Below are 144179 nucleotides of genomic sequence, written 5' to 3'. Positions count from 1 at the left end.
CTCTGTTAGTTGTGCAAGTCAGTCGTAAAGTGTGCTCAAAATGGCTGACGTCAATATGGAAAGAAGTCGTTTGTATTGGCATGTGGGCGTGTCCTTGTGTTTGTTTGTTTTGATTTCTTTCATTTTGTAAGTGATGAGATTTGTTGGGACTGGCCATCTTTTTTTATCCGATGGTATATTGTAGTACGTAAATTGTGCGCTTCGTAGCTGTATGCAAGTTCTTGACTGTAGCCAAATAATTTATATGGTGTGTTTTGGGCGCGGGTTTTGAATCACAGTGATCAGCGCATTCCTGTTAAGTGTGATGACGCTTGTGGGTTATGCTTATGCGTAGTGCACTATAAATCACCGCGTTTTTATTGTTAATAGAGAGATTGCGATTTCCAAACGTAGCATTGAACGTACGTGGAATCTATTCAAAATCCCGTCACAGGAGAGTGATTTTGAATAGATTCCACGTACGTCCGATACGTACGTTTGGAAATCGCAATCTCTCTATTTATCTTCAATTCGCGTACTTTGTTTCATTCTATGGTCCACCATACGCTAGTCGGCTTTTTAGCCTGGCTCGAGCATCAATCAGGACTCATCACGACCCAAGTGTATCTCTGAACGGATAGACCAATTCAGTTATCAGTAATTCGCTTACCTTTCTTGTACCGTAGACTGCTGCCCTCACTCGTCAATCGTCTGGAAGCACAACGTAAGTATGCGTTGTGTAGATGACTGGAGGATTTAGTCTACTTGTACCGTAGATCGCAGTCCAGTAAAATATCATTCCACAAAACTATTGTTGAATGATGATCCATCCATGCAGAAACATAGACATTGTTAAAACAGAAATACGATATACACAATGGTGTTCTGCGGTAAGTTAGTACTTTAATTAAAACCCTGGCTAAAATTAAATGAATAAATATAAGCGTCCCAGATTCAATGTATGTGGGCGTACTCTTACTTCTCCCTATTTAACATGGGTTTACCCATTTATATAATTTCAAAATACCCACATTTGCATAATTCTGTGTTGTGTTTATCGTTATATAATCCAATTTGACTTATTTGGGTAAGAATTGCTTTCTTTCTGTTTGTTGTATAGTCAGTGTTATGTTGTTGTAAACTGCCGATTAAATCTGTGTAAACTTGTTGAAATTCTCTGAAGGTGTCTCAGATTATCAAGTTACATTATAGTGGGGTGATTGTAATCACTCTGTATTACAACGTGCAAGAGCAAGGATAAGATCTCTATTTATGACATCGATTTTAAGTTATAATATACCACGCTAAATTGGAGAAAATTGCAAAATCATCCTACTGACCCACTTCGAAACTTACTTTACCAGTTCAAATGTGTGTAAAAATGAACAGTTTTTTTGCTACAGTGAGCCGAATGGGGCTATAAGGTGAATAGAGGAAGACGCACATGACAGTGTCGTTAATTTCATCTCGGTATTTTAAAATGGGCATTTGGACTTTCGCATTGTCCCCAGGTCGATACCCCACTGTTTATCCACTTGAAGGCGGATAGATTATAAAGCAGTATGCAGATTCCGAGTATTAGACGTACAATATTGTATGTAACATATCTACGTTATTTAATCTATTGCCATTCTATTTCCAGTAATGTTTAAGTTCTAACGAATGTTTGATGACGTAAAATCGATAATATGTTACGTATAATATCTGGTAGAAATATTATATCGATTTTACGTCATCAAACATTCGTTAGAACTTAAACATTACTGGAAATAGAATGGCAATAGATTAACTAACGTAGATATGTTACATACAATATTGTACGTCTAATAAAAAGTCTGCATACTGCTTTACTAAACAAAGTCGAGACTTACTTGTCCATATGCTGGCGTGTCGATGATTTTTAGCGTTGAGTTTTTACCATCTATTTCTACCGATTTCTCGTATATATCTTCTTCTGGATATATAACCAAAAAAATAGAAAACAAAAGTCAAGCTTGACATGTCAAAGTTACCTTTGATGTTAAGCTGGTTATATATCACAAAGCTGCCGTCTAATAACAACAGAGGACGGTTTGCATCAATCATTCAATGTAGCATCTGAGCACTCGAAAATTGAGCTAAAATTTGTATTTGTATACATACTGATTGGATTAAGTTGTCGTATGATGAAAATGTATAGAATTTCTATATAATTGTTATTGATGTTTTACAGTGGAATGAGATTCAAAATGTTACAACGCAAACCAATACAAGTTATGAATGACCTTGATAAAGCTAAAATCCCATTGCATAAAATAATGGTGCATACCATCTTCTGTCCATTATAGGATCATCATATACAAACCTTAAGCAAAAAGAAAACAATCAATTTTATGTATATTAAAATTGTATATGATCACGCAGTTTGTCATCATAAATTTTATCGATGTCAAATATGCTATCAATGTCGTATTTCCAGACTACGATTTTCAAATATCAAAGTTCAATTCAGTCGCTAGCAAAGAGCTGACCAATGAGAAAGACTGTCTTTAGTTACAAATAAAAGTATGTTGACGCTTATTCGTTGCAAGCAATCGCTGATGTTAAAAATCAATTTAAACAGTACTCTACTATGACAGACACAAAAACTAAATGTAGACTAGCCTTGATAAAAAATGAGTAGTATGACAATTAGTGACTTTTCATAAGTTCGTCATTGACGTCAAATCAGCATAGTTTCCATTTTAGAGCTATACATGATTGAATACCCTACGATACATTCATGAATCACGATCTCTTGACTCATCATATCTTAAGTATGTTCTATGTATGAATTTCAATATAATCGGATGACTCATGTTTAAATGTAAAATGGTTTCTTTATGTCAGAATAAAGATGCATTGTTTTCCTTGTTCTTTGTTGGACGCACGATTGCAAAGACCACAGCGTCTTGAACGAGGCAATAAAAAGTACAAGTTTCTCAAATTAAGACTGCAAATTGACTTTTAACCAAACATGAGTGATTCTGTAAAATGAATCAAACATCTAGTATTGGTAAAATATTACTTGAAATATTCGACTTAAAAAAAGAAAAGAAAAAAGCGCAGTGATTTATAGTGCGCTACGCACAGGCACAACACCTAGACATTGATCCACAAGCCTCAGCACACTTAGACATTGATCCACAAGTCTCAGCACACTTAAGGGTAGACTAGGTATTGTTGGACAAAACAGCAAAAAAAACCCCGATTTTCATAATCTAAATCAATATATTATTGAAAAATAACACTTTGATGTTTTGCAAAAGTTCATTCTACAAATCATATACTTTTAAAATTTGCTTGATTTATTGTTGTTAATGAGTTATGCACGTTTTACAAAAATGTTGTTGTTTCAGCCCTTTTTACAATATAACTCAAAAACCATACGACCTACAAAAGTATATCTGTGATATTTTAATTCTTCTACACACTCGCTATGAAATGATGAATGCAATTTTTGCCACTTTTGTCACTACCATTCGCAAGATGCTTGGACTACTCAAGAAAAATGCAATGTGTTCTATGAAAAGCTTGAACAGGCTATTGACTTGTGTTTTCCACTTGTTAAATCAGAAAATGCCAAGCCATGGCAATACAGACCGTATTAACTTAATTTCTCAGCGTTAAGATGCTTTTGCGTCAGGTAACCAGGAGCTGTGGCGTAAACTCAGAAATCGGGTTCAACGTGAAATAAAAAGGCCAAGGAGTCTTACCATGCTAATAGAATCATGAATTTACAGAAAACTGAACCTAAAAAGTGGCACCAGCAGATAAAAGTTGTTACCAACTCCAGTAAAACTAAGTTCAGCATGGACATCCAGAATATGGAGGATTCTGACTTGAAAGGCTAATGCTATCAATACCAAGTTTGCTCAGATCTCTGAGGGCCTTGACCCTTTAAATTTCAGTCATCTGCCTGTTTACTTACCTGAAAACCCTCCTCAGTTGTATCCATGGGAAGTTTTTGCGGAGCTTATTAAACTGAAGCCGGCCAAAACTGCGGGGCCTGATCAAATTCCTCCTTGGTTGGTAAAAGAGTTTGCATATGAACTGAGTGTGCCCCTGACTGATATATTAAATAGTTCTTTCTCAGAAGGTAAATTTCCAAAACAATGGAAACAAGCAATTGTTGTGCCTATTCCTAAGCAATTGCCCCCCACTATGGAAAAACTGAGACCAGTATCACTCGCCTATGTTTTTGCTAAAGTTGCCGAAGGTTTTGTTGCGGGGTGTGTCCTCGATGATATTCAGCATAAAATTGATGAGCGCCAATTTTGAAATGTTAAAGGTGTCTGCTGAAGTTTGCTTCAGTAAAAATGAACCCCAGGCTGGTGACTTGAGAATCGGTGCAGAACCTCTGTCATACGTCACAGAAGCTATGGTCCTTGGAATTTATCTTCAGTACAACCTCAAGAGCTGAGTGTTGTTTACAGTGGTTATGTTAGACCGATTCTTGAGTACGCCAGTGTTGTGTGGCATTCCAGCACTTCAATTAAGCAACTAAATTCAATTAAAGAGTCTATCCAAAAGAGAGCCTGTAGAACAATCCTGGGAGGAGATTACAATTTATATCATGATGCGCTGCTTAGCTGTAAACTTGACTCCTGTCTGATATGAGGGTGCAACATTGTCGTAGGTTTGCTGAAGGGCTTCCTAAAAATGAACGAACACAGTCGTTAATCCCTCCTACCAGGCTTCAGAGCCATGGTCGCAATTTGCGTAATTCCCACAATTTTTCCAAATTCCGTGCCAGGACCGAGCGCTTTCGGCTGAGTCCTATCGCATATTTTGTAGATCTTTTAAATCAGTAATCTCCTCCTGGGATTGCTCTCTGCCATTAATGCTGTTTTTATGGTCTGGTACAGCTGTTATAATATTTGTAATTGTAATTGTTTTGAAATTAGATACATTTTGATGTATTCCAAAACGTGCAATATTTGGTCAAAGTTAATATTTTGTGTGCAATTTGTTTTTGATGTCTTTTAAATCTCTTTAAGAAGTGTTCAATCTTTTTAATGTTTTAATATGTATATTCGATTTGTAATTTTACATGTAATTTGGCCATTTGGCCACGATGTGTGATTTAATAAAATACCGATAATTTAAAGCAAAATACCAAATCGCAACAGTTGCTAACCTTAAACTATTCTTAGAATATATCGGATACATTCGCCATTGGCGTGGCATTGATATAATTTAGAAATATATTTCAGTTTTTATGCCTAGTAATCATGGTATTTGGTAATGAATCAATGTGTTACCTGTTTACCTAACTTTATTTTTGATTCTATTACTCTTACGACCCATTATTCAAAATCGCGCACTGTGATTTGTTAAAACACGTCACGTGAGAGCCCATTATTCTGCAATAATGGGTCGAGCGCCGTAACACATTCTTCGCACAGCATTACGCTTGGTTACGCGTGCAATATTTCCGCGAAACGCGCTGTCACTTACGCGTTCGTGCTCCACCTTGAAGTAAACAACTTAAAATATTTGTGACAAAAAATGATATTTTCTCTTTAAATCGCACTATTTTCTGGTAATAGAATAGAAATAAAGGGTGCAGCATTATCCTTTACACGCAAATAATGTGTCCTCGGCAGTAAAAACGTTTAATAATGGGTTCGGCTGCGCCTCACCCATTATTTACGTTTTTACTGCCGAGGACACATTATTTGCGTGTAAAGGATAATGCATTACTCTTTATGTCTTAAATCAAGCGCTACTGTAAAATCGGGTATTGTAGTTTCTGAACCTCACTAAGCACTGGTCCTCCGCTTCGGGTAAAATAATATTAGTGCCATGCTTAATTCATGAATAACTTACAAACCCTCTAAATATTTATGTATGTGCTAACATATCCTGCTAGTGGTTGACCCGAAAGTTGTGTATTAAAGATAAAGGACATTTACATTTATTTTAACTGGAATAAGAAAACAGACAAACAAAAGAAAGTCACAACACTTGTGCATTATTCATAGAAATGTAATTTAATTTATCTTTTTTGGAAGCTGCCATACCAATTTTAAGTTTTTAATTCTTTTATCATATAAAAGTTATATATTAAGTGCTATATAGTACAAGGTTTCTTATTTACATAATCGTACAGACTTGTTTGTGTAGAAAAAGCTAATACAGCACATGTCTATATTATCCGTTTAATACCATTGTGGTTTCGATTTTGTTACGACACAAATGTATTTCGATTTATAGGCATAAACCCTTCAAAACGTCTTTGTTTTGGAAACAGGCTTTTAAACTATAATGAAATCAAACTTTCAAGAAAAATATTGCCAGGGACGTTTGTGTCAAATTCGGTATCAGTACGGATGCTCAGTGGCGGCGTCAAAATGAGATTAAAGGAAGCAAATGATAGACATTAAACAAAAGAGCTTGAAATTGAAATGTTATATAATATAAATCAAACGCTTTAAAGTTTTAATGTGTTTAAGTCAGCTGTCTGAGATCACGTAATGAGATAATAATAATTATTATTATTATTGTCGGTATATCGATAACAATAATTATTGTCGGTATATCGATGTCAATATGTATCGGTCAAAAATGATTTCTCCATAACATCTCTACTTAATAATAGTAAACTACGAATCCGAAGAAAATGCGCTTGTTGTAATAAACTATATGCACGTATTTAATAAGTACACAGTAGCTTATCGGCACTATTTGTGATTGGATTGAAACAAAAGATGTTGGTCACAATAATTATTATATATGATTTTTACATTTCTGTAAACTTTTTTAATACTCTTTGGACTTCAAGACAGTGATAATGCATTGATACAAAATAATACAAAACTCACTGCTTCATGATCAATTTAATCAACAGTCTCTAAGGAGTTTTTTCCTTTTAAATTATAATCAAGTTATGTGGCTTGTTCAGACGATCGCTTGAAAAGTCGCTTGTAACTACATTCGAATGTAAACTTGCATGTAGTGCCCATCTAAACGCACTCGCATGCAGCTACATGAAAGTTACAAGTGACGATTTTACTTGTAAGATATCTTAAGCGAGCTATATTCGAATGTAAGGCCAGTGTGAACAAGACTTGCATGTAAACTCGCATGTGAGCATGACCTTGATGACCCAAATCCTATTCTAATTGTGCATAATCATGGCATAATTTACCAGTGAAGGTCACTCTTACTTTTGAGATGGCTTTAAAAGTAAGTCCCGTGTGGACACGCTTCCTTGTAGCATAATTTAATTGCTGGCTCGCTTGTAAGTTACATTCAAAAGTAGGCTCTACCGTCTAAACACACCTCATAATTTGCGTTATTGATACGGTATGAATACCTTGCAATGTATGTATATACAAATAAAGTCTACACAAAAGTAACTCAGCTGTTATAAATACGCCTATAGATACAGAACTAATAATTGTTTTCACAATATTTCAACATAAAAAGAAGGATGATTTATATACACGCATTTTGATACCCAATTTGTCCAATTTTTATCAATACTGACAATACGGCAGTGGTTTGAAAGAAAAATACCCCAATTTAAAAGTTGCAGTTATTTGTATTGATTTGAAGTAAGCGCGAAGATATTAAATGGCGGGCTTTACGTGTTTACAGTGCCGGCATTATAACCATTGATTGCTGTAAACTGCAACTTTTAAATTCAGGTATTTTTCGGTAAAAGCACTACTGTGTTGTTAATATTGAACGACATTTGACGAATGGGGTATCAAAATGCGCGTAAATGAATCACCCTTCTCGCTATGTTGAAATATTGTGAAAACAATTATTAGTTCTGAATCTATAGGCGTATTTATAACAGCTGAGTTACTTTTTGTGCAGACTTTAGATGTTTATACCTGCAGAAATTTTGGCTTAAGATAAATATTTGAATAAAACTTGAAGTGAAAACTTAAATACAAATGAAGTACAAGCAATTATTTGATTAATGCATTAGCAAAATTCATCGTATTGACTTGAATATAAAAGCTTGAATATGAACTTGTACTTAAAATAATACAAGTGAAGTATATGTAATTGACCGTTGCAAAATATTTGCACAAGTGTAAGGCTAGAAAATGATCGGTAATACCGTAATCAGGTTAAGCACTTTAGACCAACCGGTCATAAATTCATTGTTTCGATTTTTTCGCGGCAAAATAAGAAAGAAGCCCAGTGAATCATTTGCAATTTCTTGACAATATTATTCCAAAAAAAGTGCGTCCAGAAGTGTAATTTGTGATTGTTTTTGATCAAATGCAGGCAACGGTATCAATGACATATATATATACCATTGTCAAATGCAGGTAATAGAAAATAACATAATCTATGCAATTAATAAGCGCTGGGAATTTGTAAAAACAAAATGGCGGCCGCCCCAATTCTATTTGGGGCTCACAAATCTAAAGCCAATGTTTATTTTAGCCGATACACTGCTGCAAAAAATTACATATTCGAGATTATATAATACAATATAGAATATAATGTAAAAATGTTAAGTAAAGCACATAAATGTACAAATTATATTGTGATTGTGTTATTTTAGTAGTGATAACTACTGGTAGCTGGCATAAAATACATTGTATTGTGAGCTGGCGTCACAAGGACCCACCATGTCACTTAGGTAAAACAACCAAAGTTGGCTTCAATTGGCAAAATTGCACAAAATTGCTCAATAATTTCACAAACTTGCCTAAACATTAAACAAAATGTTAAAAACTTGCACAAAGTTGCATAACTTTACTCAAAGTTGTAGAAATTAGCAAATTTACAAAGTTACCTTAAAAATGTGTTACAAAAAAAAAGTTCCTGAACGTATTCAAGATTTTACACAATTGCCATAATTATCTCGCGGTCGTGTTTCAACTGTCTGAAATGTTGACCAATTTATGCAATTTTGCCATTTAGGTTTAGGCCAACGTTGGACATCTAACACATGACAGGCATTTTACTGTTTTTTAGTTTACAAAGGTTGCAATATATATCAAACGAGAATGAAAACAATCAAATCGTGGTTCTTCAGCTTTACAGCAATAGAGTATCAAATTACGTACACAATACAGTCCTGTTTCCTTCTTCTTTCGTATACGATAAGCACTTGTACAAGAATTCTCTTAAAATGAAAGTGATCAAAAATCAGATATGATAAATTGTTACCAAATAATTCATCTTAATCATAAATGAATAGGCAAATTCAAATGATATATTATACAAAAATTCTAAAGGTATGCATATTAGGTTATAGGAATGATTGACAGAATTAAACTAGGGAAACGGTTACCATTGCAACCATGGCAACGGGAAATTTAGAAAATGTCGATTATGGAAACTGAAGGAAGATTTTGTTTGTAACATAAGTGGCTATTTTTGTTTTTATCTCATCCCATCGATTGTTCTTTCTAAAACCTCATATCGGCGCTCAATTAGCCTATTTCGCAAGTTAAACAATTGTCCCAAATAATTTGATAAATAGTAACAATGATAATAAAGTGGCTCATTGGGCCAACTTGGGGCAAATATTGAACAAATTGATCAACCCTTGAAATTGATCTCAACATAATTTGCATGTCTTTGTAGTTTTTACACGAATTCACACATGTATGGAAAGTAAAGTGTTCAGTACTTCGATAAACTTAGGTCTCCCACATAAACTTAGTTTTTCTCACATAAATTCAGTTTTTCATTAACGTTGTTCATCAACCCGAAAAACGTAGTTCATCTAAGTAATGAGTGATTGGCGTGAGAAACTAAATTTATCGAATTACTGAACATTTGACATGGCATACCCATCTCTTGTTCCTCAATCACGCCCCAGGAATCACGCTACCGTGCGTGACCACTCCAAATCTGTTTTCACATTAGCTACATAAAGCAGCAAGCTTTTTGTCACAATATTTGTCAGAAATATCCATCAAATTACCGTCGCAGTGTGACCTTTACGTGTGAAACTTGTCTGGAAGGTATTTTTTTTATCTTCTTATTATCCTGTACTAAATACACTGTACTATAATGACGCAGGTCTTGGAACATTTGAATATTAGCAGCCGGAAACATTAGTTTTCAAGAAAAATTGTACTCAGGTTTCTGATTATATCAGACTTTTTTGGGAAAAAAATACATGTAAATTGAGAGCAAAGGGTGCAAGATAAGGAGTAGTTTGCCGAAAGGATGAAACTTGTTTAGGAGGTGATGTGAAATGGGCAATGATTTATAATGCACAGCGCACAGGCGTTAACTCACAAGCCTCAGCACACTTTACAGGATATCGCTGATCACTGTGACCCAAGACACGTCATTTTGAATATAAAACATTTAGGAACAATCAGCATGGAAGCGCACATCCACGATATAAATCACAATAAACCATCGCAGCCAGGATAAGTCCTCGAGTTTTCGTACGGATAACTGAGATCATATGCAGTTAGTTCCTTGTGCAGTGCAATTTCAGGTTAGCTCAATTATTAGAAAGCGTTAAACAGTAGCAGTTTGACCATACTTAATAGGAAAAACCGTGACAATTTGTCATCCAGATATCCCAGCCATGAAGAGCTGACGACTATGTGTCTATGTAGAAGGTCAGAATTTCGTAACACTGTCACTTTATCCACCTCACTTCAGTAATTCTCAATTTTCGACCGCATCGTCGACGCATCGTCACATATACGTTACAGTGGCCTTTAAAAACACGTCACATTCTTGAAAAATGTGAGCTTCTTACGGAATTCTCCATTTCTCAGCTCACCTTTGTCACTGGTGGTCCTGATGTATTTTTTTTTATATATAGACAGGGGCATAATTACTAAATGGGTAATGATATTGTATATCATTATATTCTGCAATGCAAAAAGTGACCTAAGCTTGGCAATTGTAGTGGTCAAAAGTGTTGTGCTCAAGGCACTGTTTGGTGACATGAGTTATTACCATCATTTGTGGCTTTAACATGTTTAAAGAGTGTGAGAAATGACGTATTCTTAAAAGGACACAATGTGATTGAGTGTCCAAAACAAGGACATCGCAACTGAATGTCAAAGATTCAATCAGAGAAGAACGATCACTGTGTACACTAATGACGATGTGTTACGCGTCCTTAATAAGAAATGTGTATGCGTTGGGTAAAATTTGCTATTTCTATACCGACACGTACTCTTAAATAGCAAGGATCCGCCGAATCAAATTTGGTCATCGTTTAAGTTAGACGACGAAAAAACACCGTACATAATGCACCTTAACAGCTCTTATCGAGTATAAATATTCATAAAAAAGTCTTGAAGAGTTACCGATACAGACGACGGTGTACTTAAAGAGCATCCCACGATACCACTTTTAAGCGAATATTATAAAAAAAAGAGGTGTGTTCAATGCCCGTCATAGTTTATGAACATGTTTAAAAAAATAGGCACATTGTTTATTTACAAAACTTCCATAATATGACAAGATTTGGATCTTGCTCTGTAACCTGGTGGCTCATCAGAGTTCTTTCGTCTGAGAATTCTTTCCAGTACTCCCCGCGCTCTATGAAGCATGGATGATCGTCGTCTTTTCTTTAATGACGGGCTTGGTTTGCAATGTTTATCCCCGCCAGAATCGGCGCTACCGTGGCTCGTTGCGTCTTCATCTTCGGAACGTTGTTTATGTAATCTGACTTGCCTGACTGCACCGTTGAACAGTTTGTCGATATTATGGCATATTGGTGCAGACGTTTCAATCAGCTTACAGTCGAAAAGGGCAGCGAAATGTTTTCCCTCTGTTGCAATAAAAACAAAAACACATAAGGACTAATAATTAATCACGCAAAAGTAATAATGTGTCGCACACCGTTACATCAGTAAACTGCATCAACATGGTCGTTACAATATTATGACATTGCGAAATCGTATTCTGACGACAATAACATGCGGATAGTGACCTCTGGGAATTTCTTTTGTATGCCAGTGCAATGTCTAAAACTATGCCTTGAATGATTTCATGAGAATGAGATTTCAACATGTTGTTGAAAAAAGATTCTTTTTCAAAATTGAATGACCTTCTTAGAATGCAAGACGTGAGTTTTTTTTAATTATATTATAGTTTGATTTCATTTCAATGTTATCTAAACGAGTGAAACAAGTGATCGATCATAAAGCCACATCTAATGATGCAGTTATATTGTGGATGACGTATGATTTTACTGCAAGTATGTGTACAGCGTGCAAATCTAAGACAAAATTGCTTATTCAAGTATTGAAGTCTCAAGGTGAATATATTGTAATTCTGGTATTTAGATCAAATTTCGCTATCTGGGAATAGAATAATTTCACATATTGCTTGTGGACATCATTCCAACCGTAGCAGCTAATACCCAGGTGATAAATTCCGGTATTCCATACAATAATTTCAGCTGTTGCACCTTGACAACATTTCTAACCGTAGCAGCTGAATGTATTGTTATCCCGGTATTTGCGCGTAAAATGCACATAACAGGAATACAATGGTTTTACCTATTGCACCTGGACCACATTCCTTACTCAGATCAACGTTCATCAACATGGTCGTTACAATATCATGACATTCAATGTGAAATCGAATTTGCGCTTCAGGTATAATACTAGGAATACATTAGTTTCACATATTACATCTGGACGGCATGCCATCCTTAGACGCTCATACGCAGAATATGTGACCTGCTACCACGAAATTTGTCTCGGTCCCAGCCGATTTGTATTCCTCCGTCACTAATCAAACCGTCTGGCGACAAACCGTGAAAACAATTGGCTATGGATTCATATGACTGCTGAATTAGGACGTGACTACCAACTTGCGCCTTTATACTCATTTCGTTGTAGCAGGTCACATATAATACATCTGGTATTCACATCGATGTGGAGCCTTGATAGGGAAATGCAAACTTCCCCGGGAAACTACCACTGTTCAGCAACGTGCGCATCTAGTGACCGAGTTACGTACGTACCTGCAAAAGACACTTCTCTCGATCTTTCCAGATCTGTTTTGTTTCCTACAAGAATAATTGGCACCGTTTCTGATTCTTTGGTCCGTTGTAACTTAAACCGCAACTCGTTTGCTTTCTTAAAGCTTCGTCTATCAGTTACAGAGTACACCAAGATATAGACGTCTCCTTGCGAGAGGTACTTATCTTCGTCCTTCTCAAAAGTCTCCTGTTGGAAAACAATTACAAATGATGCGTATTTAGTTACATTAAGGTTTGCTCAAAGCCACTTGAAGCAGGAATATGTCGGCTGAAAGTTGGGTACATACTTCAATCGTTACAGCGATGAGCGATATGGAGTGAATAATGAAATGGATCGTAGTTTCTTACATTGAAATGTAGGATCCAGGTGATTGGTAAAGAAGCTCTCGCTTATCAGCTTTTATTAGCGGTTGAACTATGCATTCAACATATGCAGACGTGAAAATCGGGAAATGTATTACATACTTAATCTTACTGTACAATCTTGTACAATATACACGTGCTTTCTGGTAGAATATTAGAAACATAATACTAAAAATATTTACGAGTTTTAATTTGAATAAGATAATTTAAAAATGGCAATATACATCAATGGTATCGCTCTATTAAGGGGTGTGTGGGGGTGTGTATATGAGGGTCCAAACAAGAGTTGTGAGTTGGTGGGTCTGTATGTTGGTGGAGCTGGAGGTCTAGTTGCTATTGTAAGATAAGGTATGCAAATGGTACGCCATTTTGTGTAACACATTAGGAACGATGACATCGGATGTCAAAACAAGAACAATATAACAATTTTATGGATCGTCTGTCTCTGTAAAGAATTAGTTCAATATTCGTTCTGTAGGCCTGGGTGCTCAATCTCGCCGATTAACTCTTCGGCGTGCCCGGAACCTAAGCCGCAGACCCACGCCGATGCACATATGCTGAGAAATAAAATACTGTTGCGATATGCACTAACAAAATGTGTGTCTGCTCGATGAAAAGCCATGTTCAGTCACCCTTTCATCGGCTTAATCGGCCCAACTCCTGCATTTCTCGCAACCGGCTTATAACACTTGACAACAATAGCCTTACAAATTAGTGTCCTTGAGTGCGTTGATTCTGTGCCGGATTATATCGACTGATCCGCAAATTGCTCACGGTGAGTAAACTCAAGTAGTTACTACGATAAACATTAATATAAAGATTTCGAGTAATGAATGCCAAACCGCAGAACAAGAAGATGGCAAGATTTCGAACTCGATGCCCATAACTGCTCGCGATTTCGCAACCAGGGATTTAGCTACACTATATTAATTCGTCGGCGTACTGCGGCTTGAAACTGCAAGCCGCACGAGAGTCATCGAAATGCTCCGAGACGACGCAGAGTTAATCGGCGAGATTGAGCACCGGGGCCTTATCACTTGTGCTTTGTTTTAACCAAACTATCCATGTAGACTTAATGAAAGGGATCTTGTTTTGAAATAACTCTTGATCTTTAGAAAGTTGTTCGTACGAGCGTGTAATACATTAAACAGACCATCCAGTAGTAGATAAAAGCTATAGTTTACTTGGCTTTCAAATTCGCCATTTTAGACATACCCCATGATGCATAGTGACAATATGCAAATTGTGTCATTTTGATACCACGTTCTCGAAACGATGTTAGTCATTTTCACTTTGATACTGTGGACGGGTGCAAGGGATTATGGGAGCTTAGATAAATGGTAAATCCTTATGGAAAATCTAGACGCAAACTGTTAATTAACCTATTTTACTTTAAACCATATCTCGTCATGAGTGACGCATTGTACTTTGACTTCTTGTATCGCTCTGTTAGTTGTGCAAGTCAGTCGTAAAGTGTGCTCAAATGGCTGACGTCAATTTGGAGTCAAGAAGTTTGTATTGGCATGTGGGCGTGTCCTTGTGTTTGTTTTGATTTCTGTTTATGCTTGTGCTCATAACATACTATATAAGTGACTGCGCTTTTTTCATTGTTCTTTATCTTCGTTTCATTCTATGGTCCAGTATGCGCTAATATAATTTTTAGCCTGGCTCGAGCATTTTTCTTAAGCCTGGTCCGATCACGCGCGACGACCCATGTGTAGCTCTATCTCTGAGGGGCTGTGTAATAATTATGAGCCCTGGTGTTAGGGCAAGAAATATTTGGCGAGCCGAAAGGGAGGGGGTGCAAGCAATTTTTGGCACACATTCTTGTGGCGCCTTTTAAATAAAACGCCCTAAAAAGGCTTAGGAAAACTGTACGGAAACGCTTAATGTCATATTGTAACATTTGCTGAGGAGGATGCCCTCAATATTTGTGTGTTTGATCATTATATAATCCAATTTGACTTATTTGGGCAAAGATTGCTATCTTTCTGTTTGTTGTATAGTCAGTGAAAATGTTATGTTGTTGTAAAGTGCTGATTAAATCTGTGTAAACTTGTTGAAATTCTCTGAAGGTGTCTCAGATAATCAAGTTACATTATAGGGGGCTGATTGTAATCACTCGCTACATGTGACATCGTTTTTAAGTTATAATTTACCGAGCTAAATTTCCAAGGTAGAGGGGAGAAAATTGCACAATCATCCTACTGACCCACATCCAAACTCAATTTACCAGTTCAAATGTGTGCTAAAGTGAGCCGAATGTGGCTATAAGGTGAATCTGAAATAGGTGTGTAGGGGAAGTCGCACATCTCAGTGTCGCCAATTTCATCCCGTTAAGTTTTAAACAGGGCAGTGGGACTTTCGTCCTTATCCCCAGGTCGATACCCCACTGTTTATCCACTTGAAGGCGGATTGTTTATTACTAAACAAAGTCGAGACTTACTTGTCCATATGCTGGCGTGTCGATGATTTTTAGCGTTGAGTTTTTACCATCTATTTCTACCGATTTCTCGTATATATCTTCTTCTGGATTTTCTGTACAAATATATGAAAACAAAAGTAGAAAACAAAGTTTAGTTTGACATGTCAAAGTTACCTTTGATATTAAGCTGGTCATATATCACACTAACAACAGAGGGCGGTTTGTATCAATCACTCAATGTAGTATCTGGGAACTCGGAAATTGGGCCAAAATTTGTATTTGCATCCATACTGATTGGATTACGCAAAGTTGTCGTATGAAAATGAATAGAATTTTTGATTTCAAAATAAACATTCAGTTTGCTCCTTTTTATTATTTAGTTTTATTATTAATGTTTTACAGGGAAATAAGAGAGGTTAACTCAAAATGTTACAACGCAAACCAATGCGAGTTATGAATGACCTTGATATTAAAAGCTAAAACCCCATTGTACAAAATAATGCTGCACACCATGTTCTGCGCATTATAAGATCATCATATAAACCTTAAGCAAAAAGAAAACAATCAATTTTATGTATATTAAAATTGTGTATGATCACGCAGTTTGTCATCATAAATTTCATCGATGTCAAATTTGCTATCAATGTCGTCTTTCCAGACTCCGATTTACAAATATCAAAGTTCAATTCAGTCGCTAGCAAAGAGCAATGGATTGGAAACTAACCAATGAGAAAGACTGTCTTTTGTTACAAATAAAAGTATGTTGACGCTTATTGGTTGCAAACAATCGCTGATGTTAAAAATCAATTTAAATATTACTCTACTATGACATACACAAAAACTAAATGTAGACTAGCCTTGATAAAAAATGAGTAGTATGACAATTAGTGACTTTTCATAAGTTCGTCATTGACGTCAAATCAGCATAGTTTCCATTTTAGAGCTATACATGATTGAATACCCTACTATACATTCATGAATCATGATCTCTTGACTCATATCTTTTAAGTATGTTCTATGTATGAATTTCAATATAATCTGATGACTCATGTTTAAATGTAAAATGGGTTCTTTGTGTCAGAATAAAGATGCATTGTTTTCATTGTTCTTTGATGGTTTTCATTGTTCTTTGACGCACGATTGCAAAGACCACAGCGTCTTGAACGAGACAATAGAAAGCACAAGTTTCTCAAATTAAGACTGCAGATGGACTCTTAACCAAACATGAATGTTTGTATAAAATGAAACGAACATCTAGTATTGGTAAAATATTACTTCAAATACCGTATAATAACTTCAACTATTCTTAGAATCTATCGGATACATTCGCCATTTGCGTGGCATATGGCATTGATATAATGTTGATATATATTTCAGTTTTTATGCCTAGTATTCATGGTATTGGTAATGAATCAATGTGTTGCCTGCTTACCTAACTTTATTTTTGAACCAAGCGCTGCTGTAAAATCGGGTATTGTATTTTGTATTGTATTGTGTTGTTTTTGCAGCTCAGCACTGGTCCTCTACTTCGGGTAAAATAATGTAGTTGTACAACAAAATAAGTGTTACAGTGCCGTGTTTAATTCATGAATAACTTACAACCCCCCCAAGATAACCCCCGAAGTACCGATAAGTTATTCAAAATTCTCATGTTTTATTATTTTCTTAGCATATTTTATAGCACTGTTCGCGATTAACGCGAAATTAATTTAGTTACAGTGTTGAAGCAATACGAATGAAGGGAAATTATTGAAGCGATGCAATCACATCAAATGCCATAGACATCATAACGTTGTCATCATATGGGGAATAGATCGCAAATCACAATTCAACCTAATATTATTGGGCTGTTCTAGACAAAACGGAAACACCCCATAAAAAACTCTCAATTTCATTCCCTCCTGGAACAGTGGAAAAATAATGTTTGTTGTTGTCACAAGTAAAGCACACACAAGTAAACAAACAAACCGTTCAAGTTGTATGGATTCCTTTAAAGGCCTTTTCAGTAATTTGCTGATCCGGAGGATCGTAAAAATCATCAACTTTCAACTGTCACCTTTGTTACTGTCAAAGATGTGCTAACGTCGCCTGTTAGTGGTTAAGCCGAAAGTTGTATTAAAGAAAAAATCAAACATTTTACATGGATCTGTATTATTTGTCTAAATTAGCTACATGTATAATGGGCCTGAGTAACAATATATACACCTGTTTATAAAATGGTATGCGTGGAATGTATGACCAGGTGCAACAGTTGAATTGATTGTATCCTTTGAAGTTACCGGCAAGATGGCGGTTATGTGATGTCCCGGGGTGATGGTTGCATTGACATGACTGATCATGTCGATTGTCCTCTATATTTTTATTTTTTCGTAGGTATATCCACATCCGCAATATTGGTTTGGCAACAACATACAATAACAACAAATAATGCAAGTGATTGATGGAGGGGAAAAAGAAGCAACGGTAAGCAACAAAACAGTCATTATCTTTTACCAGGAGTACAACTCGCAAATGGAATAGCGCAATGCGATTCTAAAGATTTGCTGTATGTAGACCTTGACTGATATGAAACAGATGCTATCAGTATGAGCCAACACATTCTCTAAGGCACGGTTCCTTTGACCTCCTTTTAACAAACATAACTAATAATATGACCTCAAGTTACGGGGTATGAGTTTTCGCGCCCAACACATTCAAAGGTCATTCTATATAGATGTACACACATATTGGAGTTATAGAACTGTGCCCTGACAGATGAGTATGCATATTGGAGATCCTAGTGATACGTGTCCTACTTTCTCATGAAGGCATTTATGCGTGATCGTGACTTAACAGATGAAAGACTGCCTTCATTGAATAAATAATATGATATCCAGTTCTTGTTTGCTATTTCTTATGCTTTCAGTCGGTAATTCTAGACAAGAGCAGGGCGGAGGATTAACCTCGAATCCTTCATACAAAATTAATGCAGACACGTAATCTTTTCTATTGTCACGATTTGTTAAAAAATAATAGGAAGCAACGATGATGAACCGTAAAAACTCGATAGTTAGCATATGTGCTTACTATCGAGCGCTTTTGAAACATGCAAACATGAAGAGCCCCATCCCCAAAAGTTCAAGAGTTTTGAGCAAATCATCGATACACTTAGTTATACACGAACAAGTAAACCTGCAAATTTGTGTCTCAACCCCATTAGCTTAGTTGGTAAAGCGCCGTACGTTGGTACAATTTCATGTTTTCAAAAGCGCTCGATAGTAAGCACATATGCTAACTATCGAATTTTTACTTATTACATATTAGACTAGGAGGTTTAGTTAAGAATGTTAACCATTATATTAATACGTTTAATGCGCAGATTTGAAATGTTAGAACTCTATTTAAGATAATCTTTATATTTGGTTGTTCCAATGAAAATTAAAATGAGTAAATTCAAGATGTTGGGGGGGATTTTAGGCTATTGTAATAACAGAAGCATTATATAATAAACAAGTTTGGTATCATTGAGAACATGTATTGATGAAATATATTCATTGCCCTGTTTGTTTGTTTATTTATTTGTGTACTGAAACTTTCAATAAACAAACCATTTAAATTGTCATTATAGGGGTTGTGTCATATCCTACGTGATGCTTAAACCAATTGTATTGTTATTTTTTTTCACAAAATGTTCAGTGATGTTTTCATGATTAGTATATGAATATAAAAAGTCCGAATGTATAATATCTAGTAAATTTAACATAATAAAACAAATATGATATATAGATAAAATCGGAAACAGGAGTGATTTAATATATGCTGCATGATTTCAGGTTTGAAAAGATTTGAAATCTTTATGCAATCTCGAATTCCCGAAAGCCTTTGACATCAAAAGTTAGACAATGATAGGAAAATGACGATTTATAAAATTCCAGGGCAATATAAAATAATTAATTGGAAAATGTAATGAAGCTGAACTTACGGCAGTAACACAAAACCAGTAAAGGCTAATCTTGCGATTACCGCAGGTAGCAGGGGAAATGTATTCCAAACACTGAAGGCAGTGTTGCGAACACCGCCACCAAAGCCAAGAGATTTAGATACCCCGAGACTCACACCCACGTGTAACATAATAATATAGAGAAAATATTCGATTGCTTGTAATCTTGTAATGCTCTTTCCATTAAAAAGAGTGGAGGATTCAACTTTTTAGATCAAAATATTAGATTCCATATCACTACGTGCAATAATGCATACCTGGAACATAATGTGTTCACAAAAGCATCAACCATTTTCAGCACTACAACTACAATACATTAACAAAACAATTTACAGTGGAGTTAAATTTCCCTTTTTTTTTCACATGGCACTTCTTCAATAAAAGTTGCAATAAATTAACAACAATAACCTGAAGCCTTGAACAGCACAAACAATTGATTAATAACAAACTGACCACACGAGCCGGTTCTAGTCCAATCACTATCATGGCTATAGCGATGAGCGAATGATGGACTTGATAAAGATAAAAGTCATAAAGTTAAATAGTCACATATTAAAAAATACCCAAATATAATACAAAGGCCAATTAGACCAGCAGTAGCCACCCCTTTTAAACAAAAAGAAAGATACCAAACAATATTACACACAAGCTCAGTAAGTATTAATCATATTTTGATCAATTTGAAGTTATTTTGAACAATTTTAGGTCTTTTATGAAACTTCATGCATATCTTCAATACGAAAAGTCAAATGTTCATAAGATGGACGACTTTTCCTCCCAGCTACATACACGTAAAGTACATATTATTAGATTTATAGAGTTAACGTCGAAGACTGTTAAATGTCAAAAATTTCATTTTTAATAATTTGTCATAACTTTGTATTATATCGCGAATTTCAAAAAATCTAAATTATTTCATATGAGAAGGACATTCCTCGTATTCAGAATACAATTTGTTGTGTCTGGTGTGCTCTTAGGTCCCACAAAAAATACTGTGCAAGGTGTACAACCAGGTGGTAGTCGGCAATGGTTGTACACCATAATTGAGAAGTTGGCTGTGTACCTGGAACATAATGTGTTCACAAAAGCATCAACCATTTTCAGCACTACAACTACAAAACATTAACAAACGCAATTTGCAGTGGCGTTTAATTTCCTATTTTTTTCACATGGCACTTCTTTAATAAAAGTTGCAATAAATTAACAACAATAACCTGAAGCCTTGAACAGCACAAACAATTGATTAATAACAAACTGACCACACGAGCTGGTTATATAGTCCAATCGCTATCATGGCTATAGCGATGAGCGAATGATGGACTTGATAAAGATAAAAGTCATAAAGTTAAATAGTCACATATTAAAAAATACCCAAATATAATAATAATAAAAAATAAAAAGAAAAATACCAAACAAGATTACACGCAAGCTCAGTAAGTATTAATCATATTTTGATTAATTTTAAGTGATTTTTGACGACATAAATTATTAGTCGGTGAGCAATTTTTAGTTCTTTTATGTAAATCTTCAATACGAAAAGTCAAAATGTTCATATGACGGACGACTTTTCCTCCCAGCTACATACACATTGAGTACATACAATGTTTGTAGAGTTTACTTCGCGTTCGAGGACTGTTAAATGTCAAAAATGTCAATTTTTAAAATTTATCATAAAATTTGTATATCGCGATTTTCAAAAGATCTAAATTATTTCATATGAGGACATTCCTCGTATTCAGAATACAATTTGTTGTGTCTGGTGTGCTCTCAGGTCCCACAAAAAATATTGTGCAAAGGTGGGTGACCTAGCCCATTTAAGCTTTTAAGCTTTTGCATGTCGCAAATTTCGCCAAAATGATGAGTCTCTCCCTTCTAAATCACACCAAACTTTTCAATGTAAACTAAGATTTTTGTTTGAAAATATTTCAATTTTAATGTAAATTTATAATATTGTGTGGTACAATTATAATATTGCGTGATGAAAAATGTTTTGAACATTTGAACTAAATTTCTTTTGCCCACTGCTACCCTGCGCGCTGGAAAACGTTAAAAAACAATAGTCATCTTACTTACGGGGTTTTTATTGAACTTTGTAAGCTTACTGCCGTGATATTGAGCTTTTCAACAAAACATTTCTTTTTAGTAAAAATTCAATTACCAACTGTACATCACATACTATAAGCAATAGCTACATCTGAAATTGCGATATCCACTACCGCTTAAACTTGCATTTCAATTATATTATTTTCCCTCGACAACCATGACTTAAAAATAGCATATCAAAGGTCCTATCATAAAGCTCTAGGTATATTATTTCTATAGACGCTCATATAACCTCAAAGACATTTTAAGGTTAACTCAAATCAACGCCACGTGATTGAAACATATCTGGGGTTGTAAGGTTGAAATCTTAGCGGCATGGACATGCCGTGGTTCATATGACGCGAGCGAGCGAGCGATCACTAATGCAAACACCTAATTCATCTTGATCTTTACATAACCTAAAGATAGGGACACAGTAAAGGTAAAGCATCATTCAGTTAGATTACTTGCAAACCTAAGTAGATTTTTAAAAGCGCTTAGTTTGTTTTGTGATCCCACTTTAAGTCAATATTGAATGATGAATTTGTAGTTTTTCGGATGTTCAACTCTATTATACCCTGGGACTGGGTACTTCTTGTTTTCCGGGATAAACGCGTGGGTTGTGCAACTGCATAAAAAACTTGGGTTGATTTTCATCCGGTCTCGGTCCTTGTTAATATCGGCTTTCGAGTTTCATGTTCTTTTTAATCACGTGTGTTCAGCTTTAGGTACAATGTGATATGTACGATTATTACACACAAAGCACAGGAGTATGTGACAATGGCCCCGCAAGAAGTGGTAAAATTACTTTATTCTTAGGGTTGCGTTATATTTAGACATTGAAATAATACCCATACATGCAGGTTGATTTCATTCTGTCCATCTTTGTGGTGGCATTCGGCTTACACTGTAATTGGTTTGCATCGGGGCATAAAAAAGAAGCTTTGCTGCCTATGCATGTCAAAAGTCAGAAGAGCTATAAAAGTACAACATACAATGGCATGCAAGGTAGCGGTAGAATTACATTGTTGTGATCGGGTTCTGTTTCGAATTCTGTTTCAAATAATGATAACAAAGGTAGTCATACTAGTCACATTTTCATCCGCGTCATATCAGAGACGCCGCACACAGATTTTTAGGGTACACTGTAGTCAAAATAGATCAATTGGGTTTTATTTTATTCTTGTCATTTTCATACCGTCAGTTATTTCTAAAAAGGGACATGGGTTGAGATATATGTTTTAAAAATGCACTTTCCCCCATTTTTGACCAAAAAGACGATATCAACGTAATAAAAATAAAATAAGGTGTATCGACAAAAAAAAAATTCCCTGTGGAGAATACATTTCACCCTACTATTCAGTATATTTAATAAAAGAGAGGCATCATACAGTCACAATGTAATATGGGGCGTATTAATTTTGTCCAATTTTAACAAAAGAGGGTTGTTTTTATTCATGTGAATTTTGCTAACAAATAGGATAGTTGATCGTGTTTTATCGTGGGCGTCGTGACATATTTCTGAGACCAAAATTTTTAAACTTCGCCATGTTGAAAAAACGTTTTGGGCGCTTAATTCTCATTAACCAAACATAATGACTGTTTTAAAAGTACAATGGGTGACGCATGTTATGAATTAATACAGATGTAAGATAGAACCAGTGGTATATGATCAATTATACAACTACTGTTTGACATTAAAAAACCCACCTTTTCTAGTGGGAGACAAGTATTAATACGCAGCTAAACTTTAGATTAAAAGTTTTTGATACTTGACGTGGGAACAGTAGTTTAAAACACAATACGCTTTTATCGCCTGATGACATTTAATATTGACATTTATCAAACAAACTCTTATTATTTGTTGATAATGAAATAAAGTACTTCATCTTGAGACAACTTAAAGTAATAGAGACAATTAAGCCATTTCATAGTTCAGTCGCTAGTCGCTACCATAAATTGCTAATAATAATGTAATATTTCTTAATTAGCAGTAGCCAATTGATTATTTCGGTCTTACTTTCGTTGGTTATTTGTTTTTGTTTTTTCTCAACATTTTTTATATTGAAATCATTTCCTTTTTTTTAAAATTTATATTCTTCTTTCTCCTCCTCTTCCTTTTCATCTTCTTCTTCGTCGTCTTCGTCTTTTTTATTTGAAGTATGTTACGTCTTTTTATTCACCCTAGTATACCCTGCAATCCGAGAATCTTAAGAAGATACTACAAACATGGAGATGTACTTTTCCTTAGAATATTATGTAATTTAATACGACTGATATGAAACCAGAAACCGTTTGTTTGTTTTATGCATAAAATAGAATGATAAGACCACTACATAGTATCCTTCATGCATGTATCATATTCCCTTCCAATATTTTGCTATATAACATATGATATTCGTCTAGATCACGTCCTCACCAGTCCATTTATCTTGCAACAAGATGACAAAAATATAATCACGTGTTTTCAAATGGGATTTAGGATTTTACACTTTTGATCTCAACACAGGATTTGACGTACCTCAAATTTGCGGTCATAACGTAACCTTCATAGTGAGACTGGCAACACAAGTCAGGTATCAGTAACCTTTTGGACACTTACCCAATACTTTGTCGTACACTACTCTTGTGTCACACACAGCAAAGTGTGTAACAAAGTCTTGGGGTCAAGTGCGTAGTAAGTTACTGATCCGTAACTTGGGTTGCCAGTCTCCCGATGAAGGTTGAAGTTAAACCCGAAAATTTGAGGTACGTTTAATCTTGTGTTGAGATCAGAATTTTGAAATCCTAAATTATGATGTTTGTTAGGTTATTCATTAATTCACCTGTCTCATTTATTTTGACAAATTCATTGACGTATGAGAAGAATGCCATATAATTTAATATCATTGTACTACATGTTTTCACCCACTTAATAAAAAAGATGACAGAGAATCTCTGAAATTATTCGGATCAAAACTGTGAGCGTTGTCCCACGATGTTGTTGTCCAGTTTTAGGCTATTTTGATAAATTTTCACATGTTTGTCTCCACTGCGCTGTAAGCGAGAATGATTTGGTTAAGTCAGAAGAGTTATCGAGCTTTAAGTTTCTAGTATTGAAATATAATTTCTTACAAATAACAGAACGTAATATCGGCTGCACATTCAGGGGTTAGTAGTTCTTGACATAACCTTGATGCTTAGGCAGAAATACGAATATCAAGGTATCTTCGTAGGTCAGTAGCATCATCAATACTATCGCCAAGAAAGATTAGGTTTCTCATAAAATTACATTTCGCAACGCCAACTCAACATATTATCTTACTAAACTTGATAAAGTGATATATGGTTGTGTCTGCATCTATATCTCGAAGCTATTTGGTGTCCAAACGTGAAAGTTATAATTTATCATGTTCTGCAAATTCTGGGAACAATATTTTTATAACACTATTTTCAATTGAAATGCTTAATCAAAATTCAAATTTTAGTCATCTTTAGTATATATTGCCTTTTCGTGTTTGCATAATGCTACACGAGGAAAGATGATAAAATGTGCTTGGATTTAGTTCAAACAATCGAACATTGTACTAACACTAATATGTTGCTCTATTTTAAACGACGGATATAACAAATTCATTCCATGTTGGCTATAGTTTTACCATTCCTAGAAGCACCAATCACATGACTATATATCCGTCTGCAGATCATATAAATAGTGGTTGCCAATCATTTGTCATTCTAGAATTGATCATCAATGTGTTTCATGCTTTGTTTTTCTCATTCAAATTATTAATGGATGTTTCTTCTATCTGCAGGCAATTGCAGGCGTTAAGCTTGCGAATAAATTGTCAACACGAGAAAGCTTAACTCACAAAGGCTGGATTACTGCCATGCTCACAGACATGCAATATTCGTGTTTGCATGTGATTAAAGGTTAAGACATATGCTACAATATTCTGGAGATTCAACTTCATCAAAACAGCCAAAAACTCTAGCAAATGAATTTAAGTTGTTTACCTATTTATTTAAATGATACACTACTATGACACTTTACCGGAACTGTAATTCGTTATTAATAACAAATTACTTAACTCTTTAACGTTAATGGTGTAATTTGTCTTATTATTTTTAGTAAAAGTCTCCGAGTTTCACCTGCTTGTAAAGCCATATTGGTTCGGGATTCCCGAGCCCCCTAGAACTACTATATCGCTCACGGTCATTTACCCCTTCAGCTCATCTAGGCAGATTTTGACATTATTACAAATGATTTAAAACGTGTTATTTGCATCTGTAGTGATAATTTGATAAAGTAATTTATTCCAACTTCAAACAGAAGTGCTAACAAATGTAAAACGTATTCTGAACTAATGCTAGCAATTCCATTTTGAGTGGATGAACATTCATTGTCTTTAAACTAGTCATTCTAAAAGGTCGTGTATGTGGGGGGAGGGAGGGTGGCTTGTATGGCAAGGCCGATCCATGAGGCCATCAGATAGAAGCTGATCATATACTAGTAGTTTTCTCGAGAGGTTTCTCGAAGAACTACTTTGAACTTTAAATACTATAGAGGGAACCGTCAAGGTCTATTGACCTTTGAAGTACGTATGTCAAATTTCCCTGAGGTAAATATTACCAATATACTACATTGATCTACATTTTCCGATACAATACTTCGTAATCGTAACCAAGGAAACAGACAAAATTGAAATTCATATTTGCTGCTCTTGTAATATGATCAAAACAATTTCAAATCATCTAAAAATCGTCCAATAGATATGATAGAAAAATGCGAGTTTTCCGTTTCTTATTTGTCTTAATTCTTATTCCTAAGGCAGTTCCATAAACCCAATTCATCAATAATAGCTCAAGACTTGACTTCAGTTTGTGGAGTATGAGTTTTTGTACATAGTGTGTGAAATATTGGGATCAAAAAACCGTGTCATGAGAATTGCGCTTATCTGAAATTCTAGTGTAAAAAGAGAGTGATGATTTCTTTTTTAATATGTTCACATTTTGCCACATTCCTGAGGTATTTGACGCCCGCTTTTACGTTGATTGGAAACATACTTTACATTATAAATGATGCTTCCGTGTTTATTCGTCATCCATAAATGAATTATGTTCTTCATCTCTTCAGTCTAAACGCAGGACAACCGATTGTTATTGTTCTGCAAGGCTCAGTCATTTAATAAGGCAATACAAACGATCGAATTTGGTATTCAAATGAACAATATTTTGAGTTACACCTTTTCAGTGTAAAATTCTCGGCCAAATGAAAAGCAATAATTTTCATTTTTTCAGTAAATGTCAGGAAAAACTGTAATGCTTGATACTGTATTTTTTTTCAAATCTTAGTGTTAAACTTAGTCGTGAAATTCAGTCATTTAGTGTAAGATTTTCGATTTTGATAGGCTTCAACTCTGCCCGCGAGCCTTTTTTGGATCAACCTTTTAGCTTTTCAAAGTAATATAGTTCGCTAAAGAAGGATTTTTCCCAACTTTCTAACGCACATCACCGTGAGCGATATATCATAGTTTTGTCAGAATTTCCGTTTTGATTCCATAATTTTTGACTACCAGCTGAAAAATTTTCAAATCCACGCGTGAAATACTAGCATTGTGGATCGATATCTCTGGGTGCCCGGCCTGGATACAGTGTTGCCAGAACTTCAATATAGGAAAGAAATTACCTAGTGTTTCAATTGTCATGAAGGTGACTGGGTATAGTGCCTTTTGTTTGTGATTGCTGGCCACCGAAAGTCATAATGAAGCAGCCAAAACAATACAAGGTTAAACATGGAAGTTTATAACAACCTATTATAATGACCTAAAGGAAAAATCATTTATGGCAACAATGAGCCTTGCATTGTAAGTCATGGTTCAAATGTGTTGAGTACCCACCACACCCCCCATATGCCTACATAATATTACATACCGGTACCTTATAATATTTATATAGCACGGCTATAGCTATACATTTAGAAAGTAGGTCCTATAGCGCTAAATTATGACAAATAGGCCTACACAAACCCGAACGCAAGTCTGAAGGGTGTAATGAAAATGCCAACCCGCGATGGGATTCAAAATTCACCTGGAGATAGGAGGGACATAAAATTAAAATCCCCTCTAATAACACGCGAATTTTGCTAGGTTTGGATTTTCCCATGGACCTCATCCTAGGTAAATAAACAAACAAACAAATAAACAAACAGACAAAATGGTTTTCATAATCATGGAATCCATAGCCCCTACATGTATAAATTGAAACTGCAGGCTATCACAGGAGCAAATTTCCAAAATTCACCTCATTTACCAGAATTGGGGATTTGGGCTACCAAATCGCTGGTCAGGCAATCCTGGTTTTCAATGGAAAAGGGACCTGGTTGACAACAATTGAAATATCGATTATTTCTGCTGGTTGCTCTCGAAATAGAGTACTGAGTTTGACATTTCGGAGCATGAAGGGAAAAAGGGTAAAATAAAAACGGAAATTCTGACAAAACTATAATATATAGACCCACACGATGTGCTTTACAGAGGTGGGAAATATCTTTCTTTAGCAAACTATATTAGTTTGAGACGCTAAAAATGAATTCTGTAAAAAGCTCACGGGCGAACTAAAGGCCTATAAAAATCAAAAATATCACACTAAAAGACACAATTTGATGCTTAATTTTAACACCAGGATTTTAAAAAAAATGTTCATCCAAGCACTATGTTTTTATTTGACATTTCTGAAGAAGAAAAAAATTTGCTTTATATTTGACCGAGAAAATAAATTTCATAGCAAAAAGGTGTATCTCGGAATTGTGCTGATTTTAACATGTATCGATCGACTTTTAGCGCGACTAAGCAGAACAAAAGAACGGTTGTCCTGCGTTTAGACATGGAAGAAAGAGATGAGAAGGAACCACAACGACTTCGATCGGCCAAGTTTTAATCCGCTTATCTATTGATGCATGAAAAGAAAAGCTATCAATGGTACTTCCTTTCATGTATGATCCATTTACCGCGATCGATGCTTGGCGAAATCATTACTAGAAAAAATTTATAACAAACCCATCCACGAACAAACAAACGCTACCCAGAAGTAAGATTATGGAATTTCACTGATGCTCTGAACATGTATAGTAGCTTTGTTTTGGGATCTACAGTCAAACTGTTTTCTTGATCGTGTTGTGTAGAAAATGTCCTATAAAACATCGAAAAGGTATTCAAAATCGGCCGTTTTTTTGCTGAGTTTCATCTTTAGCAAATAAGGTAAGATTTTGGTGACTTTTTCGATGAAAAATAGATGTAAAATGTTCTTAAATAATGCACAATGTTCCGGTTGAGTCCGGTACATAAAACCTGTTTAATTTAATAGTTTATATGTGTATAATCGTAACTAGCTAACTCGTTTCAGTGCCAAAGACTGCCAACTCTGAGAAAAAAAATCATCAAAGTTCGGAAAATTTGGGCAAAATGGAAGAAAAAGATGTAGGCCATCAATGACCGATGATCACGTCACCAGAGAAAATCCTATAAGGCTGCGATCACATAGAAGTATACTATTCGGGTATACGGTGCACGTTTTGCAGGTGCACGCGTATAGCTTGAATCGAGCAAGGTAATTTCATAGTACCGGGTCACATAAGAGGGCACTAATTCGCTATACGAAATACGCTCATTCGATCAGGCTGAGTTTACTATAGTATACTCTTATGTGAACTCAGCCTGATCGAATGAGCGTATCGTATAGCGAATACCGTATACCGTATACTTCTATGTGATCGCAGCCTTAGGTGCTTGCACGGAAGGTCATTAGTTCAAATCATCCTTCACACACGCTCCAGAAGACATGCAAATACATGGAATACAATACCAATCACCTATTTAACGCGGGGTATTGATCAAAGTAAATCCTCATGAATAACAATGTCAACTAAATGTCGGTAAAGGGAGTGGACAAAGTGAATGCGTTCGTTGTGGTTCCTTCTTATCTCTTTCTTCCATGGTTTAGACTGTCTTGGGTATTGTTATCTGATTTAAGTAGTATTAAAATGAACACAATCGGCAGCAGCATCCAGGGGGAGAATAATTATGTTATTGTTATTTCACTGTTATACTATATAGGAAAAGAATATCTAGAATTCACATTAAAGAAGACATCGTGATAAATGACATTTTTAAAGTAAATACTCTTCACTTAGAATCTTCTTTACACAGGAATACCGTGGTCATGGTGATATACTGTCAAGATGGCGTCATCGATATCAATTAGAAGGTAGAGTTTAATACACAGGAGAGATGAGCGATATTTAATGGCCAATTATTGAATCATAATTCCGATACAATTTATAAAGAGCTATTGTCATTGGATTGTTCGAATGATCGCTGTTAGCGATTGAAATATGAACGCAGTTTAAACAAATAATAAACCCAGTCTTTAGGGAATATTGCACCTAAATTAAATATTTGTAAAGAAGTATCTAAGGCAATATTTAACTATCATTCGTACCATCTTGTACTATGACAAAGATTGTTTTTAAATGACAAATATGAATATTTAATGTAAAATACACCCTGTAAGAACTGTACCATCAGAAAATTAAATATTTAAGTATTTTATGACCGCAAAGAATGAGAACGGAATAATGTATGTTTTATCATACAGGGTGTCCCAAAAAAGAGGCCCCTCATTGTGCCCTCTTTTTCTCCTATTTCAGAAAAGTTGATCAAGTATATATTGGTATGTAAAGAAGCCTTTACCCGTTAGCTTTACTAAACCGAAACAATTATTTCAATCGGCTCATAACTTTTGAAGATATGCCATTTTAAAGAAATGTACCTGTTTTTCACTCTGTCCATGATATGGGAAGATAAGGCCTCCGAACACATTCACTGGCGTGATAAACGCCAGCTAGCCTCCAAGATCTTCGCAACCGTATTACTACTGCATTCGCAAGTATCCGGCGCACAAGGATGGTACGCAGCGCGATGCAATGATGACTAGGGCTGAAACCTGTATTCGTCAAGGAGGCAACCAGGTAGAGGGCAGAGGAGCACAGTAAACTCACTTCAAAAGAACCAAAGACAAACTAAACCAAAAACTATTCCAAAAAGAGAAATGACTTAAGTTGTCAATAAAAAGAAGACAAGAAACAATGAAGTAAGAAACATAATAAAATAAAAGGCATAAAATAACCGAGAAAAACATAAGTAATTGCAATTATAGCAAAAGAAGTCCCATCCCACATCAATTTCGCCCAAATTAATGACACTTAACAAAATCCATAACCCATAAGCACACCGGTAAAGCCCATTCCCTAAAATAAAGTTGTTATTTTATAAAGTTATCATCGAGGAATGTTTTATATTCATGCATGGTATATGCACTTTTCAATCTTTGAAGTAGCCAAACCTCCTCCGTGAACAGAGTGAAAAACGGGTACATTTCTTTAAAATGGCATATCAAAAGGTATGAGCCGATTGAAATAATTGTTTCGGTTTATTAAAGCTAACGGGTAAAGGCTTCTTTACATATAAACATATACTTGGTCAATTTGTCTGAAATAGGAGAAAAAGAGGGCAAAATGAGGGGCCTCTTTTTTTTGGGGGGGGGACACCCTGTACAAACAAACAAACAAACAAACAAACCGGTCAAGTTAAAGTTGCATGGATTCCTTTAAAGGCCCAGTCAGTGATTTGCTCATTCGGAGGATCGTAAAAATGATCAAAATTTAGATTTTGACACTTTTGATTGTGTTATAGATGTGTTAACATATCCTGCTAGTGGTTAACCCGAAAGCCGTGTATTAAAGATAAAGGACATGTACATTTATTTCAACTGGAATAAGAAAACAGACAAACAAAAGAAAGTCACAACTCTTGTGCATTATTCATAGAAATGTAATTTAATTTATCTTTTTTGGAAGCTGCCATACCAATTTTAAGTTTTTAATTCTTTTATCATATAAAAGTTATATATTAAGTGCTATATAGTACAAGGTTTCTTATTTACATAATCGTACAGACTAGTTTGTGTAGAAAAAGCTAATACAGTACATGTCTATATTCTCCGTTTAATACCAATGTGGTATCGATTTTGTTACGACACAAATGTATTTCGATTTATAGGCATAACCCTTCAAAACGTCTTTGTTTTGGAAACAGGCTTTTAAACTATAATAAAATCAAACTTTCAAGAAAAATATTGCCAGGGACGTTTGTGTCAAATTCGGTATCAGTACGGATTCTCAGTGGCGGCGTCAAAATTAGATAAAAGGAAACAAATGATAGACATTAAACAAAAAAAAATTGAAATGTTTCGGTCAAAAATGATTTCTCCATAACATCTCTACTTAATAATAGTAAACTACGAATCTGAAGAAAATGCGCTTGTTGTATTATGCACGTATTTAATAAGTAGGTATACAGTAGCTTATTGGCACTATTTGTGATTGGATTGAAACAAAAGATGTTGGTCACAATAATTATAATATATGATTTTTACATTTCTGTAAACATTTTTAATACTCTTTGGACTTCAAGACAGTGATAATGCATTGATAAAAAACAATACAAAACTCACTGCATCAAACTCTAAGGAGTTTTCTTCTCTAAATTATAATCAAGTTACCGTAATTTGGCTATAAATACCTTGCAATTCATAGTTGTATATGAGTTTATACCTACTGAAATTTTGACTTAAAATAAATATTTGAATAAAACTTGAAGTGAAAACTTAAATACAAATGAAGTACAAGCAAACAATTATTTGATCAATGCAAAATATTAGCAAAATTCATCGTATTTACTTGAATATAAAAGCTTGAATATGAACTTGTACTTAAAATAATACAAGTGAAGTATATGTAATTGACCATTGCAAAATATTTGCACAAGTGTAAGGCTAGAAAATGATCGGTAATACCGTAATGAGGTTAAGCACTTTAGACCAATCGGTCATAAATTCATTGTTTCGGGTTTTTTCGCGGCAAAATAAGAAAGAAGCCCCGAACAGTTTGCAATTTCTTGACAATTTTTTTTTTTTTAAATGCGTCCAAAAGTGTAATTTGTCACTGTGTTTCATCAAATACAGGCAATGGTATCAATGACATATCTATACCATTGTCAAATGCAGGCAACAGAAAATAACATATATATATCTATGTTAATAAGCGCTGGGAATTTGTTTTTAAACAAAATGGCGGCCGCCCAATTCCATTTGGGGCTCAAAAATCTAAAGCCAATGTATATTTTAGCCGATACACTGCTGCAAACAATTACATATCCGAGATTATATAATACAATATAGAATATAATGTAAAAATGTTAAGTAAAGTACATAAATGTACAAATTATATTGTGATTGTGTTATTTTAGTAGTGATAACAATAACACGAATCAAGCGTTGGCATAAAATACATTGTATTGTGAGCTGGCGTCATGTCACTTAGGTAGAATAGCCAACGTTGGCTTCAATTGGCAAAAATGCACAAAATTGCTCAATAATTTCACAAACTTGACTAACATTACGCACAATTTTAAAAACTTGCACAAAGTTGCATAACTTTACTCAAAGTTGTAGAAAATAGCAAATTTACAAAGTTACCTTAAAAATGTGTTGCAAAAAAAATTCCTGAACTTATTCAAAATGTTACACAATTGCCATAATTATCTCGCGGTCGTGTTTCACGACTAATGTTGACTAATATATGCAATTTTGCCATTTAGGTTTAGGTCAACGTTGGACATCTAACACATGACAGGCATTTTACTGTTTTTTAGTTTACAAATGTTGCAATATATATCAAACGAGAATGAAAACAATCAAATCGTGGTTCTTCACCTTTATAGCAATAGAGTATCAAATTACGTACATAATACAGTCCTGTTTCTTTCTTCTTTCGTTATACGATAAGCACTTGTACAAGAATTCTCTTAAAATGAAAGTGATAAATAGTCAGATATGATAAATTGTTACCAAATAATTCATCTTAAATGAATAGGCAAATTCAAATGATATATTATACAAAAATTCTAAAGGTATGCATATTAGGTTATAGGAATGATTAACAGAATTTAACTAGGGAAACGGTTACCATTGCAACAGTAAGTTTTGAAATTGTCGATTATGGAAACTGAAGGAAGATTTTTTTGTAACATAGGTGGCTATTTTTGTTTTTATCTCATCCATTGTTCCTTCTAAGACTTCATATCGGCGTTCAATTAGCCTATTTTGCAAGTTAAACAATTGTCCCAAATAATTTGATAAATAGTAACAATGATAATAAAGTGGCTCATTGGGCCAACTTGGGGCAAATATTGAACAAATTGATCAACCCTTCAAATTGATCTCAACATAATTTGCATATCATTGTAGTTTTTACACGAATTCACACATGTATGGAAAGTAAAGTGTTCAGTACTTTGATAAACTTAGTTCTCTCACATAAACTTAGTTTTTCTCACATAAATTCAGTTTTTCATTAACGTTGTTCATCAACCCGAAAAACGTAGTTCATCTAAGTAATGAGTGATTGGCGTGATAAACTAAATTTATCGAATTACTGAACATTTGACATGCCATACCCATCTCTTGTTCCTCAATCACGCCACATGAATCACGCTACCGTGTGTGACCACTCCAAATCTGTTTTCACATTAGCTTCATGAAGCAGCAAGCTTTTCGTCACAATATTTGTCAGAAATATCCATCAAATTACCGTCGCAGTGTGACCTTTACGTGTGAAACTTGTTTATCTTCATATTATCCCGTACTAAATACACTGTACTATAATGACGCAGCTCTTGGAATTATTTAGAAGGGGTGCTCAAAAATAGATGTACACAAACGTATACCATAAAAATAGTGAAAATTTGTATTTTAGCGGCCGGGTAACGGGTAACCGAGACAATATGCAGTTATTTCCTTGCGCAGTGCAATTTCAGGTTAGCTCAATTAGAAAGCGTTAATGCAAAACAGTAGCAGTTTGACCATGTAGGATCTTTATAAAAGGAAAGACCGTGACAAATTTCTCATCCAGATATCCTCGCCATGATGAGCTGACGGCCAAGTGTCTATGTAGAAGGTAGGAATTTCGCAACACTGTCACTATATCAACCTCAATTCAGTAATTCTCAAGTTTCGACTGGATTTTCGACGCATCGTCACATATACGTACCATTTAAAAACATGTCACATTCTCTTGAAAAGTGTGAGCTTCTTATGGAATTCTCCATTTCACAGCTCACTGTGGTCACTAGTGATCATGATGTAGTTTTTAATATAGGCAGGGGCATATTACCAAATGGGTATGATATACAAAATTAAAATTCTGCATTCCAAAAAGTGACCTAAGCCTGACAATAATATTATAGTGGTCAAAAGTGTTTTGCTCAAGGCACTGTTTGGTGAAATGCGTTATTAACATAATGTTTGGTTTTAACTTGTTTAAAGAAAGTGAGAAATGACGTTTTCTTAAAGGGACATAATGTGATTGAGTGTCCAAATCCAGGACATCATCGAAACTGAATGGCTAAGATTCAGAGAAGAACGATCGCTGTGTACACTAATGACGATTCGTTACACGTCCTTTATGAGAAATGTGTATGCGTTGGGTAAAAATTGTTATTTCTAAACCGACACGTACTCTTAAATAGCAAGGATCCGCCGAATCAAATTTGGACATCGTATAAGTTAGACGACGAAAAAACGTACACAATGCATGGGCGTTATACACGAGCATTTGATTCATTATGCTGTACACGTATGCACACATCTTGATGCACCTTATCGAGTATAAATATTCATAAAAAAGTCTTGAAGAGTTGCCGATACAGACGACGGTGTACTTTAAAGAGCATCCCACGATACCACTTTTAAGAGAATATTATAAAACAAAGATGTGTTCAATGCCCGTCATAGTTTATGAACATGTTTAAAAAAATAGGCACATTGTTTATTTACAAAACTTCCATAATATGACAAGATTTGGATCTTGCTCTGTAACCTGGTGGCTCATCAGAGTTCTTTCGTCTGAGAATTCTTTCCAGTACTCCCCGCGCTCTATGAAGCATGGATGATCGTCGTCTTTTCTTTAATGACGGGCTTGGTTTGCAATGTTTATCCCCGCCAGAATCGGCGCTACCGTGGCTCGTTGCGTCTTCATCTTCGGAACGTTGTTTATGTAATCTGACTTGCCTGACTGCACCGTTGAACAGTTTGTCGATATTATGGCATATTGGTGCAGACGTTTCAATCAGCTTGCAGTCGAAAAGGGCAGCGAAATGTTTTCCCTCTGTTGCAATAAAAACAAAAACACATAAGGACTAATAATTAATCACGCAAAAGTAATAATGTGTCGCACACCGTTACGTCAGTAAACTGCATCAACATGGTCGTTACAATATTATGACATTGCGAAATCGTATTCTGACGACAATAACATGCGGATAGTGACCTCTGGGAAATTCTTTTGTATGTCAGTGCAATGTCTAAAACTATGCCTTGAATGATTTCATGAGAATGAGATTTCAACATGTTGTTGAAAAAAGATTCTTTTTCAAAATTGAATGATCTTCTTAGAATGCAAAACGTGAGTTTTTTTTATTATATTATAGTTTGATTTCATTTCAATGTTATCTAAACGAGTGAAACAAGTGATCGATCATAAAGCAACATCTAATGATGCAGTAATATTTGTGGATGACGTATGATTTTACTGCAAGTATGTGTACATCGTGCTTAAATTGCTTATTCAGGTATTGAAGTCTCAAGGTGAATATATTGTAATTCTGGTATTTAGATCAAATTTCGCTATCAGGCATATACTGGGAATAGAATAATTTCACATATTGCTTGTGGACAACATTCCAACCGTAGCAGCTAATACCCAGGTGATTCCGGTATTCCATACAATAGTTTCAGCTGTTGCACCTTGACAACATTTCTAACCGTAGCAGCTGAATGTATTGTTATCCCGGTATTTGCGCTTAGGTATGCATATATATACCAGGAATACAATGGTTTCATCTATTGCACCTGGACCACATTCCTTACATAGTAGCGCGTACCCATGTGAAAACTTTCCCGATATTCAGATAATCAGATTAAAGTTCATCAACATGGTCGTTACAATATTATGACATTCAATGTGAAATCGAATTTGTGCTTCAGGTAAAATACTAGGAATATATTAGCTTCACATATTACATCTGGACGACACGCTCATACCCAGAATACATGGAATATGTGACCTGCTACCACGAAATTTGTCTCGGTCCCAGCCGATTTGTATTCCTCCGTCACTAAACAAACCGTCTGGCGACAAACCGTGAAAACAATTGGCTATGGAACCATATGACTGCTGAATTAGGACGTGACTACCAACTTGCGCCTTTATACTCATTTCGTTGTAGCAGGTCACATATAATACATCTGGTATTCACATCGATGTGGAGCCTACTAGAGAGGGAAATGCAAACTTCCCGGGAAACTACCACTGTTCAGCAACGTGCGCATCTAGTGACCTAGTTACGTACGTACCTGCAAAAGACACTTCTCTCGATCTTTCCAGATCTGTTTTGTTTCCTACAAGAATAATTGGCACCGTTTCTGATTCTTTGGTCCGTTGTAACTTAAACCGCAACTCGTTTGCTTTCTTAAAGCTTCGTCTATCAGTTACAGAGTACACCAAGATATAGACGTCTCCTTGCGAGAGGTACTTATCTTCATCCTTCTCAAAAGTCTCCTGTTGGAAAACAAGTACAAAAGTTGCGTATTTAGTTACATTAAAGTTGGTTCAAAGCCACTTGAATTGGGGATATGTCGGCTGAAAGTTGGGCACATACTTCAATCGTTATAGCGCGGAGCGAGAAATGGATTGGAATGGAATGGATGGTAGTTTCTTACGTTGAAATGTAGGATCTAGGTGATTAGTAAAGAAGCTCTCGCTTATTAGCTTTTATTAGCGGTTGAACTATGCATTCAATATATGTAGACGTGAGAATCGTGAGATGCATTACATACTTGATCTTGTTGTACAATCTTGTACACAATACACGTGCTTTCTGGTAGAAAATTAGAAACATAATACTAAGAATATTTACGTACTCTTCAATAATATGCACAGTGACCCTTAATTAATTTGAATAAGAGAATTTACAAATTGCAATATACATAGGTATCGCTCTATTGAAGGGGTGTGTGGGGTTGTGTATGTGAGGGTCCAAACAAGAGTTGTAGGTCGTCTCAGTCTGTCTCTGTAAGGAGCTTTTGTGCCTTGAGAATTAGTTCAATATTCGTTCTTGCTTATCACTTGTGATTTGTTTTAACCAAACTATCCATGTAGACGTAATGAAAGGGATCTTGCTTTGAAATAACTCTTGATCTTTAGAAAGTTGTTCATACGAGCGTGTAATACATTAAACAGACCATCCAGTACATGTAGTAGATATATACAAGCTATGGTTTACTTGGCTTTCAAATTCGCCATTTTAAACATACCCCATGATGCATAGCGACAATAAGCAAATTGTGTCATTTTGATACCACGTTCTCGAAACGAAGTTTAATAGTCATTTTCACTTTGATGCTGAGGACGGGTGCAAGGGATTGTGGGAGCTTAGATAAATGGTAAATACTTATGGAAAATCTAGACGCAGACTGTTAATTAACCTATTTTACCTTAAACATGTTAAACCATATCTCGTCATGAATGACGCATTGTACTTTTGACTTCTTGTATCGCTCTGTTAGTTGTGCAAGTCAGTCGTAAAGTGTGCTCTATATTCTGACGTCAATATGGAAATAAGAAGTTTGTATTGGCATGTGGGCGTGTCCTTGTGTTTGTTTTGATTTCTATTTATGCTTGTGCGTAACGCACTATATATAAGTGACTGCGCTTTTTTCATTGTTCTTTATCTTTAATTCATGTACTTCAAGCATTTTGCTTAAGCCTGGTCCGATAACGACCCATCACGACCCAAGTGTAGCTCTATCTGAGGGGCTGTGCAATAATTATGAGCCCTGGTGTTAGGGCAAGAAATATTTGGCGAGCCGAAAGGGAGGGGGGGAGCAATTTTTGATCGTTATATAATCCAATTTGACTTATTTGGGCAAGAATTGCTATCTTTCTGTTTGTTGTATAGTCAGTGTAAATGTTATGTTGTTGTAAACTGCCAATTAAATCTGTGTAAACTTGTTGAAATTCTCTGAAGGTGTCTCAGATAATCAAGTTACATTATAGGGGGCTGATTGTAATCACTCGCTACATGTGACATCGTTTTTAAGTTATAATTTACCGAGCTAAATTTCCAAGGGAGATGGGAGAAAATTGCAAAATCATCCTACTCACGCACATCCAAACACACACCTACTCGTATCCACCGCCAAACGAGGACATCTAACTTTTCACAGTAAAACCGAGGACCTTGTACATTTGAATTTTCACATTCTAATCGTGGACTTTTGTGTGAAAACATGACAATTAATCGACTAACCGAGGACCTCGACATATTACCGGCATTGGGGACCTACCCCCTATGCAATTTTGAGCTGTATAGCGCCCTCTGCAAGCGTTAAAAAACGAGGACGTCCTCGTTTTTGTGTGTGTCTGTAGTTTATAAGTGAAATGTCAAGTGGGTGTCCTCGTTCGTAGGTGAAAACGCACGCACTTTACCAGTTCAAATGTGTGCAAAAATGTATGTCTTTTTTGCTAAAGTGAGCCGAATGTGGCTATAAGGTGAATCTGAAAAAGGTGTGTAGGGGAAGACGCACATCACAGTGTCGTCAATTTCATCCTGGTATTTTAAACAGAGCAGTGGGACTTTGGCCCGTATCCCCACTGTGTATCCACTTGCAGGCGGATAGATTATTGCTAAACAAAGTCGAGACTTACTTGTCCATATGCTGGCGTGTCGATGATTTTTAGCGTTGAGTTTTTACCATCTATTTCTACCGATTTCTCGTATATATCTTCTTCTGGATTTTCTGTAAAAATATATAAAAACAAAAGTAGAAAACAAAGTTTAGTTTGACATGTCAAAGTTACCTTTGATATTAAGCTGGTCATATATCACACTAACAACAGAGGGCGGTTTGTATCAATCACTCAATGTAGTATCTGGGAACTCGGAAATTGGGCCAAAATTTGTATTTGCATCCATACTGATTGGATTACGCAAAGTTGTCGTATGAAAATGAATAGAATTTTTGATTTCAAAATAAACATTCAGTTTGCTCCTTTTTATTATTTAGTTTTATTATTAATGTTTTACAGTGAAATGAGAGAGGTCAATTCAAAATGTTACAACGCAAACCAATGCGAGTTATGAATGACCTTGATATTAAAAGCTAAAACCCCATTGTACAAAATAATGCTGCACACCATGTTCTGCGCATTATAAGATCATCATATAAACCTTAAGCAAAAAGAAAACAATCAATTTTATGTATATTAAAATTGTGTATGATCACGCAGTTTGTCATCATAAATTTCATCGATGTCGAATGTACTAGCAATGTCGTCTTTCCAGACTCCGATTTATAATATCAAAGTTCAATTCAGTCGCTAGCAAAGAGCAATGATTTGGAAACTAACCAATGAGAAAGACTGTCTTTTGTTACAAATAAAAGTATGTTGACGCTTATTGGTTGCAAGCAATCGCTGATGTTAAAAATCAATTTAAATATTACTCTACTGTGACAGACACAAAAACTAAATGTAGACTAGCCTTGATAAAAAATGAGTCGTATGACAATTAGTGACTTTTCATAAGTTCGTCATTGACGTCAAATCAGCATAGTTTCCATTTTAGAGCTATACATGATTGAATACCCTACTACACATTCATGAATCATGATCTCTTGACTCATATATCTTAAGTATGTTCTATGTATGAAATTCAATATAATCGGATGACTCGTGTTTAAATGTAAAATGGGTTCTTTGTGTCAGAATAAAGATGCATTGTTTTCCTTGTTCTTTGACGCACGATTGCAAAAACCACAACGTCTTGAACGAGACAATAAAAAGTACAAGTTTCTCAAATTAAGACTGCAAATGGACTCTTAACCAAACATGAATGTTTCTATCAAATGAATCGAATATCTAGTATTGGTAACATATTACTTCAAATACCGTATGACTTCAACTATTTTTAGAATCTATCGGATACATTCGCCATTTGCGTGGCATATGGCATTGATATAATTTTGATATATTTCAGTTTTTATGCCTAGTAATCATGGTATTGGTAATGAATCAATGTGTTGCCTGCTTGCCTAACTTTATTTTTGAATCAAGCAGCTGCTGTATAATCGGGTATTGTATTTTCTGGACCTCAGCACTGGTCCTCTACTTCGGGTAAAATAATATATGTAGTTGTACGAGAAACTACGACAAAATACGTGTCATAGTGCAGTGTTTAATTCATGAATAACTTACAAACCCTCCAAAGATTGCCCCCGAATTACCGATAAGTTATTAAAAATTATCATGTTTTATCATTTTCTTAGCATATTTTATAGCACTGCTCGCGATTAACGCGATATTTAGTTACAGTGTTGAAGCAATACGAATGAAGGGAAATTATTGAAGCGATGCAATCACATTAAATGCCATAGACATCATAACGTTGTCATCATATTGGGAATAGATCGCAAATCACAATTCAAGCTAATATTATTGGGCTGTTCTAGACAAAACCTATACACCCCATAAAAACACTTTCAATTTCATTCCCTCCTGGAACAGTAGAAAAAATAATATTATTTGTTGTTGTTCTCTTATGCAGACACAAGCAAACAAACAAACAAACCGTTCAAGTTAAAGTTGTATGGATTCCTTTAAAGGCCTATTCAGTAATTTGCTGATCCGGAGGATCGTAAAAATCATCAACATTCAGATTTTGTCACCTTTGTTACTGTCAAAGATGTGCTAACATCGCCTGCTAGTGGTTAAGCTGAAAGTTGTATTAAAGAAAAAATTAAACATTTTACATGGATCTGTATTATTTGTCTAAATTAGCTACAAGTATTTGAATGGGCCTTCAACTTTGTCAATACTGCTGTTTTCCTCTTTTTGACACATTTTTCATTGCAAAAATACATTATAACAATTTTAATGACTTATCCGTCTCTTTTAGGAAATTTATACACAGATTGACACTTTCGCTGGGATCACTGATAAGCCTTTAACGTCACATTTGATTAATTTAACCCCAATCCAACGACAGTTGGATTTCTGTTGCCGTTTAAAACGCTCAAACAAACCGCCAAACAGCTCAGTGTAATCAGCCAACCATCTTTTACCAATATAGTAAAAATTGAAATTCCTGAGTAACAATGTATACACCTGCTTATAAAATGGTATGCGTGGAATGTATGACCAGGTGCAACAGCTGCACTGATTGTATCCTTTGAAGTTACCGGCAAGATGGCGGTTATGTGATGTCCCGGGGTGATGGTTGCATTGACATGACTGATCATGTCGATTATCCTCTTTATTTTTATTTGTTCATAGGTATATCCACATCCGCAATATTGGTGTGGCAACAACATACAATAACAACAAATAATGCAAGTGATTGATGGAGGGGCAAAAGAAGCAACGGTAAGCAACAAAACAGTCATTATCTTTTACCAGGAGTACAACTCGCAAATGGAACAGCGCAATGCGATTTCAAAGATTTGCTGTATGTAGATCTTGACTGATATGAAACAGATGCTATCAGTATGAGCCAATACGTTCTCTAAGGCACGGTTCCTTTGACCTCCTTTTAACAAACATAACTAATAATATGACCTCAAGTTACGGGGTATGAGTTTTCGTGCCCAACACATTCAAAGGTCATTCTATGAATGTACAAACATATAGGAGTAAACGAACTGTGCCCTGACGGACGAGCATGCATATTGGAGATCCTAGTGATACGTGTCCTACTTTCTCATGAAGGTATTTATGCGTGATCGTGACTTACAGATGAAAAACTGCCTTCATTGAATAAATAATATGATATCCAGTTCTTGTTTGCGATTTCCTATGCTTTCAGTCGGTAATTCTAGACGAGGGCAGGGCGGATGATTAACCTCGAATCCTTACACAATTAATGCAGACACGTAATCTTTTCTATTGTCACGATTTGTTACAAACAATAGGAAGCAACGATGATGTACCGTAAAAACTCGATAGTTATAGGGGTTGTGTCATATCCTACGTGATGCTTAAACCAAATGTATTGTTATTTTTTTTCAGAAAATGTTCAGCGATGTTTTCATTATTAGTATTAGACCATGGGACAAGGCTTGCTAAGTGCTTCAGAAAGTAGTTTTCGTTCCCCTTTCTGGGTAGAGGATGGTTTATACATGAAAATATAGCTATTATATCACTGATCAATAATATAACATTTCCCACTTTCAAAAGTTGCACGTTACTGTGTAATTTATGAGTTATTTGGGGTTAAAAATGTGTTTATCGTGGTTTTTTTCCATTTTTGCCCAAAAATGTCAAATATTAAAATAGCTGTAACTTTCAAAATAAATTGAGTAGAAATTTCATTTCTATTGTAGATGTTACATATTACATGGATGTCTAACACTGGTGAATAAAAATGTCACAGCACAACTCTAAAATATAAAAAAATGGCAAAAACCATATTTTTGTGCTATTTTGGCCATTTTTGAGCTAAAAATGTAATTTTTGCATGAGTATAAATTTTATTGATGTCATTATGTCAACATTTTTATTCACCAGTGTTGGAAATCCATATGACATGTAACATCTACAATAGAAATGAAATTTCTACTCAATTTATTTTAAAAGTTACAGCTATTTTAATATTTGACATTTTTGGGCAAAAATGGAAAAAATCACGAAAAACACATTTTTAACCCCAAATAACTCCTAAATGAGTAAAGTAAAACGTGGGAACTTTTTGGATATTAATTCAGACATATATTTACTCTTGATTTGTTATGTTTTTATGTTCTGCCCAAGAGTGGACTACGGAAGTGAAAGATAAATGCCCATGTCCCATAGTCTATATCATGAATATAAAAAGTCCGAATGTATAATATCTAGTAAATTTAACATAATCAAACAAATATGATATATAGATAAAATCGGAAACAGGAGTGATTTAATATATGCTGCATGATTTCAGGTTTGAAAAGATTTGAAATCTTTATGCAATCTCGAATTCCCGAAAGCCTTTGACATCAAACTTTAGACAATGATAGGAAAACGATTTATAAAATTCCAGGGCAATATAAAATAATTAATTGGAAAATGTAATGAAGCTGAACAGTAACACAAAACTAGTAAAGGCTAATCTTGCGATTACCGCAGGTAGCAGGGGAAATGTATTCCGAACACTGAACGCAGTGTTGCGAACACCGCCACCAAAGCCAAGAGATTTAGATACCTCGAGACTCACACCCACGTGTAACATAATAATATAGAGAACATATTCGATGGCTTGTAATCTTGTAATGCTCTTTCCATTAAAAAGAGTGAAGGATTCAACTTTTTAGATCAAAATATTAGATTCCATATCACTAGCCCACTACGTGCAATAATGCATACCTGGAACATAATGTGTTCACAAAAGCATCAACCATTATCAGCACTACAACTACAATACATTAACAAAACAATTTACAGTGGATTTTAATTTCCAATTTTTTCACACGGCCACTTCTGCAATAAAAGTTGCAATAAATTAACAACAATAACCTGAAGCCTTGACCAGCACAAACAATTGATTAATAACAAACTGACCACACGAGCCGGTTCAAGTCCAGAGCGAATGATGGACTTGATAAAGATAAAAGTCATAAAGTTAAATAGTCACATATTAAAAAATACCCAAATATAATAAAAAGGCCAATTAGACCAGCGTAGCCTCCGATCTCAAACAAAAAGAAAGATACCAAACAATATTACACACAAGCTCAGTAAGAATTAATCATATTTTGATCAATTTGATGTAATTTTTAACAATTTTAGGTCTTTTATGAAACTTCATGCATATCTTCAATACGAAAAGTCAAATGTTCATAAGATGGACGACTTTTTCTCCCAGCTACATACACATTAAGTACATACAATGTTTACAGAGTGCACACAATGTCAATTTTTAAAATTTATCATAAAATTTGTATATCGCGATTTTCAAAAGATCTAAATTATTTCATATGAGGATATTCCTCGTATTCAGAATACAATTTGTTGTGTCTGGTGTGCTCTCAGGTCCCACAAAAATACTGTGCAAAGGTGGGTGACCTAGCCATTTTAAGCTTAAAAGCTTTTGCATGTCGCAAATTTCGCCAAAATGATGAGTCTCTACCTTCTAAATTACACCAAACTTTTCAATGTAAACTAAGATTTTTGTTTGAAAATATTTAAATTTTAATGTAAATTTATAATATTGTGTGGTACAATTATAATATTGCGCGATGAAAAATGTTTTAAACATTTGAAGTAAATTTCTTTTGCCCACTGCTACCCTGCGCGCTAGAAAACGTTAAAAACAATAGTCAATTGAGACTTAAACATCTTACTTACGGGGGTTTATTATTGAACTTTGTAAGCTTACTGCCGTGATATTGAGCTTTTCAACAAAATTTTTAATTTCTTTTTAGTAAAAATTCAATTACCAACTGTACATCACATACTATAAGCAATAGCTTCATCTGAAATTGCGATATCCACTACCGCTTAAACTTGCATTATATATATTATTTTCCCTCGACAACCATGATTTAAAAATAGCATTTCAAAGGTCCTATCATAAAGCTCTAGGTATATTATTTCTATAGACGCTCATATAACCTCAAAGACATTTTAAGGTTAACTCAAATCAACGCCACGTGATTGAAACATATCTAGGGTTGTAAGGTTGAAATCTTTGCGGCATGGACATGCCGTGGTTCATATGACGCGAGCGAGCGAGCGATCACTAATGCAAACACCTAATTCATCTTGATCTTTACATAACCTAAAGATAGGGACACAGTAAAGGTAAAGCATCATTCAGTTAGATTACTTGCAAACCTAAGTAGATTTTTAAAAGCGCTTAGTTTGTTTTGTGATCCCACTTTAAGTCAATATTGAATGATGATTTTGTAGATTCTCGGATGTTTAACTCTATATACCCTTGGACTGGGTACTTCTTGCTTTCCGGGATAAACGCGTGGGTTGTGCAACTGCATAAAAACTTGGGTTGATTTTCATCCGGTCTCGGTCTTTGTTAATATCGGCTTTCGAGTTTCATGTTCTTTTTAATCACGTGTGTTCAACTTTAGATACATAGTGATATGTTCGATTATTATACACAAAGCACAGGGGTATGTGACAATGGGCCCGCAAGATTTGGTAAAATTACTTTATTCTTTGGGCTGCGTTATATTTAGACATTGAAATAATACCCATACATGCAGGTTGATTTCATTCTGTCCATCTTTGTGGTGGCATTCGGCTTACACTGTAATTGGTTTGCATCGGGGCATAAAAAAGAAGCTTTGCTGCCTATGCATGTCAAAAGTCAGAAGATCTATAAAAGTACAACATACAATGGCATGCAAGGTAGCGGTAGAATTACATTGTTGTGATCGGGTTCTGTTTCGAATTCTGTTTCAAATAATGATAACAAAGGTAGTCATACTAGTCACATTTTCATCCGCGTCATATCAGAGACACCGCACACAGATTTTAGGGTTCACTGTATTCAAAATAGATCTATTGGGATTTATTTTATTCTTTTCATTTAAATACCGGCAGTCATTTCTAAAATGTGATATAGGTTGAGATATTTGTTTTAAAATGTACTTTCCCCATTTTAAACCAAAAAGACGATGTATAACGTTAAAAGTAAAGTAGGTGTATCGACAAAAGTTCTTTTTCCCTGAGGAGAATACATTTCACCCTACTATACAATATCTTTAATAAAAAGGAGGCGCATCATACAATAACAATGTAATATGGGGCGTATTAATTGTGTGATTTTGTGCAATTTTAAAAAGAGTGTTGTTTCATTCATGTGAATTTTGCTAAAAAATAAGATAGTTGATCGTGTTTTATCGTGGGCGTCCTGACATATTTCAGAGACCAACATTTTTAAACTTCGCCATGTTGAAAAAAAGTTTTTTGGCGCTTCTCATTAAGCAAACATAATGATTGTTTTAAAAGTACAATGGGTGACATATATTAATACAGATGTAAGATAGAACCAGTGGTATATGATCAATTATACAACTACTGTTTGACATTAAAAAACCCACCTTTTCTAGTGGGAGATAAGTATTATTACACGGCTAAACTTTAGATTAATAAAAGTAGCGCGTTTTTGATACTTGACGTGGGAACAGTAGTTTAAACCACAATACGCTTTTATCGCCTGATGACATTTAATATTGACATTATCAAACAAACTCTTATTATTTGTTGATAATGAAATAAAGTACTTCATCTTGAGACAACTTAAAGTAATAGAGACAATTAAGCCATTTCATAGTTCAGTCGCTACCATAAATTGCTAATAATAATGTAATATATCTTAATTAGCAGTAGCCAATTGATTATTTCGGTCTTACTTTCGTTGGTTATTTGTTCTTGTTTTTTCTTTACATTTATATTATTGAAATCATTTCCTTTTTTTTTTATTCTTCTTTCTCCTCCTCTTCCTTTTCATCTTCTTCTTCTTCGTCGTCTTCGTCTTTTTTATTTGAAGTATGATACGTCTTTTTATTCACCCTAGTATACCCTGCAATCCGAGAATCTCAAGAAGATACTACAAACATGGAGATGTACTTTTCCTTAGAATATTATGTAATTTGATACGACTGATATGAAACCAGAAACCGTTTGTTTGTTTTATGCATCAAATAGAATGATAAGACCACTACATAGTATCCTTCATGCATGTATCATATTCCCTTCCAATATTTTGCGATATAACAAATATCATATGATATTCGTCTAGATCACGTCCTCACCAGTCCATTTATCTTGTAACAAAATGACAAAGATATAATCACGTGTTTTCAAATGGGATTTAGGATTTTAAACTTTTGATCTCAACACAAGATTTAACGGACCTCAAATTTTCGGTCATAACTTAACCTTCATCGGGAGACTGGCAACACAAGTAAGCTTTTGGACACTTGCCTCAATACTTTGTCGTACACTCTTGATTCGTACACACTGTGTCGCACACAGCAAAGTGTGCAACAAAGTCTTGGGGTCAAGTGCGTAGCAAGTTACTGCTCCGTAACTTGGGTTGCCAGTCTCCCGATGAAGGTTGAAGTTATGCCCGAAAATTTGAGGTATGTTTAATCTTGTGTTGAGATCAGAATTTTAAAATCCTAAATTATGATGTCAAAGGTTATTAATTAATTCACCTGCCTCATTTATTTGACAAATTCATTGACGTTTGATATAATTCAATATCATTGTGCTACATGCATTCACCCAATTAATAAAAAAAGATAACGGAGAATCTCTGAAATTATTCGGAGCAAAACTGTGAGCGTTGTCCCCCGATGTTGTTGTCCAGTTTTAGGCTATTTTGATAAATTTTCACATGTTTGTCTGCAATGTGCTGCAAGCGAGAGTGATATGGCTCAGAAGAGTTATCGAGCTTTAAGTTTCTAGGATTGAAATATGATTTCTTACAAATAACAGAACGTAATATCGGCTGCACATTCAGGTGTTAGTAGTTCTTGACATAACCTTGATACTTAGGCAGAAATACGAATATCAAGGTATCTTCGTAGGTCAGTAGCATCATCAATACTATCGCCAAGAAAGATTAGGTTTCTCATAAAATTACATTTCGCAACGCCAACTCGACATATTATCTTTCTAAACTTGATAAAGTGATATATGGTGGTGTCTGCATTATATCTCGAAGCTATTTGGTGTCCAAACATGACGGTTATAATTTATCATGTTCTGCAAATTCTGAGAACAATATTTTTATAACACTATTTTCAAGTGAAATGCTTAATCAAAATTCAAAGTTTAGTCATCTTTAGTATATATTGCCTTTCGTGTTTGCATAATGTTACACGAGGAAAGATGAGAAAATGTGCTTGGATTTAGTTCAAGCAATCGAACATTATACTAACACTAATATGTTGCTCTATTTTAAACGAAGGATATATTAGAAATTCATTCCACGTAGGCTATAGTTTTACCATTCACAGAAGCACCAATCACATGACTATATATTCGTCTGTGATCATATGGATAGTGGTTGCCAATCATTTGTCATTCTACAATTGCTCATCAATGTGTTTCATGCTTTGTTTTTCTCATTCAAATTGTTAATGGGTGTTTCTTCTATCTGCAGGCAATTGCAGGCGTTAAGTTTGCGAACAAATTGTCAACACGAGAAAGCTTAACTCACAAAGGCTGGATTACTGTCATGCTCACAGACATGCAATATTCCACGACCGTTTGCGTTTGTGATTAAAGGTTAAGACATATGCTACAATATTCTGGAGATTCAACTCATCAAAACAGCCAAAAACTCTAGCAAATGAAAGTCTAATGAAATGAAAGTTGTTTACCTAATTATTTAAATGATACACTACTATTGAACAACGTGTATGACACTTTACCGGAACTGTAATTCGTTATTAATAACAAATTACATTATTCTTTAACGTTAATGGTGTAATTTGTCTTATTATTTTTAGTAAAAGTCTCCGAGTTTCACCTGCTTGTAAATCCGTATTGGTTCGGGATTTCCGAGCCCCCTAGAACTACTATATTACTCACGGTCGTTTACCCCTTCAACTCATCTAGGCAGATTTTGACATTATTACAAAAATGATTTAAAACGTGTTATTTGCATCTGTAGTGATAATTTGATAAAGTAATTTATTCGAACTTCAAACAGAAGTGCCAACAAATGTAAAACATATTCTGAACTAATGCTAGCAATTCCATTTTGAGTGGATGAATATTTATTGTCTTTGAAATAGTCATTTACATGTGTGGGGGTGTGTGTGTGGGGGGTTGTATGGCAAGGCCGATCCGTAAGGCCATCCAGAAGCTGATCATATACTAGTAGTTTTCTCGAGAGGTTTATCGAAGAACTACTTTGAACTTTAAATACTATAGAGGGAACCGTCAAGGTGTATTGACCTTTGAAGTACGTTTGTGAAATTTCCCTGAGGTAAATATTACCAATATACTACATTGATCTACATTTTCCGATACAATACTTCGTAATCGTAACCAAGGAAACAGACCAAATTGAAATTCATATTTGCTGCTCTTGTAATATGATCAAAACAATTTCAAATCATCTAAAAATCGTCCAATAGATATGATAGAAAAATGTGAGTTCTCCGTTTCTTATTTGTCTTAATTCTTTTTCCTAAGGCAGTTCCATAAACCCAATTTATCAATAATAGCTCAAGACTTGACCTCAGTTTGTGGAGTATGAGTTTTTGTACATAGTGTGTGAAATATTGGAATTAAAAAAGCCGTGTCATGAGAATTGCGCTTATGTGAAATTCTAGTGTAAAAAGAGAGTGATGATTTCTTTTTTAATATGTTCACATTTTGCCACATTCCTGAGGTATTTGACGCCCGCTTTTACGTTGATTGGAAACATACTTTACATTATAAATGATGCTTCCGTGTTTATTCGTCATCCATAAATGAATTATGTTCTTCATCTCTTGGGTATTGTTATCTGATATAAGTAGTATTAAAATGAACACAATCTGCAGCAGCATCCAGGGGGAAAATAATTATGTTATTGTTATTTCACATTAGTTATACTATAGGAAAAGAATATCTAGAATTCACATTAAAGAAGACATCGTGATAAATGACATTTTTAAAGTAAATACTCTTCACTTAGGATCTTCTTTACACAGGAATACCGTGGTCATGGTGATATACTGTCAATATGGCGTCATCGATATCAATTAGAAGGTAGATTTAAATACGCAGTTGAGAGATGAGCGATGTTTAATGGCCAATTATTGGATCATAATTCCGATACAATTTATAAAGAGCTATTGTCATTGGATTGTTCGAATGATCGCTGTTAGCGATTGAAATATGAACGCAGTTTAAACAAATAATAAACCCAGTCTTTAGGGAATATTGCACCTAAATTAAATATTTGTAAAGAAGTATCTAAGGCAATATTTAATTATCATTCGTACCACCTTGTACTATGACAAAGATTGTTTTTAAATGACAAATATGAATATTTAATGTAAAATACACCCGGTAAGAACTGTACCATCAGAAAATTAAATAATTTAAGTATTTTATGACCGCAAAGAATGAGAACGGAATAATGTATGTTTTATCATACAGGGTGTCCCAAAAAAGAGGCCCATCATTGCGCCCTCTTTTTCTCCTATTTCAATCGGCTCATAACTTTTGAAGATATGCCCTTTTAAAGAAATGTACCCGTTTTTTACTCTGTCCAGAGATGAGGTTTGGCTACATCAAAGATTAAATGAAAAAAAAGTAAATGACATGGAAAGATAAGGCCTCGGAACACATTCACTGGTGTGATAAACGCCAGCTAGCCTCCAAGATCCTCGCAACCGTATTACTACTGCATTCGCAACTGAGTATCCGGCGCACAAGGATGGTACGCAACGCAATTGATACAACGAGGACTAGGGCTGAAACCTGTATTCGTCAAGGAGGCAACCAGGTAGAGGGCAGAGGAGCACAGTAAACTCACTTCAAAATAACCAAAGACAAACTAAACCAAAAACTATTCCAAAAAGAGAAATGACTTATGTTGTCAATAAAAAGAAAGCAAGAAACAATGAAGTAAGAAACATAATCAAATAAAAGGCATAAAATAACCGAGAAAAGTAATTGCAATTATAGCAAAGGAAGTCCCATCCCACATCAATTTCGCCCAAATTAATGACACTTAACCAAATCCATAACCCATAAGCCCACCGGTAAAGCCCATTCCCTAAAATAAAGTTGTTATTTTATAAAGTTATCATCGAGGAATGTTTTATATTCATGCAAGGTATATGCACTTTTCAATCTTTGAAGTAGCCAAACCTCCTCCGTGGACAGAGTGAAAAACGGGTACATTTCTTGAAAATGGCATATTAAAAGGTATGAGCCGACGGAAATAATTGTTTCGGTTTATTAAAGCTAACGGGTAAAGGCTTCTTTACATATAAACATATACTTGGTCAATTTTTCTGAAATTGGAGAAAAAGAGGGCAAAATGAGGGACACCCTGTACAAACAAACAAACAAACAAACAAACCGGTCAAGTTAAAGTTACATGGATTCCTTTAAAGGCCCAGTCAGTGATTTGCTTATTCGGAGGATCGTAAAAATGATCAAAATTTAGATTTTGACACTTTTGATTGTGTTATAGATGTGTTAACATATCCTGCTAGTGGTTAACCCGAAAGCCGTGTATTAAAGATAAAGGACATGTACATTTATTTTAACTGGAATAAGAAAACAGACAAACAAAAGAAAGTCACAACTCTTGTGCATTATTCATAGAAATGTAATTTAATTTATCTTTTTGGAAGCTGCCATACCAATTTTAAGTTTTTAATTCTTTTATCATATAAAAGTTATATATTAAGTGCTATATAGTACAAGGTTTCTTATTTACATAATCGTACAGACTTGTTTGTGTAGAAAAAGCTAATACAGTACATGTCTATATTCTCCGTTTAATACCATTGTGGTATCGATTTTGTTACGACACAAATGTATTTCGATTTATAGGCATAACCCTTCAAAACGTCTTTGTTTTGGAAACAGGCTTTTAAACTATAATAAAATCAAACTTTCAAGAAAAATATTGCCAGGGACGTTTGTGTCAAATTCGGTATCAGTACGGATTCTCAGTGGCGGCGGCAAAATTAGATAAAAGGAAACAAATGATAGACACGAAACAAAAAAAAATTGAAATTTTTCGGTCAAAAATGATTTCTCCATAACATCTCTACGTAAACTACGAATCTGAAGAAAATGCGCTTGTTGTATTATGCACGTATTTAATAAGTAGGTATACAGTAGCTTATTGGCACTATTTGTGATTGGATTGAAACAAAAGATATTGGTCACAATAATTATAATATATGAATTTTTACATTTCTGTAAACTTTTTTAATACTCTTTGGACTTCAAGACAGTGATAATGCATTGATAAAAAACAATACAAAACTCACTGCATCAAACTCTAAGGAGTTTTCTTCTTTTAAATTATAATCAAGTTACCGTAATTTGGCTATAAATACCTTGCAATTCATAGTTGTATATACAAATAGAAGTTTATACCTGCTGAAATTTTGACTTAAAATAAATATTTGAATAAAACTTGAATTGAAAACTTAAATACAAATGAAGTACAAGCAAACAATTATTTCATTAATGCAAAACATTAGCAAAATTCATCGTATTGACTTGAATATAAAAGCTTGAATATGAACTTGTACTTAAAATAATACAAGTGAAGTATATGTAATTGACCATTGCAAACTATTTGCACAAGTGTAAGGCTAAAAATGATCGATAATACCGTAATAAGGTTAAGCACTTTTAAAACACCAATCGGCCATAAACTGATTGTTTCGATTTTTTCGCGGCAAAATAAGAAAGAAGTCCAGTGAATCGTTTGCAATTTCTTGACAATTGTATTCAAAACATTGCGTCCAAAAATGTAATTTGTGATTGTTTTTGATCAAATGCAGGCAATGGTATCAATGACATATCTATACCATTCTCAAATGCAGCCAATAGAAAAGAACATAATCTATGCAATTAATTAAGCGCTGGGAATGTGTAAAAACAAAATGGCGGCCGCCCCCTATTCGGGGCTTAAAAATCTAAAGCCAATGTATATTTTAGCCGATACACTGCTGCAAACAATTACATATCTGAGATTATATAATACAATATAGAATATAATGTAAAAATGTTTAAGTAAAGTACATAAATGTACAGATTATATTGTGATTGTGTTATTTTAGTAGTGATAACAATAACACGAATCAAGCGTTGGCATAAAAATACATTTTGAGCTGGCGTCACAAGGTCCCAACATGTCACTTAGGTAAAATAACCAAAGTTGGCCTCAATTGGCAAAAATGCACAAAATTGCTCAATAATTTCTCAAACTTGCCTAAACATTACCCAAAATTTTAAAAACTTGCACAAAGTTGCATAACTTTACTCAAAGTTTACTAAAAATGTGTTGCAAAAAAAAAGTTCCTGAACGTATTCAAAATTTTACAAAATTGCCATAATTATCTCGCGGTCGTGTTTCAACTGTCTGAAATGCTGACTAATTTATGCAATTTTGCCATTTAGGTTTAGGCCAACGTTGGACATCTAACACATGACAGGCATTTTACTGTTTTTTTAGTTTACAAATGTTGCAATATATATCAAACGAGAATTAAAACAATCAAATTGTGGTTCTTCACCTTTATAGCAATAGAGTATCAAATTACGTACATAATACAGTCCTGGTTTCTTCTTCTTTCGTTATACGATAAGCACTTTTACAAGAATTCTCTTAAAATGAAAGTGATAAATAGTCAGATATGATAAATTGTTACCAAATAATTCATCTTAATCATAAATGAATAGGCAAATTCAAATAATATATTATACAAAAATTCTAAAGGTATGCATATTAGGTTATAGGAATGATTGACAGAATTAAACTAGGGAAACGGTTACCATTGCAACCATGGCAACGGGAAATTTAGAAAATGTCGATTATGGAAACTGAAGGAAGATTTTGTTTGTAACATAAGTGGCTATTTTTGTTTTTATCTCATCCCATCGATTGTTCCTTCTAAGACCTCATATCGGCGCTCAATTAGCCTATTTCGCAAGTAAAACAATTGTCCCAAATAATTTGATAAATAATAGTAACAATGATAATAATGTGGGCCAACTTGGGGCAAATATTGAACAAATTGATCAACCCTTCAAATTGATCTCAACATAATTTGCATAATTATCATTGTAGTTTTTACACGAATTCACACATGTATGGAAAGTAAAGTGTTCAGTACTTCGATAAACTTAGTTCTCTCACATAAACTTAGTTTTTCTCACATAAATTCAGTTTTTCATTAACGTTGTTCATCAACCCAAAAAACGTAGTTCATCTAAGTAATGAGTGATTGGCGTGATAAACTAAATTTATCGAATTACTGAACATTTGACATGCCATACCCATCTCTTGTTCCTCAATCACGCCCCATGAATCACGCTACCGTGCGTGACCACTCCAAATCTGTTTTCACATTAGCTGCATGAAGCAGCAAGCTTTTTATCACAATATTTGTCAGAAATATCCATCAAATAACCGTCGCAGTGTGACCTTTACGTGTGAAACTTGTCTGGAAGGTATTTTTTTAAATCTTCATATTATCCTGTACGTATACCATAAAAATAGTGAACATTTGTATTTTAGCGGCCGGGTAACGGGTAACCGAGACAATATGCAGTTAATTCCTTTTCAGGTTAGCTCAATTATTTGTCAGAAATATCCGGGGAAATATCCATCAAATTATCGTCGCAGTGTGACCTTTACGTGTGAAACTTGTCTGGAAGGTATTTTTTTATCTTCATATTATCCCGTACTAAATACACTACTATAATGACGCAGCTCTTGGAATTATTTCGAGGGGGTGCTCAAAAATAGATGTACACAAACGTATATCATAAAAATAGTGAACATTTGTATTTTAGCGGCCGGGTAACGGGTAACCGAGACAATATGCAGTTAATTCCTTGCGCAGTGCAATTTCAGGTTCGCTCAATTAGAAAGCGTTAATGCAAAACAGTAGCAGTTTGACCATTTAGGATCTTTAAAAGGAAAGACCGTGACAAATTTGTCATCCAGATATCCTCGCCATGATGAGCTGACGACCAAGTGTCTATGTATATAGAAGGTAGGAATTTCGCAACACTGTCACTATATCAACCTCAATTCAGTAATTCTCAAGTTTCGACTGGATTTTCGACGCATCGTCACATATACGTACACTTTAAAAACATGTCACATTCTCTTGAAAAGTGTGAGCTTCTTTTTTCTCCATTTCTCAGCTCACTATGGTCACTGGTGATCATGATGTAGTTTTTAATATAGACAGGGGCATATTACCAAATGGGTATGATATACAAAATTAAAATTCTGCATTCCAAAAAGTGACCTAAGCCTGACAATTATAGTGGTCAAAAGTGTTTTGCTCAAGGCACTGTTTTGTGAAATGCGTTATTAACATAATGTTTGGCTTTACCTTGTTTAAAGAAAGTGAGAAATTACGTTTTCTTAAAGGGACATAGTGTGATTGAGTGTCCAAATCCAGGACATCATCGAAACTGAATGGTTAAGATTCAGAGATGAACTATCGCTGTGTACACTAATGACGATGCGTTACGCGTCCTTTATGAGAAATGTGTATGCGTTGGGTAAAAATTGCTATTTCTAAACCGACACGTACTCTTAATAGCAAGGATCCGCCGAACCAAATTTGGTCATTGTATAAGTTAGACGACGAAAAACGTACATAATGCACGGGCGTTATACACGACAGCATTTGATTCATTATGCTGTACACGTATGCACACATCTTGATGCACCTTATCGAGTATAAATATTCATAAAAAAGTCTTGAAGAGTTACCGACTTGAAGAGTTACCGATTCAGACGACGGTGTACTTTAAAGAGCATCCCACGATACCACTTTTAAGAGAATATTATAAAACAAAGATGTGTTCAATGCCCGTCATAGTTTATGAACATGTTTAAAAAAATAGGCACATTGTTTATTTACAAAACTTCCATAATATGACAAGATTTCGATCTTGCTCTGTAACCTGGTGGCTCATCAGAGTTCTTTCGTCTAAGAATTCTTTCCAGTACTCCCCGCGCTCTATGAAGCATGGATGATCGTCGTCTTTTCTTTAATGACGGGCTTGGTTTGCAATGTTTATCCCCGCCAGAATCGGCGCTACCGTGGCTCGTTGCGTCTTCATCTTCGGAACGTTGTTTATGCAATCTGACTTGCCTGACTGCACCGTTGAACAGTTTGTCGATATTATGGCATATTGGTGCAGACGTTTCAATCAGCTTACAGTCGAAAAGGGCAGCGAAATGTTTTCCCTCTGTTGCAATAAAAACAAAAACACATAAGGACTAATAATTAATCACGCAAAAGGAATAATGTGTCGCACACCGTTTATACGTCAGTAAACTGCATCAACATGGTCGTTACAATATTATGACATTGCGAAATCGTATTCTGACGACAATAACATGCGGATAGTGACCTCTGGGAAATGCTATTGTATGTCAGCGCAATGTCTAAAACTATGCCTTGAATGATTTCATGAGAATGAGATTTCAACATTTTGTTGTTGAAAAAGGATTCTTTTTCAAAATTGAATGATCTTCTTAGAATGCAAGACGTGAGGTTTTTTTTATTATATTATAGTTTTATTTCATTTCAATGTTATCTAAACGAGTGAAACAAGTGATAGATCATAAAGCCACATCTAATGATGCAGTAATATTTGTGGATGACGTATGATTTTACTGACTGCAAGTATGTGTACATCGTGCAAATCTAAGACAAAATTGCTTATTCAGGTATTGAAGTCTCAAGGTGAATATATTGTAATTCTGGTATTTAAATCAAATTTCGCTATCAGGTATATACTGGGAATAGAATAATTTCACATATTGCTTGTGGACAACATTCCAACCGTAGCAGCTAATACCCAGGTGATTCCGGTATTCCATACAATAGTTTCAGCTGTTGCACCTTGACAACATTTCTAACCGTAGCAGCTGAATGTATTGTTATCCCGGTATTTGCGCGTAAAATGCACATATACCAGGAATACAATGGTTTTATCTATTGCATCTGGACCACATTCCTTACATAGTAGCGCGTACCCAGATGAAAGCTTTCCCGGTATTCATATAATCAGATCAAAGTTTATCAACATGGTCATTACAATATTATGTCATTCAATGTGAAATCGAATTTGCGCTTCAGGTATAATACTAGTAATACATTAGTTTGACCTATTACATCTGGATGACGCGGCATCCTTAGACGCTCAAACCCAGAATATGTGACCTGCTACCACGAAATTTGTCTCGGTCCCAGCCGATTTGTGTTCCTCCGTCACTAAACAAACCGTCTGGCGACAAACCGTGAAAACAATTGGCTATGGAACCATATGACTGCTGAATTAGGACGTGACTACCAACTTGCGCCTTTATACTCATTTCGTTGTAGCAGGTCACATATAATACATCTGGTATTCACATCGATGTGGAGCCTACTAGAGAGGGAAATGCAAACTTCCCCGGGAAACTACCACTGTTCACTAACGTGCGCATCTAGTGACCTAGTTACGTACGTACCTGCAAAAGACACTTCTCTCGATCTTTCCAGATCTGTTTTGTTTCCTACAAGAATAATTGGCACCGTTTCTGATTCTTTGGTCCGTTGTAACTTAAACCGCAACTCGTTTGCTTTCTTAAAGCTTCGTCTATCAGTCACAGAGTACACCAAGATATAGACGTCTCCTTGCGAGAGGTACTTATCTTCATCCTTCTCAAAAGTCTCCTGTTGGAAAACAAGTACAAAAGTTCCGTATTTAGTTACATTCAGGTTGGTTCAAAGCCACTTCAATTGGGGATATGTCGGCTGAAAGTTTGGTACATACTTCAATCGTTAAAGCGATGAGCGATATGGAGTGAATAATGAAATGGATCGTTGTTTCTTACATTGAAATGTAGGATCCAGATAATTGGTAAAGAAGCTCTCGCTTATTAGCTTTTATAAGTGGTTGAACTATGCATTCAACATGCATACGTGAGAATCGTGAGATGCATTACACACTTGATCTTATTGTACAATCTTGTATAAAATACACGCGCTTTCTGGTAGAAAATTAGAAACATAATACTAAGAATATTTACGTGCTCTTCAATAATATGCACAGTGACCCTTAAGAGTTTTAATTTGAATAACATAATTTAAAAATTGCAATATACATTGGTATCGCTCTATTGAAGGGGTGTGTAGGGGTGTGTATATGAGGGGCCAAACAAGAGTTGTAGCTCGTCTGTCTCTGTAAAGAACTTTTGTTCCGTGAGAATTAGTTCAATATTCGTTCTTGCTTATCACTTGTGATTTGTTTTAACCAAACTATCCATGTAGACTTAATGAAAGGGATCTTGCTTTGAAATAACTCTTGATCTTTAGAAAGTTGTTCGTACGAGCGTGTAATACATTAAACAGACCATCCAGTAGTAGATAAAAGCTACACATGTAGTGGCTTTCAAATTCGCCATTTTAGAAATACTCCATGATGCATAGCGACAATATGCAAATTGTGTCATTTGTGTGTCGTTCTCGAAACGAAGTTAGTAATTTTCACTTTGATACTGTGGACGGGTGCAAGGGATTATGGGAGCTTAGATAAATGGTAAATCCTTATGGAAAATCTAGACGCAATCTGTTAATTAACCTATTTTACTTTAAACCATATCTCGTCATGAATGACACATTGCACTTTGACTTCTTGTATCGCTCTGTTAGTTGTGCAAGTCAGTCGTAAAGTGTGCTCATGGCTGACGTCAATATGGAAATAAGAAGTTTGTACTGGCATGCGGGCGTGTCCTTGTGTTTGTTTTGATTTCTGTTTATGCTTGTGCACATAACACACTATATAAGTGACTGCGCTTTTTTCATTGTTCTGTATCTTTAATTCGTGTACATCGTTTCATTCCATTGTCCAGTATGCGGTAATATAATTTTAGCCTGGCTCAAGCATTTTGCTTAAGCCTGGTCCGATCACGACCCATCACGACCCAAGTGTAGATCTATCTCTGAGGGGCTGTACAATAATTATGAGCCCTGGTGTTAGGGCAAGACATATTTGGCGAGCCGAAAGGGAGGGGGGAGGAGAACCAAGCCAAATGGGGGGGGGGGCAAGCGATTTCTGGTACACCGTACTGTTTTTAGGAAAACAGTACGGAAATGCTTAAAGCCATATTGAAACATTTGCTGAGGAGGACGCCCTCAATATTTGTGTGTTTGATCGTTATATAATCTTATTTGGACAAGATTCGCTATCTTTCTGTTTGTTGTATAGTCAGTGTAAATGTTATGTTGTTGTAAACTGCTAATTAAATCTGTGTAAACTTGTTGAAATTCTCTGAAGGTGTCTCAGGTAATCAAGTTACATTATAGGGGGCTGATTGTAATCACTCGCTACATGTGACATCGTTTTTAAGTTATAATATACCAAGCTAAAGTTTCAAGGGAGAGGGGAGAAAAATTGCAAAATCATCCTACTGACCCACTTCCAAACTCACTTTACCAGTTCAAATGTGTGCAAAAATGTATATATATTTTTCGGCTAATGTGAGCCGAATGGGGCTATAAGCCCCGGGGTCACTCCCATTAAGGCCCGTACACCATCCGCGATAATCAACTTTTGAAAAGCACCCTAAACAAGGATTTAACCCTTGGCTAAAACGATACCCTAAACAGGTAACACGCGCCCTAAACAGGAATTTTGTTCAAATTTCATACCCTAAATTTCATTTCCGCGGATCAGCAATTGCAATTTTGCTACCCTTTTTTCCAATTTTTCATGTTTTTGACACCTTAATCACGATACGCACGTATCGTGCCTACCCACGAAAAACTACCCTTTTACGCGTTTTCATTATCGCGGATGGTGTACAGGCCACAATTGAGTGACCCCCCGGGGCTATAAGGTGAATCTGAAACAGGTCAAAATAGGAAGACGCACATGACAGTGTCGTCAATTTCATCCCGGTATTTTAAAATGGGCAGTTGAACTTTCGCACTTGTCCCCAGTTCGATACCCCACTGTTTATCCACTTGAAGGCGTATAGATTATTGCTAAACAACGAAAAGACTTACTTGTCCATATGCTGGCGTGTCGATGATTTTTAGCGTTGAGTTTTTACCATCTATTTCTACCGATTTCTCGTATATATCTTCTTCTGGATTTTCTGTAGAAATATATAAAAACAAAAGAAGAAAACAAAAGTTTAGTTTGACATGTCAAAGTTACCTTTGATGTTAAGCTGGTCATATATCACAAAACTGCCGTCTTACACTAACAACAGAGGACGGTTTGCATCAATCACTCAATGTAGCATCTGAACACTCGGAAATTGGGCCAAGATTTGTATTTGTATACATACTGATTGGATTACGCAAAGTTGTCGTATGCAAATGAATCGAATTTCTGATTTCAAAATAAAACATTCAATTCGCTCCTTTTTATTATTTTGTTTTATTATTGATGTTTTACAGTGAAATGAGAGAGTTTAATTTAAAATGTTACAACGCAAACCAATGCAAGTTATTAATGACCTTGATAAAGCTAAAATCCCATTGCATAAAATAATGCTGCACGCCATCTTCTGCCCATTATAGGATCGTCATATGTGAACCTTAAGCAAAAAGAAAACAATCAATTTTATGTATATTATGTATATATTATGTATATATTATGTATATATTATGTATATTAAAATTGTGTATTTTGTGCAGTTTGTCATCATAAATTTTATCGATGTCAAATTTGCTAGCAATGTCGTCTTTTCAGACTCCGATTTACAAATATCAAAGTACAATTCAGTCGCTAGCAAAGAGCAATGAATTGGAAACTAACCAATGAGAAAGACTGTCTTTTGTTACAAATAAAAGTATATTGACGCTTATTGGTTGCAAGCAATCGCTGATGTTAAAAATCAATTTAAATATTACTCTACTATGACAGACAAAAATACTAAATGTAGACTAGCCTTGATAAAAAATGAGTAGTATGACAATTAGTGACTTTTCATAAGTTCGTCATTGACGTCAAATCAGCATAGTTTCTATTTTAGAGCCATACATGATTGAATACCCTACTATAGATTCATGAATCATGATCTCTTGACTCATATATCTTAAGTATGTTCTATGTAAGAATTTCAATATAATCTGATGACTCATGTTTAAATGTAAAATGGGTTCTTTATGTCAGAATAAAGATGCATTGTTTTCATGTTTCTTTAATGAACGCACGATTGCAAAGACCACAGCGTCTTGAACGAAACAATAAAAAGTACAAGTTTCTCAAATTAAGACTGCAAATGGACTCTTAACCAAACATGAATATTTCTCTCAAATGAATCGAATATCTAGTATTGGTAACATATTACTTCAAATACCGTATATGACTTCAACTATTCTTAGAATCTATCGGATACATTCGCCATTTGCTTCGCATATGGCATTGATATAAATTTCATATATTTCAGTTTTTATGCCTAGTAATCATGATATTGGTAATGAATCAATATGTTGCCTGCTTACCTAACTGTAAAATCGGGTATTGTATTTTGCACCTCAGCACTGGTCCTCTACTTCGGGTAAAATAATATATGTAGTTGTACGATAAACTACGACAAAATAAGTGTTATAGTGCCGTGTTTAATTCATGAATAACTTACAAACCCTCCAAAGATTGCCCCCGAAGTACCGATAAGTTATTAAAAATTCTCATGTTTTATTATTTTCTTAGCATATTTTATAGCACTGTTCGCGATTGACGCGAAATTTAGTTACAGTGTTGAAGTAATACGAATGAAGGGAAATTATTGAAGCGATGCAATCACATTAAATGCCATAGACATCATAACGTTGTCTTCATATGGGGAATAGACCGCAAATCACAATTCAACCTAATATTATTGGGCTGTTCTAGACAAAACAGATACACCCCATACAAAACTTTCAATTTCATTCCCTCCTGGAACAGTGGAAAAAATAATATTGTTTGTTGTTGTTCTCTTATGCAGACACAAGCAAACAAACAAACCGTTCAAGTTAAAGTTATAAGAAAGGCCTATTCAGTAATTTGCTGATCCGGAGGATCGTAAAAATCATCAACATTCAGATTTTGTCACCTTTGTTACTGTCAACGATGTGCTAACATCGCCTGTTATTGGCTAAGTCGAAAGTTGTATTAAAGAAAAAATCAAACATTTTACATGGATCTGTATTATTTTTGTCTAAATTAGCTACATGTATTTGAATGGGGCTTCAACTTTGTCAATACTGCTGTTTTCCTCTTTTTGACACATTTTTCATTGCAAAAATATAACAATTATAACAATTTTAATGACTTATCCGTCACTTTTAGGAAATTTATACACAGTTTAACACTTTCGCTGGGATCACTGATAAGCCTTTAACGTCATATTTGATTAATTTAACCCTAATCCAACGAAGGGGTTTTCTGTTGCCGTATAAAACTCTCAAACAAACCGCCAAACAGCTCAGTGTAATCAGCCAACCATCTTTTTACCAATATCGTAAAAATTGACATTCCTGAGTAACAATATATACACCTGTTTATAAAATGGTATGCGTGGAATGTATGACCAGGTGCAACAGTTGCCCTGACTGTATCCTTTGAAGTTACCGGCAAGATGGCGGTTATGTGATGGTAGCATTGACATGACTGATCATGTCGATTACCCTCTTTATTTTTATTTTTTCTTAGGTATATCCACATCCGCAATATTGGTTTGGTAAACAAAATAAATACTTCGCCGCCGAAGGCGGCGAAAAATTTTTTTTCTGCCTTCGGAAGCGAAAAAAAAAAAATTCGCCGCCTTTGGCAGCGAAAAAAAATTCTACCTGACCCAAACTCCCATGCCCCCCCTGAGAATCTATTGGTGCGTCCCTAAGCAAGAAAATAGTCATCATCTTTTACCAGGAGTACAACTCGCAAATGGAATAGCGCTATGCGATTTCAAAGATTTGCTGTATGTAGACCTTGACTGATGTGAAACAGATGCTATCAGTATGAGCCAACACGTTCTCTAAGGCACGGTTCCTTTGACCTCCTTTTAACAACCATAGCTCAAATTTTGATCTTTAGTTACGGGGTATGAGTTTTTGTGCCCAACACATTCAAAGGTCATTCTATATAGATGTACAAACATATTGGAGTTATAGAACTGTGCCCTGACAGATGAGTATGCATATTGGAGATCATAGTGATATGTGTCCTACTTTCTCATGAAGGTATTTATGCGTGATCGTGACTTACAGATGAAAAACTGCCTTCATTGAATAAATAATATGATATCCAGTTCTTGTTTGCGATTTCCTATGCTTTCAGTCGGTAATTCTAGACGAGAGCAGGGCGGAGGATTAACCTCGAATCCTTACACAATTAATGCAGATACGTAATCTTTTCTATTGTCACGATTTGTTAAAAACAATAGGAAGCAACGATGATGTACCGTAAAACTCGATAGTTAGCATATGTGCTTACTATCGAGCGCTTTTGAAACATGCAAACATGAAGAGCCCCATCCACAAAAGTTCAAGAGTTTTTAGCAAATCATCGATACACTTAAGTTACACACGAACAAGTAAACCTGCAAATTTGTGTCTTAACCCCATTAGCTTAGTTGGTAAAGCGCCGTACGTTGGTATAATTTCATGTTTTTAAAAAGCGCTCGATAGGTAGCACATATGCTAACTATCGAATTTGTACTTATTACATATTACATATTAGACTAGGAGGATTTATGCTATGGAAAATCGTCTGGATATTAAAATCCTTCGTTACCTTGTTTAGTTAAGAATGTTAACAATTATATTAATACGTTTAATGCGCAGATTTGAAATGTTAGAACTCTATTTAAGATAAACTTTTTATTTGGTTGTTGCAATGAAAATTAGTACATTCAAGATGTTTGAGTGGGGTGGAGGATTATGTAATAAACAAGTTTGGTATCATTGATGAGATATATTCATTGTACTGTTTGTTTATTTATTTGTGTACTGAAAGTGTCAGTAAACAATCCATACCGAGGCTTGTGAATCAACGTCTAGGCGTTGTGCTTGTGCATAGCGCACTATAAATCACTGCGCTTTTTTTTAAATGGTCATTATATAGGTTGTGTCATATCGTACGTGATGCTTAAACAAATTGTATTGTTATTTTTTCACAAAATATTTAGTGATGTTTTCATGATTAGTATATGAATATAAAAAGTCCGAATGTTTAATATCTAGTAAATTAAAGGTAGCTGGTAGAGGATTTAGCAACATAATAAAACAAATATGATATATAGATAGAATCGGAATAAAACAGGAGGGATTTAATATATGCTGCTGCTTTCATGTTTGAAAAGATTTGAAATCTTCATTCAATCTCGACTTCCCGAAAGCCTTTGACATCAAAAGTTAGACAATGATAAGAAAATGACGATTTATAAAATTCCAGGGCAATATAAAATAATCAATTGGAAAATGTAATGAAGCTGAACTTAAGGCAGTAAAACAAAACTAGTAAAGGCTAATCTTACGATTACCGCAGGTAGCAGGGGAAATGTATTCCAAACACTGAACGCAGTGTTGCGAACACCGCGACCAAAGCCAAGAGATTTAGATACCTCGAGACTCACACCCACGTGTAACATAATAATATAGAGAACATATTCGATGGCTTGTAATCTTGTAATGCTCTTTCCATTAAAAAGAGTGAAGGATTCAACTTTTTAGATCAAAATATTAGATTCCATATCACTACGAGCAATAATGCATACCTGGGACATAATGTGTTCACAAAAGCATCAACCATTATCAGCACTACAACTACAAAACATTAACAAAACAATTTGCAGTGGATTTTAATTTCCTATTTTTTCACATGGCCACTTCTTCAATAAAAGTTGCAATAAATTAACAGCAATAACCTGAAGCCTTGAACAGCACAAACAATTGATTAATAACAAACTGACCACACGAGCCGGTTATAGTCCAATCACTATCATGGCTATAGTGATGACCGAATGATGGACTTGATAAAGATAAAAGTCATAAAGTTAAATAGTCACATATTAAAAAATAGCCAAATATAATAAAAAGGCCAATAAGACCAGCAGTAGCCACCCCTTTTAAACAAAAAGAAAGATACCAAACAATATTACACGCAAGCTCAGTAAGTATTAATCATATTTTGATCAATTTGAAGTTATTTTGAACAATTTTAGGTCTTTTATGAAACTTCATGCATATCTTCAATACGAAAAGTCAAATGTTCATAAGATGGACGACTTTTCCTCCCAGCTACATACACGTAAAGTACATATTATTAGATTTATAGAGTTAACGTTGAAGACTGTTAAAAGTCAAAAATTTCATTTTTAATAATTTGTCATAACTTTGTATTATATCGCGAATTTCAAAAAATCTAAATTATTTCAAATGAGAAGGACATTCCTCGTATTCAGAATACAATTTGGTGTGTCTGATGTGCTCTCAGGTCCCACAAAAAATACTGTACAAAGGTGTGTGACCTAGCCCTTATGTTTTTGCATGTCGCAAATTTCACCAAAAATAATGAGTCTGTCCCTTTTAAATCACACCAACTTTTCAATATAAGATTTTGTCTGAAAATATTTCAATTTTAATGTATAATTAAAATATTGTGTGGTAAAGTTATAAGATTGTGTAATGAAAAAATGTTTTGAATATTTGAACTAAATTTCTTTTGCCCACTGCTACCCTGCGCGCTAGAAAACGTTAAAAAACAATAGTCAATTGAGACTTAAACATCTTACTTGCGGGGTTTATTATTGAACTTTGTAAGCTTACTGCCGGGATATTGAGCTTTTCAGCAAAATTTTTAATTTCTTTTTAGTAAAATTTCAATTACCAACTGTACATCACATACTATAAGCAATAGCTACATCTGAAATTGCGATATCCACTACCGCTTAAACTTGCATTATATATATTATTTTCCCTCGACAACCATGACTTAAAAATAGCATTTCAAAGGTCCTATCATAAAGCTCTAGGTATATTATTTCTATAGACGCTCATATAACCTCAAAGACATTTTAAGGTTAACTCAAATCAACGCCACGTGATTGAAACATATCTGGGGTTGTAAGGTTGAAATCTTAGCGGCATGGGCATGCCGTGGTTCATATGACGCGAGCGAGCGATCACTAATGCAAACACCTAATTCATCTTGATCTTTACATAACCTAAAGATAGAGACACAGTAAAGGTAAAGCATCATTCAGTTAGATTACTTGCAAACCTAAGTAGATTTTTAAAAGCGCTTAGTTTGTTTTGTGATCCCACTTTAAGTCAATATTGAATGATGATTTTGTAGATTCTCGGATGTTCAACTCTATATACCCTTGGACTGGGTACTTCTTGCTTTCCGGGATAAACGCGTGGGTTGTGCAACTGCATAAAAAACTTGGGTTGATTTTCATCCGGTCTCGGTCTTTGTTAATATCGGCTTTCGAGTTTCATGTTCTTTTTAATCACGTGTGTTTAACTTTAGATACATAGTGATATGTTCGATTATTATACACAACGCACAGGAGTATGTGACAATGGCCCGGCAAGAAGTGGTAAAATTACTTTATTCTTAGGGTTGCGTTATATTTAGACATTGAAATAATACCCATACATGCAGGTTGATTTCATTCAGTCCATCTTTGTGGTGGCATTCGGCTTACACTGTAATTGGTTTGCATCGGGGCATAAAAAAGAAGCTTTGCTGCCTATGCATGTCAAAAGTCAGAAGAGCTATAAAAGTACAACACACAATGGCATGCAAGGTAGCGGTAGAATTACATTGTTGTGATCGGGTTCTGTTTCGAATTCTGTTTCAAATATTGATAACAAAGGTAGTCACATTTTCATCCGCGTCATATCAGAGACACCGCACACAGATTTTAGGGTTCACTGTATTCAAAACAGATCTCTTGGGTTTTATTTTATTCTTTTCATTTAAATACCGGCAGTCATTTCTAAAATGTGATATAGGTTGAGATATTTGTTTTAAAATGCACTTTTCCCCATTTTAACCAAAAAGACGATGTATAACGTAAAAGTATAGTAAGTGTATCGACAAAAGTTCTTTTCCCTGTGGAGAATACATTTCACTCTACTATTCAATATGTTTAATAGAAAGGAGGCATCATACAACCATAATGTAATATGGGGCGTATTAATTTTGTGATTTCTGTCCAATTTTAAAAAGAGGGTTGTTTTTATTCATGTGAATTTTGCCAAAATTTGATAGTTGATCGTGTTTTATCGTGGGCGTGGTGACATATTTCTGAGACCAACATTTTTAAACTTCGCCATATTAAAAAAAGTTTTTTGGCGCTTCTCATTAACCAAACATAATGACTGTTTTAAAGGTACAATTAGTGACACAAATATGTTCTGAATTAATACAGATGTAAGATAGAACCAGTGGTATATGATCAATAATACAACTACTGTTTGACATTAAAAACCCACCTTTTCTAGTGGGAGATAAGTATTAATACACCGCTAAACTTTAGATTAAAAGTAGCGCGTTTTTGATACTTGACGTGGGAACAGTAGTTTAAAAGACAATACGCTTTTACCGCTTGATGACATTTAATATTGACATTTATCAAACAAACTCTTATTATTTGTTGATAATGAAATAAAGTACTTCATCTTGAGACAACTTAAAGTAAGAGACAATTAAGCCATTTCATAGTTCAGTCGCTACCCTAAATTGCTACTAATAATGTAATATATCTTAATTAGCAGTAGCCAATTGATTATTTCGGTCTTACTTTCGTTGGTTATTTGTTTTTGTTTTTTCTCAACATTTTTATATTATTGAAATCATTTTTTGATATTCCTCTTTCTCCTCCTCTTCCTTTTCATCTTCTTCTTCTTCGTCGTCTTCGTCTTTTTTATTTGAAGTATGTTACGTCTTTTTATTTACCCTAGTATACCCTGCAATCTGAGAATCTCAAGAAGATACTACAAACATGGAGATGTACTTTTCCTTAGAATATTATGTAATTTGATACGACTGATATGAAACCAGAAACCGTTTGTTTGTTTTATGCATAAAATAGAATGATAAGACCACTACATAGTATCCTTCATGCATGTATCAGATTCCCTTGCAATATTTTATAACAAATATCATATGATATTCGTCTAGATCACGTCCTCCCCAGTCCATTTATCTTGCAACAAAATGACAAAAATATAATCACGTGTTTTCAAATGGGATTTAGGATTTTACACTTTTGATCTCAACACTCAAATTTTCGGTCATAACTTAACCTTCATCGGGAGACTGGCAACACAAGTCAGGTATCAGTAAGCTTTTGTACACTTGCCCCAATACTTTGTCGTGTACTCTTGATTCGTACACACTGTGTCGCACACAGCAAAGTGTGCAACAAAGTCTTGGGGTCAAGTGCGTAGTAAGTTACTGCTCCGTAACTTGGGTTGCCAGTCTCCCGATGAAGGTTTAAGTTATGCCCGAAAATTTGAGGTACGTTTAATCTTGTGTTGAGATCAGAATTTTAAAATCCTAAATTATGATGTCAAAGGTTATTAATTAATTCACCTGCCTCATTTGTTTGACAAATTCATTGACGTTTGATATAATTCAATATCATTGTGCTACATGCATTCACTCAATTAATAAAAAAAGATAACGGAGAATCTCTGAAATTATTCGGAGCAAAACTGTGAGCGTTGTCCCCCGATGTTGTTGTCCAGTTTTAGGCTATTTTGATAAATTTTCACATGTTTGTCTGCAATGTGCTGAAAGCGAGAGTGATATGGCTCAGAAGAGTTATCGAGCTTTAAGTTTCTAGGATTGAAATATGATTTCTTACAAATAACAGAACGTAATATCGGCTGCACATTCAGGTGTTAGTAGTTCTTGACATAACCTTGATACTTAGGCAGAAATACGAATATCAAGGTATCTTCGTAGGTCAGTAGCATCATGGCATCAATACTATCGCCAAGAAAGATTAGGTTTCTCATAAAATTACATTTCGCAACGCCAACTCGACATATTATCTTTCTAAACTTGATAAAGTGATATATGGTGGTGTCTGCATTATATCTCGAAGCTATTTGGTGTCCAAACGTGACGGTTATAATTTATCATGTTCTGCAAATTCTGATAACAATATTTTTATAACACTATTTTCAAGTGATATGCTTAATCAAAATTCAAAGTTTAGTCATGTTTAGTATATATTGCCTTTCGTGTTTGCATAATGTTACACGAGGAAAGATGAGAAAATGTGCTTGGATTTAGTTCAAGCAATCGAACATTGTACTAACATTAATATGTTGCTCTATGTTAAACGACGGATATAACAAATTCATTCCATGTAGGCTATAGTTTTACCATTCCTAGAAGCACCAATCACATGACTATATATCCGTCTGTAGATCATATGGATAGTGGTTGCCAATCATTTGTCATTCTACAATTGCTCATCAATGTGTTTCATGCTTTGTTTTTCTCATTCAAATTGTTAATGGATGTTTCTTCTATCTGCAGGCAATTGCAGGCGTTAAGCTTGCGAACAAATTGTCAACACGAGAAAGCTTAACTCACAAAGACTGGATTACTGCCATGCTCACAGACATGCAATATTCGTGTTTGCGTTTCCATGTGATTAAAGGTTAAGACACTATGCTACAATATTTTGAAGATTCAAAACAGCCAAAAACTCTAGCAAATGAAATTAAAGTTGTTTACCTATTTATTTAAATGATACACTACTATTGAACAACGTGTATGACACTTTACCGGAGCTGTAATTCGTTATTAATAACAAACTAGAGGTATACCCGTATGGCCGTATGCATAACAGCACACATATAATTATAGAGTATTATAACTTTGTTGGAAAAATAGTTTTGTAACATTCTGAAGATGTTTTGTATTTGCTTGTTGGGTAAGTCATTAAAAGGGCATTTCGTGATCCACAGCCTCATCCCCCCCACTTTTCTCAAAAAAGTTGAGATTTTTATATCACTGGAAACCAGCAAGTGCAATTGTTTATACCATGGTCACTGACTTTTGAAAATGCACATTTTCGCGGATTTTGAGCCCAATCCTTTACCGATCGCAACCAAATGTGATCCCCGCATTCGACCGAAAGTAGCTTAGGACACTCCCCATATTTTCCTTGATCTCTCGTATAAATTACAGCCCAATCGGACCAAGTTTACAATTTGACCTTTGACCTTCGACCTCCGATTTCGACCGAAGGTAGTGTAGGACACTCCCCATATTTTCCTTGATCTCCCATATGAATTACAGCCCAATCGGACCAAGTTTACAATTTGACCTTCGACCTCCGATTTCGACCGAAGGTAGGGTAGGACACTCCCCATATTTTCCTTGATCTCCCGTATGAATTACAGCCCAATCGGATCAAGTTTAAAATTTGACCTTTGACCTTCGACCTCCGATTTCGACCGAAGGTAGCTTAGGTCACTCCCCGTATTTTCCTTGATCTCCCGTATGAATTACAGCCCAATCGGACCAAGTGTAAAATTTGACCTTTGACCTTCGACCTCCGATTTCGACCGAAGGTAGCTTAGGACACTCCCCGTACTTTCCTTGATCTCCTGTATGAATTACAGCCCAATCGGACCAAGTTTAAAATTTGACCTTTGACCTTCGACCTCCGATTTCGACCGAAGGTAGCTTACGACACTCCCCGTATTTTTCTGCACCCCCCGTGCAAATTTGGCGAGGCTCGGATCAAAACTGAGAGAGCCTTTTACCCACATACACACATACATACATACACGCATACACGCAACATAAGGCAAATTATAGTAAGATTACATTATTCTTTAACGTTAATGGTGTAATTTGTCTTATTATTTTTAGTAAAAGTCTCCGAGTTTCACCTGCTTGTAAATCCATATTGGTTCGGGATTCCCGAGCCCCCTAGAACTACTATATCGCTCACGGTCATTTACCCCTTCAGCTCATCTAGGCAGATTTTGACATTATTACCAAAATGATTTAAAACGTGTTATTTGCATCTGTAGTGATAATTTGATAAAGTAATTTATTCGATCTTCAAACAGAAGTGCCAACAAATGTAAAACATATTCTGAACTAATGCTAGCAATTCCATTTTGAGTGGATGAACATTCATTGTCTTTAAACTAGTCATTCTAAAAGGTCGTGTGTGGGGGGGGGGGGGGGGGTGGCTTCTATGGCAAGGCCGATACATGAGGCCATCAGACAGAAGCTGATCATATACTAGTAGTTTTCTCGAGAGGTTTCTCGAAGAACTACTTTGAACTTTAAATACTATAGAGGGAACCGTCAAGGTGTATTGCCCTTTGAAGTACGTATGTCAAATTTCCCTGAGGTAAATATTAACAATATACTACATTGATCTACATTTTCCGATACAATACTTCGTAATCGTAACCAAGGAAACAGATAAAATTGAAATTCATATTTGCTGCTCTTGTAATATGATCAAATTTAAAATCATCTAAAAATCGTCCAATAGACATGATAGAAAAATGCGAGTTTTCCGTTTCTTATTTGTCTTAATTATTATTCCTAAGGCAGTTCCATAAACCCAATTCATCAATAATAGCTCAAGACTTGACCTCAATTTGTGGAGTATGAGTTTGTGTACATAGTGTGTGAAATATTGGAATTAAAAAACCGTGTCATGAGAATTGCGCTTATCTAGTGTAAAAAGAGAGTGATGATTTCTTTTTTAATATGTTCACATTTTGCCACATTCCTGAGGTATTTGACGCCCGCTTTTACGTTGATTGGAAACATACTTTACATTATAAATGATGCTTCCGTGTTTATTCGTCATCCATAAATGAATTATGTTCTTCATCTCTTGGGTATTGTTAGCTGATTTAAGTAGTATTAAAATGAACACAATCTGCAGCAGCATCCAGGGGAAAAATAATTATGTTATTGTTATTTCACTGTTATACTATAGGAAAAGAATATCTAGAATTCACATTAAAGAAGACATCGTGATAAATGACATTTTTAAAGTAAATACTCTTCACTTAGAATCTTCTTTACACAGGAATACCGTGGTCATGGTGATATACTGTCAATATGGCGTCATCAATATCAATTAGAAGGTAGAGTTTAATACACAGGAGAGATGAGCGACGTTTAATGGCCAATTATTGGATCATAATTCCGATACAATTTATAAAGAGCTATTGTCATTGGATTGTTCGAATGATCGCTGTTAGCGATTGAAATATGAACGCAGTTTAAACAAATAATAAACCCAGTCTTTAGGGAATATTGCACCTAAATCAAATATTTGTAAAGAAGTATCTAAGGCAATATTTAATTATCATTCGTACCACCTTGTACTATGACAAAGATTGTTTTTAAATGACAAATATGAATATTTAATGTAAAATACACCCTGTAAGAACTGTACCATCAGAAAATTAAATATTTAAGTATTTTATGACCGCAAAGAATAAGAACGGAATAATGTATGTTTTATCATACAGGATGTCCCAAAAAAGAGGCCCCTCATTGCGCCCTCTTTTTCTCCTATTTTAGAAAAGTTGATCAAATATATGTTGGTATGTAAAGAAGCCTTTACCCGTTAGCTTTAATATACCGAAACAATTATTTCAATCGGCTCATAACTTTTGAAGATATGCCCTTTTATAGAAATGTACCCGTTTTTTACTCTGTCCACAGATGAGGTTTGGCTACATCAAAGATTAAATAAACGCCAGCTGGCCTCCGAGATCCTCGCAACCGTATTACTACTGCATTCGCAAGTATCCGGCGCACAAGGATGGTACGCAACGCAATTGATACAATGAGGACTAGGGTTGAAACCTGTATTCGTCAAGGAGGCAACCAGGTAGAGGGCAGAGGAGCACAGTAAACTCACTTCAAAAGAACCAAAGACAAACTAAACCAAAAACTATTCCAAAAAGAGAAATGACTTATGTTGTCAATAAAAAGAAAGCAAGAAACAATGAAGTAAGAAACATAATAAAATAAAAGGCATAAAATAACCGAGAAAAACGTAAGTAATTGCAATTATAGCAAAGGAAGTCCCATCCCACATCAATTTCGCCCAAATTAATGACACTTAACAAAATCCATAACCCATAAGCCCACCGGTAAAGCCCATTCCCTAAAATAAAGTTGTTATTTTATAAAGTTATCATCGAGGAATGTTTTATATTCATGCATGGTATATGCACTTTTCAATCTTTGAAGTAGCCAAACCTCCTCCGTGGACAGAGTGAAAAACGGGTACATTTCTTTCAAATGGCATATCAAAAGATATGAGCCGATGGAAATAATTGTTTCGGTTTTTTGGTTTAAAGCTAACGGGTAAAGGCTTCTTTACCTATAAACATACACTTGATCAACTTTTCTGAAATAGGAGAAAAAGAGGGCAAAATGAGGGGCCTCTGTTTTTGGGACACCCTGTACAAACAAACAAACAAACAAACCGGTCAAGTTAAAGTTGCATGGATACCTTTAAAGGCCCAGTGAGTGATTTGCTCATTCGGAGGATCGTACAAATGATCAAAATTTAGATTTTGACACTTTTGATTGTGTTATAGATGTGTTAACATAATCCTGCTAGTGCTTAACCCGAAAGCCGTATATTAAAGATAAAGGACATGTACATTTATTTCAACTGGAATAGGAAAACAGACAAACAAAAGAAAGTCACAACTCTTGTGCATTATTTATAGAAATGTAATTTAATTTATCTTTTTTGGAAGCTGCCATACCAATTTTAAGTTTTTAAATCTTTTATCATATAAAAGTTATATATTAAGTGCTATATAGTACAAGGTTTCTTATTTACATAATCGTACAGACTTGTTTGTGTAGAAAAAGCTAATACAGTACATGTCTATATTCTCCATTTAATACCATTGTGGTATAAATTTTGTTACGACACAAATTTATTTCGATTTATAGGCATAAACCCTTCAAAACGTCTTTGTTTTGGAAACAGGCTTTTAAACTATAATAAAATCAAATTTCAAAAAAGAATATTGCCAGGGACGCTTGTGTCAAATTCGGTATCAGTATCAGTACGGATGCTCAGCGGCGGCGTCAAAATTAGATTAAAGGAAAGAAATGATAGACATTAAACAAAAAAAGCTTGAAATTGTAATGGCTTGTAACGCTTTAGTTGTAAATGTAACCGTACTGGAGCACTTGTTAGCTTGTGTGAAGTAAATCGGTAGTAATAGCTCGTTTAGTCAAACAGTTCCTGAAGTAGTCTAATTCTCAACCAAATACCACAAGCGAAAGTCAATTCCAAAGAACTAGATGCCTGTACAAGATTATGTTATGTAACTCATTCACCCATGAACTCGATGACGCATATGGTCATATACTGCCATGGCTATATAAGAACATGTTTATTTGGTTATGGACAGACAACCTCAGGGTAACTTAAGTTCTAAAGTGAAAATGATGTATTTTAAGGCAGCTGTCTGAGATAACGTATATCGATGTAGGGATTTGGAATATGTCAATATGTATCGGTCAAAAATGATTTCTCCATAACATCTCTACTTGATAATAAGTAAACTACGAATCTGAAGAAAATGCGCTTGTTGTATATGCACGTATTCCAAAAGTATACTTAATAAGTAGTTTTAATAGGTACACAGTAGCTTATTGGCACTATTTCTGATTGGATGTTGGTCACAATAATTATAATATATAATTTCTGGAAACTTTTTTACACTCGTTGGACTTCAAGACAGTGATAATTCATTGATACAAAATAATACAAAACTCACTGCATCATGATCAATTTTACCAACAGTCTCTAAGGAATTTTCTCAATTTAAATTATAATCAAGTTAACATAATTTGTGTTATTGATACGGCTATGAATACCTTGCAATTCATATTTGTATAATTATACAAATAGAAGTTTATACATGCTGAAATTTTGACTTAAAATAAATGTTTGAATAAAACTTGAAGTGAAAGCTTAAATACAAATGAAGTACAAGAAACAATTATTTGTCGAAAGCAAAATATTAGCCAAAATTCATCGTATTGACTTGAATATAAAAGCTTGAATATGAACTTAAAGTAATACAAATGAAGTATATGTAATTGGCCATTGCAAAATATTTGCCCAAGTGTAAGGCTAAAATATGATCGATAATACCGTAATAAGGTTAAGCACTTTAGATCAATCGGTCATAAATTCATTGTTTCGATTTTTTCGCGGCAAAATAAGAAAGAAGCCCAGTGAATCGTTTGCAATTGCTTGACAATTTTATTCAAAAAAATGCGTCCTAAAATGTAATTTGTGATTGTTTTTGATCAAATGCAGGCAGTGGTATCAATGACATATCTATACCATTGTCAAATGCAGGCAATAGAAAACAACATATATCTATGTAATTAATAAGCGCTGGGAATTTGTAAAAACAAAATGGCGGCCGCCCCAATTCTATTTGGGGCTTAAAAATCTAAAGCCAATGCATATTTTAGCCGATACACTGCTGCAAACAATTACATATCTGAGATTATATAATACAATATAGAATATAATGTAAAAACGTTAAGTAAAGTACATAAATGTACAAATCATATTGTGATTGTGTTATTTTAGTAGTGATAATAACACGAATCAAGCATTGACATAAAATACATTGTATTGTGAGCTGAAGGCCCCATCATGTCACTTAGGTAGAATAGCCAACGTTGGCTTCAATTGGCAAAAATACACAAAATTGCTCAATAATTTCACAAACTTGCCTAAACATTACGCAAAATTTTAAAAACTTGTACAAAGTTGCATAACTTTACTCAAAGTTGTAGAAAATAGCAAATTTACAAAGTTACCTTTAAAATGTGTTACAAAAAAAAGTTCCTGAACGTATTCAAGATTTTACACAATTGCCATAATTATCTCGCGGTCGTGTTTGAACTGTCTGAAATGTTGACCAATTTATGCAATTTTGCCATTTAGGTTTAGGTCAACGTTGGACATCTAACACATGACAGGCATTTTACTGTTTTTTAGTTTACAAATGTTGCAATATATATCAAACGAGAATGAAAACAATCAAATCGTGGTTCTTCACCTTTATAGCAATAATGTATCAAATTCACAATATAGTTCTGTTTTCTTCTTTTTTCGTTATACGATAAGCACTTTTACAAGAATTCTCTTCAAATGAAAGTGATCAAATAAGTTGAAAAATTGGCCCAAATAATTTGATAAATAGTAACAATGATAATAAAGTAGCTCATTGGGCCAACTTGGGGCAAATATTGAACAAATTGATCAACCCTTCAAATTGATCTCAACATAATTAGCATATCATGTAGTTTTTACACGAATTCACACATGTATGGAAAGTAAAGTGTTCAGTACTTCGATAAACTTAGTTTTCTCACATAAACTTAGTTTTTCTCACATAAACTTAGTTTTTCTCACATAAACTTAGTTTTTCATAAACGTTGTTTTTCAACCCGAAAAACTTAGTTCATCTAAATAATGAGTGATTGGCGTGATAAACTAAATTTATCGAATTACTGAACATTTGACATGCCATACCCATCTCTTGTTCCTCCTCAATCACGCCCCATGAATCACGCTACCGTGCGTGACCACTCCAAATCTGTTTTCACATTAGCTGCATGAAGCTGCAAGCTTTTTGTCACAATATTTGTCAGAAATATCCATCAAATTACCGTCGCAGTGTGACCTTTACGTGTGATACTTGTCTGGAAGGTTTTTTTTATCTTCATATTATCCCGTACTAAATACACTGTACTATAATGACGCAGCTCTTGGAATTATTTCGAGGGGGTGCTCAAAAACAGATATACACAAACGTATACCATAAAAATAGTGAACATTTGAATATTAGCAGCCGGAAAAGTGTTAAAACATTAGTTTTCAAGAAAAATTGTACTCAGGTTTCTGATTATATCAGACTTTTTTGGGAAAAAATACATGTAAATTGAGAGCAAAGGGTGCAAGATAAGGAGTAGTTTGCCGAAAGGATGAAACTTGTTTTGGAAATGATGTGAAATGGGCAGTGATTTATAATGCGCAACGCACAGGCATAAACTCACAAGCCTCAGCACACTTTACAGGATATCGCTGATCACTGGGACCCAAGACACGTCATTTTGAATATATTTAGGAACAATCAGCATGGAAGCGCACATCCACGATATAAATCACAATAAACCATCACAGCCAGGATAAGTCCTCGAGTTCTCGTACGGATAACTGAGATCATATGCAGCTAGTTCCTTGTGCAGTGCAATTTCAGGTTAGCTCAATTATTAGAAAGCGTTAAACAGTAGCAGTTTGACCATACTTAATAGGAAAGACCGTGACAATTTGTCATCCAGATATCCCCGCCATGAAGAGCTGACGGCTATGTGTCTATGTAGAAGAATTTCGCAACACTGTCACTTATCCACCTCACCTCAGTTATTCTCAATTTTCGACTGCATTGTCGACGCATCGTCACATATACATTACAGTGCCCTTTAAAAACACGTCACATTCTTGAAAAATGTGAGCTTATGGAATTCTCCATTTCTCAGCTCACTTTTGTCACTGGTGGTCATGATGTATTTTTTTTATGTATAGGCAGGGGCATAATTACTAAATGGGTAATGATATTGTATATCATTATATTCTGCAGCGCAAAAAGTGACCTAAGCCTGGCAATAATTGTAGTGGTCAAAAGTGTTTTGCTCAAGGCACTGTTTGGTGACATGAGTTATTACCATCATTTTTGGCTTTAACATGTTTAAAGAGTGTGAGAAATGACGTGTTCTTAAAAGGACACAATATGATTGAGTGTCCAAAACTAGACTCGATCCTCCAGTCCTCGAATACTCACGCACGGCCGCTCCACTGTGCTGTATCGAATAAGGCAACGTGAAGGATTGTGGGTAAAAAAAGGTGCCGCCATTAGAGGCCAGAAGGATTCAGGCTAGTCCAAAACCAGGACATCGTAACTGAATGTCAAAGATTCAATCAGAAAAGAATGATCACTGTGTACACTAATGACGATGCGTTACGCGTCCTTAATAAGAAATGTGTATGCGTTGGGTAAAATTTGCTATTTCTAGACCGACATGTACTCTTAAATAGCAAGGATCTGCCGAATCAAATTTGGTCATCGTGTAAGTTAGACGACGAGAAAAAAACCGTACATACTGCATGGGCGTTATACACGACAGCATTTGATTCATTATTCTGTACACGTATGCACACATCTTGATGCACCTTATCGAGTATAAATATTCATAAAAAAAGTCTTGAAGAGTTACCGATACACACGACGGTATACTTTAAAGAGCATCCCACGATACCACTTTTAAGGGAATATTATTAAAAAAGATGTGTTCAATGCCCGTCATAGTTTATGAACATGTTTAAAAAAATAGGCACATTGTTTATTTACAAAACTTCCATAATATGACAAGATTTGGATCTTGCTCTGTAACCTGGTGGCTCATCAGAGTTCTTTCGTCTGAGAATTCTTTCCAGTACTCCTCGCGCTCTATGAAGCATGGATGATCGTCGTCTTTTCTTTAATGACGGGCTTGGTTTGCAATGTTTATCCCCGCCAGAATCGGCGCTACCGTGGCTCGTTGCGTCTTCATCTTCGGAACGTTGTTTATGCAATCTGACTTGCCTGACTGCACCGTTGAACAGTTTGTCGATATTATGGCATATTGGTGCAGACGTTTCAATCAGCTTACAGTCGAAAAGGGCAGCGAAATGTTTTCACTCTGTTGCAATAAAAACAAAAACACATAAGGACTAATAATTAATCACGCAAAAGTAATAATGTGTCGCACACCGTTACGTCAGTAAACTGCATCAACATGGTCGTTACAATATTATGACATTGCGAAATCGTATTCTGACGACAATAACATGCGGATAGTGACCTCTGGGAAATGCTTTTGTATGTCAGCGCAATGTCTAAAACTATGCCTTGAATGATTTCATGAGAATGAGATTTCAACATTTTGTTGTTGAAAAAAGATTCTTTTTCAAAATTGAATGATCTTCTTAGAATGCAAGACCTGAGTTTTTTTTAATTATATTATAGTTTTATTTCATTTCAGTGTTATCTAAACGAGTGAAACAAATGATCGATCATAAAGCCACATCTAATGATGCAGTAATATTTGTGGATGACGTATGATTTTACTGCAAGTATGTGTACATCGTGCAAATCTAAGACAAAATTGCTTATTCAGGTATTGAAGTCTCAAGGTGAATATATTGTAATTCTGGTATTTAGATCAAATTTCGCTATCAGGTATATACTGGGAATATAATAATTTCACATATTGCTTGTGGACCACATTCCAACCGTAGCAGCTAATACCCAGGTGATTCCGGTATTCCATACAATAGTTTCAGCTGTTGCACCATGGCAACATTTCTAACCGTAGCAGCTGAATGTATTGTTATCCCGGTATTTGCGCCTAGGTATGCATATATACCAGGAATACAATGGTTTTATCTATTGCACCTGGACCACATTCCTTACATAGTAGCGCGTAACTATGTAAAAGCTTTCCCGGTATTCATATAATCAGATCAAAGTTTATCAACATGGTCTTACAATACATGACATTCAATGTGAAATCGAATTTGCGCTTCAGGTATAATACTAGGAATACATTAGTATCACCTATTACATCTGGACGTTATGCCATCCTTAGACGCTCATACCCAGAATATGTGACCTGTTACCACGAAATTTGTCTCGGTCCCAGCCGGTTTGTGTTCCTCCGTCACTAAACAAACCGCCTGGCGACAAACCGTGAAAACAATTGGCTATGGAACCATATGACTGCTGAATGAGGACGTGACTACCAACTTGCGCCTTTATACTCATTTCGTTGTAGCAGGTCACATATAATACATCTGGTATTCACATCGATGTGGAGCCTAGATAGGGAAATGCAAACTTCCCCGGGAAACTACCACTGTTCAGCAACGTGCGCATCTACGACCTAGTTACGTACGTACCTGCAAAAGACACTTCTCTCGATCTTTCAAGATCTGTTTTGTTTCCTACAAGAATAATTGGCACCGTTTCTGATTCTTTGGTCCGTTGTAACTTAAACCGCAACTCGTTTGCTTTCTTAAAGCTTCGTCTATCAGTCACAGAGTACACCAAGATATAGACGTCTCCTTGCGAGAGGTACTTATCTTCATCCTTCTCAAAAGTCTCCTGTTGGAAAACAAGTACAAAAGTTGCGTATTTAGTTACATTAAGGTTGGTTCAAAGCCACTTGAATTGGGGATATGTCGGCTGAAAGTTGGGTACATACTTCAATCATTATAGCGCTGAGCGAGAAATGGAGTGGAATGGAATGGATGGTAGTTTCTTACGTTGAAATGTAGGATCTAGGTGATTGGTAAAGAAGCTCTCGCTTATTAGCTTTTATTAGCGGTTGAACTATGCATTCAATATTATGTAGACGTGAGAATCGTGAGATGCATTACATACTTGATCTTGTTGTACAATCTTGTACAAAATAAAATAATAATAATTAAAAAAAAACCAGTGATTTATTGTGCGCTACGCACAGGCACAACGCCTAGACGTTGATCCACAAGCCTCAGCACACTTTACAGGTTGTCGCTGACCGCTACGGCCCACATCATTCCATAAACCATTTAACAACAAATCAGGGACTTTGCTGCTTCAAGAGCGCACACCCTAGACATTCCACAAATAACCATCGCAACCAGGATCAACTCCCCGAGTTTCGTACGGGTTACAACGAGACAATAAGCAGTTAGTTCCTTGTCCAGGGGAATTTCAAGCTAACGCAATTTTTCCACGAGAGCGTACTAGACACGTGCTTTCTGGTAGAAAATTAGAAACATAATACTAAGAATATTTACGTGCTCTTCAATAATATGGACAGTGACCCTAAGAGTTTTAGTTTGAATAAGAGAATTTAAAAATTGCAATATACATAGGTATCGCTCTATTGAAGGGGTGTGTGGGGTGTGTATGTGAGGGTTCAAACAAGAGTTGTAGGTCGTTGTTGTCTCTGTAAGGAGCTTTTGTGCCTTGAGAATTAGTTCAATATTCGTTCTTGCTTATCACTTGTGATTTGTTTTAACCACACTATCCATGTAGACTTAATGAAAGGATCTTGCTTTGAAATAACTCTTGATCTTTAGAAAGTTGTTCGTACGAGCGTGTAATACATTAAACAGGCCATCCAGTAGTAGATAAAAGCTATAGTTTACTTGGCTTTCAAATTCGCCATTTTAAACATACCCCATGATGCATAGCGACAATATGCAAATTGTGTTATTTTGATACCACGTTCTCGAAACGAAGTTAGTCATTTTCACTTTGATACTGTGGACGGGTGCAAGGGATTATGGGAACTTAGATAAATGGTAAATTCTTATGGAAAATTTAGACGCAAACTGTTAATTAACCTATTTTACTTCAAACCATATCTCGTCATGAATGACGCATTGTACTTTGACTTCTTTATCGCTCTGGTAGTTGTGCAAGTCATGGTAAAGTGTGCTCAAATGGCTGACGTCAATTTGGAGTCAAGAAGTTTGTATTGGCATGTGGGCGTGTCTTTGTGTTTGTTTTGATTTCTGTTTATGCTTGTGCTCATAACACACTATATAAGTGACTGCGCTTTTTTCATTGTTCTTTATCTTTAATTCGTGTACTTCATTTCATTCCATGATCCAGTATGCGCTAAAATAATTTTTAGCCTGGCTCGAGCATTTTGCTTAAGCCTGGCCCGATCAGGACCCATCACGACCCAAGTGTAGCTCTATCTCTGAGGGGCTGTGCAATAATTATGAGCCCTGGTGTTAGGTCAAGAATTTTTTGGCGAGCCCAAAGGGAGGGGTGGGGGTGCAAGCAATTTTTGGCGAGTCGAGGGGGGGGGGTCAAGCGGTTTTGGCACACATTCATGTGGCGCCTTTTCAATAAAACGCTCTAAAAAGGCTTAGCAAAACACTAGTACGGAAACGCTTAAAGTCATATTGTAACATTTGCTGAGGAGGACGCCCTCAATATTTGTGTGTTTGATCGTTATATAATCCAATTTGACTTATTTGCGCAAGAATTGCTATCTTTCTGTTTGTTGTATAGTCAGTGTAAATGTTATGTTGTTGTAAACTGCTGATTAAATCTGTGTGAACTTGTTGAAATTCTCTGAAGGTATCTCAGATAATCAAATTACATTATAGTGGGCTGATTGTAACCACTCGCTACATGTGACATCGTTTTTTAAGTTATAATATAAGGGAGAGGGGGAGAAAATTGCAAAATCATCCTACTGACCCACATCCATACTCACTTTACCAGTTCAAATGTGTGCAAATATGTACGTATATCTTTTTTGCTAAAGTGAGCCGAATGTGGCTATAAGGTGAATCTGAAAAAGGTGTCAGTAGGGATGACGCGCATCTCAGTGTCGTCAATTTCATCCCGATATTTTAAACAGCGCAGTGGGACTTTCGCCTTTATCCCCACAATCCCGGAAAAAATGTGTTCGAACACCCTGCGTAAATCCCATGTTCTTTTTAGTATTGTCTCAATGTTCATATTACTCACACCCCTCCCCTTTCCCCACCAAACAATGTTGGAAGAAGATATGGTGAAGATGGAGAAGTACGGGGGTAGAAGGGGGACCATTTGCAATAAGGCCTTTAAAGTGTTCGAACAATAATTTCTAATATTGCAGGTCGATACCCCACTGTTTATCCACTTGAAGGCGGATAGATTATTGCTAAACAAAGTCGAGACTTACTTGTCCATATGCTGGCGTGTCGATGATTTTTAGCGTTGAGTTTTTACCATCTATTTCTACCGATTTCTCGTATATATCTTCTTCTGGATTTTCTGTAGAAATATATAAAAACAAAAGTAGAAAACAAAATTTAGTTTGACATGTCAAAGTTACCTTTGATATTAAGCTGGTCATATATCACAAAACTGCGGTCTTACACTAACAACAGATCGAGGACGGTTTGTATAAATCACTCAATGTAGCATCTTGGAACTCGGAAATTGAGCCAAAATTTGTATTTGCATCCATACTGATTGGATTAAGCAAAGTTGTCGTATGCAAATGAAGAGAATTACTGATTTCAAAATAAAACATTCAATTTGCTCCTTTTTATTATTTAGTTTTATTATTGATGTTTTACAGTGAATGAGAGAGGTTAATTCAAAATGTTACAACGCAAACCAATGCAAGTTACGAATGACCTTGATAAAAATTGATAAAGCTAAAATCCCATTGCACAAAATAATGCTGCACACCATCTTCTGCCCATTATAGGATCATCATTGTATAAACCTTAAGCAAAAAGAAAACATATTAATTGTATGTATGTTAAAATTGTGTATGATCACGCAGTTTGCTATCATAAATTTCATCGATGTCAAATTTGCTAGCAATGTCGTATTTCTAGACTACGATTTACAAATATCAAAGTTCAATTTGAAATTCAGTCGCTACCAAAGAGCAATGAATTGGAAACTGACCAATGAGAAAGACTGTCTTTTGTTACAAATAAAAGTATGTTGACGCTTATTGGTTGCAAGCAATCGCTCATGTTAAAATTCAATTTAAATAGTATGACAGACACATGTACTAAATGTAGACTAGCCTTGATAAAAAATGAGTAGTATGACAATTACTGACTTTTCATAAGTTCGTCATTGACGTCAAATCAGCATAGTTTTCATTTTAGAGCTATACATGATTGAATACCCTACTATACATTCATGAATCATGATCTCTTGACTCATATATCTTAAGTATTTTCTATGTATGAATTTCAATATAATCTGATGACTCATGTTTAAATGTAAAATGGGTTCTTTGTGTCAGAATAAAGATGCATTGTTTTCCTTGTTCTTTGATGGACGCACGATTGCAAAGACCACAGCGTCTTGAACGAGACAATAAAAAGTACAAGTTTCTCAAATTAAGACTGCAAATGGACTCTTAACCAAACATGAATGTTTGTATAAAATAAAACGAACATCTAGTATTGGTAAAATATTACTTCAAATACCGTATATGACTTCAACTATTCTTAGAATCTATCGGATACATTCGCCATTGGCGTGGCATTGATATAATTTTGATATATATTTCAGTTTTTATGCCTAGTATTCATGGTATTGGTAATGAATCAACGTGTTGCCTGCTTACCTAACTTTATTTTTGAATCAAGCGCTGCTGTAAAATCGGGTATTGTATTTTGGACCTCAGCACTGGTCCTCTACCTCTACTCTACTTAATAAAATAATATATGTAGTTGTACGATAAACTACGACAAAATAAGTGTTATAGTGCCGTGTTTAATTCATGAATAACTTACAAACTCTCCAAAGATTGACCCCGAAGTACCGATAAGTTATTAAAAATTCTCATGTTTTATCATTTTCTTAGCATATTTTGTTCGCGATTGACGCGAAATTTAGTTACCGTGTTGAAGCAATACGAATGAAGGGAAATTATTGAAGCGATGCAATCACATTAAATGCCATAGACATCATAACGTTGTCATCATATGGGGAATAGATCGCAAATCACAATTCAAGCTAATATTATTGGGCTGTTCTAGACAAAACAGATACCCCCCATAAAAAAGTTCAACTTCATTACCACCTGGAACAGTGGAAACATATTGTTTGTTGTTGTTCTCTTATGCAAGACACAAACAAACAAATCGTTCAAGTTAAACTTATATGGATTCCTATAAAGGCCTATTCAGTAATTTGCTGATCCGGATAAACATTCAGGTTTTGTCACCTTTATTACTGTCAAAGATGTGCTAACATCGCCTGCTAGTGGTTAAGCCGAAAGTTGTATTAAAGAAAAAATCAAACATTTTGCATGGATCTGTATCATTTGTCTAAATTAGCTACATGTATTTGAATGGGGCTTCTACTTTGTCAATACTGCTGTTTTCCTCTTTTTGACACATTTTTCATTACCAAAATACATTATAACAATTTTAATGACTTATCCGTCACTTTTAGGAAATTTATACACAGTTTTAAATGTTTGACACTTTCACTGGGATCACTGATAAGCCTTTAACGTCATATTTGATCAATTTAACCCTAATCCAACGCTCAAACAAATCGCCAAACAGCTCAGTGTAATCAACCAACCATCTTTTATCAATATCGTAACAATTGAAATTCCTGAGTACTACAATGTATACACCTGTTTATAAAATGGTATGCGTGGAATGTATGACCAGGTGCAACAGTTGCACTGATTGTATCCTTTGAAGTTACCGGCAAGATAGCGGTTATGTGGTGTCCCGGGGTGACGGTGGCAATGACATGACTGATCATGTCGATTACCCTCTTTATTTTTTATTTTTTAGGTATATCCACATCCGCAATATTGGTTTGGCAACAACATACAATAACAACAAGAACAAGTAATCCAAGTGATTGATGAAGGGGGGGAAGCAAAAGTAAACAACAAAACAGTCATTATCTTTTACGAGGAGTACAACTCGCAAATGGAACAGCGCAATGCGATTCCAAAGATTGAAATCTTTATGCAATCTCGACTTCCCGAAAGCCTTTGACATCAAAAGTTGGACAATGATAGGAAAATGACGATTTATAAAATTCCAGGGCAATATAAAATAATTAATTGGAAAATGTAATGAAGTTGAACTTAAGGCAGTAACACACAACTAGTAAAGGCTAATCTTGCGATTACCGCAGGTAGCAGGGGAAATGTATTCCAAACACTGAACGCAGTGTTGCGAACACCGCCACCAAAGCCAAGAGATTTAGATACCCCGAGACTCACACCCACGTGTAACATAATAATATAGAGAAAATATTCGATTGCTTGTAATCTTGTAATGCTCTTTCCATTAAAAAGAGTGGAGGATTCAACTTTTTAGATCAAACTATTAGATTCCATATCACTACGTGCAATAATGCATACCTGGAACATAATGTGTTCACAAAAGCATCAACCATTATCAGCACTACAACTACAAAACATTAACAAAACAATTTGCAGTGGATTTTAATTTCCTATTTTTTCACATGCCACTTCTTCAATAAAAGTTGCAATAAATTAACAACAATAACCTGAAGCCTTGAACAGCACAAACAATTGATTAATAACAAACTGACCACACGAGCCGGTTATATAGTCCAATCGCTATCATGGCTATAGCGATGAGCGAATGATGGACTTGATAAGATAAAAGTCATAAAGTTAAATAGTCACATATTAAAAAATACCCAAATATAATAATTAAAAAAAAAAGAAAAAAAAAAGAAAAATACCAAACAAGATTACACGCAAGCTCAGTAAGTATTAATCATATTTTGATTAATTTTAAGTGATTTTTGACGACATAAATTATTAGTCGGTGAGCAATTTTTAGTTCTTTTATGAAACTTCATGTATATCTTCAATACGAAAAGTCAAAATGTTCATATGACGGACGACTTTTCCTCCCAGCTACATACACATTAAGTACATACAATGTTTGTAGAGTTTACTTCGCGTTCGAGGACTGTTAAATGTCAAAATGTCAATTTTAAAATTTATCATAAAATTTGTATATCGCGATTTTCAAAAGATCTAAATTATTTCATATGAGGACATTCCTCGTATTCAGAATACAATTTGTTGTGTCTGGTGTGCTCTCAGGTCCCACAAAAAATATTGTGCAAAGGTGGGTGACCTAGCCCTTTTAAGCTTTTAAGCTTTTGCATGTCGCAAATTTCGCCAAAATGATGAGTCTCTCCCTTCTAAATCACACCAAACTTTTCAATGTAAACTAAGATTTTTGTTTGAAAATATTTCAATTTTAATGTAAATTTATAATATTGTGTGGTACAATTATAATATTGCGTGATGAAAAATGTTTTGAACATTTGAACTAAATTTCTTTTGCCCACTGCTACCCTGCGCGTTAAAAAACGTTAAAAAACAATAGTCATCTTACTTACGGGGGTTTATTATTGAACTTTGTAAGCTTACTGCCGTGATATTGAGCTTTTCAAAACAATTTTAATTTCTTTTAAGTAAAAATTCAATTACCAACTGTACATCACATACTATAAGCAATAGCTTCATCTGAAATTGCGATATCCACTATCGCTTAAAGTTGCATTATATATATTATTTTCCCTCGACAACCATGACTTAAAAATAGCATATCAAAGGTCCTATCATAGAGCTCTAGGTATATTATTTCTATAGACGCTCATATAACCTCAAAGACATTTAAGGTTAACTCAAATCAACGCCACGTGATTGAAACATATCTAGGGTTGTAAGGTTGAAATCTTTGCGGCATGGACATGCCGTGGTTCATATGATGCGAGCGAGCGAGCGATCACTAATGCAAACACCTAATTCATCTTGATCTTTACATAACCTAAAGATAGGGACACAGTAAAGGTAAAGCATCATTCAGTTAGATTACTTGCAAACCTAAGTAGATTTTTAAAAGCGCTTAGTTTGTTTTGTGATCCCACTTTAAGTCAATATTGAATGATGATTTTGCAGTTTCTCGGATGTTCAACTCTATATACCCTTGGACTGGGTACTTCTTGCTTTCCGGGATAAACGCGTGGGTTGTGCAACTGCATAAAAAACTTGGGTTGATTTTCATCCGGTCTTTGTTAATATCGGCTTTCGAGTTTCATGTTCTTTTTAATCACGTGTGTTCAACTTTAGATACATAGTGATATGTTCGATTATTATACACAAAGCACAGGAGTATGTGACAATGGCCCGGCAAGAAGTGGTAAAATTACTTTATTCTTAGGGTTGCGTCATATTTAGACATTGAAATAATACCCATACATGCAGGTTGATTTCCCCGGGTTGATTTCATTCAGTCCATCTTTGTGGTGGCATTCGGCTTACACTGTAATTGGTCTGCATCGGGGCATAAAAAAGAAGCTTTGCTGCCTATGCCTATCAAAAGTCAGAAGATCTATAAAAGTACAACATACAATGGCATGCAAGGTAGCGGTAGCATTACATTGTTGTGATCGGGTTCTGTTTTGAATTCTGTTTCAAATAATGATAAAAAAAAGTAGTCATACTAGCCACATTTTTATCCGCGTCATATCAGAAAGGCCGCATACAGATTTTTAGGGTATGTATTCAAAATAGATCTATTGGGTTTTATTTTATTCTTTTCAGTCATTTCTAAAAAGAGGTTGAGATATTTGTTTTAAAATGCACTTTTCCCCATTTTTGACCAAGAAAACGGTATCAAAGTAACGTTAAAAGTAAAGAAAGCTATATCGACAAAAGTTAAACTTCGCCATGTTGAAAAAAAGGTTTGCATGAATTGCACGTTTTTGGCGCTTCTAATTAACCAAACATAATGACTGTTTTAAAAGTACAATGGGTGACACAGGTTATGAATTAATACAGATATAAGATAGAACCAGTGGTATATGATCAATTATACAACTACTGTTTGACATTAAAAAACCCACCTTTTCTAGTGGGAGACAAGTATTAATACACGGCTAAACTTTAAAAGTAGCGCGCTTTTGATACTTGACGTGGGAACAGTAAAAGTGGGTAATAGTGAATCCAACGGACGAGGACACAAAACACATCAAGGATCAATAAATGATACAAGAGGATACCTTGAATAATAACAACAGGAAAGAAAAAAAGCAAGGTACACCAACTTGATGTGGGCAAACAAGTAAAATACAGACTAGCAGTATGCAGGGGGACAAAACATCAGACGTAGGCAGAAGAAGTAGGCAAAGTTCGATAGCCAAAATTACCAGTTCCAAGGCCCACAGAAGTAAGTGCTGAACCTGCAAAAACAACAAGGATCAATGGTAATACAAAACTGCACTAGAACAAGTGATGAAAATCAAGTGATGAAAATCACTGTGCATATAAACAGACACGCTAAACCAAACATCCAGAGTAGGCACAAAACAGGCAAAGTTTGATGGCCAAAAATTGCCAATTCCAGAGCCCACAAAAGTGTCAGGAAAACAGTACACTGGAAGTGATGAAAATCACTGTGTACATAGCAGTGAAACACTTAACAGACAAAAAACAACCGACGTTTCGAGCAGATAAACTGCTCTTCTTCAGGGACAGACAACAAAATATAAAGCAAACAACAAGAACTACATGTTGTAGTTTAAAAACAAATTCAAGTCAAAATTGAAGGCAAGTTCAAATTGAAATAAGTAGCAAAATAAGACAGCAAACTCAGAGCAAAATAAGTTGTGTCTTCTCTCACTGAGAGCAAATTCACTACAAAGTTAGAATGGCAAACAATATGTAAATAAGCACCACCACGGGACAATAGAGTATTGTCCTAATTGACAGGAAGTAAATGTCAAGTGGGGTCGCAATCAATAGAGGTTGTAGAGAATTTTATCATGCATGGACCACATGCTTTCATACTTTCTCTGTTTTTCTACCTCCCCCTCTTTTCAGTATGCATATTTCACTTTAATATTTGAGACCTTCATTGTCTTGTGTTTTATCCAGCAATTTTTGGCTTATTTTTCACTTTTCTTGATACATGTATTGTGTAGGTCTATAAACATTATTTGTTCTTTATTTAATATGCATTACTTTTCTCATAATATTATAGTTTGAGTGACATTTGTCCACTTATCCTATCTATTCATTCTCTACAACCTCTATTGATTGCGACCCCACTTGACATTTACTTCCTGTCAATTAGGACAATACTCTATTGTCCCGTGGTGGTGCTTATTTACATATTGTTTGCCATTCTAACTTTGTAGTGAATTTGCTCTCAATGAGAGAAGACACAACTTATTTTGCTCTGAGTTTGCTGTCTTATTTTGCTACTTATTTCAATTTGAACTTGCCTTCAATTTTTGACTTGAATTTGTTTTTAAACTACAACATGTAGTTCTTGTTGTTTGCTTTATATTTTGTTGTCTGTCCCTGAAGAAGAGCAGTTTATCTGCTCGAAACGTCGGTTGTTTTTTGTCTGTTAAGTGTTTCACTGCTATGTACACAGTGATTTTCATCACTTCCAGTGTACTGTTTTCCTGACACTTTTGTGGGCTCTGGAATTGGCAATTTTTGGCCATCAAACTTTGCCTGTTTTGTGCCTACTCTGGATGTTTGGTTTAGCGTGTCTGTTTATATGCACAGTGATTTTCATCACTTGATTTTCATCACTTGTTCTAGTGCAGTTTTGTATTACCATTGATCCTTGTTGTTTTTGCAGGTTCAGCACTTACTTCTGTGGGCCTTGGAACTGGTAATTTTTGGCTATCGAACTTTGCCTACTTCTTCTGCCTACGTCTGATGTTTTTGTCCCCCTGCATACTGCTAGTCTGTATTTTACTTGTTTCCCCACATCAAGTTGGTGTACCTTGCTTTTTTTCTTTCCTGTGGGAACAGTAGTTTAAAACACAATACGCTTTTACCGCCTGATGACATTTAATATTGACATTATCAAACAAACTCTTATTATTTGTTGATAATGAAATAAAGTACTTCATCTTGAGACAACTTAAAGTAATAGAGACAATTAAGCCATTTCATAGTTCAGTCGCTAGTCGCTACCATAAATTGCTAATAATAATGTAATATATCTTAATTAGCAGTAGCCAATTGATTATTTCGGTCTTACTTTCGTTGGTTATTTGTTTTTGTTTTTTCTCAACATTTTTATATTGATATCATTTCCCTTTTTTTATTTATATTCTTCTTTCTCCTCCTCTTCCTTTTCATCATCTTCTTCGTCGTCTTCTATTTTATTTGAAGTATGTTACGTCTTTTTATTCACCCTAGTATACCCTGCAATCTGAGAATCTCAAGAAGATACTACAAACATGGAGATGTACTTTTCCTTAGAATATTATGTAATTTGATACGACTGGTATGAAACCAGAAACCGTTTGTTTGTTTTATGCATAAAATAGAACGATAAGACCACTACATAGTATCCTTCATGCATGTATCAGATTCCCTTCCAATACTTTGCTATATAACAAATATCATATGATATTCGTCTAGATCACATCCTCACCAGTCCATTTATCTTGCAACAAAATGACAAAAATATAATCGCGTGTTTTCAAATGGGATTTAGGATTTTAAACTTTTGATCTCAACACAGGATTTGACGTACCTCAAATTTTCGGTCATAACTTAACCTTCATCGGGAGACTGGCAACACAAGTCAGGTATCAGTAAGCTTTTGGACACTTGCCCCAATACTTTGCCGTGTACTCTTGATTCGTACACACTGTGTCGCACACAGCAAAGTGTTCAACAAAGTCTTGGGGTCAAGTGCGTAGTAAGTTACTGCTCCGCAACTAGGGTTGCCACTCTCCCGATGAAGGTTGAGGTTATACCCGAAAATTTGAGGTACGTTTAATCCTAAATTATGATGTCTGTTAGGTTATTAATTAATTCACCTGCCTCATTTTTTTGACAAATTCATTGAAGGTTTGTGAAGAATGCCATATAATTCAATATCATTGTACTACATACATTCACCCACTTAATAAAACAGATGACGGAGAAATCCCTGAAATTATTCGGATCAAAACTGTGAGCGTTGTCCCCCGATGTTGTTGTCCAGTTTTAGGCTATTTTGATAAATTTTCACATGTTTGTCTCCACTGCGCTGTAAGCGAGAATGATTTGGTTAAGTCAGAAGAGTTATCGAGCTTTAAGTTTCTAGGATTGAAATATGATTTCTTACAAATAACAGAACGTAATATCGGCTGCACATTCAGGGGTTAGTAGTTCTTGATATAACCTTGATACTTAGGAAGAAATACGAATATCAAGGTATCTTCGTAGGTCAGTAGCATCATCAATACTATCGCCAAGAAAGATTAGGTTTCTCATAAAATTACATTTCGCAACGCCAACTCGACATATCTTACTAAACTTGATAAAGTGATATATGGTTGTGTCTGCATCTATATCTCGAAGCTATTTTGTGTCCAAACGTGGCGGTTATGATTTATCATGTTTTGCAAATTCTGAGAACAATATTTTTATAACACTATTTTCAAGTGAAATGCTTAATCAAAATTCAAATTTTAGTCATCTTTAGTATATATTGCCTTTCGTGTTTGCATAATGTTACACGAGGAAAGATGAGAAAATGTGCTTGGATTTAGTTCAAGCAATCGAACATTGTACTAACACTAATATGTTGCTCTATTTTAAACGACGGATATAACAAATGCATTCCATGTAGGCTCTAGTTTTACCATTCCCAGAAGCACCAATCACATGACTATACATCCGTCTGTAGATCATATGGATAGTGGTTGCCACTCATTTGTCATTCTAGAATTGGTCATCAATGTGTTTCATGCTTTGTTTTTCTCATTCAAATTATTAATGGATGTTTCTTCTATCTGCAGGCAATTGCAGGCGTTAAGCTTGCGAACAAATTGTCAACACGAGAAAGCTTAACTCACAAAGGCTGGATTACTGTCATGCTCACAGACATGCAATATTCGCACGACCGTTTGCGTTTCCATGTGATTAAAGGTTAAGACATATATACGATATATCGTATGTGATGCGATCAAGTAAAATCAGTCGGAACTCGGAAATATCGATTTTGAGATATAGCTAAGCAAAGGATATATGTGACTCCTCGCCACAACTGAGCCCGGATGTCGCCAGTGCCACTATTGAGATATGCTCCATCGAACTTAACAATAAACAATAGGAAAGAAAGGATTTATTGACTGTTTTATTGATTTTCACTACTTAAATGTCAAGTACTATAGACATGATATACATCATTTTAAAGCTAATTTCAAGCAGAATATTTTGGTTGAATATCTCAAAAATGATGATTGGCGACATCCGGGCTCAGTTGTGGCGAGGAGTCACATATTTCCTTTTGTTTCCTATTGTTTGGGAAACTCTTTAATTGCTCATATGTGATGCGATTAAACAAAATCAGTCGGAACTCGGCCATAATAAATTTTCATTTTCCTATAGGATAGTAAAAAGCATTTACAAAGCTGGATTTTGCAGAAAACCCCATTGAAATTGAACAACCAGTTCCAAAGATATGAGCAATTTAAGAGTTTCCAAAACAAGAGGAAACAAAGGAAATTTTCTTTGTTTGGCTATATCTCAAAATTGATATTTCCGAGTTCCGACTGATTTGGCTTGATCGCATCACATATCACCCATATCTTTGGAACAGGTTGTTCAATTTCAATAGGGTTTTCTGCAAAATGCAGCTTTGTAAATGCCTCTTACTATCTTATAAGAAACTGAAAATTGAATATTTCCGAGTTCCTACTGATTTTCTTTGATCGCACCACATATATTTATATACTATTACACTATGCTACGATATTCTGGAGATTCAACTTAATCAAAACAGCCAAAAGTCTCTAGCAAATGAAATGAAAGTTGTAAACCTTATTATTTAAATGATACACTGCTATTGAACAACGTGTATGACAGTTTACTGGAACTGTAATTTACATTTTTCTTTAACGTTAATGGTGTAATTTGTCTTAATATTTTCAGTAAAAGTCTCCGAGTTTCACCTGCATGTAAATCCGGATTAGTTCGGGATTCCCGAGCCCCCTAGAACTACTTTATTACTCACGGTCATTTACCCCTTCAGCTCATCTAGGCAGATTTTGACATTATTGCAAAAATGATTTAAAACGTGTTATTTGCATCTGTAGTGATAATTTGATAAAGTAATTTATTCGAACTTCAAACAGAAGTGCCAACAAATGTAAAACATATTCTGAACTAATGCTAGCAATTCCATTTTGAATGGATGAACATTCATTGTCTTTAAACTAGTCATTCTAAAAGGTCGTGTGTGTGGGGGGAGGGAGGGTGGCTTGTATGGCAAGGCCGATCCGTGAGACCATCAGACAGAAGCTGATCATATACTAGTAGTTTTCTCGAGAGGTTTCTCGAAGAACTACTTTGAACTTTAAATACTATAGAGGGAACCGTCAAGGTGTATTGACCTTTGAAGTACGTATGTCAAATTTCCCTGAGGTAAATATTAACAATATACTACATTGATCTACATTTTCCGATACAATACTTCGTAATCGTAACCAAGGAAACAGACAAAAATGAAATTCATATTTGCTGCTCTTGTAATATGATCAAAACAATTTCAAATCATCTAAAAATCGTCCAATAGATATGATAGAAAAATGTGAGTTCTCCGTTTCTTGTCTTAATTCTTATTCATAAGGCAGTTCCATAAACCCAATTCAAACAAAGACTTGACCTCAGTTTGTGGAGTATGAGTTTTGTACATAGTGTGTGAAATATTGGGATTAAAAAACCGTGTCATGAGAATTGCGCTTATGTGAAATTCTAGTGTAAAAAGAGAGTGATGATTTCTTTTCTAATATGTTCACGTTTTGCCACATTCCTGAGGTATTTGACGCCCGCTTTTACGTTATTGATTGGAAACATACTTTACATTATAAATGATGCTTCCGTGTTTATTCGTCATCCATAAATGAATTATGTTCTTCATCTCTTGGGTATTGTTATCTGATTTAAGGGATCTGGAATGAGCGTTTTGAGCGTTTCGACAGTATTTTTGTGAGACATGAGAGCACATCAGACATATCGAATTGCATTCTGAATACGAAGAATGTCTTTCTGATATCAAATAATTTTCATTTTTTGGAATTCACGATATAATACAAATTTTATGACAAATTATTAAAATTTGATATTTTTCACATTTTTGAAATATAACAGTCCTCGGAAGTAAATTTTATAAATCTGATGATATATTCTTAAAGTGTATGTAGCTGGGAGGAAAAGCCGACGATCAATTGAAAATTTTGACATTTCATATTGAAGATATGGATTTTTTTCTCAAAAAGACATAATTTTTTTTTTGGTGTTTTGGGAAAAAAATCCATATCTTCAATACGAAAGGTCAAAATTTTCAATTGATCGTCGGCTTTTTATCCCACCTACATACACTTTAAGTATAAATCATCAGATTTATAAAGTTTACTTCGAGTATACTGTTAAATATCAAAAATATCAATTTTTAATCATTTGCCATAAAATGTGTATTACATTGCGAATTTCAAAAAATGAAAATTATTTGATATCTGAAGGACATTCTTCGTATTCAGAATGCAATTCGATATGTCTGATGTGCTCTAATGTCCCACAATAATTACTGTCCAAACGTTCATACCCCATCCCTTAAGTAGTATTAAAATGAACACAATCTGCAGCAGCATCCAGGGGGAAAATAATTATGTTATTGTTATTTCACTGTTATACTATAGGAAAAGAATATCTAGAATTCACATTAAAGAAGACATCGTGATAAATGACATTTTTAAAGTAAATACTCTTCACTTAGAATCTTCTTTACACAGGAATACCGTGGTCATGGTGATATACTGTCAATATGGCGTCATCGATATCAATTAGAAGGTAGAGTTTAATACACAGGAGAGAAGAGCGATATTTAATGGCCAATTGTTGGATCATAATTCCGATACAATTTATAAAGAGCTATTGTCATTGGATGGTTCAAATGATCGCTGTTAGCGATTGAAATATGAACGCAGTTTAAACAAATAATAAACCCAGTCTTTAGGGAATATTGCACCTAAATTAAATATTTGTAAAGAAGTATCTAGGCAGACTAGTGCAATATTTAGCTATCATTCGTACCACCTTGTACAGCTTTGTACTATGACAAAGATTGTTTTTAAATGACAAATATGAATATTTAATGTAAAATACACCCTGTAAGAACTGTACCATCAGGAAATTAAATATTTAAGTATTTTATGACCGCAAAGAATGAGAACGGAATAATGTATGTTCTATAAAATGTGTATATGCTGCTACATGCGTCTCTTTTCACATAATAACTAGGAATAAATACCAGACTCATCTCAAGTGGAGGTCACTTCAAATCAACCCCAAGTCACATGGTTTAGGAGTACAGAAAATATTCTTTAGCCATGTGACTTTGGTAATATAACGTAATGAACAGTGCAACGATTTTGGGAACTTGGTGATATACACTTGGTAGCTATATTGATATTACAATTATTGTGGATATCTTTCTTACAATTCATTGGCGTGAGATAACGTGAAAGTATAAATTAAAAAATATTCCGTACGGGTTCGGGTCGATTGTAGCAACAAAAAGATTATTATTATGAATGTAAAATTACAATAATGTAAAATTGCCTCAATAATATGTTTTTTCTTTACTTTGTATAGCCTACTGTGTTTTCAAGGCTTTCAATTTAATGAAGAAACTCTATAAGGCATTATGTGTTTGATATTTGATTTCAAATTGTACTTGGCTTAATATAATAGAGACGTGACTGATGGAACATCTTAGAAAGATACTGTGTTTTATAATTTTTTTTGTAGTTTTTATTGTTATGATATTAAATGTGTTCGCCATTGGGCTACGGTATTTGTCTATGTTCAGCATTGTTTACTTCTCCGTATTTATATCCCTTTCTATTGCAATAATAAACATATTGCATTAATAACATTGTCTTATTTCTTTTATTTCGTCTGTGTATAATGTACTATGTCTGTTCAGTCGTGTTCAAATCCTACCATTTGTTCCAAATCTGTGTTTCTATCCATCTGCCTGTATGTCTTTCCTTCCATTCAAGTTATATCATTCTTTTATTTCTATTCTCGTAGCATATACTGCGCATAGAAACTACAAAAATGTTCCAATGTAATCATGGTTCTCGCATAATCTCTATATGCATTCATCACACTCATAGAAAATATGACCACATATCTCAAACTCTAGCTAGTTATCGCATGATCTCTCCATGTATCATCATACTCACATCAATCGTATAGTATGATCACCTAGCAAATTATCTCAAACCCTATAGTTATCGCATGATGATCTCTATGCATTCATCATACTCATAGCAATCGTACAACCACGTACTCAAACTCGTGATATACTTTTTATTCCTAGTGTCTGTCCATCTCTATAATCATAAAAATGTATTCATTGTACCGGTTGGTTTACAAGTCTCACGATTTATTCATCTCGTCATGCCATTGTTGAAGCTACTAACACTATAAAAGCTAATTTACAATCGCATAGTTTAATAATTGATCAAAAGTTGACTTTGAGTTGTGGGATATGCAGGGGCGTAGCAAGAGCCTCGGGGCTCATGGTCAAAAAGTAGTGCGAGGCCTTTTAACATCTTCTTATCAGCCCTTAATTCATTTCCGCTTTTGCTTGGGGCCCTTCAACCCTCGGGGCCCTGGGCTTCGTCCACTCTGTCCACCCGCTTGCCACGCCCCGGACAGAAAGTCATGTATGACTTTCTGTACGCAACACATTCAGAGGTCATACAAGTATATTAGTGTTAAAGAACTGTGTACAGATAGATGAGCATAAATAAAATCCTATTTTAACAATGAACTTTTACTATGATGCACTTGACATGCAGCTGCCGTCTGCCATATGTTCCTCTCTATAATAATAAAGTTTTGTCATTTCGTCTCACTGACTTGAAATGTCTTTTTTTATATATCATCGCTGTATTACACCTACGAACTTTGATCTTATTTGTCCGTCAATCTGTCTGTCTGCTTACATTCTGCAAATGTTTTGTCAACATTCATGGCTGACATTGTAAACCTTGAAATCTCATATTTTCATGTCGTGCAGTGATTAAAATAATCACTAAAGCCATTTCACCTCTCTATCATGTCTATTATAATGCTCCTGAACTAACACTACTCAAAACATTAAAAATTATCCGAAATTGACAATCCTAATTTACATGCTGTATTTGCCTGTTCTTGGGGTGCTGGAACCTTAGTTGGACGATTTATAATGTTATAATTATCTGTAGTTGCCGACGACTCATTCAGCATCACAACACATGTTGGTGTACCTGCACTATGGACCACAATGGCCTCATCCCAATGGTGTAGTTCAATAACCTATATTAAACAATCATAGTGCAAAATTTGACCTCAAGTTGCAGAGTATGAGTTTTTGTACCCAAATTTTCAAAGGTCATTCAATGAATGTACTAATGTATTGGGGTTATAGAACTGTGCCCCTGATAGATGAGCATGTTGTGGATCCTAGTGCTGATGCCTGCATGCCTGTAAAATATTTAGTGTATGCAAGTCCCATCTTCGTCTTAGAAACTTGGGAACTCTTTCCATGTCGTTGCTATAGTTACTCACTATAAACATTAATAAAATCGCAAGAAGAGAGAGAGAAAAAGTAAGTGCCTTTCCGTTGTTAACAAAACAAGACGCCGTGACAGCAATAATACATCCGATCGTCACTCTCTAACAAATAGTCATTATCCGTACATGTCACGTTTTGCTTAATGCACCATAAGAATTGATGCTCTTCACATTCTTTATGATGTCCTATAAATGGACATAACCATCATAAATCACTATTTATATTATTTTGCGATGATTCTTACCAATATTCGTGAATAGGTTCGCAACTACAAGGCCCATAATTTGAATTGGAGTTTATTTAAAGCTTTCATGAGAACTTTGTATCATTTTGTTTTCATTTTAGATTAGAAGCTGAGAATTTGACATCACAGATAAACCAAGGTTTTCTATATAATACAAGATTGAAGCCTCACAAGATTCTTGTATTTTTTTAGTTACCTGAGGAATGAAGTACATAGAAGTTAATAGAACCAACAACCAACAACCAACTTACCAAGTAAACCAACAAGCAGATTATAAAGGTTGCTTAGTAGCAGTGTTACCAGAAATTTTAGTCGCTAATGTGCGATGTCTGACGACGCTAAAAACAATAACGCGTACTTGACCGTTCATAGTGCCGGGCATGACAATGGTATGTAAACATGTTTTCTCCTTCCATTGAAAAATCCATTAATAAATTGTATTGCGCCAAAACACGATGTCGGCAACACCTTAACTCGATATCATTATCAAAATATCAAAGAGAAAGATACGTGTAATGTAAAAGTAAACAGTATTGATGTTGAGCACATGGATAATTTTCTGTTTTAGAGCAATGAATTATCCATACATTTATCCATTTATTTGGTTTTTGGTTCAAGCGTGAATGGGTTTATAATTATATTCCTTCCTTTTTTACATATCTCGCTGGAAAGAATAAACAACAAGCGTAAAATCAAATTGAACAATGCGGCCGTCAAGCGTTGAAAATCACCTTGTTGATTCGAGTTGAAGGCCTTACGAAACGGTTTTGTGTTTTGATGTCTCAGTGTACAATATTAATTTACTCTGCTAACTTTACACTGGTAATCACTAAAATCAAGACAAATTTACGCCATCAAGAAAACCGAGATATTGAGGATTCATTGATTCCGGTGCATTGCTGTATTTTCGCATGTGCAGAGTACAAATTAATGACATTTCTCCTGTTTCTTGTTAATGTTCGCCATTTTTTCAGACGATCGCAATATATCACGTCCAGTACAAGTTCACCCATTGTGTTCAAAAGTGAACCTCGATGTACAGGATCGTGAATATTTGCCTCCCGTGTTTTGCTGGTTGCTGGTTCAGCGGTTTCTGTAAAATTGAGGCGTAATAACATCAGGTACTATAATGGACCTTTCACAACTTGGTAGACTGGTAGACATTAAAATCAATCGTCACTATTAATCTGATGTCTTGGGTGATATGAAGTGTCTTGAGCACTGACCGCAACGAAAGATTACGTTACAGCGATCACATATTAATAGCTAAAACAACTAATATAAAGTTTTAAACTAAAGTTATAGTTCACCGACTATCGCCGTGTGCGATTGATCATTAAACAATGAATCTTAAAAGTACGATTTATCTTATTGATGTGAAAATGATCGCTTAATCGATAGCGATTGGACTATGTAATCCGAGATGTAATCAAGGTAATGCGATGAATCGTGTCCAGTGTTGGGCGATGATTTGATGTGGTATGAAGATAGGAGATTGCGCATTAGATAAAGCTATGTTGCAGAGTGAACTGTGTTATCAAAATAATTGCTTATTCAGGTTAGTAGCTTTAGGTTACCAAATTACAACTTCATACAGAATGATACATTCGATAAAGTTTTTAAGTTTCATAAGACGGGTATTAGCGCCTATACATTGGCATTGTTGAAAGGCTTGGTAAAAATATAGCGTGATTTTTGTGTGTAATATTTTTTTATTTATATTTATTTTATTTATTTATTTATAACATTCGGCCGAAGCCAGGCTAATCCCAATAGTGCTCAGAGGCTACTAAATTTAAGGGACGCCATCCGGATATGACGGGACAGGAATATGGGAAGAGGTCCGATTTTAGATGCAGGAGGAAAACCGGAGCACCCGGAGAAAAACCTGCGAGGACGAGCATGGATCGGCAACCAAACTCACATGTGGCGCCGCGGGGAATTGAACCCGGGCCACAGTGGTGAGAAGCGAGTGAGAAGACCACTACACTAACCCGCCCTCCTATGACAACTTGTGGACAAGTACTGGTAGCGTAGCCCAGTTATTTTGCTGTACGTACACCTACACTTCTAATACAGCCTAACGGCATTACCAGTGCAGCACATGATGCAAATGAATCCAGGGACTAATGATCTCATCCCTCGGGATTGAATTGATATGAATCACAACAACTATTTAGGTCAGCACGTGTTATGTAATAAATTATAGAACATTATAGCCAAAACATCCTCATTCGAGTCAATTATATTGATTTATATGTCTATGATGCTGCTTAGTGATGCTGCTTTCCTAGAATGAAAATAAATATGAGTAAATTGTCCCCAATGCGCCACTGATTTTATTACTTGATACCTAGGAAAGAACCATCAGGCTTAATGGGAATCAATCAATAGTCTTTTGCGATCAGAGTATAAACTCGGCTAATCGATCGACTATTTGTTGATTTACAGTCTCATTAAGGTGAAAGCTAGAAGTCAACAATTCGTCAGGTCATTCACTTTGTCCTGATGATTTATAGCATTTATATTGTCACTATCCGTAAATTATATGTAATTAGTTTAATGCATAGATCCTGCCGTCTGTTTAAAAAGCAAGCATTGATTTTCTAATGGTCGAATGTACAACAACGTAATTAGGATGCTGGTCCGTCATGCACACCCGTTGGTTATTTTGTCTCGTGTTTCTTGAAATGATATGTGACTGATATAGTATCACATGGGACGCTGGTGATTCTGTCCTCTGTAGTACATCATCTCATTGATTACACGTACCATACCCTATACGCTGGCGAAGTTATGTAATAATCGGATTAACTACCATAGCAATAGGCGAAAATAATTTTTGAATATACCACGCTGCACTGGTCCGTTCACGCGGTACCTCTGCATTGAACCATATTATGTTGATCACTCGCACCTTGTAAGATTAGTATCTTTGAAAAGACCGGTATTGTATTCAATCTATGATTGCAGACATACACATGTGATGAGTGCAACCTGCTTGTAGTACAGCGCGATATATTCAAAATTGTTTTCACCTATTGCTATGGTAGTTAATCCGATTTATTACTTCACTTCGCTAGCGTATTGTGGCATAGATGTAAGACAATCTGGGTTATCTGGTTATTTAAACAACAACAGCATTACTTTCACTAATACACCAAACGTAATTTCAATACCTTGTAAAATAAATTGAAATATTTCCAGAACAAGTATACCCGTAATTCACCCGAGAAATAAATCGACATTCACAACGATGGTTAATGATATTCAAGACTAAGGCAGTTTAGCATGAAGTGTGAAAAGGTCTGATTGAATTATGCATCGTGATTACTGCAAGCAATCATGCAAGTCACAAGAAAGCAAAAAACATAATTAAGTTTATACATGTTTGAATTATCTGACAGATTCAGTTTCGTAGAAATATAATCTTGATTGAAAAATCATGATTGACTATGAAATTTGAAAAGAAAGAAAACATTTAAATGAGTCGAGTAGATTGTAATTTTTATACGCTTCAATATAACATTACGCCAGTCGTAACGCAATGGTAACATTCTGGTAAAATATTTTGTAAAACCTAGTGGTTAAAGGTCTTGGTAATATGAGTAACTTTCAATTTCGATGGTTTGCAAAAATAGGGAACTAAACAGTAACTCGATCATTTCATTACTTTTAGCGGTTAGGGCATTTTAGAAACATCACCTTTTTAGCACTCACATTTCCAAGCATTATAATTACATTGTTCACCCCAGAATCACAAATCCAAGAAGTATGTAGACGAGGATGTAGACTTCGTTAAAAAAAACTGTAGCTTTAGCTGGTGATTAACCCCATGGGCACTATTAACTGCCTTTTTTACAGTTCCCCTGATTGGTTAATTCCATGATAAAGGCATTTGAATAACCAATGAAAATAGAGCTTTTAGATCTCTCACCAATTTTAAGCTTAATTCCCATCAGCCATACTGACTTTTCTTACCATGTCTCTGATTGGCTAAGCAGATGATATAGCTCTCTTTGTAACAAATCAAAATAGTTCTTAGAGGCTGATATATCGGCAAGTAGTGCCCATGGGGTTAAAATGACCAAATGTAGGTCGAAAAGATTTAGAAAAAGCTGCAATATACACAGGGTTCATAGAACTCTTCTTTCTTTCCAGTCGATTCTTATCTGTCACTGCTAATCAACAATGGGATTGTGTTTCAAACCCGTGATGAAACACATTAGTTTTCTTCTTCCATGCCAAACAAAAGGGAGCAAACTATATATACTTCTATTTGCATAGTCACGATAGTAGTAGTAAACAATTCTGTTGAAATTTCTCTCTATTATTTTTCATCTCAATGGCTGGTCAATTATAATTTACTTATATGTAAAAGTATCTTATAATAGTGGAGTTAAACTTGAGTAGTGTTTGCTTTGAATACTCAACAATTCTGCTGTTCAATTCAAGTATAGCTAAGCAAACAGAAACACCAATCAATATTTGTTCGAAAACAATGATAGAAAACATGCCCTTGAATCATTATGTATCATTAGAAGAACAACGACTCTTGCAAGAGTACAGCTGAATATTATTTTGATGCCAAAGAACAAACATCGAATATTTACTAAACTTTTCATGCATTCTTTTAAAAATTTGAGTTAAAATACATATCAAAGTACAGTAGATTGTATTATATCAATGTTTATTTGCGTACCTAGCCTCTGATGCTGAAATTCATGAAATTCAAAAGAACTGTTATTTTCAAGAATTTAAAATTAAAGGATAAGTTAGTAAAATTGTAAGTGTGTTTTATAATGACAAATTGGCACCAAGGAAGAAAGCGGAGGAGTTAATAAATAGGAAGCTCCCTGCCTTTTTTTTGTACATTTTATTCAATTTTTGACCATTTTTGTCCCCCCCCCCTCCCCGACCCAATTTGCACCCCTTCTGAAAAAGTCCCGGTTACGCCACTGTATATCATTCAAACAGTAATTCTATGGACCATTATGCCAGTTTTGCTCTATATCCAAAACCATTGGAATACTTAATCTGACTGTTTTGGTTATAGGTTTCCATGTAAGACAGAAAACGCCATTTGCAAAAATCGAACCACTCGCATTATAACTATTTTAGGATATTATCATAATTAAGAGATGGAGTCTACGACCGCTGTACGCAAAAGTTGAGGTATACAGCATGTGCAAGGTAAGGTTTCACAAAGCCTTTCTAAACGCCCACCTAATTCGATTTTAAACATGACTCTAGTGTTTCTTTGACATTTTGCAAATTATGTACACATTCTGTCTCGATAATGAAGGAACGTATTTAGTTAACTTCAGATAATCTTCCCGTGTAAGGGTAAAGGACGTTCATTGTAAATGTGTACACCGCAATTGCTAGTATATGATGTACAATTAATCTTCATTATGTGACATGATCTGGTCCATGGGGCCAAAGGCGGCAAATTTGAAACTGAGATAAAGGTAAAAATATGGAGTAAAAACAATAAAATACATAAGAAAATAGACATCAAAAAACTTCTTAACTTTTGAACCAACTATGCTAGACCTTTGGTGTTTGCAGTAAATGATAGCCTATTGTATGTATAATTACAATAACTCAATTTTCAAAAATGCCTCCTTTGGCCCCCATGGACCAGATCGTGTCACATATATTCTTTTATACATAGGATGCTTCAGTTTTTACGCAGATATATTTAATTGGAAATCCTCCCACTCGGCTATTTCTAAAAGGTAATCAGGCTTCCTTACCCTGTGCATTAAATTAGCATTAAATCAATTTTATTCTAAAATTACTTTTAGAAACTTTCCCCTGGGAAACTTTTCATTATGGCGTATACTGCTGTGGGCTCAACTACCATGCACCAGAATGATATGTGTACAGATTAGGCACTACTGCATAATTTCACCACTGACTTTTGTGGCAACCACAAAGGTCGTGGCCGCGCCAAATATTTGCCGCTAGAAGCTTAACACTGTCAAGTACTGATCCCTGGATATGTGGAACTATTGTCAACTGATCATTGCATATTGATTATTCTGGGAGTATCTCAAGTGTTATCATCGACTACAAAGGACATTTATTGACTCAATTAGCGTGCAATACTCTTGACAGTTTTTAGCCATGCAAGTCAGTGATAGAATTATGCAGTGCTGCCTAAGCCAGATATCTGGTCAGTGGCTTTAAAAGCCTCCAAGGTTAAAAGGTCATTGAATCCCAGAAGTGCAGTGTGACACCCAATAAATAGTATCACGCGATTATAAACATGGAATGTGGCCATTCTGCCCTTTAGAGTATGTACTCTCATGTATACAAGTTAATTATATTTCGACAATACAATACATGTATATAGAAAGATAAGCTGTTTTTAATCACTATATCTATACTTGCCTCTGACTGTCACTGGGAAACCACATGATGGGCAGGTAATCACTATTCATTAGGGTTCATGTCATGCTAAACTATAAGTGCCAAATGATTGAAGTCTCTAATCACAAGCACACGCCACATAATGTCTATTAGCAATATTACTATTCAAATACACCTACACAAGTTGTGCCATGAACTTGCCCCAAAAGATAATACATTTGGCCTATAAGTGTCACTTGCCCCAATTGCCAGTCCCTTACCTTACCATTGCCATTCTTTACTGCACGAGTCTTAAAAAGCGCTCCTCTATGAATGCGTATTTTATAGTGTTAACTATTTCCATGACATTGTTTATCATGAGTATTACCTTCATAACTTTGTTGGTATACTGTACAAATTCCTTCCAGATTACGAACGAAGTGGTTCTGCGATAATGTATTCATTGTTATCTTTTGTAAGTAGTAGAGGCGTCAAGTGCAATGTGAGCATTTCTCCCACCCAAATTCGAACTTTCTCTCATTTTTCCCCAGTCAAACAAAAAACATCAGATTATTTGCCGCCCTCGTAAATTATTTCCCCGCCAAAGTTTTTAGTGCAGCCACTGATGTTTATGTTATCAAAGTACCAAAATATCTTGAACAAAATTATAATATAATTTGATAATTTGTTATTTAGTACCTTTTTCAAATTTCTTCAAATGTAGTGATTCCCAATGCAAAACACTTCAGCGTTGATGAATCGTTAAATATAGACATACATCTATCACTGTCATCCCTGGTTCGACGGACGAGGATAAGCCTTCACCTTTCCCGATAGTGTTGTTGTCGTCTCTATATTTACATCAATCTGCTAGCTTACGGTGTACAAGGACTGTCCATACTTTACTTTATATTTTACTCTAATTTTGTCCTTTTACACCAAGCTTCTTTTTTTTACTTCATTCGTTCTTCCATTCTCTTTCAGTTCCCCCTTCTTTGCTATTATTCTGGGTTTTTTTATATTTCTTACAACCCATTTTATCGTTTATGAATGTTTTTTACTGTTCAATGGAATGTTGTGACAGCTTTTGCTCGAAGTAAGTCACAAGAACATCGTAAACTATTAAAAAAGGTATAATGTCAAAAGATGAAGTCACTAAAATATTTGCACTGATATTGTGAATGGTTCAACTGTTTGCACTGATATGTGAATGGTTAAACTGTTCGATTTAAAGTTGTGACAGCTTTTGCTTGCTCGAAGAAATAAAGAAAGTCGTTAGCAGACCATTTAGAGAACACATCAGTTCACATAAGTGCAGTGGCCATATAGGGTCGACACACAGCTTAGCTAATCAGGTATAAAAGCAGAGGCATAAATGTACCAATCGAGCATGAAAATGGTACCTTTATTTGCTTATTGCAAAGAAGAGCACTTATAGATTTAAGAAGGCATCCGGGGAAGGCATTCAGTCAGATAATTTTAGTAAACTACTTCATAAATCAAATTAAAACAAACAAACACATAATAGTGATTTGGGGCAGGGGCTCATAATCATCCACTTACAATCATGGAAAACTTAGAATTTTGATAAAGCGTAATTTTCCATATAATACACCTTGAGATTGTGATTACCAAAACAGAAAGTATAGAATTTTCATAAACAAGATTTTCCAATCTTTATTTTTAAGATAGCGTATGATTTTGTAAAAAAATTGACGAAAATAGTAAGCTTATGGACCGTGATTTGGTCACTTATATTTACTATAACTGTCCTCAAGCTCAAGTCTATTTAATTTCACTTGAATTGTTATTGACTTAACGTCTACGTGCGAAAACAACAGAAACAAACCGCAAAATAGCCGTGAATAAAACAAAATGGTACTTAATATTTGTTTGCTACTTCTCTAAAACCCACCAAGTGTTATCTAATCGTACATAATTAACTTTTTCAACAACCATTATATTTATCTTATGCAAAAGGGTTTTTCCCTTCTGCTTTTTTTCTCCCAAAACTACCATCTTAGAATGACAATAGAAGGGCGTGGGCACAAATCCTGAGGATCTGTGCTTTGATGGGCATTTAAAAAACGATGTTTAAATGTCATTATATAAGTGAACACCACTTATAAAGATGCAAACAAGATTTAAGATAAATAGCGCCATCAGTGTTCAACTTCGCTTAAAAATGAATACCGTTCTACATGCCATCACAAAACCGTGTCCAGAGTGTTGTTGGGTCATTTTGAAGAGAAATCTGTTTTGTCCTTTTCTGAATAATTCCCCTTATGATATTCGACTAGTTTCAAAAATGAGTAGATTGTTTTAAGAGTGTAGCAATAACTATGAATTTGAGATTGCAATCTAGTCTACTGGACTTACTTTTTATGAGTGAAACGGGAGGAGGCTTTACTCAATAGGGGAGGCGGTCTGACGTCATAACTTGGCGGGGACTACATTTCAGTGATTAAAAAAGATACCTGAGAGGTTTTACTCAATTGTGACATGTGACCTAACATTCGCTTCACCGGTCAACGAACTTACCACTCATAATAAATATTCCTTTAAAAATTAAGCAATGGGGCCTTGATGTGATGAAATAGCTAGTAATGTAACCGTTTGGTTTTCTACTTGTAAAATTAGCATAACAAAGAAACATGAAATACAAGGCATTTTTATTGCAGTCGGAGGGAGAGGTTAATTGGTACTGTGCGGGTTTCAAGAGGAATAACGCTAAGGCCGGGCGCTCAGGTTACCATTTTGGTTACTATCGTTAAGCAATGGTTGGAGGTATTTCCCGAAAAATGGTTGTATTAGGCCTATATAGTTACATGTTGGGGGAAGGGGTGTTACACAGTGTCATCGCCCCGATATCTTCACGGCAGAAATCGCCATGATGGTAGATCGAATCCACTTGTTCTTCAACAGCCACGCATGGCCATTTTGTTCCGACCTGTTTAATAGTCTTGAGACGCATAACATGCATAATGGGCCGAGGGACATCCGACTAAGGCTATTGACAATAACCTGGTGACTGACCTCTGTAGATGTCGGAGCCTGGTACGTCATCTCATTTAGACTGCCTCCACCAGTGGTCTACATGGCACTAGAGTACCGTGTGATGTTCCGTGACCCGCGTGTTTTCGAATGAGGGCAGGTGTCATTTTTTTTTGTTCTGCACATATAAAATCTGAATTTGTGTCAGTTTTTTTATTTCAAAAGCACGATTTGTCAATACGCTCGCTAACGACTACCGTGTTCATTCAACACATATATTCAAGTTCAAGCCTTACAATTGGCTTCTTTAGACACTAAAAATTACGGGAGATATTCATCATTTTCTACCCCGGTATCCAAAGATTTATCGTCTGAATATCAAATCGTGCATAGCAGATACACGGGTATTGATTTAGTTTCTCTGCCTGTCCAAAATGATTATTTACCAGGTGTTGTCGCTGTGTGTTAGAGCAGAATTATTCTATTCAGAATACAGCTTTTCATATTCAATTCTTATGGATTGTTTTCCAAACAGGCTTTTTTTATTTCTTATGAGTGACCCCAAAAAGTCCAGTAGATTAGATTGTCATCTCAAATTCAACAATGATTATAGCAGATTTGCTAAGTAAACAATGAGTTACATCTTTGACCAATAACTACCTGTTGTCTTGGGATAGCAATTTCCTCGTGAAGAGTGCCACTTTTTAATATTAGAATCTTCATTATAAAGGTTCAAGACATCTCGATGTATTTCTTTCGTCAACATGTTCAAGCTGTGACTTTATTCTACAGATACTTTGATTTAAAGTTTGGATAACATGCAGCATACTCATCTCACTCGATGATCACGTCGATAGCTTCGATCAAAATAAATAAGGTGAATTATTTCCCTTTAGTTCAAAAGTAGGGATACACTTAAAAACAGAGGGCAATGATTTCAAATTTTCAAAGACATCATGGTTTACCGCACTGTGTCCTTGAAAGATTGCCATTGGCGTATATGTTTACGTACATTTACTGAAAAAATATCTAACATGGGATCATATAGATATAGTTTTCTTCATTTTTATTAGATACTGGATATTACTATTGAAAGGGCTCTCCGGATATGCGAGCATCAAATGTATATATATAGGTTTGAAGATTGATGAGTTTGTAGAATTCCGATACAAAAACGCCCGCAAAAACGTAATGAATGTCAAAAGCAACAGACCCATGCAGGCTCTTCAAAGAATACATTATTTTACTTTTCTTAAAAGTATCACTGACTACTTGATACAATAAAAATATGTTCCTGCAGAATGCACTTAACTGACGCAAATAATGGTGTGTGTGGTTTTTTTTTTGGTTTTTTTTGGAAAACACGGTCTTGATGATGCAACTTAAACAAGAATTTGTCTTTAAAAAAGATAAGTTCACGGATCAGGTGTATAGTACATGTACTTTGAGTTACTTTGGTCTAACATTTAATATTCATATCTAACCTACTCTGCACTTATTCGACAATAAATAAGTGATATAAGACTTAATAATGATACCTGCGTCTTGACTCTGGAAAACAATATTTTTTAAAAACCTCATTTTGCATTTAGTTTTTTATTGCGTTGCAAAGTAGCAAAACTTTCTTTATATGTGGCCCAATTTATGCCTGGAAAAGGCTATCCCCTCTTACAACCTATCATCAGGTCTGATTACTATAATAAGGTGTCACCGGGTTGGCAAGAGATAATTAATGCCAAATCTAAACACCATGAAATTCACCACATCACGACCAAGCTCACATTGGGCGCCCGTTCCTTTTTTAAAGAAATTTTTATGTCAGGGTCATGCTTTTATATGAACACCAATATTATACAGGTTTATACACATGGGTTATTACAAGAGTCAATAAACATTCAATTAACTGGGTTATTACAACAAGAGTCAATAAACATTCAATTAACTATAGATAATGGACTTAGTTTTGTGCAATGTAATTATATTAAACTTTTTCTGAAGTAAATCGCCTGCTGCATAGTTTTCTAATTACAGATGATATGTTAATTTGTGATTAGGCCTGACCATGAAATGGTAGTTTTGATTAACCAATCAGTTATGTGTATTGTCAGCATGTGATGGCTATCAGCCAATTGAAAACATGTTTATAAAAAAGGCTAAAAAATTCCTCCACTTAACAGACTCTTTCCCGGGTGTAAGGCTAAATATTAAGTTGTCATGTGTGGCAAGATTAGATAAAGGCATACAAACTAGGGTATGAGATATTAGGAATTATTTCCTATCCTCTTAACCACACTGGTTAACCACATATAGCTATTCAATTCAAGACACAGGATATGTAAAGGATAAACTGTGCATATGAGATGTGGGTGCAAGTGGCATCATTTCACTGCCGTGAAAAAAGCTCGCGTTGGTGTATCTCCCTGTTTGCTGTCTAAAAAAACTACATTATAAACACGAATAAGGTCATATTCATAAAGAATTGGTTCACGCGAAGTTTTCAATTAAACCATGAGCATGATGCTGTTTCACAGTGTGAAAATATGGCAATGACATTCAAGTTAACAGGCAAACACTTAATAAAAACTTGAGCAAGTATAATCAGATTCTAAGTTCTCTTTCTCACGGTTGTTTGATGTGATCATTTATTGATATTTCTAACAAAATATTATAATGTTCAATACTACACCTGTACAATACCAACAGCTATCACACTAATAAATTAATTTCTGTGCAAATTGAGGGCGCTATTTACATATATTTTAAATTTAAATTATCTAAAGAATATGACTTCTACCTTACATTTAATAATACCACTTTACAAAATCTACCCCTTGTAAAGATACAAACAATATTTTAGATAAATAGTGCCATCATTGTTCAACTTTTCTTTAAAATGACTTTAATATGTACATGCCATCAAACAACCGTGTTCTGTAGGTTTTGAGTGTATTAAAATAAATACCATGACTATCTACAGCATAAGCACGAAACATGCAACAACATGGACTTGCTCATGGTTGATATCTTATTTTATAGAGTTTATACCACAGACAATGCATGACTGCTGATAAAACTTGCTTGTAGCAGAGATTTAAAGAGGAAACTATAATATAGGGGTGCAGTATTATCATGATCTTGTAGAAAAGCTAACGAAATACAAACACGGCTAGTGTTGAAAGTGTAAAAACATTGTTGGCAGAAATGAGGGGTTTCCATAAACGTAAAGCGCTTTGATACATGTGCACATGTGAAAGGCGCTATATGAATACCACCATTTATTTAACATTTATTTTTACAGGTGCGAGTGATCGGCATAATGTGAAATAGAATTACGATCCAGGTCTTTATTCCTGTTCTTTGATAAGCTATAGCAATGCCGAGGAACGGCATAACGTATAGTGCAGGGCAATACATTAATCCTGTTACATCACTACTTTTACGGCGAATTGGCCCGTTTAAGAATCACCCATTGTGTTTAACAAATCTAACTGAGACCGTGCCGTTGACCATAATACCTATTAATAGATGTTGTAAAGACGTCGCTCCAAACGGTACTATACCTAAACATATTGCATATAACAGAAGCGAAACCTGTCCTGGTTATTGCTTATTCAAAACAAGTAGGACAAAGCATCACCCTATACCATAATTTGAAATCAATAATAAATCATTTGGGTTTAGCACATACGGTATAACCAATTTGAATAGTGAAAAACCTGTCACACATGTATAGAGGCCTTGCATTCTTTTATCGATTGGCTCCAAACAAAGGATTTGAACCGGTGTCCTTCACCGTAGTTATGGCGGAGTGCAGTCCATTCAATCAAATGTTGTCATCAACCTATTCGATCGTAGTGCAGGGTTATATGAGCGAGACGAACTGTCACGGTAGATTGCAATCATGCTTTTGTTGAATGCATTTGAGTAGTCCGCCATATTTACGGGATGATACGTCACATGCAAGGCCTCTATGTTGTCACCCATTGGTGCTAAATCTATAGAAGGGATCCTACTATAGTACAATACAAATGTGACCTAATTAAGAGTTTGTTCTGCTGTGTATAGATTGTACTATATTGGACGAAACAGCATCTTTTTTAAATAATGCAACATAAAGAAACATTACTGTGTTTACTTTCCACTTTTATATAATCATAGATATCTGTTAACGCGTTCTTAAAAACACGATAATTTAATAACTTTATATTTTAAAACAAATATTGAGAATTCCGACCATATATATTTTTAACAACCAGATGTCCATTTGTTTGTTTGTTTGTTGTTGTTGTTGTTGTTGTTTAAGGTAATCAAACATTCCCGATGACGTATTCTCAAGACAGCTAAGTGAAGCTTAAAGCAAATGTTATTACGTTTTGCCTTTAAATCATGCGTTAACTGCGGCGGCAAAGTATTCTTTTTGTACATTATATTTTATTCAATTCCCAGTGGATTGACGTGGAATTTTGCGTAAACAAATTAGTCATGGATGTACCCACGTCGTTCACCTTTTTTACTTTCTATACTCTAGTTTCACCGATGTCGGAATGAAAATAATTGTTGGTTACTGTACAAAGCATTTTGTAACATTCATGGTTCGTGGTGTTGTTTCAGAGAGTGTGATAGTGCGATTCACAGATTAATAAATAAACAGATTGCAATTTTCCTGCCTGTGCCCTCTGTGCGTACTCGAATTTTAGCTGACGCCGTTACAGCGTTCAGACCTGGCGACATCGCGCGAAGTTTCTTTTGTGTACGCTCGCGCTATTTGCGTTATTTTTGAGTTTGCTCATGCGGTACCTGACTTAGCACCGATCCCCATGGGCAACATGCCATGTTTCCACGGTATGGTGCGATTCATTATACGCTAACGATAACTTGTATGTTTGAAATCACTTGATTTCAAACTGTCATTCAAGCAAGCAAGTTCACTCCCGTGCCTGAAGTTGGCGAATCCATTTAGTAATCATTCACACACAAGAACGCAACATACCGTGCCGGTGCGCGTGATCACTTCTACGTGATGCGTGTATTCATGCACATATAGTCGTCGTACGTAGTACTCGCATATCTATAATATGAGGTCGTCAGCCTTTTCCGCGGGATCCGCCATCTTGTGGGTACTGCCGTTCTGCATGTCATGCGTAAGACATTACGCCCCGGTTACGCGGAAGTCGCAGCGCGTGACGCACCTCTTCAGTCAAGCGTCAACGCGGTGATCTTAGCAGCAACAAGGCACTCCGTACCCACAATATGGCGGCGTTGACGTCACAATACCTCTATTGCAAGTACACGGCTCAGATACAAGGATAAGCTGCACAATCGTGTCTAAAGATAACGAAATCAACTTAAACCAGCCTATTGATCATATTAACGCTCGCTTGTTTTATTTTAAGAAGCGTAAATCCTGTTTTGAAAAAGCTTAAATTTCGTGGGCGGGAACTAAAAATAGAAATACTGTCTTTTTATAGCTCGCAAACAATCACGGGGTGTAGTCACCTGTAAACAAATTGATGATTACTACCCATAACAACGGCACAACCCAGAATGACGTCATCAACATATTATCGATATATCACTGTTTTAAACACGATGAAGATGTTGCAATTACAGCCACATTCTATTTTTGTACACATAAAAGCTTCTAAAGCACGTATTCATTGTCCAAAGATCGAAATTGCAGACAATCTTTGGTTCTGGATTTGTTTTGATCATTTCCTCTTGTCTCGTACAGATTAGGTGTTTCTAAATTTAGATATTTTTATTATTTTTGGGTGCTCATTTAAGGTATTTCTTTTATAATACTGCTGTCTTCCTGTTATTGCTCAGATTGAAAAGATACACATCGTAAATTCTGCATGTTATCATCCTTGTTGACTAGATTAAAATATTCTTATGCAATATTAATAGCTCTCGTGTTTTTATTATGGGGAAAGATTCAATGTAATACAAATAGATTTTTACAAATAAGGATAGATTGGGGTTTATCAATTATGATAGCTTATTTTGACAAACACCTGGTCCTGCACCTGTTAATTACTTAAACTGAAATGCAATTACAATGCATTGATTCTACATACAATGGGTTTGTTCAAGTTTGTTATAATGCATAACAATGGCTAATCCGAAAATGTTCGTAACTGCCTATAGACGAATCCAATTTCACGAATTCCTACACCTCAATGGCAGCCATAGCCGCCCCCCCCCCTAGGTCTATTCCACCTACAATGTGAAATGTTGTGGCCTTGGCGGGGATTAGTTACATAGCGATAGGTGAAAACAATTTTTGAATGTATTGCCTTGCACTATAAGTAGGCTGCACTCATCGCCTGTCATGTCTGTGTATGTCTGCAATCATACCCAGTGGGCACTAGGTTATGATTTCGACGTTGAATAAACGTTGATACAACGTCGAAGTTTCAATCTAACCTGATTTCAACTAACCTCTGGGTTGAAATCGGGTTGAAATCAGGTTGACCCCATCAGGTTGAAGTCCATTTGCAAATACAACGTGATTCCAACCTAATATTAACGTAGAAATTGATTTCGACGTCGAAATTTCAACGTGATTTCAACGTCGTCAGGTGTGCCCACTGGGATAGATTGAATACAATACCTCTCTTTTCAAAGACACTAAATCGTACAGGTGTCAGTGAAACATACATTGACTCAGCATAATGTGAAATTTCCATAGAATTACGTTTTAGGTTGTTTTGCCTATTCTTTTTATAATCAATGGTGGAGTAACAGCGTACGTCTAGTGAAGGGCAATACATTCAAAAATGGTTGTCACCTATCGCTATGGTAATTAATTTTGTTACATCACTACTTATATAACGAATTACCATCACAACTTAAAATTGCGCACTGTGATTTGTTAAACCATACATCGTGATGCCAAAATGGCCAGGCGTTTTGGTTCCGTGGTTTTTGTTTGATTAACAAAACGTTAGCAGAAAACCCATAGGGATACAATGGGCGATCACAAATGGAATAAATTACAAATTTGATGAAAGAATGAATTACGAAAACAAAATCAGAGATTTGAACTGAGCCATGCTACTCAAGAGAGTTTTGCACTTAAACGTTAATCTTTTTCCAATCTTCATTTTTTTTTCATTTTCCCGAAGAATTTGAAATATATTCATTTTCAACACCATCTCTCCCTGTCTATTGTCATTGCATTATTCAAACATTTATACACTTTGCGAGAAACATTCTTTAGCCATTCTTATTTGCTTATACAAATTTGAGAATATTCTTTTCCTTTTCAACTTGTTCATTTCCTGTTTGTTGTTAACTTGACCGCATCTTTTTCAGTCTGTAGATATTAATATCTTGGAAGTTCACTCAGGCTATTGTCGACAAATTTAGAAAATGTAATTAATACCATCTCTTACAGATGTTGACAAATTACAATCCGCAATTGTGGCTAATTCTGGAACTTTTTGCTGGAGAGATTCTTTATTATTATATGCTTCACTTTCTTCCCCATAATTATTTGAAATCACCAGTTATCGCCAATATAGTTCAACGACATGAAATTCGGTTGCAGAAGGGCGCTAAAAATGCAACATTTTAACCATGCTTTGAAATTGATGCACCATTGCATATGTTTTTGAAATATTTTCTCAAAATATCAAGAGCTATTACCTGAACTTCTGAACCAATACTAGGATTGTTTGTACTCATTATAATGCAATTTTCATTCTGATTCCAAATATAGTCGTGACAATTTACAATTCTGAATTTTTAGATTTTTTCAAATATCTTTTTGAAACTTGTCGTCTGCATTCGACACCCGCGTGGAGAGAGGTAAATCTATTCAAATAACAAGGTATTAATGAATCATGGTAAAATAAATCAAATAAGTCACTGAAAGTTCGGCGCGTTCTCAATTTTAACACTTATTATTCAAATCAATTATTTCAAGTGTGTCAAACATTCATTGATCTCTGCGGTTCTGGTTGAAGGTGAACAACACGGTAATTCAAGAAAAATACAAACATCATGGTTGCCCCGTTATATTACTCCTGACACTTTGTTTTTTAACGGTAAAAAAACAAATCAGCAACGGCAGCTAGCATGATTTCTCCTCCTTTGTTTCTTATTCGAGTAGGCGGACCTAATTTATATTTCATATCCATATAATCAAAATAAAATCAAAAGCCTACATGCTCTACCTTGGTTCGATGCAAACCGAATTATATACCGCCAATAAGGTGTCTCGTTACTTCTTAACGCGATATGTACGGGTGAGTTCATAGGTCAAATAAACAGAAGCTCATCCGATGCGATTCAATTATTAATTTATACTGTTTGTACTGTTATTAAACATTAAGATCTATGTTGATTCTAATGCTCTTTAATTCCCTTTTAATGTTTGGAGACATCCGCGGCTACGTTTGTTGCGGACATACGTCTACCCATTTAGGTATCACCCATTGTGTCACGCATGAGACCATGAATGAAAAACATTGCGATTTTTTTTGGTTGAAAACAATGGGTGATATCTATAGTATGTCTTGTCTCAAGTTGAGAGTAACGCCATGTTGGATTTCGCAGTGGCAGATTCGATTCGGTTGCGTCACCAACGTACGGACAAATCACCCTTCTACGCATGTGATTACGCTCCGAAGCTGACGCCCTCATTCGTCAACTTTCTTGGTGACTAAGAAACTTATGTTTTATAAAAATGTTGGACTTCGCAACCAGATGAGACTGCGAAGTTGTGTCCAAATTGAGTTTTCTTATAATTGGCCCCTTTCAGCCGTTGATGGCGTTCTCGCTTTCAGTTTTCAGACAACATAATCGTCCTCGCTTTCAGATTCCAGCTTCGTTATTCTCGCTAATTCAGGTCTTATTTGAGTTCGCGAAGCCAAAACGCCATCAACGGCTGGAAGGAGCCAAGACGGAGCAACTTAACGGGTTGCAACACGTGCATTTGTCTATAAAATCGTGTCAATCTTATTATTGTACAAATGAATATAAAGCAGGTCAGTTATCACAATAATGTTCTTAAAACGTTTTCTGTAAAACGTTATGCATTTGCTAGGCGGTCATTAACATATAAACAGACTCTTGTGCACACATAATGGACATCGTTTAAATTAATTATGCTTTCCTGGTATCGTAGAATTAATTAATTAATGCATGTTAATAGCAACATAGTATAAATTCTTGGTTGAGTATCTGTGTCTTCCATAATGATGATATGTCCCTACGGTTTTATTATTTTACGACATTGTTCAAGTGTGGTATATAAGGCCTTAATGTGCTTTGCCTTTTCATGGTCTCTTTGCAGACTACCATCCAGACATATTAAGGGAAACCAGCTTGAGTACTCAACAGCTTGTTCTCAAAATAATATTTGTTACAATAATCAAGATACATGTATGTATATCAGTTTCAAGAAACAACTGATTTTATCATATGCGTGCAAGATAACCGAGATAGACTGGCCTCATAAATTGTGATCGTATGTACAAAAATAGATCTAATAGCAATAGGTTCTTTTAAGACGTAAAAGTCAAATCATCCAATATTATACATGTAAATGTCCTTATTTCATCTAATTTCTCAAATACAACCGTCCGATTCCATTTGGAGCTATTTGGTTTCAATCATCCTTTTATTGAAATGCATTTGTTAATCCCCGGAGAAAAGTATACACAAGTTAACTAGCAGATTGATTTTCAAACTCAAATATAATCACGTGAAAACTGCTTATATGCGTTGTTAATTAAAACAGATAGTCACTTTTACCTTTGGAAACAGGCTCATCGGAAATATATTTAAACCCAAATTGCTTCATAAATCAAAACACAGTGAGTGATTCACACGAGAGTGGAATACGCATTTAAACCGCATTAATGCGATCTCTCGGTGTTCGCATCCATTATACTCGGTTGTTTGAGGGCATGTAGAACTGTATTCATTTTTAAGCAAAGTTAAACACTGATGGCGCTATTTATCTTAAATCTTGGGCTAAATTGAATTTAAAATATATGTAAATAGCGCCCTCAATTTGTACACAATATAGTTTGTAGAATAAGAATTACGACAAAAAGATAATATTGATAAAGAAAAGTAAATCTAAGTTATGAGTAACTAAAAAATATATGTGTATATTATAGTGTGATCGCTGTTGGTATTGTAGAAGGCTAGAATAATTGAAAAATTATGTTAGATACATAACTGATCACATCAAACGACCGTAAAAAGTGTATACGTATACACGGCCCTAGGATCCGTATCAGGGAAATGGACGCGCAGTGAGCGCGTTTCTTGTAAGTGCGTTACAGCGTGTTACAGTGCGTGTGCGTATTGGGTGCTCATGGCGCGATGTCGTGTAGCGTATAGGGCGCACATGTCGCGATACCGTCTGCGCGCAATGTGGCACATAATATGAGATCACGATCACATATCCGCAACCCAGGAATACGCATTGATGTGCATCTCGCTTTCCGTGTAGAGTCACCCAGTATGAAACTCATCTGAAGAATTTTTACGTTGGGCGTAGAATGATTAAAAATAACCGCCTCCCAAGTTAAAAAGCAGTAGCTGATTCATAATGAAGATACAGATACTTCTTTTGTTGTTGGAAAGGCAAAGAGACACATTTAAGCGTAAAGTTGCCATTAGCTTACGTCAATGTTTAGTAAAATAGCTGGTTCACTATCCTGCGTAGCCAATTAAGTAATAAGCTAAAGTACCCAAATGCAATCACTATCTTTTTGAAATACGTTTTTAGCCGTAAATTCACCCGCCTGATGGTGACTGTGCTATTTGGTTTGTTTAAGAAATTTACTTGTGGCGAAGACGGTCAAAGTCTATTGAGTTAGACACCTAAATGTAAATTTGGTAAATGTTTACACTTTATGATACTTTTAGTGAGTTACATTATCATGTTTGTGTGCACAGACACACACAATGTAGATTTTGACGCCACGGTGTAATATGTTTTCCAGATAAATACACACCAACGCCACTATGACATATGTCATCTGTTCGCTCAATTATTGAATATAACTATTATTAAAATTTACTTGATTTATTCCGTATTTCGATATTCAATGATAAACGTACTACGGCAATCATCATTACTATTACTGCATTATTATTAAAAACATCTGTTTATTTGGCAATGAGTAAAATCCTTATTGTAGTTGGAAAGTTACGAATCGTTCAAAATTATTCAGCAATGGCTAGCTTAACACTCAAGAGTGTTGAGATCGTCGATTTGGAGTGTATGCATTCAACTCTTTATAATACACATGTCAAAATATAAAATATATCAACATTGCCTTTTCAAGACAAGCTCCAACACCCACGTTGATCTGAATGATGATGAACGATAATCGCTCGTATATTATCCGGGACTAATACATCGTTATATTTTCAAACGTATGTAAAATTGTTGGAATTAAGTTTAATGTATAGTTCGGTTGTTATACAAAAAAAGCGTAGGCAGTGCATAATCCAGTTTTGAAGTGCTAATTACAGATACAGCATATTATGTGAATAATATATTGGCTATTTAAGAGAAGATGAAGTGGAAAGTTCATTTTGAGAAACACTCGACATTATAATCAAAATATAACGTAGTGGGAAATAAAATAATGTTAAGAAGTGTCAGAGTATCCTGTTAATAGTAACGATTTCTGGCGAAACTTGTTTTGGTTATATTAAAGCGATTTAGACGACAAATTCAAATACCACAGTTAAACTTTTGTAGGTCTTGTGATTCTTCAGTTATGATGTAAAGAGTGTCTAAATTAGGGGTTCGATCATGAATGAACCCCGTTCATACATACTAGAACATTTTGTGATTCTTATTTCATCAAAATAATAACAAAAAATTACAAGTAACATAATTAAAGACATGATTTTCCATCATTTTCGCTACCCGGCCATCTCACATCCGGGACACCGGGCATAAACAGCGTTTATGCCCGGCTCTCGACCAATCACGGGCGCTGTTACATAGTGTGTATGAAACATCATTATAAAACGACACATATCTCAAGAACAGCAATACATTAGCAATTTTTAAAAGTACATGTTTTACATTCAGTACCCTGGGTAACTTTTATTAATCCACTATAAATAGACAATGAAAATTGATTTTTGTTTTGGAGTTGAACGACCATGACTACTCCGATACGCCTTAAGACAATTCAACAGCAAGGAAAGCTTTATTAGAGAGATTGCGATTTCCAAACGTAGCATCGATCGTACGTGGAATATATTCAAAATCCCGTCACAGGAGAGTGATTTTGAATAGATTCCACGTACGTCCGATACGTACGTTTGGAAATCGCAATCTCTCTATTAACGTCGTTACTTCTGATGGCAACTAAACAATTAATATAGATAACAAAAACTAACGTGAACAATTACAAAACTACAGATTTACTTATGTGTGAAGGGGTGTGTTGGTGTGGTGGGTGTGTATTTCTCTCCCCCACTTTCTTCAACTCAACCATTTCTCTCTTTCTCATTTTCTTACCCCCCCCTCCCTCATACATTTTGCTCCTCCCCACGCTCTCTCGTTTTTACTTCACCCGTTGACATAATGCTTTTCATTCCAGATTTATGTAAATACATGTAATAAATATTGTGATACATTAGATGGTGGTGCAGGCACGATTATCATCAACATTAGGGTAATATTTTGCAGTGTAAAGAATACTAGAAATTTCAATTGAATGAACACAACCTGACATATAGCGTGACGATTTTTTGCGTACACTGCGCATTGTACGCCAGTGTGTGTGATTGCGTAACGTGGAGTAAATCCAACCATGTCAAGTCACTCGTGATTGGTTAGTATTTTGATTATTGTATCTAAGGTCATGCATTCGCGTTGTAGATTGAAATACGCGATTTACGATCCCTTTTGGATCACGTACAGCTGTTGAAAACGGTGTTCATTTAATTGAAATATCTAGTAATAGTATAGACAATCATTGTTATTGTGTTATTATACTGTTGTTTAAAACTTTTCTGTTGATAATCATGATAGTAATTTATAATGCTACTGTTTTCAAGAGATTTTCGTCGTGGGGGCATGCTAATCAAAACGGGTCGATCTGCAGACGCTCACTGCGACATTCACTATCGATATCTATGGCTGTACCTAATATGCCAAAGGGTGTCAACCAAAAAGTGCATTGAGATTTGAAGACATCAAACTGCATAAAATGAGGTACATAAGGGAAAGAAAAACCTGGCGTAAACCCCCTAATTGGTATCGAACAAGGTCTGTAGTCTCATCTTCTAGTCATGTATCAATAATGCCAAAAGTACATGTAGGATGCTACTGTCCATAGCCTATGATAGCAGAATGTAAAGAGAAACCAGACATGTGTAGCGACAAAACATAGAAGATAAAACTTCGCCATTGTATCTTGCAAATTGATCAGCAATAATTGTTCTTTTCAACTTGAACGGTAGGAACGGTATTACACCCAAGCTAATGACGGAGCTGGTTTCTCTGAAATATTTGAAATTCGTTTGAGGGTTTTGGTGGTTATTTTTAAATGCGCAACAGAATAAGGCTGACCCGCCCGCGTTTGCTTTTAAGACTTCATTAGAATTACGTGACTTCGTCGTTCATAAGATTGCGTGACTAGAAATTGTATCTAAAGAAGACCTTTACTATATGACATGCCAGGGAACGTCACATTGACATTAACTAACATTGCTCATGTTATAACGCGTAAAGTTCACCGTAAATATCTCCAAGTCCTATTTTTGTCACAAATACTTGAGACATGACAGGCATCAAGTTATCACACAAGCAAGATAATCTCAGGCTTGTCATGTTACATAAAAGATATAAAAGTAACTATTGTGCGTGTAAAATTGACAGGAATCCTAACCATGACTTATCGCCATACTTGTTGTGAAAGTGTGGTAATTCTGCATTCAAATGTTGGTGATGGTGCGTGCTATACACAGCATAAGATGGAGATCAAAGGATTATGAGACATCACTCGCTACGATATTATGACACTTGATAAGGGCACAGTTCTTTAACCTTAATATGCTTGCACATTCATTAGATGACCTTTGCATGCGTACAAAAACTCATACTCCTTAATGTGAGATTAACTCTTGAGTTATGTAGGTTACTTAACCGTGGCATTAGGGATGAGATTATGAGATGAGACCTCCAACTTAACCATCTCTAGGACACAGTTCCTTAACCCCAATATACTTCTACACTGACAGAAGCATATTTGGATTCGTTGCCTACAAAAACCTCATGTTTCACAACTTGAGGTCAAACTTTGAGCTTTGTTTGTTCAATGAGGGTCATTAATGAACTAAGTCATTGGGAATGAGTGAGATCATTATCATGATTTAGAGTTTGTAACATGCTTTTAACAAGGAGATTAGCATCATTATCTGATGATATCGTCATCATCATACCACCATTTTTTTTTTTTATAATACATCAATTTAATATGAGCGCAATACGTGCTTTAGGTTGTTATATTCATCCATGAAAGATTATTATCATTGGTAATTGTTAAAGCATCATAAGTTTAAAACAAAACGTTGCTGGGAAGGCTCACGGAAGGAAGTTTCTAGGCAATTTCATATGATTTCAGAACTTTTGAATATGATAAAAAAATCAACTTAGAATTGAAGGCGCAAGCTCTAACAATCTGTTTGAAGGAGACAAAACTATTGCACAATTAAGATCAATATTCAACCTTTCAGGACACAGTTTAAGATCTCAATGTGCTTGTTAACCTATAAACGACATTTATATGCACTTGCACCACACAAACTAACACTCTGCAAGGATTTATTTATCATGTCTACAATAAAACTGGTAAAATTTTTGCTGCAAGACTATATGTGAGCTGCTGCCAGAAAATAAGCGTAAAGTCGCAAGTTGGTAGTTCCGAAATGCCGTGGTACTGAGTTGGTGTTCTTTGTTTCACATGCACCTGTTTAAGCCAGAAATATGTAATTATGTCCTTTGTGAATGAGGGCACAATGGGCTATTCATGATGGACATACTACTGGCTTGTACAGGGGCACGGTAAACAAAGAACATCAACTAAGCAGCCAGGATGAATTGAAACTACCAACTTGCTAACTTTATACTCATTTCGTTGCAGCAGGTCACCTATCACTGTTGAATGGAAATTATACAGAAGGCAGCTATGACACATTGTGTTATTTTGACAGACAGGGGAGCTTCTATTATCATATCAAGCCTGTCAACGATACCATTGAAAGTCGTTGGCGCTATCTTTTTAATCCGGTCATAGCTGCGAGTTGAGGTTTTTATTAGATGGTATGTTAATAGATGGGTTGGGGTGGGTGCTTGGATTTATTGGCGCTTATCAGTTACTCCGACTATTTACACTATTTTGCAATACCTTTATTTATCATATTCAATACGGGAGACAAGGCAGATCAATATACTCGGGGAAGAAAGCCCAGTTTTAGATGCAGGAGGAAACCGGAGAACTCCGGAAAAGCCTGCAAAATGCACGTAAAGTTGTTTAGGTAACGGCCGGGATTGAACCCGGGAAATCGGTTGTGCAAAACGAGGGAGAGGCGCTATGGTAACCCACTCCCCCAGTACCATGGTATAAACTCGTCGTAGCTCCCAAATTCATCTGGAATCACTGGTATTAATTTCTTATTCAAGCCTCTCACCATGATAGTCTTTTATTCGTACTCCCACACATAACGATTATTAAATTTTAAACATCTTTACTGTTGTATATTATGATTATTAAAACGATTAATTCCATAACACTATTTAAAAACAAATTGAATTTCACAACACTATAATTTAATAAGAAACGGAATATTTGCTTCTCATCAGTGCCCCAGATCAGATATTTTAAAGCCCCAAACCAAAACTTGCATGCCGAAATTCGACAAATGAAATTATTCTTTATGATTACAGTTCCCATATCATCCACATAAAATCTGGGTCATATATGTATTTTAAGAACATTTTGATTTCGTATGAAATCATAATGTTATCGTATCATATCTTCGATAAAATCGACGCAGTTATTCGATAAATTTGTTTTGACTCGGAAGAGATTTCAGCAGATCGTTAGAACTGATAACCCGTTTTTCGTGAATTCATGTGCCACGATTATTCTCTCCTTACAAACTAGGTCGTAAAAGTAATTAAATGGAGTAGATAAACACTTGAAATAGAAGACATATAATAATTGTGTTTATTTATTAGTACACATGAGTTGCAATCCATTTCGTTAATAGGTCACCCAGGGTTATGTGAACGGGGCGTGTAGAGTAATTGGCAAAAACCGAAAACACATCATGTATACAGCGTATCTCTCAAAAAAATGTTATGATATAATCCACAGAAAAAATATTAAAAACATAAGGAATCTCTATATTTACCGGACTCATGTCAGCAGAAAAGAGAATAATTAAAAATGGCCTTTATTTCATCTCATCTACATCCAAAGATACGGTGATTTACATAAAGTAAAGACAATCATTATAGTTGGTCCATTTTCCCCTTAGTCTGTGCTATATTACCTATAGGGAGAGAAACTACTGGGAACCACACACTCTTGGAACCCATAGTGGCCGCTTCGCGGCTTGCTGCCGCTCTCTACACCCCCTCGATCGCGAGGAGTCTTTGAGAAAGACTACTTTTCCCTATACTAATAGCTTTGTACCTCTTGAATTACCTGTGGTATAGGTCCTATTATAATAGAAATTGGACCAGTTGAATTGTGGCATCCCACAGTAAATTGATTGTCAGGTTGAAACAAAGGCTCTAAAAATCGTAATTTGACCAGGTAGATTTGGCCGATATCCCCACCGACATCATGCTACACACCACCAACGAAAAAATATTTTCCTTATCTTCTACTCGAAAGAAAATTATACTAAATTTTAACATATCTAAAGATAGGCTACACCCTATATGGGCAAAACAAAACAAAACAGGACTTTGCTCGTTTAAATGGTTACCATTTGAATGATTAATCACACGGTTGGGATGTCGATTACTTCCGTATCTTGCCTGTGATTTTAACCTGGTCGATTAGGAAGTAATCGGGAGAAACTTCGTTTCATATCGATCAAATATTTTGTTTGTCTGCAGACGTGACGTCTTAAATATACGGTCACCGATTCTAAGTCCACAAACTGAATACAATCGTATCGTTTAATAGTTGTTTTTGACTCAACATCTTTAACCCCATAACCACAAAAAGATTTTTGAAAAAGGAAGAAGATAAATAACTTCTAATAAATTTTCAGGAGTCTTGTGTTTATTCAAATTCATTTTGCAATCACACAATAATCATCTTCTTTTATTGATCGCAGCAGTTTCCTTTGTGTCGAAAATTTCACCACGTTAAGGGGGTACTACACCCCTGTGGTAAATTTGTGACTATTTTTGCATTTTTCTCAAAAATAATAATACACTGGTAATAAAATTATGTATATTATTGGGGCAGGAATCCAATTACTACACTGAAATTTCAGTGACTCAAGACAAGCGGTTCAGTATAAATGACAGGAAACGAGGTACATGCTAGCGGTACCTTATTTTTTTATCATAAATAACAAACCACTTGTCTTGGGTCACTGAAATTCCAGTGTAGTAATTGGATTCCTTGCCCCTATAATATACATAACTTTTGTTACCACTGTGTTATTAGTTTTTGAGAAAAATGCAAAAATAGACACAAATTTATTGAGGGGTGTAGTACCCCCTTAAACTAAAAGAAACACATTTAAATATTTCAGCTTAAAATGGACAGAACTCCTTCCTGGCAGCTCTAACTTATATTATTTTAGCATTTTGGGGGAAAGAATAACAAAATTAAAATTTGACTCGAATCGTACATTATGGCTTTAAAGAGCAATTTAGCCTAAATATTCATTAGATCGTCGAGTACCCAGCAAACACAAAACGTTTTCGACATCATTCACAAAAGGTTATAAAAGGTTGTCAGAAAACGTTTAAATGTCGGGTTATATAAAGGGTATATTAAGAGTATAAAACGGTTTAATAACCTTAAAAAACATTTTTTGATATTCTACTGCTCAGCAAACAAAAATGTTTTACAGAAAACGTTTAAATGTCGGGTTATTAAAAGGGTATAAAAACGTTTTGATAACATTCCAAAAACATTCTTGAAAACTTGATACAAAACATTCTAAACAGAATGTTATTTTGGGGTTGATAAAATATTTTGCGAAAAATGTTTGCCCAAAATATTTGCAATAACGTTTTAAAAACGTTTTCATGACCTTTATATAACCCGACATTTAAATGTTATTAAAATGTTTTGAAAAAAACATTTTAAGAACATTTCTGTGTTTGCTGAGTTCAAATATTTTAACATAATGTTATTTAAGTATTGACAAAATATTTAGCAAAAATATTTACAAAAATTGTTTACAATAACATTTTTTGAAAACATTTAAAAAATATTGTTGTAGTGTGTTTTCATACAAAACGTTTAAAAATGTTATCATGACCTTTATATAACCCGACATTTTAATGTTATTAAAACGTTTTTACCTAAACCAAAAGCCAAAATATAACTTATTTAAAACGTTTTAAAACGTTTTTGTGTTTGCTGGGTAAAAATACTATTTTTTCCAGCTCCATAATTGAAATCCATGCAACTCCATGGAAAACATGGTTTAATATTCCACACAGGAGCATGAATTTCAAATGGAGTTACCTGAATGGGTAACTTCATTTGAAATCTACAGCCCCTGTATGGGAGACTAAGGTCGTGTCTTTTGAGTGGGTGTATGGAATTCAACTGGAATAGTCCAATGACTGTTTTTCATGTATCACCCCATTACATTATTACATCATATGTAAATACTGGCTCATATTTGACTACCAGGGAATGATCCATATAGCGAGTAAACATAGTTTATTATACTTCAGCCGCATATTATTATTAATTGGTCAAGATGGCCCTAAGAAAGATGAATCTGCATTGCAAAGCTATGGCTGCCTCAAATGAATTTAATTTGTCTTTTGATGAAAAAATATACTAAATTCTGATTCTTTTGTCGACAAATTTAGAAAAACAAAACAAAATGACTTAAGATACTCAATATATCCACTAAAAGGTTGGTGGCTCAGAAAAAGAGTCATTCATTTGATAGTAGGTGCCCATTTCATGCTGAAGATTCGGTGGCTCTGAAAAGATCGATCTGTTCAAGTGGGCTGTCCCTTGTGTAATATAGGTACGTAGAATACTTGCAAATAATTGTGCGATTGTTTTATATAGAATGATGTAATACACTGAGCTATTCCAGTTGAAATCCATACACCCCGTGTGGAAGACATGATCTTAATCTCCCACACAGGGAGTGTAGATTTCACATGGAGGGCCATTCAGGTAACCCCATTTGAAATTCACACTCCCTGTGTGGAAGATAAAGGTAATGTCTTTCATAGAGGGTGTATGGATTTCAACTGGAATACCCCATTCTTTATAGAGACATGTGAGAGTATCTTCACGTGTTTTTTACGGACTAAGCAACATTATCAAATGTACTTTCAGTGCTTCTGCTTCCAGCTAAAGAGTAAAAATAGCTTCGGAGTGAAGGTTAAGTCAATAAAATTGTCATTTGGTTTGGTTTAATTTCATATGAAAAATGAGCAAAAAAGAAGAAAACAGTAGTCTTGATAAATATGAAGCTCAATTTACTTGCATTTATAGTTATACAAGTGTCCGTACTCATGGTACGCGCGGACAAACTCGCCAAACATTGAACCAAATGTGACATCTCACCCTTTATTACGTTGTTTTGGTCCGGGTTTCCCGGGCCGGGTTTCTGTCTTATCTCACTTGCAAGATATGTTAGCACACCCATTAATTCGCTTTACGAAAACGTTCAGATCTGGTTTTTGATGATATTTTTAGATTTTCAGATTTAGCGAATCACCGATAGTGCCTTTTGCATGGGATGCCGTAATCAGAAGACTGAATAACCAGTATCTCGAGTTTGCTATCAAGTGGTGCCATCTATATTGGATATAGCGTTAGAGTATATTTGATCAGCTATAACACACGTAGCAGCCATTAAAGGTTCATCATTTCTTTCGTGCTCAGACATGAAAATTGTACTCTGAAAGATAGCGTTATCGTCATGACAACATAACAAAACATCAAACAAAGCGCGGGACATTTTACAAACATCGGTGAGTTAAAATGAACCTTGTCATCCTTTAAAAAATAACCTAGTATGTGCAGTGAACTCGGTGGATAACAATGGTATCAAAGGTAATGACATATTTAATAAAGGTTATGTAAATTTCTTTGTCCCTTTGTCTGCGCACAGTTGCACACATAAACATTACATATAGCCAACACCCCTACACCCCAAACACACACCCCACCACGTGTCTAATTTCATGAACAAATTGCCGCAAAAAGCAGTGTAGTTTGACCACTTATTGTGGTAACGATTATATTGTAATATCCGTATATCCATCTATCTATTTCCAGTGTTGCCCTACATTATGTGGAAAGTCTTAATCTGCGAATAACACCTCAGACTATTGTTTGGAGTGGGGCTTTTACAAATTTTTGACTAGATTAGTAAATCGACATCTAGGTTTATCTTTCCTTTTTTTCCCTTGAAAATGCCAACGGTCAGACGCGGTTCCCTTTATATGTGACCTGCTACCACCTTGAAATGGGCGTAAAGTCGCAAGTTGGTAGTTTCAAAACATCCTGGCTGCTGAATTTGATATTCTTTTGTTTGCCGCGCACCTAAAAAACATTAGTATGTCCATCGTGAATGGCCCAATGTGCCCCCATTCACAATGAACATACAAATACTGATGGCTTGAACAGGTGCGTGTGAAACCAAGAATACCAATGCAGCAGCTGGGACATCTCGAAACTACCAACTTGCGACATTGCGCTCATTTCGTGGTAGCAGGTCACATACGCAAGGCTTTGAATCAGACACAATGATTTTAATTCATTACCTCGTTGATGATTGGTCAAAATCTTGCGTCGTCTGATTTAACGAAAATGTCATTGTCATCTTCAAAACGTCCGTATGAGGGGCAACAAATCACTGGGGCGTGAAATACTATTGTCCGAGATTGAGATTTGTATCCGAGGCCCTTCCAATGACTTTTGCTATCCTTCATACTTGGGTTAATAGTGATATAGCTTCGACAATCGACATTCAGGTGATATTGATCGATCAATACATCATGTGAGATTATCGTTACCCCTCATGATCGTAATTCATTGGCATTGCGTACGGTGATATTAATACAGAAAGGTACTAAGTTTTGGGTCTGACTTGGGTCAGGCCTGAACAATCTTTCAGTCTGGAATACCTTTCGTCTGATGCAATTGGCATTCCGTGTAATAAAGGAAACCTCGCCTTACCTCAAAACAGTGAACACGACGCGTGTTGAAATAGCGGACCCATCTCATTGGTCTAGAAACGATCGCTTATCGCTAGAGAGATTAGGTTATATTAATTTATTCATTAGTGAATAAGTAACGGGATATATAAAGCTTAACAGATATAGGAGACCTCGACAGATTCGCTCAGCAATCAATCACGCTGTCTTTCGTGAAATCTTTCCTCGATACTTTTTCTATCATTGCTGATACGTTTCTTTTTAATGATTTATCGCGTAAGAATATAATTCAATACATGGAGGATATCAGAACTAGATACAACATACACGATTCAAAAATTAATAGAACGCGTTTCACTAAAATACCAAACATGCTCATCCGTCAGTAAACAGTTCGTTAACCTCAATAGGATTCTACGTGCATATAATGACCTTTGAGTGTAATGGATACACAAACTCATACTCCACAACTTGAGGTGATCTTTCGACACAAATTATGCTTGTTGAATGTAGGTTATTGATGTTTGCCCTTGGAGACGATATCAGTTTGTCTCATATCGTCTCTTCAAAGTTTAAAAACCTGTAAAGGACTAACAATAATCCAGACAACGCTTGATGCCGAAAGCATAAGGACATAAAACCTGTCACAATCTATCAGTATAATAAACAAAACTGCTTATAAAAAACATTCGAGTGTAAGAAGGCCCAATCTGCAATAGCTGTAAGGTGTCATATTTTTAGATTTGCACAATATATAGAATACATAAATTTTCCACAAAGTCTCTAGGATAGCTATTGCATAGAGAATTTCTTGCGCTTCTCCTCGATTTGTTGAGATAATCTCCAGCATATAACATCGTATGAAGAAGTATTATATGCTGGTGAGATAAAATAATAAAACACATCATATCAAAAGTGAGTTTGAAAACAATTTTAACTCATCGAGAATCACTTGAAACTTTAACACAGCTGTGTTTTTCCACTAGAACATCAGACATGCTCATCTGGAAGTAGACAGTTCTATAAACCCCATTAGGATTCTACCTGTACAATGACCTTTGAGAGTGTGATGGGTACAAAATAGGATTCTACAGGCATATAATGACCTTTGAGTGTGATTCGTATAAAAACTCATCCCCACAGTATGAGGTCATCTGTCGACATAACGCATGTTGGATATGTGTTATTGAACTTTGCATTGCAGATGAGCAGTTTGTCTCATAGTGTTCCATGCAAAGGGAATCCAAGTCAATGTGTGGGATGAACGCTTTTATAATTCCTGACGCTTCGATGTTGATGGATGATAAAAATTCTTTCAGAAGCTTCGAGCTACTTTTAAAGTTGATCAGAAAAGACATGAGGTTATCTGACCCAGTGATCGCATACCATCATGTTGGAAGCATTAAGTATACTAGTCAACATCTTAAGATATGCTGAACGTATTATAGTTGAATCGCTACAGATGTGCAGTTATTTTTGTCCAATGATTTGTTAAGTATCTTAGATGTATTGAAGTAACACTCCATTTCATTAGAGTGAGTAATCAGTCGCTCATCGCCGACAATTAACTATAAATTCAACTTTTGAAGGAAGGAATGTTCCATGTAGACGATCGGGAGATGATATATAATGAATGTATTTCAGTTGATGTGAATAAGAACAAACATTCCCACATAACCAAATAGTTGAGATGTTCTTAAACTCTACATCACAATTTAGTCCCACAAAATAAGAGGAAAGTTGCAAAATGTTTAAGTCTTGGCCAGATTCATAATCTCTGGATCATAAGTTTTAAAATGATATATAACTTGCCAGGGTTACTCCCTTATTTGGTGTTCAGAAGTCAATATAATATTATCAAGAAGAATGCTTTTGTTTTATATTGTTTTCTGGCATGTTCAATGAACTATATCCCCTTTTTTCCCTGGCGACTTTCCACTGATTTTATAAGAACAGGTCTCACTTTTTACGGAAAATTCTACAAAGCGGACAAGTATATAAAACAGCAAGGAAAGTAGTTGAAAATTTGGTTTAGGGATCATGCGTATCGTATCTCGCACGATTGAGACACAAAATTCATATCTAGTGACACCAACAATTACATCGATGTGGGCGGGAAAAAATTCAGAAGCAAACATTGTTTTTGTTTCTTTTATCATAACATCTACGAAGGTTCTGACACCATGTACCAATGAATAACTCAGTATGGGACAACATGATGAAATTCCAGAGTCTAGGGAGCTTCCTTAATTCTTATCATGTCATGCCTAGGTTTATTGAGACGTCGTACAACACGGATATTGCTACTGCAATCTGCATTAGTATCATGTCATAATATTTTAGTAATCATCTTGCTGTTGTTGAAAATAAAAGGTTTTGAAAAAATACGTAAGATTAAAAAAAATAAGAATGCAAAGAAATCCAAAGCAATAATCTTCAACAATGCCAATGACTAATTCAAATCAAAAGTTTCAGCTCCATGCATTGGGTGACCTTGAACACATCTATAGCACAAGCGATTCAACTCATTGTGCTTAATTATGCCTTTTAGCTGGGCTTAAGTATTTTGCTTGAGTCTGGTCCCATCAGGACCCAAGTGTGTCTCCACACAGAGCGATAAAACAAACAAATAATTGTTTCAGAACAGGCATAGTTGGATGGTATCGTCTCCAGTGTTAATCATGTATCAGCTATAGTCAGGTACATCTTCAATCACACTCATGTTGTATCTTTGCAATCAGAGTAGGCTACAATCCTCTCCAGCTTAAGACATGCTGAAGTACGTGTTAAGGTGGAGTTGCCAGCCCCAGGGGAATTATGTTTTTCAATAAAATGCGTGTAATTTGTTCGTATACGTTCTGTAAGTGCATATTTGCAAGGGTTGCAATAGCGGCCGTGTAAGGAAACATGAGATGAATACTACTTTCGTGTCCTATTAATGCTGTACTCCAGAGAACCGAATAACCAATAATCTATCCTTATAATTCAAGGTTGTATATACCAATAACCACGATAACAGATGTAGTTGTAGTTCAACATCTGCCAACATTACAGATGCTGTGTATGTTCTTCAAGATCTAAAATGAAGCTATCACAAGCCCTGGTGCAGATACGTCTTGTAGTATGCGTGACATAAATGTTCTAATAGAAGTAGACATCGTGATTTGTAAGCCATCATAATGCATTACATCTATAAGTTTATCAAGGAATGTGCAATATGTAAGAGTATTAGACTCGTATGTCTGTATAAATAATGGTTGAGTTCCTCTCTCTCCGTATCTTGGAACGGAAGTGTGTGGGTATTTTGGTAGTTTCCTCGTCTGTGAGTAAATATCTCACGTAGGTTATCTGTCAGAGATAGCTTAACTATATAACATAATGTAAATATATAAAGGTAATCGCTTTTAAGCAGAAAAAACAAAAACAGTTCATATAGTGGATTGTTGCCGCACTTTCCCGGGACTTTTCCCGCCTTGCAGCCAAATGTTTTCAATATTCTCATACAAATATAATAAAACACAAGCTAATAAATGTGATTTCTACTGATCATCTTGATTGATTGAATTTACAAGCAAAGTCGCTAAAACTAATTAGGTTCATTAAAATAAATGAATGTATTAGTTATTTCTCGTGCTACCCGTAACACGAGCTAATGAAATCAATCTTACTAATTAAATTCCTGTCACTACACAGTAATATAATTGCTCGTGATTGCTACCACGTCTTTTATAAATAGTGACTGACACGATTCTTAAAGGCTCACATTTAAACTCTGAAAATAAAATATAAAATATGCAGATATTAATACCTTTATTATCACAACTGTAAACAATTCTATGCTTTAAATTAAATTATTCTCAATTCTATGCTAGTTTGAAAATACGTCGTATTTATAATATACATTGTTTTCGCATACACTTAAGTGGTTATGAGCATTTGTGAATTTAAATGACAACTTTGATATTCTTACATCATGTATGCGGTACTTCTACACAGATACATTACATGTTGACAATAATCTTAATATCTTTGACCAAGGTAATGACCTATGGGCATGTTTGCAGCCTTCCTACGACGGCATAGGATAAAGTTACTGTTTCTGCAGGATAATTATCCCGCGTTAAATCATGTATATTAGATATCAATTACATTTAGAGTACATTTTTCGACAACAAACTTTAGCGTCACTGTGCTTAGTGTCTTTGACAAAGCTATTGGCACATACAGACCTTTCCAATAACAACAGTGGAAGAGGAATATTGTTTCTACTGATTAATTATCTCGTGGTAGTCCGTGTGTCTATAGTTTTATTAGAATGTTTTAATTGAATTATGTGGTGTGACGTTAAAGCATTCCCCTTATCATGTCATGATTGTGTTGTTCAATATTGTATATTAAAATGAGAGAACACGCGATCTAATTTTTTTTTAAAAGTTTTTCGTTATGCATAACAATACTTTCAATTGTTCTCAGATGTGCTGTTGTAGTAATGTTAAGTGGGAAGCTCCGTTTATTAGCCCGATAAAGTGTTCAGGTTAGCAACTATTTTAGACTGTTGCGATTTGGTAGCTCACAGCATCTTGCGAAGATAGTGAGCTTTGGCAAAAGTTATATTGATCATTTATTAGCGAGTGTGTAGAAGAATTCACATACCACAGATATACTTTTGTAGGTCATGCGGTTCTTGAGTTATGTTGTAAACAACAACACTCTTGTAAAACGTTAATAACTCAAGCAAGTTTTCAAAGTACATGATTTGTAGAATGAGCTTTTGCAAAACATCAAAGTGCTATTTTTCAATAATATATTGATTTAGATAATGAATTTTTTTGGCTGCTTCGACCAACAATACCTAGTCTAATAGCACTGAGGTATAATTATGACATTTACTTTTGAGGGCAAGGTATTATTAATGAAACGCTAACGTTTTGTACAACAAACTGAATAAAAACCGAAGTGATAGCGCCCTCAATGACCAATCTCTCCATTGACTTGAAAGTAAATTCTGATGTAAACGCCCTTTTTACAAAAATACCCACGAATTAAAAACAACCGTTTTGTTTCACATTTTGAGTTGTTGTTTTACTCCAGCGGTTTGATATGAGAATCAAAAAACGTATGTAACCATTATGCCCCGATTTTCATCTAAATGAAACATATCTCGGGCGTTAAATTTACTCGAGTAATGATAAAAATATGACCTTTCTCCTAATACCAACATCACAGTTTTTGATTAAATTGAATGGGGACAGGGCGGCTGTCGATCGGATCACACCCCTTTAAATTATAAAATGTGTGATTTGAATTATTAAATGTCAGCTTAAAACAAAGGTGAGTGGTATAATGCTCATGAAAAGATTTTCATGACAGATAAACTAACTATTACTGTAAAGCTATCAAAATATTCTAATCATGGTTTCACAGTATTTGAAATTGTTCTTAAAACACAGAATTGGGTCAGAATATTCCCATTGTTGGAATAAATTTGAATCTGGTTGTTCAATAGCCACACTTTCAAAATGTGTGCTAAGTATGGAAAACTACCACACACTTCTTTATAAAGCAAAATAATGGTGTGTGTGAATAGGGTAATTCAGATTCAGAAATAACGTGTCAAAGATTACATGTAACAATTGTACCAAATATTTAGCCTTGATTCTAAACTAATAAATATTCCATTTGAAGAAAGAAAGAAAATATTCCATTTGAAGAAAGAAAGAAAAAAGTAAGTAAGAAACAAACAAACAAACAAATATTTAGCCTTGATTCTAAACTAATAAATATTGGACCAGTTGAAGGAAGGAAGAAAGAAAGAAAGAAAGAAAGAAAGAAAGAAAGAAAGAAAGAAAGAAAGAAAGAAAGAAAGAAAGAAAGAAAGAAAGAAAGAAAGAAAGAAAAAAAGAAAGAAAGAAAGAAAGAAAGAAAACAAACAAAAACAGACCCACATGAAAATGAGTGTCAAGGGACGAAGTACTTTAAGCCTAGTTTTCAGATACACAAATGTTTTTTTAATAAATCACAATACTTTGTTTAAAAAAAGTTATCAACTGAAATATTTTTTCAAGTGAGAGAAAATTTAAAACCATTAAAGCTTATCCATGTCAAGTTAGCAATGTGTTTGACATTTGGATGTTGTGCGCAGAGATTGCACATAACACACGATGACTGTCATGTGTTGCAGAGAGAGAGACCCATCAAATAACACTAGCCTTATTTGATATTAAAACTATGTAGCATATGTATGTATATGTATATGTATGAATGTCACTTTAATGTGTTAGTCATTAATTGCCCAATTAAAGTATTATTTTAATACTAGTATTATTGACAAATAATGTTTTTTAATAGCCACACTTTCAAAAGCTCACGTAAGTGAACATTTTTTGTTGTGAGAACAGTCATAAACTCATCAATATACAAATAATGTTGTTAATTGCATTTGACGTTCCACTGAGAGAAATGATGGTATGTTGCCTCAATCCCAGGCCTCAATCGCGATGAATTTGATTTATGCGCAACATTAAATGTACTTTTAAGTACAAAAATTCGATATCTGTCACTCAGGAATCAACATAGCTTCGAGCAAGCCATATTTATATTTTTGTACTTTTACCTAGTATAGCACTAAATCTGTTGTTTGTTGACGTAGAGAAACAGCGTGTTTTGTATTCGCTATTACATCTGTCTCATGATATCGACTTAGAGAATCGTGTTTACTTGATATTTATTAGTTGGGTTATCATGTTCAAAAGAACCGAGAGATGTTGCAAGGTAGCATTTACTCAAACAACATAAGCGACTTGTCTTGCGCGTGTTATGTTTGCTTGCAGCTTTACCGTGATTGCGTTATTTTGACGGAGTTGATGGTTTGTTTTTCGAATGCACCTGCCGTGATACACCAATCAAGCTTGACAAGAATCAACCATCCTATTAGATTTATCACTATGCTATTCCCTTTAAAATCCACTCTCCCCCTGTGGAAGACTTAGCTAAAGTCTTCCACAGGGGGAGTATGGGTGTCAAACAGTAAAGATAATTGAATAATATCCATTTGTAATACTCACTCCAGTTGTGGCAGCTATATGCAAAGCCATAAACAGGGGAGTATGGGTATTAAAATAATTGACCCTAGCCAATTGCACTTGAAAAACATACTCACTCTGTGGAAGACCTTTCTTAAATCTTGCACAGCTAGGGGGATGACAATTTCAACTGGAATAGCACATTAGCCATGAACATGGGAAAAATAAACAAACCTCAAGCGTAGGCTACTTTCAAAAGTTCCCTCAGCGGAAATCAAAATCAATGCAGCGTTTAATTTAGCCTCATTCAGATCAATATGCCCTATATCCGCAGTATTGATATTTGTATAGAAAAAATAAATGTCATCTATCTTTGTCAGAATATATATGAAGTAATTTAAAAGAATACATTACCACTCGTTGAGTAAATATTTTTTGAAAAGGTTGATTTCAGGCAATTTGACAGCGTTTAGGAGCAATTGCCATAAGGTTGCATAGCTCCTCTATGGTCACTATATCTCACTACATTATCTTTGCCTTAGTTCCAAGCAGCCCCTAAAGCTCTTATTGTTGACACCTTAGGTGTATGTAATATTCTACAACCCTTCTAAAGTCATTCACATGCAGGTGCTCCTTTACGTGTAAAATATTTTCCCCGACAAATCGGGAATTAAAAACGACAGTTACTTTTGGGAATGCATGATATAGCTTAACTTTACTTTACGCGGACCTCGGAGAATAAATTACAAGGATATTTTTCAAGCTTTTAAAGTTTTGCAATACGATGACCTTGAAGAAGTTCGAATACAAATGATGCATTGCGTGCGTGAACCCTAGAGCAGTCAGTCCTTTCATTAAACACGGACCTCGAAGAAGATCTTTTATTATCTTTAAAACCGTCAGGTTGTCATTGACAGAACAATCTTCAATATACATTACTTCCATGCCAGTGAAGTAAAAAGTCACTTATGGAAATAACTTAAGGATATGAATTTTATAGAACAAAACAGAAAAAGAACAGAGGAAAGGGTTGATGCACTGAATGCAGGGCAATGACATTTTGAGCTTCGTTTTGTTTTAAGAAATAAACCAATTTGGATCAAGTTTGGCACATATTTGCAAACAAATTGATAAAATGCACTTCACTGCCCAACAATCAGAAGATTAATAATATATATGAATGCATATGTGATTAATTTAATTAGATAATAGTTTTCATGTTTTTCTTAGTGGCCGGAATATTGCTTTTGAATACATGTAAAATAATATATTAATAAGCTTTCCATACAAAAATGGGACGCTACTTAAGAGCTTTGAAGTCTAAGGTCATGAAGGTCGGATGCTTTGTGATAGTGTACTTAGAATATCATAAAGAAAGACAGAACAAGGAAATTGTTTAAATTATTAATTTTCTTACCTGAAAACATGGATTCATAATCCGACATATCTGGTGATAACGATGACACAAACTGCATGATCAATGAAGACTTTCCAACCCCAGATGACCCAAGCACTACTACTGTTATAGTAGGTGGTTGTTGGTAAGGTTGCAGATCATGAAGGGTTAAAAAAGGCAAACTACTGCTACGATTCCGATTGTTTGTGTTGGTATTAATGGAATCAGATGACCCTGGTTCTTGACTTTGTGCGATGGTCATGTCTGCGATACTCCAATGGAGATGACCCGTGGGCGAAGAAGGAGCCATCAAGTGAGACGGGACAGAGTATCTCTTATATCGCCGACACGTGTCTGGGCTAGTGTCCTTCATCGTTCTTGAAGTAGGCATTTATACTACCCTTTTTGGTTCAAAATATTTGTATAGAACTCAAATGTGTTGATGTTCGCAGTCTGATCGTCTGCAAAAGCTTTTCTACGGACGATATCTCTCGGATAAGTTGACTTCAATATGAGTATCGAAGGTCACTCTGGTGCATCACAACATGCAATAGAAGTAATATATAGGCTACACTTGTTGACAATAGTATTCCGCGATATTTTTCAACGATATTGGTCTATACTGCTCCAATCAAATAATAATATACGGTTAAACATGGTGATGAAACAAAAGAAAAATTATCTCCTGGTAATATCAATTAGTCTATAGTTTGACGATATTTAATATATCTGCATACGATGTGATTTACCATAAAGTGTGCAATGTTTGGTTAACTTCTTTTCACTCCGATTTTCAGATGGCTTGAATTGCAAGTACAAGTAAAAAATGTGGCAAGACGGTAGGGCTGTTGTATATATATATAATTCACCAGAAAGAACAGTCTCTTAACTCATCTTTTTGCCCGCAGGTAATTTGAATCATAGCTCTTCCAATACGTTGTATACGATCACCTTTAGTCAGAATACTACACGTGATACACTCTGTGGTATTTTAATCTTACACTACTATCTATCCACTGCGTACTAACTATATATATACTAGCTGATACTGTCGCTAGCGGTCGACACCAGGTTGTAATGAAACATGTGTAAAATGCTGTTAAATTGCATCCCAGATGGCTGGTAAAGGTGTGACGTCACTCATTGCTCAACCAACCCGCCCATCAGACATTACTCAGCAACGACTGTCGAGAGTACGTAATGGTTAGGATGAAAATGCATTACCCGCTCTTACTCGCTCAGTGTTGCCGGTGTTTATTGCCAAATTACGTTGTTTGAAAACACCCAAGCGCATCCCATCTGTCCACGAGACTACCATTGTCTACAGTCTGTAATCTGCTTCTGTAATCTCTTCTCTGATCTGTTTATAGCGTTATAGTATGAAAAATATATATATATAATTCGTGATTATGAAGTCTTATGGTAAAACTGTGCAGAAATTTGCATTCACGTAATCACATTAAGTTGGCGCCATCGCATTACCTTTCTGTCAAAGACTGAGTTGATGAAAAATCGAATAAGCATCCCAATTAGACTGCTACTTGACGTCAATGGCAACACTGTTTGCAATCACTATTTTCTCGTTCACTCGTTCGTCAATGCCATGTCAAGTCCGCCGTCAATTAAGATCAAGCACGGCAGGGATTGGCTACTGGGAGATCCCCGCCTACCACACCCCCATTGATCGTTATTGCTATCATCACACTGGCTCTGTGTTTCACATTAAGTGTCATCGTCATTATCTATTTTTATCTACTGCTTGGTGTGTGCAATAATATTGTCTGTCTGATTGCATTACAGCAGAAATCAATACACATTTCACTTAATTTGTGTTGCCAATTAAAAATATGCGTAGAATTTAAGGCATTTTGTTTAATTGGAATGTTGATGTTGATTAATCGCTAATAAATTAACGCATTATATTTTCTATTGTTTGTAAAATAAAAATATTCCTAATATTTAAAATATTTCTATTGTTAGTGATGCTATTGTTTTTCATCGACATATCCACACAATTGAATCTGTTATTGTTAATAATGCTATTGTACTGAAATTATAACAAAAGTCTTTGTGTCTTTTTATTTATAATAATGATGGTGTTAATTACCTGGTGTTAAGTTATGCATGTAATTTAAATTATGCCTATTGTCAGTTGATGTCATTACAAGTCTAATAGTAATACAAATGAGAGTATTTTGGTTGGAGGCAGCAAATAAGATTTGGTCTACAAATGTGATCATGGTGTAATTCATATGATTTGTTTATCAAGACAAATGTGAAATAATCTCTGTAATGCCAGATTAGGAACGCTCTGGTTCGTTTTTGGTGTTAATGCGTAATTCATTTTAATCAATGTTTTGAGTTTGAACAAGCCCGGATTAATCTAGGTCAGGGTTATCTGTATGGATGTATTATTTATAAAATAGATAGATCCATATCAATCTGGATAAAAGTACAGAAGATAAGACATTATTTGTTATCCTTTAATTAAAAACGCTTTATTAAAACCAACAACCAAATTTAAGCTTTCTCTTCCTCATTAAAATGATTTTATTCACATTCAATTTTTTTTTATAATTTGAAATGATAAAATGCTTTTCACATCCAATCGGAAAAGGTTAACATGTTATTGAATTGGTCTAATTAACTCTTATGAATGATAAATGTTAAGGTTCATAGAGATCTAAAATGACATTTTCAAGGTAAATTAAAAATACATTTTCAAGAAGACTTAAAAAATATAACATTTGAAAGTATGAACAGTATTTACAAGTGTTTACCTACTACTAGTATCTTTTTTTGCATTAAAAATGAATATGCTGAAATAACTTGCTAACGCAGTTTTATAAAATAATGTGATGTATTTTATATGTAGTAATGTTGTGATGTATTTTATATGTAGTAATGTTTTACTCCAACCATTACGTATCAATATTCATTTATTTCATAAAGCTTCGATTATTGTTACCCACCTCCGCAAACTAATACATCGGGGTAGACTAAACATTATCTCAGGATTAAATTGTTCTAACTACAATAGCTGTCTTGTGTTAAATTTTATTTTTTTATTATACTTACCGATTGTGTTTTTATAAACATCTCAAAAAAAGTAACTGACCCCCCTTAAATAATGACCATTATTCAAAACCGGGTGATTGTATTACAAATCTGTAAAATGCGTTGGAAGCAGAATTTATTTCTATCGTATCAAATGAGGCGTCAAAATGCGCAGAAATAAATTCTGCTTCCAACGCATTTTACAGATTTGCAATACAATAGCCCCTTTTTGAATAATGGCCATTATTTATTTGAGATGTTTATTTGCGTCATCTCTTTAACATTAGATACAGGCGTAGACGCTACGCCTTCAGTTTCAGTATGCATTGTATTTACTTTTAAGATACCGTGAATTGTTATGAGGCAACAATTGCAATAACCGAATACTACATCGGTAGGCTAATGTTGCGTAGGTGGGGATACATTGTTCTTTATGTTTGAAAACGGTTGTAATCGCATTAAGGCAACATTAGATTATTAACACTTGTAATATTTTATATACGTTTAGATATGTTATAAAAACATGTGTAAGTCATGTGTGACATTTAAACGTATCGTGTAATGTTCGAAGTTGATATGTTTACAATGATTGTTTATTTATTTATTTTCATTTATTTATTTATTTATTTATTTATTTATTTATTTATTTATTTACTTTACCTACGACTTTTGACAACTAATGCAAAATATTGCATAATGTCGTGTTTCCATATTCCGGAACACCTGCTTGTACTATTGTTACATAATAGGTTTTTATGGTGGTGTGATTCTGTAATGGACGTGGTGGTTATATATTTGGTTACAATAAATCACAAGTCACATTTACAATGTCGAACGACATGTAATAAAGGTACTCGTTATCAGCTGTTGTGAATTAATGCAATTTATTGCACAACATCGTGTATCCTCACTTTGAAATGCATGCCTATTACAGCTGCAATACCTGTATTTATATTAGATACTAAATGATTGCGATGTTTTAAGAAAAGGTTTCAAGCATCACGAACAGTGTCCGAAGAAATAACAGAATTGACATGTGTTTTATTGATCTCTGGTTCCTAACGGTATGATAGAAAAAACTTCACCGTGTGGTGTGGAGTTAATGAGCCACATAATAAAAATGATACATTTTAGACTTTAGAAAAGCGTTTGTCACTGTTGATCATGAACATCTTTTATTCACGTACACCCCTATACTATATAATCCCCCCCCACACACACACACACCCACCCCCGCAAGCACGATTTTATAAGAATAATAAAATATAAGTACACAGCTATCAATATTTTTTTATATATAGTGGTATAGTGGTATGAAATTAGTATTGCTGTAAAGGCAGTGAATCTGGTTACACAGTTACTTAAAATATTAAGCTTATCAAATACAATTTTACGACAAATATTGACCATTAATGTTTGAAGTCGTTTTTCCATAGTCCGGAATATTCAATTTTGTTTGATCAAATTTCAAAATATTGCATCTAAAATTACACTTAACGTAGTTTGATAAAAGAATTTGTTTAAAATTTTGATTTTTTATTAAAAGTTGTATGCGTATAGTGGTGTAGTAATACTAGTAATACTGATGCTGGTAGTTAGACAATGAGTACCTACGGTATTTATTTAAGATTATAACAAGTTACATTATCGAGAACCACAGATAATAGAACAATTGCAGCTAATTGCTGACCATTTTTAATATATACAATGCATTGCATAATGTTGCATCGTTTTTGCAATACCCTGGATAACCACATATTGCTTTTACGGCGCGGTGTTGCTGTTGGTGTAAATATGATGGTATAGTAATGATAGTGATGGTAGTTAGCTGGCGCTTATGCAATTAGTGACAACATTTTAAAACAAGTTACATTAAGAGGATCGATGCATAATAGAAAATTACAACTAATATTGACAATTAAGGGATCTGGAATGGGCGTTTTGAGCGTTTCGACAGTATTTTTTGTGGGACATGAGAGCACATCAGACATATCGAATTGCATTCTGAATACGAAGAATGTCTTTCTGATATCAAATAGTTTTCATTTTTTGATATTTACGATATAATACAAATTTTAGGAAAAATTATTAAAATTTGATATTTTTCAAATTTTTGATATATAACAGTCCTCGAAATCTAATGATATATTCTTAAAGTGTATGTAGTTGGGAGGAAAAGCCGACGATCAATTGAAAATTTTGACCTTTCATATTGAAGATATGGATTTTTTTGTGTTTTGGGAAAAAATCCATATCTTCAATACGAAAGGTTAAAATTTTCAATTGATCGTCGGCTTTTCATCCCACGTACATACACTTTAAGTACATATTATCAGATTTATAAAGTTTACTTCGAGTACTGTTAAATATCAAAAATATCAATTTTTAATCATTTGCCATAAAATGTGTATTACATTGTGAATTTAAAAAAATCAAAATTGTTTGATATCAGAAGGATATTCTTCGTATTCAGAATGCAATTCGATATGTCTGAAGTGCTCTAATGTCCAACAATAAATACTGTCCAAAGGTTCATACCCCACCCCTTAATACAATACATTAATGTTTCTATTAATCTATGTTGATGGTCTGCCTTATCCCGGTATAGCATAATTATCGACATACTTTTAAAGTATGATGTTTTGCATAGACTTTTTGTATCGAGTTTGGTGATAAATTACGTGTTCGGAACTATAAAAATATTTGTCAACTTGTGAATCAAATGTGAATTAAGAAATATATT

At 35.1% G+C, this 144179-nt stretch overlaps 4 protein-coding genes across 4 annotated transcripts; all 4 read right to left on the bottom strand.

Moving 5' to 3' along the window:
* Positions 1 to 11376: 11376 nt before the first annotated feature.
* LOC140172705 (GTP-binding protein REM 1-like) lies at positions 11377 to 15932 on the bottom strand. The gene is made up of 3 exons (XM_072195836.1): positions 15759 to 15932; positions 12932 to 13136; positions 11377 to 11728 (listed from the first exon to the last, which is right to left on the bottom strand). The coding sequence occupies exons 1-3, from the start codon at positions 15930 to 15932 to the stop codon at positions 11394 to 11396; spliced, it is 714 nt and encodes a 237-aa protein (XP_072051937.1). The 3' UTR covers positions 11377 to 11393.
* An 18589-nt stretch (positions 15933 to 34521) lies between these two features.
* On the bottom strand, positions 34522 to 39835 carry LOC140172704 (GTP-binding protein REM 1-like). The gene is made up of 3 exons (XM_072195835.1): positions 39662 to 39835; positions 37309 to 37513; positions 34522 to 36061 (listed from the first exon to the last, which is right to left on the bottom strand). The coding sequence occupies exons 1-3, from the start codon at positions 39833 to 39835 to the stop codon at positions 35727 to 35729; spliced, it is 714 nt and encodes a 237-aa protein (XP_072051936.1). The 3' UTR covers positions 34522 to 35726.
* A 16465-nt stretch (positions 39836 to 56300) lies between these two features.
* Positions 56301 to 60831, bottom strand: LOC140172703 (GTP-binding protein REM 1-like; the record flags this gene model as incomplete). The annotated part of the gene is made up of 3 exons (XM_072195834.1): positions 56301 to 56923; positions 58194 to 58398; positions 60733 to 60831. Coding segments are annotated over 3 exons (639 nt in total), but the record flags the coding sequence as incomplete, so codon positions are not given.
* A 17035-nt stretch (positions 60832 to 77866) lies between these two features.
* LOC140136102 (ras-related protein Rap-2b-like) lies at positions 77867 to 139553 on the bottom strand. The gene is given in 4 exon segments (XM_072157806.1): positions 77867 to 79480; positions 80739 to 80943; positions 83516 to 83607; positions 138401 to 139553. Coding segments are annotated over 4 exon segments (1002 nt in total). The 5' UTR covers positions 138771 to 139553; the 3' UTR covers positions 77867 to 79145.
* Positions 139554 to 144179: the final 4626 nt, after the last annotated feature.

This window comes from Amphiura filiformis, chromosome 16, assembly GCF_039555335.1.
Source record: "Amphiura filiformis chromosome 16, Afil_fr2py, whole genome shotgun sequence".
Taxonomy (NCBI): Eukaryota; Metazoa; Echinodermata; class Ophiuroidea; order Amphilepidida; family Amphiuridae; genus Amphiura; species Amphiura filiformis.
This window is presented reverse-complemented; position numbering and strand designations above follow the sequence as displayed.

Excerpts from the sequence above, each read along its gene's own strand:
- LOC140172705 (XM_072195836.1), bottom strand. The coding sequence starts at position 15,932 with ATGACCAGCTTAATATCAAAGGTAACTTTGACATGTCAAACTAAACTT. Across the intron at positions 13,137-15,758 it reads ACACGCCAGCATATGGACAA|GAGACTTTTGAGAAGGACGA; the intron begins GTAAGTCTCGAC and ends GTTTTCCAACAG. Across the intron at positions 11,729-12,931 it reads GAGAGAAGTGTCTTTTGCAG|AGGGAAAACATTTCGCTGCC; the intron begins GTACGTACGTAA and ends TTATTGCAACAG.
- LOC140172704 (XM_072195835.1), bottom strand. The coding sequence starts at position 39,835 with ATGACCAGCTTAATATCAAAGGTAACTTTGACATGTCAAACTAAACTT. Across the intron at positions 37,514-39,661 it reads ACACGCCAGCATATGGACAA|GAGACTTTTGAGAAGGATGA; the intron begins GTAAGTCTCGAC and ends GTTTTCCAACAG. Across the intron at positions 36,062-37,308 it reads GAGAGAAGTGTCTTTTGCAG|AGGGAAAACATTTCGCTGCC; the intron begins GTACGTACGTAA and ends TTATTGCAACAG.